This window comes from Lates calcarifer, linkage group LG1 (assembly GCF_001640805.2).
Source record: "Lates calcarifer isolate ASB-BC8 linkage group LG1, TLL_Latcal_v3, whole genome shotgun sequence".
Lineage (NCBI taxonomy): Eukaryota > Metazoa > Chordata > Actinopteri > Centropomidae > Lates > Lates calcarifer.
This window is the reverse complement of record NC_066833.1, coordinates 20,060,691-20,167,061: the sequence shown is the minus strand read 5'-3', so window position 1 is coordinate 20,167,061 and position 106,371 is coordinate 20,060,691. Positions and strand designations below refer to the sequence as shown.

Sequence of the window (106,371 nt, the reverse complement as noted above, 5' to 3'; positions counted from 1 at the left end):
TATTCAGCAAAACTGGAAAATATAATAGGCTACATGGTCGCAACCTGATTTTTGTTGAGTTGAATATTTGATTATTATAGAGCAGCGAAGTGAAGGTCGATAGTAGGACAGCAGCATCTGCTTCTACCCTTTCTCCTACCTCGTTTATTTATTTATCTATCAAGGGTTTAAAAGCCTCATATTCACTGTATGTCTGTTTTTTGTTTTCCAATTGCAAATTTGTCATGAATGTTAAAATTTCCACCTATTAAGTAAGACATCAATAAAGCAGGTACAGTATTAAGACCTGATCTTGTGACTCTGTCATGGGGTAAGGGAGAACTGTTACACAGTGCATACTGCACAGAGTAGCAGTACGGTTAATTGGTGCCCTGTAGCTAAAATCTGACCTGGAGCCCTGTAGCAGGTCAGTCCAGACATGCATCTTTGACATTGTTCTTTGATATAGTTTAGTTATCTAATCAAAAGCCGCTAAATCACAAACAATGATTCAATGGGAGGTTAAAACAGGTGTTTCTATGGATAATTATGATAATAAAATCTCATTAAAAATAATAATACTAAAGGTCGGCTTCATGACTTTCAAACTTTTCTGGACTCACTCCGCCCCGACAGCTACTTGGCGTCTTAAAACAAGCGCACCTATCGTCTCGGTCTCTCTGTTTATCGCGTTGTTTGGACACAGCTGACCGCTGTCTGCTGGGAGAAATAAACCAGGCTAGGCTAGCAGGACAGACAGTCAGCGGCCCAGAGAGCAGGGGTACAGTCGGTGTAAAGTCAGTAGGACCGCGGAGACGAGACCGGAGCGAGTCTTTCCACCGGCAATGCGAACGCTGAGTGTTGCAGCTAGCTAACGTTAGCGCTGTCCCGAGAGACGGGGACTGATCCCGATGGCAAAACCGAAGCGACGATAGAGAAAAGGCGACATCAACAGGAAAGTGTTAGCTTAGTTTCAATGTTATTGTTAATTAAAAGCCACATATGGTCACAATGTCCTGCTCTGGAAACCTGGTTTGGGATGTAAATAAACGTTTAATTGGGTACAGCGAGCCGAACACCATCAGGACCAACTATTTAGGTAAGAACAAAACTAGCCTCTTTACTGCTAATGGTAACGTAGAAGAGAGAAGAAAATGTATAATTTTTATCATCGTGATGAAATGACAGCTGAACCCAGCATGACTGTGCCCCAAGCCTCTCAGCTTTCTTCTTATTGACAGAGAGCTGATGCTCCCTCTGCAAAGTCAGACTCGTCCACTGTAACCGCATGTAAATATAATTTATTTATGTAAAGGAAGAGATGCGAGAGTCCGGTGCTAAAGCACCAGATATATGGGATTAAGTGTTATGTGTAACCCTTAATAGTGAAGCTCTCTGTGAGGCCAGAACAAAAATCATGTTTATATCCTCTTTGAGAGATTAGATTATTTTGCACACAAATTGCAGCAGGGATGAAATTTCTGTGCAATCACAGGGTTTTGTACAGACAGATAATGTACAGCAAAGCAACCATCTGCAGGCTACATCACCATAAGTTTATGTAATTGAATCGATTAAGTGTAGCCTTAAAATGGCACAAGAATAAAGTAAAAACAAAGATCAATCATGCAGTGCATGAGGGCCTAGTGCATTACGAGGTGCTTTCAGTTTTACAGGTATTTATAAGATGTAAAATTGAAACCATGAGCCCCAAAGAGGTTAAAGCCTCAACATTTAAATAAGTGCTCACAGCCATATTTGCACTCATCATCCAAATGAAAAGCAGAAATTAATAGAATATTTTTAGTCGGTGCGAATTCTACTTATTTGAAAATAAAAATAGAAATATTTGAATATAACCATGTTTATAATTACATGATTCACCCCTCTTCTAGAAACAGTGATACTTGGTGTCAGTAACTTGAGAGAGCTTGTAATAGCACTGCAATGTATTGAACTTGTCACACAAGAACACAATATACTGACATTGATTATTTGTCCTAACAGGTATAAACAAGATCATTTGTCAATGTGATGTGTTTCCTGAGTGATTCACAGCCAGTTCGATCGGAGGATAGGTAGCTGTGCCAGGTCCAAGTCTTGTATCCAAACTGGACATGATCTTCAGAATCTTAAAGAGCAGCATCATCACAAAACAAAGACAAAACAACAACAACAATATTTTAAATTCTTCTAATGAAAATAGGCACAAAAAAGCAGAATCAAGAATAGTCTGATGTGACACAACAAATCAGGCTGATATCTCAAAATACTATGAATGATTAATTTTCAAAATAGAAAAACAACATTCCTGCATTGAATGAAGAAAGATGGCTGCTTGAGTAATAGGTCTTTGTTAAGGAAAACCTCATGACTTTTTAAAGACATTTGCACCAAATAAAAAATATATTTTCCATTTCTGGCTGTAAAGGTTTTTTTAAAATTCTTTTTTCCATATTGTGATCTGGTTAAAGATCACCCAGGCCAAAACTAACCATCGAGTCTTAGTTTTCCTGTGATATAGTCCTCACTGGAGAGATGTCTGAATATAAGTCAGTCATTTTTCTGTCTTTTGAAGTGAGTCTCTGTGAGTCTCTGTATTGGCTGTGAGAGAACAGCGTGTAAGAGAGGAGCAGTCACCGCAGAGTAAACAGTAACAGCGGAGGGGCTGTAAGACTGGTCTGCAGTGTGTCCTGTCAAACGATCAGCACCTGACAGTGGTTGAATGAAGATTTACAAGCCTGTAAAGGTGGAGCAGGGGCCACTGAGGTTTAGTCAGCGCTGTATTTAGCATGACTGAGATACTGTTTGAGCTGTTATTGTGTATGGGTAGAGGATACATGCAGTGATGTGTGTGTCAGAGCTCTTGTAGGATATATTTAGCTCTAAGAAGAGGGTGTGGGGGGGGCAAGTAGTGATCTACATTAAATTCCAACGGAGGTTTAGGAAAATGACTCTGCGTCATACACTTACATTCATTCATTTAGTAGAAGCTGCAGAGCCTTCCATGAGCCGAGTTATCATTTACATTGGATCCTGTTTAACATGGTGATGGGAGACTCAGAAACAGATATGTTGAAACACAATGTATTGACATGGATGCATAGTTTAACAATAAATAAAACAACTGAATGCATTTATTCGGCATTTCTAAGTCAGCTCTGTTCTTATTTCCATATAGGACTGACAAATAGTCGCACTGAGATTTTATTAGTGATCTATTCGTATCTGAAACTATGGTGTATCTATTAGTTTCTGTTAGTAATCTCTAAGTTATTTTGATATTGACTAACTTTGATAAATACCAAACATTCTCTGGTTCAAGCTTCAGGATTTGTTAGTTTTACACTCTTGTAAATTAATTATTGCTGTGGGAAAGTGTCATTGGCACATATTCAAAATTTTCTGGATCTTAATTGACTAAAGAGTTACTTGATTTATTTAGCTCTTTTTAACACACGTACACCCCCTCATTTCTGTAACTTAATTAGTAGTATATTTCTTGTAATTAACTTTTTAACTTGCTAACCGTAAAGCATATTTTACACAATCAGACGTAACAACATAATTATAATTTTCGAAAAAAAGGAACTGTGGGCATATTAAAAGGAAAAATCTTGTGGGAGCAGTGTTAGTATGGCTGTAGTAGGAATATTTTCAGATTTCAACTTTAATATGTTGCATTAATATTAGACTTTGAGAATAGGCCATGACTGTGAATTAAAATCCCTGCAGCGATAATAAAACCTGCCAGTGCAAGCAACACATCTGGTTGTTGAGGAGAGAACAGACTTGTTTGTCTGGTAAAGAAAGACAGTCACTTCAGCTTTTGCAACTGCTCTACAAAAAAAAAAAAAAAAAGCTACATTACCACATTGAATGAAGGAACATGGCTGCTTACTCCTTACATTACAAAAGAGCAATAGATTTTCTTACAGTGAATACATGTGCAATGAATAACATTTGTTACTCCTTTCTCACAGAGAAATCCCATCCCAACTGTATTCATTATGTGCTGGCAGTATATAAGGAATCAACACGTTTAAACATTTTATACTGACAGGAGATTGTTGGACATCAGTCAAGCTCAAAAATTAAGCAAAGAGGCAGCAAAATGTTCTTTTGTAAATATGTGTTAAGTCACCACCATTCAAAATAAGCTTTAATTTTTAGCAGCTGTGAGCAGCTCCTCCGTTTCCCTTTTTGCGTCACACTGTGGGTGTATAGTGTCGACAACAGCACACTCAAAAATGAAGGGTTTTTTAGTCTGCATTAAACACTGTGGCCACACTACAACAAGCTGCTCAGAATCGGTGTATGGCATGGATTTGGGACACAGTGATGAAAATTATTGATAGGATTTTGAATTTACTCAACATTAAAAATTGTAGTAATTCATTTTCTCCTTTTCTTCCTGCTCTTAGTCTGACCTAGAGTCGCAACAATTGGTCAGTTAATAGATTAGTCTATCAATAGAAAAATGTTTTATTAGTTGAGAAATTGTTTAAGCAACTTTTTATGCAAAAATGTATGAAAATATACGTTGTTTTCAGCCTTTCAACAATGAAGATTTCCTGTTTTTCTCTATTTTTTAAAATCACATTAAACTGAATATATTTGGGGTTTGAGCAAAACAAAACACTTGAAGACGTCACCTTAGACTCTTCTGAGAGATGAATCAATTAATCAAGAAAATAAGAATAAGAATGAACATAATCAGTAGTTGCAGCCCTAGTCTAAACTGAAAACAATGCCATAGTTGGAGGTTGACCTTAGTCCATTAGTCACAGAGAGTGTGTTTACATGCGCACATATAGAAACCTGAATAAAGCCTTATCCAGGACATTGGAGCTCTCTGATAGAAACCAGGATACTGTAACAGGGTGAGCACCCGATCATTCTCTATTGGTACAGAACATGGAGGCTGAGGTGGTGAGAAATCAAGACACGAGTGCACACAGATGTTTCGAAACCTATATCCTGTTCATGATCAAAACCAGGATGAGACTTGAAACCGGGTGTTGTCAGTGTTTCACTAAGATCCTTTAATTTCAACAGGTCACATCTCAGGTGTAAACAGAGGTTTCCCACAGGCCTTAATTATTACTTAGGATGACAAATAATTCTTCAAAAGACAGAACATTCAAAAATCATGAAAAGTGATGCCATCGTTCTGAATAAAAGCTGTCTTTCTACGCAAATAAGTTTGTGTCACTAACTTATCTTAGCATTTTATTTTAGTGTTTGTTTTTTGTTGTCTCATAACTCTTCAGTTAGCTGTCAGAAATCATTTCCTGCATTTACAGCAGCATTATTTATGCTTTTTCTCGCTCTCTTTTTGTGTCTGTAATAATATCTGTAATAAAGTGCTTGGATAGATAGATAGATAGATAGATAGATAGATAGATAACTTGACATTCTTTTACAATTTGCATTTTTGTCCTTTGACAGGTAGAAGAGAATTTGTCCAGAGGCTTAAACTTGAAGCGACACTGAATGTACATGATGGCTGTGTAAGTGCTCCACATATTTGTGAATCTACTCCTACTTTTTTTTTGTTGTGCTCTTGCAAAGAAACATATCACTTTTCCTCTGCCAGTTTGCCAGTTTGTGAGGCCTCAGAATCTGACGGAGAGCAGATCTTTGACTTCAGGTCAAGTGCTTAACGCCTCTGAGAAACCTGAAGCTGACATAACAGTCACATGTCCTGACACAGTATCAGCTAGGGCTGTCAGTCCGTCCAAAACACCAAAACAACCGCAGCGTACAAGTCCCAGGAGAGCTGCAGATTAATACCTGCCTTGTCTAAATCTGCTACTGCTAGAGTAAAAAAAGGATTAGAGGAATGTTTTCACTGCACTTTACGAAGATATTAGCCATTAAATAAATTTATAAACAAGCTGAGATATTCTGTGTTGAATCCACTGGCTGTTAAAGTTAATCAATTAGTTAATCAACAAAAAATAACACTTTTAGTTATCCTTCAAAAAAAAAAAAAAAAGCCATTTACCTGTTTATAGCCAAAACTTTGTGTGCATTTGCTCCTTTTTAAAAAATCTTTGTTGTCAAAATTAGATTGGTAATGTGATTTCTCTCTCATTTTTCGCACTTTATAGTAAACTATATTGTAAATAATAATCAGGTTGATCAATATTTTAGCTTTTTAATTTATATTATTGCATATGAGTTTCCGGTTTAGAGGAGTGGTTGATGTAGATGCTTATCTCCACAGAGGCTCTCACCAGGAAGTCATGAATTATAGAGACCTCACCACTGGAGTATTAACTGAAAGTGTTTTGCAGAGGATTGGTGCTAATTGCTTGATCACTGCTGAACATGTAATTGAAGAGAAAAGAAAAAAGAGGAGAAAGTTGGTCTGGAGGTCCCTGAATTCTCTGTTGGCCCAGTGTGGGAAATTAATATTTGTAGATACAGAAAGACAATCCGAAACAATTACTCGATAAACACGAAAATAATAGGTAACCTCTTTATTTGATAATTGTAATAGAGATTGTTTCAGCTTCTCCAGTGTGAGGATTTCCTACTTAATTGAAGTAATATTGTTGAAACCAGAAATTGTTGGGTTTTGGACTTGTGGTTGCACAAAAACTTTTAGTTGATTAATCTGAAAAAAAAATAAATAAATAAATGAAAATAGTGAAATAGACAATAATAGAATTGACCCAAGTGACTGAAAAATCTGTTGTTGTCTAGTCTCTTTTTCTGTTGTTGCTGTCAACACACTGCAGCTCTTCTCTCACATAAGTTGCACCCTGATTGAGCCTCACTAAAACTTAAGTAAAACATTGCAAAATCAGTAAAAACAGGGAAGTAGATGTATCTTGCGATTGATCCGAATCGGTTGCAAAATGCAATTTGCAGTTGCGGCTCAAAGTGTGCAAGACATAGAGACAGATTCACCTACATATTCTAATAAAATTTGAACCTACTTCAGAGATCAGTTCACACCTGTTAAAATGTACAAATGAGACTGAGGCTTGAGTTCGGTTTGCAGGATGAGGTAAACAATCTTTCACACATGGGGATGACCTCGCCCATTCAGAGTGTAATTTCACCGACTGCAACAGAGTGATTCTGTAGCAATGAGGAGCAACGGTGTGATGATGAAACACTGTATCTGCTGATTGAGGCTGTCACGAGCCGGTGTTAATGAAATACTGATCCACAGAGTGACAGCACACGGTGAAGCAAATGATCTGCACGCTTCCTGTGCTCTACTTTAGATCAAATGAGGGATAACAACTGAATAAACTGTGTGACTATCAGTTGACAGTAGTTTCAGTTAATGAATATAAACCTTCTATTATAGCTTTTGATTAATCATTTGGACCAGTGGTTCCCAGCCCTTTTCTGCTTGTGATCTTTTTCACAATGTGCATGTTTATGGGTTTTGAGTGGCTCAGTTGATTTTCTGGTCTGCGTTGAAACTAGAAAATCAACTGATTTAAATTGAAATAAACTTTTGGAGGCCTGAAATTGTGAAACTACACAATATTTTACAAGAAAAGCACAGATTAGATTAAACTGTTAACTCAAAATAAGAGAAAGAAATGTAATTTTATGAAGGATTTTTTTCTGTTTTCTGCTTTAGCCTCAGTAAGATATCAAAAAGCTGTGAAAATGGCCCAAAGCAACAACTTCAAACTGCTTTTTTCAATATCAATTAACAGTGAGTTAAATGAAGAAAATCAGCAGGTCCTCACATTTGAGAAGCTGTAATCAACATTTTTGCTTCATAAATTACTTAAACAATGAATTGTTTGTCTCTCCACAGGTCAACACTATATCCTGGAACGACACAGGAGAATACATCCTGTCAGGGTCGGACGATACCTTTTTGGTTATTACGAACCCGTACAACAAAAAGGTTGGTCTTAATCAACGAAGTCACAGTTCCACTTCAGGAACTTTAGGAACAACAAAATGGAAAAGGAAAGGAATTGTTTTCTATGAGATGAAAACCAATTGACAGTCTAATTTGGCACTTGAACACTAGTAGCTCAGTTACAGTGAAAACATTTTCTAAAAGGTCAAAAGTTTTGCTCTTATTAATACAGAGGAAAACATAATTGCTAAAGCTCAAACAACAAGCTATCAACTAAGCACTCTACAGATGGTGGTTGAAGCCTGTGTTTGGGTCAGACAGAGGTTTTGTTTTATTTTTATTTTTTATTTTCTGTCTTTTCATGCAGTTCTGGTACGTGATGGTTATGTCAGTGGTTTGGACATTCAGTCTGAAATGGAAATACCTTGTGTTTATTTTCTCTCAAAACAAATTCACAAAAAACACATCAGCAGTGATAGAATGATAGAAACAGAAACAAAGCAAGAGTTAACTTTGACGTTGCTTTTCCACCGCTGGAGACAGCTCTTGGCGAGTAAAGGAATGAAGTTTGATGCTCGACTACTGTTGATGCTGATGCTGGCTGTTTAGCAAAAGCAAAAAGTTGTAATGTGGTCAGAGTAATTTTTTTAATCTTTATCAGTCACTGTCTTTCTCCCAGCCCAGACCATGTTATTTATTGCTTCTCGTCTTCAGGTCAAGAAGTCCATACGTTCAGGTCATCGGGCAAATATCTTCAGTGCAAAGTTCATGCCCCACACCAACGATCAGGAGATCATCTCCTGCTCTGGAGATGGCATCATTTATTACACCCACACTGAGAAGACTCCTGAGTACAACAGACAGTGTCAGTTCACCTGCCATTATGGAACAGCTTATGAGGTATTGAACCAGAGAAATGTTTGTCAAAATATCACAGAACCTGAGCTTTAGAAGTAACATATTCTCTTTTGATTTTAACCTTTTGTTTCTTTTTGTTTTGTCAGATTATGACGGTACCAAATGACCCCTACACGTTTCTGTCGTGTGGGGAGGACGGCACAGTGCGATGGTTTGACCTTCGCACAAAAACAAGCTGCACTAAAGAAGACTGTAAAGATGTACGGTGACAGCTGTGATATTTGTTCTCCGTTCATTCTGTGATTCAACATGCATTGACATTGAGGGTGGGGTCTCAGTATCATATATATTTTTTAAACAATTTGGAAAAACATTTTAGATAATAATATTCTGTTCTTCATAGGTGATTGGCCTTAATCCAATCACATTAAAGTAAAAATGTTCAACATCATAAATCAAAATCTAAATAATTTTCATTTTTATCAGTGTGTGTATTTTTTCAGTACATCCTTTCTTTATTTCATTTTATCTGTTTTGATCGTTCGTTGGAGTTGATATCGAAGTTTTAATCCACCACTTCTCTAATATGGGTTTGTCCTCAGCACTCCTCTCTTCACAAACAGCTTTCTGTCTCTGGATTAATTCAGAAAACAGTTTTCTTGGCCTCAGGCCAGTCTGCATCACAGGCAGCTGAGTGCCTGATGGATGGATGGATGGATGGATGGATGTGTTTGTAAGAGAGGGAGGCTGTGCCCTCCCAGATTGTGTTGCATCGTCTCGTATTTCATGCTGCAGATCAGTACCTGTGACCTTAAGACTGTCAGTGCAGTTTTACCAGACTCTGTTACCTCCCTCTCTTAATTATCCTACAATCTGTCAGTGTTACAAGTGAACCTCTCACAGCTGGAAAAATATAATTCTAGTGAAGATCATTTTTCTGTTGCAACTGCAGAATGACTTTTTTTATATTTACATACTCTCACTGGCAGTTTACAAAGTAGATCTAGCTAAAACTGATGCAGTCTAATACAATTGAAATTGCTTTAGAGAGGTGTTTATTTAACTGTTTATTTGGAGGTTGAAGTGTGTGGTGCATTGCAGTACATTGAGAGTTATTTCTCCTCCCTCACTGATATGAAATGTAGTCAGCTCCCCTTTAAAATATACAGTACGAACATTATAACCTTCATGACTGGAGGAGTTATTCATACCATGTTGTCTTTGTTATGATTTCAGGATATCCTGATAAACTGTCGGAGGGCAGCAACCTCAATATCCATCTCTCCGCTGGTGCCGTATTACCTGGCTGTGGGCTGCTCTGACAGCTCAGTACGAATCTACGACAGACGTATGCTGGGCACCAGAGCGACAGGTAAACTGTCTTTTACACCGACCTCATTCACTCTGCTTTCCCTGTGTTTACATTTATGTTGATATGGTTGATTTGCGTTGCCTTAGGACAGTTAAGTTAAAATTCTTTACATGACCAAAGATGTTCATGAGAGGGAAAATAGGAGCCTTACATAGCAATAAAAGGCAATTAGTATTAAAACATTACATATATTTTTGATTTTGCTGGCAAAATATGTTCACAATTTGCCTTAGCAGTCATCAGAAGTTATTAATAAATGAAGGTGACAGATGGTGGTAATGAAGCAGACCTGAGAGGTTTCTTTCTTGGTGTTTAGTCCCATCCTGCTGTGCTGTGCCTGGATTCCTGTGGGGAATCTGTCTATTGTTAGATATGTACACGAATTTGCTTCTGACAGCTAGAATACATTATAAACTTTATTTATAGAGCATTACTCATTTACAAAATTCTGATTCAATGTTTTGTGCCCACAAAACGAGCAGCATTATTTTAATTAAAAAGTTAACAAAGCATTAAGGACATAACAAAATATTAAAGACACAAGTTAAATAAAAATTAAGTTTTCCATTTTTTAATCCTGTGTAAAATGTTCAGCAATCTTTTGTCATACACCAAATATTATGGTTAAAAAAATCAGTATTTTTGCATCAAAATTCCTCTCTTCGTTTTTCCTCTTCAAATCGTAAAGATTTTTGATGACTGCTCTTGGCAATTAGCTAACCCTGCTCATCATATAAAACTGCACGTGATCAGCAGATTGTGGTTTGCAGCTACAGTAGCAGAGCACTGTAGCTGCAATCCACAATCAGAGGTTTGTGTTTGGATGTCAATCAACTAAAACATCTGTATCTATCTATATATAGTAGTATTTTAAAGTCAGTTCTTTGACAGACAGGAGGTCAGATTCCACTGTCTTGTTCTTAGTGAGTTTAGATTTAAAATGTGAAACAACAATAAAATGATAAGTCAAAAGATAATTGTAAGAATCTAGTATTTAACGGATTATAGGCTCAAGACATGAGTTTGATTTTAAAGTTTCCTCCAGTGTGTCTGAATGAGCTGGATGGTGGATGGTGGTAAATGGTCAGTGGCACTTTCTAGTCATATCGACCACTCAAAGAATTTTACACTACCAGTCACATTCACCCATTCACACGCACGTTGTTCTATATATAGCACTCTAACACGTTCACACACCAATGCTACATTGGGCAATTTTGGGTTCAGTATGTTGCCCAAGGATATTTTAGCATGTGGACAGGAGGAGCTGGCGATCAAACTGAACCACAGCTGCTCCTGAGAGGCAAATTCTATAATCTGGGTCTCAAACTTTGACTTTGACTTAGTGAGAGAAAAGAGAGTTTGAAGATCTCAGGGCTCTAACAGGGATGTATATAATTGCGGCATAACAATTCATAACAACTCTCATCCTCAGGTAACTACATGGGCCGGGGGACGACGGGCATGTGTGTTCGTTTTGTCCCAGCCCACCTGTCCAACAAGTCGTGCAGGGTGACATCTCTCTGCTACAGCGAGGACGGTCAGGAGGTGCTTGTCAGCTACTCCTCCGATTACATCTACCTGTTTGATCCCAAAGATGACCAGGCCCGAGAGCTAAAGGGCCCATCTGAGGAGAGGAGGGAGGAGGTGAGAACACAGGAAGACTCGAGTCGAGCGGCTCTCGTAATGGCACGCATCACGTGAGCCCTGATGAGGAACTGGGTGTTTTTTAGCCACGTTTGCAGCCTGGCTCTACAGATGGTTATTTTAGCTCTGACTGGATTGCCATTAAATTTTATACAGATATCTATGGTACCCAGAGGATGAATCCTAATGACTCTGGTCATCCCCCGACTTTCCCTTGAGGTTGACACATTTAAGTTGTGTCTCAACAACTATTTGAATAACTGTAAACACTTTGATCACCTGACTTTAGTGTGTTTTACCTGAGTTTAGCGTGTTGGTTTTATCTCATGATGGCACAATGGGAAAAGTTTGGAATCACCTAAAAGATTATAAGAGGATCACCAGTCAGTAGGATATTTGTAGGGACAATGAATGTCCACAAATTCTCACAGCAGTCCATCAAAGATATTTTGTTCTGGACCAATCTGGACTATGCTGCTCGCCTAGCTAAAAACAGAATGAACAATGCTCATCCATCAAGAATTATTGCTGCATTAATATGTTTTTGAACAACTAAGTGATTAATCGAAGATACTCGTCATTTGTGGTGAAAGGATTGTTTATTGTAAACAGCAGACTTGTTGTTGCTGTCTGCTTGTCTGAGAGCAATGTGGACATCAGTGCTAAATCTGGACTGGCTGATGCAGTGCAGTGAGGGGAGCAAATGACCCCGAAAAACCAAGACAAAGAGCACTGAGGAGAGGGGGAGAAATGCAGTGATGAAGAGAGAGAAAAAAATAAGTATTTTATTTCCATATGTTTGGATCAATATATCTATTTGGTTGAGGACTTAGTTTGGAGATCACGTAATTGACCAACCAGAAAAAACGGGACCTCAGATAAACTGAAGTGTTTACGGTGGGTACTCAGCTTCACGTGTGACTGAATGTGCTGGATCATGGTGCCAGTGTTTCAAAGCCTCATGGCGAGTTCAGCTGTGTCGAGATGCAACCACCACACACATTCCTTTCCAAATACAGCGACCGACGCAGGCAGTGTTCCTCTATCCTCCAAAAATAGTTCAGGCCTGGGGGGTGGGGTGGGGGGCAGCCAAGTAAAGGTTCATTACCCCTCTCTCCTTTTCCTCCACCTGTGACCCCATTTGTTTGGGATCTTTTTCTCTCTTTACTCTACCATCTCTTTCACCCTCTGCTCCCTTTCACCACCTCCTGCCCATGTCCAGACCTGATGACATTTCCTAAGTAAAGCAGTTGATAGTCTCTGCACTAAGACCCCCTTTTTTTCTATTTCTGGCTCTCAGCCTGTTGCCCTGCAAAGAGAGCCAGGGGACTGGAAAGTGAAGGCAACCTCAGTCGTGCAGCATCAAGGGAGGGGGCACTTTAAAGAGGACACTGACAGAGACGAACAGTGTTTTGCTTTGGCAGCGGAGCTATTTTTGACCATGCTTTGACTGACAAACTACTAATCTTTCCGTGTGTGTGTGTTTCCACAGCTGAGGCAGCCTCCAGTGAAGCGCCTCCGTCTACGAGGTGACTGGTCTGACACTGGACCCCGGGCTCGTCCTGAGAGTGAGAGAGAGAGAGACGGTAAGATCACAGTGCTGCAGCTGACGTGTATGGGCTCCTGCTCATTTGGTTTGAAGCAGAAGTCTCAAATTACAGATCTGGCTCCTGAGGCAATTCCGCCCAATTCCTAGGTAAGCTGTAAAATCAGAGCATAAAAAGTTGCTTCTTATTTCTGATTTAATATTTACAAAGCTCTGATGTTTGCAGGTAGAGTGAATTGGGTTTTTGATCTTTTTCATTGAAAACAGCTGCCTGCTGCCACACTATGAGAGCAGTGAGTGAGCTAAAACAGTTAAGTTACAGCCATTAAACCAAAACAATCAACTGAAATATACTAAAACGTCTAAATCGTCATAAAATAAATTGTCACCACAAGCAATACCTTTCATGTGATCCATTATTCATCTAAAAAGATGGATTATAGCCACTTAAAATAGGTGGCAACTGATTTTTTTTAAAGTTTAATATGACTGGTGTCTGTCTCTTCTGCAAAGAGAAAGCTGCCGTACAGTCAAACATGTAGACCAGCATGATCGGTCCAAAGAACGGGAGAGATGACAATTTCTTTGCTCAGGTTCAGAATGTATACAGTTGAAATTTATTGTTCAAGAATAAAATGTCCCCTGTAACAGAGAGTAACCTGCCCTAGAGCCCACAGGTAATTAGAGTTTGTGATACTCTGCCCAAAAGTGTCAAACTCTCACCACCTGTCCTCTAGAAAGTTGGCTGTAAAATGTTCTGTAATTTTACACACCATAGAGACTGTGTTCTGGTCAAACTAAAACCACAGTTGCATCACTCTTTCACACATTTTTCTGCATTTTTTTTCCCTCCAACCACTCAATCAAAACTTGTCAAATAAATTGTCCCATTTTTTTAAGGGCCCAAAAATAAATAAAAACAGTCCTTTTAGTTCTTATTAACAGTTCTTATTTGAAACTGTAAACAGGATATTGTGTGATAGTTGTGTAATAGTGTGAATCATTAACACCATCTAACGGGGGTTTTCCTTTACTTTTGTAGGGGAACAGAGCCCAAATGTATCTCTGATGCAGAGGATGTCAGACATGTTGTCTCGCTGGTTTGAAGAGGCCAGCGAGGCTCAGGGCAGCAGAGGAACCCGACCGCAGACACGACCCAGAGGTGAGGCTTTGGCTGGGACTTCCTGGCTGACATACTCTGCACTTTCAGCTGTGTGTCCTGTAAGGGTGCCTGCGGATGGTTTTTTTAAGACTTGAATCCAAGGTCCAGGGCTATAAAAGTCCTTACATTTATTTAATTTATGTCTTCAGATTTTTTTCTGAACACAAGCTTTTTAGTGAACAATACTTTAATACCAGTGTGTGTGTGTGTGTGTTTCTGGTTGGGTGCTGCTACATTTAATTTCAAATGTACACATTCACATACTTTCTGACACATTTAATAGATAAGTTGATTGACAGAAAATTAGTAGACAACTATACTGATAATCAATGAATCAGTTAAGTTATTTTGTCTACCATTTTCTTTCCCATCAAAAACATTCATAGGTTTCATACTCTCAGCATCACATTGGGCTTTACAAGACTGATGGACATTTACATTTTTACTTACATTTTTAGACAAAAGATGAATCAAGAAAATAATAAAGAGATGAATCACTTACAAAAATAATAATTAGTTGAAGCCTTAATGTGATGCTATAAGCTACATCGTAGTTTAAGGTGCAGGTTGAGGTTAAAATGTCTCAGGATTTTTTATAAAGGAGATATAACTTCTTATTTATTAGGTCTGTGTGTTATAACCATGTTGCCTTTCAGCTTGTGGCCGTCACCAAGATCATTGTCCAACATGATAGAAAGGACTCAAAAGGTTGAGCATGAGGGGAAAAAAAAGTTAAAAAAATGACAACCAGTCATACACGTTAATATCAGGAGACATTGTAGTAATCCTGACTGGTGGTTCAGCTGAAGGAGAAGTCAGTACAGAAGAGCTACAGTCCTGAGGTGTTCAACCTGTTCCACACTGATCAAATATCTGTTAATATTCTTGCTTTCAGGAACAGCCATCCGTCCAGAGGGAGCGACAAATACTCCAGCTAGTCCTGCGGGAGAACCCGGTCAGGAGTCCAGTGCCTCAGAGAGGCCTGTGGGGACAGACACTCCTGAGGTACCTGCTGGTCCTGCCGCCGCCGCCGATGCTCCCATGCCTAAATCCACATCCTCTTCCTCCTCAGGGTCATCATCGACAGTCACAGCACCCCCTCCCTCCAGCTCCTCATCAGTGGAGAGTTCTGCCCCTTCCTCCTCCCCTCTCACCTCGTCCCCTGATTCGGAGCAGAGGAGTCAGGCCGAGACGACGGGGACCCCCACGCCGACGGCAACACCCACCTCAGAGCCTGCACTCTCAGGTAAAAGGCTTTTAAAAAAAAACCCAAAAAAACAAACACATACACACACACACACACACACACACACACACACACACACACACACACACACACACACACACCAGTCACCTGAATGTCAGAATGAAGCTGCCACATTTTGCTCTTGAGTAAAGTGAATATGTATTCTCTTCTGTTTAGTATGTGGAAGGTGAACTCAGTGTACCCTGTGTATGAGTGTGTGTTTGTTGGAGCCACTCCACTCAAGCAGCAGCCTCACTTCACTCTTTTCTCCTTCAGCATCCTGTTGTCCTTCTCCTCATTTTCTATTTTTTTTTTGTTGTTGCCTGACTCTCTGCTCCTGACCTTCTCCTCACATCCTCCCTCCCTCAGTCTTTTAATCGTGCATTCACTTTCCCTCTCTTCCTCTTGCCTCTTTGTCAGAGTACGGTCCTCACCGGCTGCCCATAAGTTTAGTGTGTAGGCGTTTGCAGAGGTTACTTCGGCTGGCAGACCCTCCAGGACAGGGTCAGCGAGCGGCCCCTTCCTCTTCCTCCGCAGCCCCCGAGAGACAGTCACAAAGAGCTGCTACCTCTGCTGCCGCTGCTGAGACTCAACCCCGTACAGGTTACCCTCCCCTCCGAGCTCCCTGTCACCCCCCGTCCCACTCCCCTGCAGCAACCCCCTCCATACGGGCTGTTCGCCTGGGCCCCCTCCCCTGCCATCTTACCCTTCCCCTCTATGTGGACAAAGCAGATTTGTCTGTTTGTAGAGACAGTCAGGCTCCAGAGAGAGACCCGGTCTCGCCAGAACTGACCACTAATCCTACAGTGATCCTCTTTCCATTTTCCAATAATGCACCTTGTACTTATTAACCTCTGTAGCTGCCACTGTATCGCCTCTCCTCTGGTTGTTCAGCCCCTCACTCACTAATGCTCTCGCTCCATCTCTCCACTTGTTGCTTGAGTTTTCACCCGCAAACTCTCCCGTCGGAGTGGCACCAGCTGACATATGAAGTTCTGCTTTGGCGTCTTCATGGCTCATGTGGTTGTTCACCCATGTTTGATGATGCACACTGATTGGTTGTCTCAACTAGTGATCATAATATAGGACTTGATTCACTTTGGTTTGATCTCACTTCAGGTTCGGAGTCATACCTTAAAGCCCTTTTCAGACGGGGAATATGTGGCATTGATGTGTTCACCTGTCGAGGGATGAGAGCAAATTCTGCTGCAGGGCACAAGCATAGAATGAGAAGATGTAAATTGTGACTCTAATTTATTTCCTTATTAATCCTATTAATCATGTGACATGTGTAAATTGTTTTGCTGGACATTCATTTTTATTTATTCCTCCATGCAGTTTACATCAATAAAAACTGGAAATCTAAGCAGGGAGTGCAGGATTGAGGATTATTGTGGTTGTATGAGATTTTTTAAAAAATATCTCTTTTGCACCACAAAGGGAACACAATCCTTTTTATGATCTGACGTGAAAAAGAAGGCGGCAGTCTCTCTTTCTCTATTATGTTAATATGACGACATTCACTTCAGACCTGTACCGTGTTGAATGTGTTACTGAAATGTTACTAGGTCTGACGTGGTTAGTGTTTTTATGTGAAAGTGACTCGGGCACCTACTTGGACATGAGATCTGAGTGTAAAATTGGCGTCACATTCACGTAACGAGGTCTCTCTGTCTGAAAGGGGCTTTATCAGACACATGCATCTGACACCAGAGACTCAGTCACAGAACAAAGAGTCATTGCTTGTTTGTCTTTAAGTTAAAACCATGCTTCACTATCAGAGGAAGAGCAGAGGATATTTTTGTTGACTTATTAAATCTAATGGCTGTTAGGAGGACACAGAATTTTACTATAACATCACAGGAATAAACCGTCTGTAGTAAGCATGTGTGAACTTGTCATTTTATTTTTTTCATTCAGACTCACTAATCTCTGACAGTCATTTTGCATATAAAAGCTGAAGCTGCACCTTCAGTATGTGAAATGATCCTCCCTGATATCAGATGAAGCTTTTTTTTTTTTTCCTTTGGCTGATTTTTACAGCTCCTCCTGCTTGGCCTTGGATCTTTTTTTTTTTTTTTTTTTTTTTTTGACATGTCTTTGAAGTTTTTAACCCTCGTGCGCCTTGACTGTGTGAGCCCTCGGGTTTGACCTCTGTGTCCGATATCTGAGTCGGTCTCATTTGTGTTCCAGATTCCCCCTCGTCTGTGGTAAACAAACAGCTGGGATCCATGACTCTTGATGAACAGCAGGGTGCGTCCTCTCCCCCCTCACCCTGACACTTGCTTTGTCTTCGTCAGCCTCCCTAAACACTTTTCCTCATCCTGAACTTCTCCACAGTCTGTCCTCCATTCTTTTCATGCTGATGTTTTGTCTCCGTATCCATGTTTTACTTTTCCATCATTTGTCCATATGTAAGTTAAAGTGCTGCAGATAAACAGAGCAAGTCTATCTGACCCAAGTTACTGTTACTTGGACTGAAGGATACTACTACTACTAATAATAATAATAATAATAATGATACATTTTAGAATTTAAATCTAATAAAATCATGCTCTTATTTACATTGATTTGGTATTGATTTGGCATGTTGCAGGAAAGGGTCCTTAAATTAACAAACTGTTTTTAATTGTAAAGGTTAGTTCACCCAAATAACTACAAAAATAACTAAGTACACAAAAAACTAGACACATGTTTTAGTTTTTTCTTGCCCAGGTTCTAAGTAGGGCTGTAACTAAGTACTGTCTTCATTTTTTATTAATCTGACAATTATTAAACAATCGTTTGGTCCTTAAAATGCCAGAAGATAGTAAAAAGAATGCATACTCCAACTTCAAAACCCAGAACCCAGATTAAAATAAATGATAAAATAAAAAACACTGCAAAAATCCAGTAACAATATATCTAACAATATTCTTTTTCTTGCATAAACACACAGCATGTCAAACATTTTTGATATTTACTGTTTCTTTAAATTTGTTCTTCTAAAGAGTTGTGACCAGGATATGGATTGAAGACATTTTACAGTGGAAACATGCAATGACACTATTTCTAAATTATGTCAAGCACATTTTTGTTCCACAGTTTGTTTTTCACTTGTCAGCTGACATATGTGAACAGAAATGTGTTTTTGTTGTTTTGAAAGTTGATATACATAAACTCTCAACATGTAACTTGCCTCCCAAACACAATGTCCCGGTTAGACTGGATAATTCGCAAATATTGCTGTCGTCACTTTTATTTTATTAGTTATAAAAGAAATCATCTCTAACACCTCAAACATCTTAAGATAAACCAGGTTGAATCTCCTCGACATGACATGTTGTAATCCAGCTGAGGTGTGTAATGATCCTTCGGGGGCTTTGACTTGTGTGTCTTGTGTCTGTGTGTGTGTTTCTGTCTTGTTGTGATTACTGATAGTCAATACGTGTCTGTTACGGTGTGTCCGCTTCTGTCTGTTCTGTCAGTATCCGCTGCATGTTCCCATCTCTGTTCAGTGCTGTTAATCACTGAGAAGTGATGCAACAGACGGTTGCACATTTCAGGTGTGCTTTACCTGCTGCGAACAACAGAAGAAATTTCTTGTACTTTTTTAATTATTAGAATTATTATAAGTAAAGCAGAACGGACATTGTTTTTCAACAGCACTCAAAAAATCCTTTTTTGCCTGTTTCTTCCTCTCGCCTCTCGGCAGGAGCAGAGGCTGCGGGTTCACCTCCTGATGAATCTGCATCTGCACCAGCCGCCAGCTCCGTTCCCACTTCCTCCACCCCCACAACCGGCACCGGTCGGCCCAGTGCAGCAGAGCCAGTCCTCAGCCTACACTACAGCTCAGAAGGAACCACCACCAGCACCATCAAGCTGGACTTCACTGATGAGTGGTGAGTGATCACGAGAGCAGTGAGAGAGAGAAGTCAGTGAATCTCTGCTCTCTGAAATGTCTGCCATCAGAGACATTTGTATGTATGTTAACACTGACATACATGACAGCACCAACCCTATGAACTTGGTGATGACAGGAACATGTGGAGAATGTTGAGAATGTTGTGACTTCCAGAACAAAACAATAAAATAGAAAATAACTTTGCATTGAGCATGAAGGTGTTGTAGGAGTTTGAAACAGCAAAAAAAGAAGCTACACATTGTTTCTTTTTTAACACAACCATTTTTGTGCAACAAAACATTATTATGGGAACAAAGACACAATCTGTGGATTCTACTATTTTTTGACCTGTAAGTCAAACTGAATATTTATTCTACAATATCAGTTTCCTGTCATTACTTGTTGCCTCTGGACTCCTGGTTGTGACTCTTGACAATAAGCAGCAGCATAACTGCATCACTGAATAAGTATGATTAAAGTACAGTGTCACTTATCTTCATTTTATTTTAAAATATTTTGGTTAGTAGATTCTTCATTTCAGTTCAGTTTCTTTTGTCCCGCATGGGAGATGGACAGTCTCATCTGTAAATAACACACAAAACAAAAAAACAACAAGAAAATAAGTAGAAATAAATTAGTGAGATAAATCATAACACACCTAAAGGTCTTTCATTTTGTTGACTGTGAAAAACTGAAAATCTAAGCAAGGTGTTTTTATCTATTAGACCTGGTCCAGGAGAGTCTGAAAGAAGCAGCTCCAAGAGGTGGCAGATCTCAGTGGTGATTCTGTTTGCCTCCTCTGATAAGATATTGAGATTGATGACTGTTCTAGTCACTCTCATAAATGTATATATCAACTGCTTAACTGACTTTTAAGAAGAATCTTAAGAATTTTACAGCTGTCCAACATTGTGCAGCATCTGATTCCTTCTCAGTTTGCAAAGAAAAAATGTACTCTGTGAGCAGATGGTGCTAACTTTGTGATCCTTGAGTTACAAACCATCACCCTCTGTGAATACAGACACACCACTGGCCTTGTACAATGAATTCTGTGTTGAGGAACAATTAAAAACAAATATAAAGCAGCAGTCACTGTTTTCTCTCTTCTACAGGAGCAGCACCTCCGGCTCTATGGGCGGCGGAGCTCCCAAAACATCTGAGGTTGTGGGTGTACAGAGCAGAGAGAGTCTGTCAGCGGAGAGCTCAATGTCAGAGCAAGGTGAGTCAGCATCATGAAAAATGGCCTGACAGAATTTTACCCCAGACATCCTACATCACTGATGAGTGTTTTTTTTTTTTCTCCCTGAAATCAGGTACAATATCCAACCATGTAACAGTGTCATCAAGTGTGACCGTACAAAACAGGAGCACATGTAGAAGCCAAATCCAAATAAGGAGTAAAGATAACAACAGAAAGTAAAAATAGGGTTAGGGTTATCTTTCTTATTTAAGGAGGGTGAGATAGGGGTTATTCAATTTAGTACATAGTATAGAATAGTTTTCTATTTGTGAATTTACATTTGTGAGCATAACTTTTTTGCCATGAAATAAATTATATGACTAATTAATAATAAATGTCTTTATCATGTAAAGAGAAACCAAAAATGGAAAGGAGGACGTTTTGTGTAAAATTATGATGTTCTGCACCTGCAAACATATCATGGTGTTCTGGAATACATCTGTACATCACTGCAGGAAGATGATAACATAACCAAGTTACATACCCACACTCATTAATGGAGAAGAAGGAAGAGAAGGAAATTCAATGGTCAGAGAAAACACAAAAATACACAAATTAAAACAACAGAGACAAATCTTAAAGCTACAGTATCCCCTCAAAAAACAGAGAGAAACTGATTTTATTATTTATTCTTACTCAACAGATTTTACACAGGAGTAATAGTGTTTTCTCCATTTAATAAATACAGAAATAACACTTTAAACACGCTAATCACAAAAAAACATGTACTCTTTTTAACCTTGATAAATTACAGGCAAACACACATCTCTCTTGAATGCCTACAGCCAAGCACACAGTATGAAACTTAAAAATACTGCACAATTAATATGTGTTCCTCCTCAGCCTCCTCTGAGCCCTCGAGGCAGCAGAGTTTGTCGGCCGCCTCCACAGAGCCCCCGTGTGACGCCTCCTGCTCAAACGCCCTCGGCAGCTCGTCAGCTCCAGCCCCTGCGGAGGGCTCCTCTGGGGGGGGCAGCATGATGTCTTCACCGCTGGAGAAGAGTCAGCCGGAGGGTATGGAGGACACGTCAGGAGGCTGCAGGAGAGCGGAGCCAACAGCTGAGGGGGGCCCAGAGGGAGAGCAGGGCCAGAGTCAGCCCACGCGGGGCAACCAGGACTCTGACGACAGCGACGACGATCCGATCCTTATCCCGTCGTCGAGAATCAGAGGGCAGGGACAGAGGTAAGTCAGACCAGACCCCCATGTGTTTGAATGCAGGTTATTATATCTTAGATCCAAATACTGCTTATTTTTAAAGGGTGGGTTTGCTGATTTGGGGTTTTTGTGATGCCTTGCCATTGACTATTTTACTGCAAATATAGATTAAATACCAGAGGATCTGCAGTAGGAGATAGGATGATCAGGTAAAGTCTTTGCACTGGCAACCAAAAGCATCTAACCTGTTAGAGTGTGTGACATGCAGCAGAGCATTAAAACTCAACTCCTTCACAAGAACAAAAAAAAAAAACAAAAAAAAAAAAAACACGACTAAACACACAGTTAACTGTAGTGTAGGAGTGCCATGCATGTGCGTGAGTACTGACTCCACAAATGGTGTGGGCATTTTAAAGATGTTACACCAAAGAGAGGTGAAGAATGAAGAGCGAATGATGAATGTATGCATGGAGGAGCTGAGCGTTGTAAAGTTTCAATTTTCTCAGTAGGAGCTCTTTGGAAAAACATATCAACATGAACCGATGTGTATCTGATTGAATTCGGTGACATTATTTTCTTGTAGTGAATGAGCAAAGCTTTGCATAACAATGTAAACTGCTCGATTCAGTTACAAAAGAACAAGCAGGCATTTTGCTTCTTAAAGTGGCATAAATTCAAAGCATGGAGTTTCTAAGCATCAGTGACAGCATGCTGTTGTCTTCTCTTTTTTTGTGTGCATTACATTTACAAGTGCTGGTTTTTGTTGTGTTCGTCAGACGCTCGGCTGCGGCCCGCATCCAGGAGCTGTTTCGCAGGAGAAAAGAAAGACGAGAGATGGAGGAGAGTGAGACGCAGAATATCAGGAGACCCTCGGTCAAAATGGTCTACAAGGGCCACCGGAACTCCAGGACAATGGTAAACCCCTAAACCTAATTGAAAAAAGTGTGTGTGAATGTTAAAGAGTGTGTGTCCAGGGTGGGGGGCTGCTGTTCGAGCATCAAACAAGCAGTTCTGATGAGGTGCACCGGTGCCTTTACTGACTTTCTTTCCAGTTAAATTACAAGAGCTAGGAGGTGATTTGCTTTGCTTAGCATAAAGACTGAAAACGGGGAAACAACTAGCTTGTGTCTGTCAAACGTCAGTGCCAGATTTAGTACAAATAGCACTAAAATCTGTGCTCACCAAGCCTGTAGTCAGAGACACTACACAGAAGTTCTGGGCAGATGGATAAACTGTTGGTTGTCTAGAAATTGTCTTTCTCAAATTTCTGTTTTTGTACGAATTAAAAAAAAGGAAGATTTGTTAACAAGTGAGTTTTAGAGGTGCTAATGATGGATTTATGAACTTTGGAAACAGAAGAAAAGAAGTAGCCTGGCTCTGTCTAGTCTTTAACGATATCGATCTTCTCATCTAACTCTTGGAGAGAAAGGGAATAAATGTATTTCCGGGAATTCCTTTACCAGACAGCGCTTTAAAATTTAAGGTGGTTTTATTTCTTTTTATGTGCAGATAAAGGAGTCGTGTTTCTGGGGCAACAACTTTGTGATGAGCGGCTCAGACTGCGGCCACATCTTCATCTGGGACAGACACACTGCAGAGCACCTCATGCTGCTCGAAGCTGACAACCACGTGGTCAACTGCCTGCAGCCGCACCCCTACGACCCCAGTGAGTCCCACCACCTCGTCCTCAGATCGTCCACGTCTCAATCTCCTCTACCGAGATGATGTGATGATGTTGTCCACCATACTAAGTTTTCATTTTCGGGTCTGTTTCAGTTCTGGCTTCTTCAGGGATAGACTATGATATCAAGATTTGGTCGCCTCTGGAAGTATCGCCGTCTTTCAACAGAGTCCTCGCTGATGAGGTACTGAAGACTCCTGAAATCAGTTTGATGTAGAAATCCTTGATTTAGCTGCTAATATCTCTGTACTTTCACATGTAATTGAGTACTAAAAATACAAAAAAGTAGCAAAAGATCTTAATACTCCCATCGGCTGTTTGCCATATTTAAATGAAAATGGTACCCATAATGTCTATCTAATAGTTCTATATTTAACTACTCAGTTTCTGGTGAGAATAAATGCAGTTTTAACATTTTAATCAAAATATGTTTTACCCAGTTCTCTAACCAAGAGAAACGATGATCCATTGTAGCTACCCCTCTGTAATGTGCCAGAGGTCTTCTTGATAAGATTTGTCACAACAAACCAGGACTGTCAGTGTTCCCTCGTTCTCCTAGCACAAAAGCTTTTGTTTCCTTCCTGTTATGTGCCTGATATACACACTTTTTTCCCCTTTGCCTCTCTTCTCCTCTTTCAAGGTAATAACTCGGAATGAGCTGATGCTAGAGGAAACGAGAAACACAATCACAGTCCCAGCCTCTTTCATGCTCCGAATGTTGGCCTCCCTTAATCACATCAGATCAGGTACCCACACACACACACACACACAACCCTGTTTGTTAAACTTGAAGGAAATAGTTTGAGTATTTGTGCCTATTAATGTCAGGGTGCAGAAACTATTAACTTGTCGTGCTTTTCTCAGGACTTTGTGTGACTCCTTGTTTTTCTGTCCCTCTCTTTAATATCTGCATTTTCTTTCTTGTAGATCAACTAGAAGGCGATCGCTCTGAAGGTTCAGGCCAGGAAAATGAGGACGAGCAGTAGCCAGCTGGCATTTTATTTTAAAGAAAACACTATTTCTTCTTGCTGTATAGCACTTGGAAAAAAAAATGAGATTTGTACAAGTATAGTGTAGAATACTTCCTTTTGAAAATTAGTATAATTTCTAGCCCTCTTGTGTTTTTTTTAAGGTGACTTTCTTACTGATGTTTGTGTATGAGGATAAACTATATCTGTGTGAATGCAAAAGGCAAGCACATATATATATATATATATATATATATATATATATATATATATATATATATATATATATATATGTGTGTGTGAGAATAATGGCGGCTGGTGTGCAAGGATGTTAAGTGCAATATTATTTTGTTAGGAGAGAGTGAGCTTCGATCAGTGTTAATGTGTGACTTTTGAATTTGTAGCACAAAGCTAAGAAATGTTGATGTGCTGCTGCGGCAGTTACGCATGTGAACAAGGACTTTAAGTAAAAACAAACTCAGAGAATGCTTTAATTTTTTTTTTTTCTTTTTTGGAAAAAGAAACAAAACTGTGGTTCTTCTTCTCTAAGAGTCCTGTCACTAAATTATACTCTTTTACAGAATTAAAAAAAATAAAAGCTAAATGGCATCTCAAAGATGTCTGCACTTGTCTGTAGGATAAATGCTAATGGCAACTGTTCAACTGTCAAATTAAATTAATTAAAAAAATAGGAGGAGGACATATCTTCTCCTGTTTATTTTACAAAAAATCAGGTGCCTAACTCCACTTTTGCTTGCAGGATATGTGGCTGTTTTATGACCCTTTTATGATACCGCATAGAATTAACATGTCATAATACACTTTTCATGGTCATATAACATTGACACTTTTTTGCAAACCTATACACTGTTTACTCAACCAAAGATATGTTGTTTCAAAACATTCTCAGGCCACATACAAGTTTACATTAGTCTTTTGACACATGAAATTAAGTCTAAGTAATGTGTAAAAGGGCGATGGGTTCAGGTGTTTTGGGGAAAAGTTATACGTGGGATACCTGCTTGAACAACTCTTTCAGAGAGAAAACATTTTTTTATTTATTTCTGTTTTATTGAGAACCATAAGCTTGCAAATAAAAAAACAAGGGCTATTATATTGCCAGGAAGATGTAAAGAACAAGGATAAAAGGCAGAAGGGCGCCACTTCTTTCACAATAACAAAATCTCTCTGACCTAAACTGCTTTTACAGCTTTCTGTCTGGACATTAAAGATGTAGTGTTGGTGCCCACATGTAAAAAAAAAAAAAAATTAGCTGCCAAAGGCAGGAGAACAAAAACAATTATGTCACCTTTGGAAGAGATAACCTCAGGAGATTACTAATCTGACGTTCTCTGAATAAAAATATACTACACGTCATGCGTGTCAGTGAAGCCTTCTGTCAGTTAGGTCAAAGTCCTGTCGTCACAGTTTATGGTTCAATGCTTTCAAAGATTTTTTTTTTAAAACTTGCAGACACCTTGGTAACTTTTTTAAAAATCACAGCAGCACATAAGAAGCACAACAGTTTGTTCTGAAGATTTTATGTAAAAAAACTTTTAATAGAACAATCTTGATACAAAACTTAAATGCAAATATTGGTATTAATAGTTACTGTATAGTGAAAATCAAAAGGTTACATCACTTCTCAGGTGTACAGCTTTTTCTTACAAAAGTAGTTCCTGTTCAAACATAATATGAAAATTTGAGGTAAGACTGAAGCTGAGCTGTGCTCTACACAGTAAAGGAAATGCTGGGAGTGTAAACTGAGGTAAGCCATACGTACCACCAAATTAATACGATACATTTATAGTTAACAACCATTTTTTTTTTCCTTAAGACAGAACTTGTCCTCCAGTTTGACACTGAACACAATTTCTCCTTCAGTGAGTTGACTTTCACTGACCAATAGAGCAACATACAGTGATTACTTTTCAACATGATCACTTTGCACTGCCCATTATGTCCACAATATTATGAAATGTGGGCCCTTGCCAATGCATTTTCATTAATATAACAATCTTGAAGTACTTTTTTTTTCTTGTTACCTTATTTGTTCTCCACTATGTCACTGCTGTTATACTGGTTTGCCAGTTTGCAGAAACACTGACCAAACAGTAATATTCACCACAAAATGAGAGTGGTCTCTGTAAGAACAAATACACTCTGTATGTTCAAGTGCAATTACTGTGCATGTCCAATAATCACCAAGTGTCAGAGCTGTCCCTGTTTCTAATACACCTGTGGTTACTGCAGGTACCTACACCTCACTCTTTCCGTACCTCACTAATGCTACAAAATGTTGGCCCACAAATTCTGTTCATGTGGTGAAGCTCAGGGCTGGGCAATACACAGACATACTGAATAACTGTACTAACTCTGATCAACGTAATAATACCTACAGCCAATTTAACGGTGCTGCAATGATTAGTCGATTAATCAGTTAATCGATGGACAGATAATTACTCATCAGCTACTTTGATAATCAACTAATTACTTGTCATTTTTTGGGCAAGAATACCAAAAATGTGATAGTTATTCTTAGATGTAAATATTTGATGCTTTGATAATAAATGGACGATACTGGGGCTTTGAAAAAACAATTAATGGTACAATGGTACAATAAAATTTATCAAATTAAATAAACCTTAGTTGCAGGACTATGCAGCCAACGTTAAGAGGTGTCATAGTAGGAAAACCACAGGTGTTACTAACAACAACAACAACAATGATGGCTCTGTTCTAATTACTTTGCTTCAGTAAAAAGATGTTTTCATTGGTAAAATTTCTTCAGAGAGATTTAAAAAATACAGAGTGATGGCGACAAATAAGAAATAGCTGTGCAATGTTGTGACAATCAGAATTACAACAGCTGAGCAGAGTTTTCCACGTGTAAACAAGCTTTGTATCTACAGTCAGTGTCAGAAAAAGGCCCTCTGGTAACTGTTTAGTAAGCTTTAAAAACAGACAAACCTATTGTGTCCATGTTCCCAATCCAAACAAGAAAACAATTTATTTTTATCTCCCAAAGGATTCGCAACTCTGTTATCTGCTCCTTTTAAAATGTCCTCTTTATTAGCATAAATAATGCTGGAAATTACCTGGAGTCATAATTAAGACTGACTCTTCTCTCACTATGAGGTGCACCAGTCTGTACACACCCTCACAGTCCAGTAAACAGGTCTATCCAAGTAGAAACACCTGCGTATATGACAACACTGATGTGCAGTACAAGCACAAATTGGCTCTTCATCTGTGCCTGAACAACAGAGAATCTAAGCTTGAAACATAGTTTTCTTAATGTAATTAAAAAGAGGTTTTAAATGGATCTGAATGTTGCGAGTCCTTTAAGAAGATGGAAATTACTGTATTCTTTCATACTGCCCAGCCCTCATGAGGCATGTGTCATTTCTGAGGACGTATAATAACAGTAATATATAGCAGTATACAATTTACTACAACAATCACACCATTTAGGTTACAGTAGTTAAGGTCTCCTACTTGATTACATTAATCCATAAAAAAAAGCTTACAAAGACACTGATGGTGTGCTCTTGGTGTGGTCCAACATAGTGGAATGAATAATGTGCCTCTTCCTGTTTCTTCAAGTATGGGGTACCTATATGTAGTGAGACTTCATAATCTGTACCACAGAGCAGGACAAGCTCCACTCTGAAAGGTCACATATTATAGTGTAAAGGGTGCGAAACCCTTAAAGTTCACTAATAATAAACAGAGTATTGTATAAGCGTGTCCAACAAGTTACCGGATCACCTGTGTTCAGGCTGGTTTCTCCTCCACATCCTGCTCCTCCTCCTCTCTGTCGTCTTTGACAATCCCTTCATCGATACTCTCCAGCCTCAGTCTCTGACCGTCCAGGTATCTGGGTCTCGGTGCTGACCTCATTGTGAACAGTCCTCCCGGGAGAGCCAGACCCTCCCCAAACAGAGTGAGCTTAGCATCACTCTCTATAGCCTTCGCCAGGCAGGAGGCAAACGTGTCGAGGGATTTGTGCACCTCCTGCGTGGACTTGGACTGAGGATGTGTTGGTGTTTTCAGCTGAGGAGAAAAATGAATTATTTGTGAGGTACGTTAGACAAATGCTACAGTAAACAAATTTAGTGTTTGGTAGCTTGTTGACCATAAACTAATCTTTCAAACCATCAGTGAGTATGAAGTGGGCTCCCTCCTCTCTAATCTTCTGTGGAGTGGGGAAATGATAGATACCTTTGGAATGCTCCACCTGATCTTCAAAGGTGACCGAGCTCCTCCTCTTCCCGGGCGGATTCCCGTGCTGCTGTGGGTGCGAGGAGCCGTCAGTAGAGAAGTTATCCAGCAGCATCACGTCTGTGCCTGCAGAGGAAACAAAAATCCTGGTGAACTGAAAAAAGTGCCTCACAAAAAACTCAAAAACATACAGGGAAAAATCATCTTCCTAGTACTAATTGCCAGGAAAATACACAGATGACTTGAATAATCAGACGTCTCTTTGTGTTACACATGACATTACTTGCCCTGTCTACGTAATCCTCAAATGAAAGCATGAGCTGTGAGACAGGAATGTGAGGCTGCCTGTAATAAAGCTGAGGGAGTATGACGCAAAAGAGACCATCTGCCAGCCTGTCAAACCTCATGTTTACAACTTTATCTCCATTTTACGTTCAAGTCAAGATAAACATTCAAGTTTTAAAAAGCAGGATGGAGTCTTTCACTAAATCCCTCTGCTTCCTGTGTGCAACACTTACATGAGTCCTGAGTGAAACTGAAGCCAGTATCTCCTGTGCTGCTCCCAGGGGCCAACAGATGCCCTCCACCCGCGAGCATGGCAGTCAGGTGCGGGGACATACCCAAGTCTGAAAGGGCACAAGTGAGTTTTTGTCACATGACGTTATACATCAATGCAACACACAAAATCACGACAACACAGGGCTGTTGATCTACGCAGACTGTGTATACAGTACAAAAACATTTAAACACACATATATACATAATTTACACACATTTATCGTTTTTAGAAAACCAACCCAGTCTGATTGTAAGCTGAATGTTTCTGCTTTTTGGATTGTCTGTTGAGCAAAACAAGCACTCTGAACACAATGTCCTGTGTTTAGGGAAATTATATCTTATAGAGAAATTAATAAAGAAAATTAGCAGCAGATTAATTAATAATGAAAACAATTGTTAGCTGCAGCCCTGTGTTTTCTTAGCACTGTGTGCATGCACATTGAAAGCCACATTCCTTTAATGTGTAAACATGCTTTGCCAATAAAGCTGATTCAGATTTTTGGTCTATGATTTGATATGTTAACATAAAGAAGTCCACATTAAGAGGAAATGCCAACATTCTCATTCATACTGCTCTGCACATGTACAACTCTCCCACCTGTGATTCTGTTGGAGATGCTGAAGAGTCGGGACGTTCTTTGCCGAGTAGCGAATGACTCTCTGTAGTAGCGGTCTCCAAAGCACATCCCCAGCAGCTCCTTTCTCACTGTTTTATTCCACAGACCATAGATAAGTGGGTGGCACACGGCGCTGCAGAAGGAAAGCCATGCTACCAGAGTCTCCAGCCCCTGAGAAACACTCCCCTGTCCCCACAAAGCCTCGGTGCACACCACACCGACATACGGCCCCCAGGTCATGAGGAAGGTGCCTATCACCACTAAGATGGTGACAAAGGCCTTGCACTGGCTTCCTGCGTACACAAGGCTCCGCCGGCTTCCATTAGAGGAAGTTGAGGTACTCGAGTTCTTGCGTCCGTTCCTCTGAGCGCCAGAGGAGTCGTCCTGAGCAACGACGACAGTCCCACAGTGTACTTTGCGAGCTTTCATGCGGGCAACGCGGAAAATGACACCGTAACAGGCTAGCATGATGAGGAAGGGGGGGAGGATGCACCAGGTGACCCAGAAGGCCGTGTAGCTCGGCTCTCTGTGCCAAGATGCGACACAGGTCCACTTGAAGCAGTCGAACTCGAAGGAGGACCAGCCGAACAGAGGAGGCAAACAGCCCACCAGAGAGTGTAACCACACATAGGCGATGACCACGACCGCGCGGTTTCCTGTGATCTTCATGGGGTAGATCATCGGGTAAAGCACTGCGTAGTACCTGTTGCAACAAGAGAGGAAAGAAGTGAGGAAACCATCAAGAAGGGAAACTTAACACCTTTCTCAAGGGAACTTGTGTAACACAGAGGCTGCTCAGATTTGAGAGTGTGATTCAGAAACTAAAGGCTGACACCCCTGCAAACAGAGCAGAATGAGGGGGGCTTGGTGGGAGAACAAAAACATGCACTGTAATCAAAAATTCCCAAAGGTGCTCAGAGTAATTAGGACAGCAGTGAGAACAGTGAGGACTGTATGCTGCAGAGAAAATTTACAGTAAGTCTTAGTAACTACATTTTAGAGCCCTCCGGGACCCCTGACTACTTAACTCAATTACTCAATTTAATTTAACTAAATGGCATAAAATGTTATTCCAACAAACTTTAAGTAATGTATCAATTGATATAAAATGATATAAAACTAAGAAATCAGAAAATCCTGCAACAAGAAAATGTTTAGTTGGCCTATTTTTACATGATAAACAACTTCAAGGGTTAATCAAATTAAAGATTGTTGACATTTGTTTTCTTTTATGGCACAATTTATTAATAGGACTGGGTATAGTATAAAAAAGTGTTGGATGTTGGTGCCAATATGATACCCTAAATACAGTAATGATAACATGGCACACATTTTATATTTTGATATATCACATCATCAGAAATATAGACATTTTCTCCTTTTCTAAATTGAGAAAAAAATTAAGTCATGTTTCCCAGTCAGTGTTTAATTTTGTCTTAATACAAAGATGCCATAAAAGAGCTTTGCCTAAATAAAACACAGTCTTAAATCAACAAATTATTATTTCACACATTAAATATATGATCAATTAATGAGCAAAGAAACCTAAGAATTTATTCAGACACTGGATTCCAACTTTCATTACGTTTTTGATACATGAGTCAAGAGACATTTTGGTTGGTAGAATGAACTGAAGTTTTTATTTACTGAATTAAAATGTGCCTCAGTATTAGAAATCAGTAGTTAGCTGGTTAGCTAAGGGCATGTAGGCGGTTTCATTTGTGTATCAGTTCCTTATTTCTAAAAATAAAAATCAATGGGAATAATCTCAGCTCAGCAGATTTGGAATTACTTTGTGTCAGCCAGTCTAACGCTCGTCACTTGAGCTGGGAAAATCTCCAGAAAAATACCACAGTCTAAGTGTGTGGTTAACTAATCTTATTTACAAGGCTACAGACTGACGTTAAAGGGAAACACACACACACACACACTTCAAGTTTGTGAACATGTTTCTTCCTCAAAAAGGAATAGCAGTCAAATATCTTATTCACTGAGGAGACTTGATTAACAACAACATTATCAAAATGCGGAAATACTTTGTAATTATCAGCAAAAAAAATGTGTTGCTCCCAAAATCTGAAAAAAAAAAAAAAAAAAATCAACCATATCAACTTTATATGGTGATGATGTTAATGTTACAGCTTCTTAGTCTGCACCCAAGTGGCCAAAAGGAAATCTATTAATGCAGGTTTAAAGACAAAACGTTCACTTATTGTTATTCGACAAGATGTCCAAGCACCTTCAGTCATTATTCAGCACTAACCTGTCAATGGCGATGGCTCCAAGGGTGAGCATGCTAGCAGAGCTGATGAGCAGATAGAGCAGTGCGGTGAAGTTACACCACACCACCCCAAACACCCACTCCCTCTTTGCCGAGCTCACGGCCACGAACGGCAGCACCAGCATGGATAGCAACAGGTTAGACAGGGTCAAGCTGAACACAAACTTGTTGCTGGGCGTGAGCAGATAAGGCCTGCGATAAAGGGTGGCCACAACCAAGAGGTTCCCCAGGCAGGCAAGGAGTGTGATGGTCACGATGGAGACTGACTCCAGGGCAGCCAGACCCTCGCCATTCCCCACCGTGGTGCAGTTCCTACTGATGTTCATGGTGAGAGACTGGACCCCCGGACAGGTGAAGGAATGGTGGGACACTGCTGAGGAGCAAGACACAGAGCAAAAAAAATTAACAAAAGGATATTACAAAGAAAGAACTGCTAAAATACCACACCTGATAGTTTGCACAAAAATCATGTGTCATATAAGACTGATTATTTTCTAATCTGCTTATTATTTTCTCTATTAAGCATTTTGTTTACGTCATGTCACATTTGAGAGACAGGAACGAGGGAACATTTGTCTCATTTGCTTGAAAAATAACTGAGACAGCTCAATTATCAAACTAATTGGCGATTAATTGTCTGTCAATCGACTAATCAATTTATCAACTACTTCGTGCAACTCTAATAACTAATATTTCAAGCATAGCTGCAGATAATGTTTCTGTACTTAGTAAGTTTTGCCTGCAGGATTATCACTTTTACTTAGTGAAAGGTCTGAGTACTGGCACTGGTTTAAATTTTAACCATCCTCAGGAATTCAGTTAAGCACAGGACATGTAAACACTACTTATTTACAGCCTTCACACCAAACTCAGGGGCCTGGGACAAATCCTCACTGTTAACTCGCCTGTGGTCAGTTTTCAAGTTTTAGCCAAATAATGTGTGCAACATGAACGCTAGCCACGTTAGTTTACATTATTTTGCAGCAGATCTGTTGTTATCTCTTAGCACGGTTTAAGTTAACTTTTAAGACCAAGAGGATGGTAGTAAAAGTCAGCTTTAAACACGGTGTTTACCTACATCGTTGCCTTGTGTACAACTCATCGCTAACAAATATAAACTTTATATACGTGCACAGAGGTTGCCGCACTGTGGTCACTGCTCACTAGCACTAACGCTAGCTAAAACAACAACCCTTAGTTAGCCTGGGTTAGCTGAAACTTTCTCCCATTGTCCCCCCTAAAAAAACACGACCACTTATCCCTTCTTTACCTGCTTTGGCTCGGCTCCGTGGCTCCACATTTTCTCCCCTGAGGTGACAAAAAGTCCATCTTAGTTGTCTGTTGTCGCGCTAAAAAAAATCTAGAAAATCCCCTTGAAAGACGTCTGGACACTGTGAAGTTTGGTAACTTCTGTGCCGAATCACAGACGGCCAGCTGCGGCTGCAATGGCGTCCTCCTCCCACCTCCGCTTCAGCTCCCTCTCCCAGCACAGTCCTCCGGTGTGTGGGTGGTCTCGGAGGGGAACTGCCTTGTTCTCATGGAGACATTGTGGCACTTATTTCGCCTGTAGATTCTTATGGTAGTGCATGTAATGTGTGTGCTTTTTAATCATCACGACACTGGGTGCGCTGAAAAAATCTTAAAAGTGCATTTAATCTCGTTTCGGGTCGTGAAGACTATAGTACTCATGTTTACAAAAGCCACACCATGTGTTTCTTTGGTATCAAGCTATTTGTGAATGAAGCATCATTTTCATCCGGCTGGACCACCCACATGGATCAAAGCTTCCCGCACAAACTCGTCATCTTCCGTTATCCAATAAGAACCGGGACGATACCGACTCCGTCCGCTTGGTGGCGCAGTTCGCCTGCATGTTACACCACTAATCAAAGTCCGGAGATCTACTAAGGGTAGACAGAAGAACATGGAGATTATAGTGGTCCTCAATGTACTGCAATAAAAAAATACCATGCAAATTAATTCCATCAATTTGACAACACGTGGGCAGCTTTTACAGAAAAAATGTAACTACAGTAAAACTCAAACGTTACCTGATGAAGATGGCAGTTTGTCAGGTACCTCCAGCTAAAATGAATGCAGTCTAATACCAACAACAGTCATGCATGAAGGTTATAATGATTGGATTTTATTGAAACTGTTTTAAAGAAGTGCTAAGTTAACTTTATGCTCATCTCAGCAGGAAGGTGATATAAATGAGGTGGAGAAAATAAAATAAACTGCTCTTTATATAACTCAATATTACACAGTGTAGAGACACTGTTTTTTTTTATTTGCAATGAGTTTGTGTTTTCTCACTTTATAAATTGGTGGATACGTTTTATTACTTTTATTACTTTCGTGCTCTCATGAGTAGTAGTGTGTTGAGCTCAATCTCTTACAGAAGTAGAAGTAAGCGTGGATAACAGGAATAAAAAGCAGGAACAGCAGCTAAGGCCGATCTTGCCCTCTGGAGTGTAGCTCTTGAACCACTACTGGTTCAACAGATAAAAAATCTGGAGTACTGTAGTCTACGGACTGAAATTATTTATAGCTGACAACATGTTTGTTTATAATTTGTAAACAACAAACTGATTCTTAGCGTTGTTCCATCATTTCTGCATCACAGGCTCTCAAGAAACAGAACTCAAGCACAGCATTACAAATGTAGAATATGATGTGAAAGGCATGTGTATACACTGATACACAAAAAACGTGACGTAAAAAACATGTTCAACCATTAAGTACATATATTCAACTTATGACACAGTGTTCATTTGTTATAGTGGTATAGACATAGTCAGTTGCTGTTGGAGAATATTGTGTTAAGACCATGTTAAACAACTTGAAGAAAGGATCATTAATCTTTTCCTTTTCAATAACACACATATAACAAAAATATTTTCACTGTAAACCTCATGCTTGCCACAGTCATTGTTCTTAATCACAGTAAATGTAGAATGTAAACAGATAACTCTGCAGGGCAACAGTCTTCTATTCAACAGTGAGCTGAGCCAAACCATGCCATCTGTGCTCTAAATGTGAACTGAACAATGTAAACACAATTACTTTGGGGTAATCTATCTAGTCTTGCGCTAAAATAGCGAACTACAAATCAGCCCCAACTGCAGAGGACTGTAGTAAAACACCACCTTAAGATCTGAAGTTAAAACTTTAGCATTGGGATCTGTGGAGTGTAGTCAGTCAGAAGAGAAACCATCAGACCCTGGAAGAGAGGAGAGACATGCTGGTTAATATCCTGTTTGGAGACTGCATACTGTATAACCATGTTTCATCTCACCATGATTGTCCACTTCCTGTTCTCAGCCTCAGGGAAGACGAGCGAACGGGAGGAGTAGAACACCTGGTCGTCCACCTCCTCCATTTTTCGGGGCAGACAATGCAGGAAGGTCCAGTCTGGTTTGGCCACACTTCCTGTCTGTAATGAACCAGAGACAAAACATCATTATTAAGTAAATCACATTCAGTGATTGTAAATGCTAGGATTTATTTTTAGTGCCTTTGTCCAGGGACAATGTTTTAGTGTATTTTTTATTGACTAAAAATAATTACTGTGCATTTTTCTGGATAATATCACACGGTCAGTTTTGTGCATGTAATAATCTACTATGCAAACCATTTCAGGTAAGTGTTTCTAGTTTAATTTTAGGCATGCGTCCTTATTTATATGTTGGACAATTCGTGTTAGACTGGTTTGTTTGAGGCAAGTACCACAGCTGGTCAGACAAGAGCATGTTTGCAGACATTATTTTTCACTGAACTGATTTGCTTGCTGTGTAGTGCAAACAGGCACAGGCAATTGCTGATTGTACCAAAAGCTACTGGTGTGTTTGTGGGTGGCCTTTACTGAGTCTGAATAAATAAAAATGCTCAATTCTGCCTTTAATAGTAATCCTTCTTTACCTGCATTGTAATCTGGTAACCTTGAAAATCTTTGAGCCTCTTTTTCTTCTCTTCCTCCTGTCCCATGCTGACCCAAGTGTCAGTGACCAAAACATTGCTGCCGTGGGCGGCCTCCATCGGGTCAGAGGTCAGAACGAGCTGGGTCCCATGCTGAGACACAAATGCTTAATGCTTAATTCATAAGAAGTTATTTGACCACAGGTCTGTTTATAATAACCACCCCTGAAGAGAAGCTCACCTCTTTGGAGAGTCTCTGTGCCTCCTGAATAACACTCTTCTCTGGCTCATACCCCTGTGAGTGGAGATACAGTTGTAGCTTAGTTTCTGATTATACATTAAATTATGCTTTAATGTATGTGTATTTAATGTATGTATATATGTATTCAATTATGCTTTCACAAGACTGCAGAGATGAGATACCCTCGGTCGACTGCATATGTACATTCCAGCTACAAAAGAAGAAGATATGTGCACTAAAAAGAGAGGTTGAATGCATGTGATAGTGTAAGTGGAGGGAAACCTTTGGTGTAGCAATCTTAAGGTGAACTCCCAGTTTGGCTGCGGCCATCATGAAGGAGTGGAGGACGTTGTTGCCATCTCCAATCCAGCTCACTGTTAATCCACTAAGAGAGCCATAATGCTCCTGGAAAAGAATGGTAGTAATTTAGAAAATACTATGTCATTATCATTTGCTGGATGAAGGATAAATTGAAGGGTTTCAACACCTGCAAAGTGAGGAAGTCAGCCAGAATCTGGATTGGGTGGTAGAGGTCAGACAGACCGTTGATGATGGGAATGGAGGCCTCCTTATCCAGCTCCTCCAGCGTGGAGTGGCTGTACACTCGCGCCAAGACAATATCACAGAGCCCTGAGAGAACCCTGTGGAGAGAGTTTAGAGATAACATATACCCATAAAGCTGTGGATCCGGGGGAAAAATCTGGTTGGGGAACACCATCTTTTCCTTTAAATACACTGGAAGATTGTTGTCAGCCTGAGATGCTCACTAGCAGGACGGTTACACTAAAAATAAGGGGTATATTCAAAAACAATTGTACACATTTTCATAAGTGAAATCATAATTACACAACTCACCTAGCTGTGTCTGTGCAGCTCTCATTCACACCCAGGTGGATGTCCTGAGAGGTGAGGAAACAGGGGTGTCCACCCAGCAAAGCAAAACCTGGGATTACAATATTATTAAGGAAACTTTAATTCCCCTTAAAGCCAACAACTACTTGGAAAAATGTTATTTGAAATCAAACAAGCATGCAGCATAGTACAAGTGTTGAGGGGGGCAGTGCAGTGGGGAAAAAGAGGAGTGAAAATAGCTGTTCATTTGGTGCTTTGTTCCACGGATGCACTGAAAGTTGCCCTTCAGCAGTTCTTTTGTGTCCATGTTAACAATGACTCTGAGGAACAGTATCAGCCCAGCATCAGGATACATACAATGAATATACATTTGTGTGCTCATAATAATGGAAGCATCCATGTTGCTCGTTTGTGCACACTATACCCATTATCATTTACGTGAATGTCTAGCTCAGCCACATGGCACATACCAGTGTAGATGGTCATATACAAAACTGACACCTGTTTCTGTGGACATTCTTGTTCTGGTGCTCCTCTTCTCAAATATCATAGCAATCGACTTTCCTTGCAGAAGAGGAAGATACTGAAATAGAAATGTAAGTTAGTTTCCTCAACTGACCCACACAGAGGCTGCACAGCTCACTTAGCAAACGGACACTGGAAGTACAAGTAGGTAGCTGAAGTAAGGTACCTGTTTTTCATGCTTGATCCGATGTTTTAGATCCCCTGACACCCACAACACCTTCTTGATTTCATCTGAGCTGAAATCTTTCAATGTGAGACAACTGCGACCCTTTAAACTCACTGAGCCAAGGGAAGCGGCTCCAATGCTTAAAAAAAGGGACAAACGACGGCACGATGCATTATTCCATTCATTTACAATGCATTGCTGACAAATCCCGACTAACTAGTATGCTACTGTCGAAATAAAGTCAGCCAGCCTGGACTCTCTTACCTGAACCCTCGTGCAGAACGGTTGTGTAAAGTTTTCAAACATCTGAAAACTGGGCTGTTTACAGATAATAGTTTCACAAACATGGCAACTCGAAATGTAAATCTAATGGAAGCGTAATGCTGTGAGAATATTTCATCAGAGAGAAAACAACTTTCATTCACTGCCTCCCGACCTAATCCAGCCTTAACTCCAGAGCACGCAGCCGGAGCTACGAGCCAACCGGCAGCGTGGCTGCTGCTGACGTCACCGCAAGACGAGGCAGCGAGGCGTGGCTTCATTCAGTAACTTTGTGGGCTATTACATTTTCAGTAAAACAAAACAGGTAAAAGGAGGTTATCAGCTGCTGGAAATTTGGTTGCTAAGCAGCACATCCAGCAAGCACTCCGCATACAACCATAAATGTTTTTTTGTGGTTGTTGTTGTTTTTCTTTTTTACCTGTTATCCAGCAGAAGATTACATCTTGATACAAAATAAACAAATAAAATAAAGGGAACAATAAAGATTGGTACGACTTTTCTGGATTTATTGAAAGAAAGTTAAAATATAGTAATAATAAAATGTCAATTGTACAATATGTTTAGGAGTAAGTTAGACAGGATTCATTCTGCTCTTATTTATTCTGCAATAATTATAATTAACTCAGCAGCTGGGATGTCTCACTCTGCCCCAAATTCATTGAGCTAACTCAGCACCCAGGATGTGCCAAAGGTGTGCAACTAACTCAGCTGCATTAATTTAATAAGTTGAGTATATATGGAATTTATGACCCATGTATTCCTGCGATGCATAGTTGTGTCTCTGGTCTGGTTAATTTTCATCTGTTGGGACTCTACAGGTGAAGCTGTTGCTCTGTCTCTTCTCCACTGTCACTCTGTTGCTGACAGTATAGAGTTCATTAGGGCTCCTGATTGTCTCTGCAGGTCCAGTAGAGGGGAAGGTTTCCCTCAGCATCAAGACTCACACTGTGAAACCACTTCAGTGTTGACTGTCAACACCTTCTATGGCAGCTGAGGAGACAATCTCAGACAACCTTTAACAGAGAAACATTATAGCTTCTCATCTCAACAGACTCAACCAGTGGAGTTTGTCAGCATTTAAGCTGCTACTGTATGTCAAGTATGCACACTTTAATGCATCCTACAGGATAAGTAAGAAGAGTTCTGAATGAATCAAGTGAATACAGTTACACAATACACAAAATGAATGTTGTGATAAAATGCAATTACTTTGTTCACTATCTTCCCATTAATACATTCATCCCTCTCTTTTGAGCTGCTCACCTTCCAACAACAGAAAGACCTGCTGAACAAATTTCATAAGTGAAATGACCACATTACAGGTACAGATAACAGATTTCCTCATGATGAGTTGAAACCAGCATTTCAAAACCGCTACGTCTTGTCAGCATGATGATGGAAAAATGCACCAGACAAGTCAACTTAGGAAATAAGCAATGATTTTACTTAGGGAAAACATAATACAGATACCAACACAGATTTTAAATACAGACATAATACATTATCTGTGGGCTAAAACCCCACTTCAGAACATCAGCATCACAACAAATACAGCTACAGTATCCATGCACTTTCCCCAGATGGCTATCTAATTTGTGTTGTACATCTTGTGTGAGTGTTGTAGTGCCATGTTAAGTGCTGTTCTGTATCTGTATTGATCCCTGTAGGGGAAATCAAATTGGACAACACATCGGAATGTAGTTAATGTCAAAGAAAGAAATGTCCATAAATACCTATGTCACTAAATCTGTCCATAAAACATGTCAACATCCAGTTGTTGTGTCTAAAATCATAATAGCATACCCTGGTCAGCTGATTCACAAAACCAGAGGGATCCTTGTCTGGTTTTGGAAACTGCACAACCATGGCACACATCTTAGTAGGAGTTCATGGTCTATATGCTGACTTGTAGAGTTAGATTTATTCCAATTTCTTAAATACCTCTGAGTGGCTTCTTCATTACAAGTACAGCTTTAAGACAGAATCAGCAACAGAGTATAAATTAGCAATAATTCTACTAACAGCACAGACTTCCTCACACACAGAGAAGAAGGGGAAGGAGAAAAGCCTTGCCTTCTTATATGATGAGTCGACTCTGTTGACCTTGTTCTCTGTAGTGTTAAGATGTCCAAGCTCATTCCTGGCTGTGACTGCTAAATTTGGAAAAAATGTGCAAAGGTTTGCTCCAAATGTTACTGATTCTGTCTGGACATGTTGACAGGGAACTTAAGATCTTTCTTTGGCATTTGTTAGTGCTGTGTTGTTGAGTATTTCTGCATTGTGTTCTGTTGTACTGATCACTATAGGGGTAATTTGATTAGACAGCACAGGGGAACGTAGTTAACATCAAACAAAAATGTACAACAAATACCTATACAGCAGAAAAGGAAAAAAACAGGAATAATAAATACAACAGATTTGTGTGCACACACATATACAATGTTTGGGTGTTGCATGATGGTGACAGTTTTACTGACTTGTGTATGGTTGTCAGGAGTCAGGAGGGTATTAGCTGTGGGACTGTAGAGTCTGATAGCAAAAAAAGAGCCTCCCAAGCACTTTGAGTCCATGGCTGTTTAGGTGGTGCGCAGTCCATACAAAAGCTTGCAGAACTTGAGCTCCCAGAACATACATCTTGTCTGAGGTTTTGCTCATCTCATTAATGGTGAGATGGTGTTTATGGTGTTTACTTGGTGGCCAAGTTGTGCAAAATTGTTGAGCCACTTTGCAGAGGGGTTTGCAGACTTGCGGGGTCTGGAGGTCAAGGCAGTGTGCAGACTTGGTGAGCTCAGGTCAGGCCACAGCATTCCAGGCTTCCTGAAGGTTAGACATCTGATCCAAAGAAAAACACAAACCATTAGTATAAAGCAAAGATCACAAAGAAGTGGATAATATATCTGAGAGAACACACCTGAAGACATCAATCATCTGGCACAGAGACATCGTCATCATGGAGGGTTTTGATAAAGCTTGGCCTTCCTCTTCTTCACAGCTATCCAGGACTTTGGGTCATGGCATCCCACGTTGATTTTTCTGGTGGCATGGGAAACTGCTGAACCTACTGCAACCTCCATCACCATATGGGGCTTTAACATCCTGCAACTATTCATTCAAAAAGTACAATGAGATTTATTGTTTTTGCTGTAATTTCTCAAATCTAACAATGGCTCTGATTTTTGTGTGTGTGGAATTAACCGAATTCTGCTTACACTGACAAGACCCTTAAGGACTGAATTGAATTGTCAGAACTCAACAAGGGTTCAAGTACCACAGCTGACCCTTCTGCTACAGAAGAGATTCTGGTGTCGGGGCTTCCATGATAGTACTAGAGAAAACTCTACTATCCACTCCCTGATTGCTCCTGGGCCAAACTGAGACCTGGCACAATGAGTAGTAGCCACTGTGTCCATACATGGACCCTTGTCAATCAGTCTGTCACTGGTTAGAAACAAGGCAAGCAGCAAGTTTTCTTGTTATCACCAGAGCAACTGCCGCTTCAAATACTCCAGCAGCCAAATACTTGAGATTACAAGTTGGCTGGTTTTACATGTGATCCTTGATATTACCTAGATCCTGAATTTAAGTGCACTGACTTCAGAGTAGTTAGTAAGACATCAAAAACACTCAGCCCATCTAGGTTTGTCAAATGGATGATAAAAACCTTGTACTCTTGAAATGCCTGACCCCAATGCTTCAGACTCACTATCCACAAGTTTTAATGTTAAAAATGCTTTCGTTCTTGCATATACATTAACAGAGTTTATATTGCCCTTATGCAGTTATCTTTAACAATATACCCAATTGTTGTATGTGTCTTGGAGTAAGATCATAATAGCATACCATGGTCAACTGATTCACAAAACCAGAGGGATCCTTGTCTGGTTTTAGAAACTGCACAACCACAGCACACAACTCAGTAGGGGTTCATGGTGTACACACTTACTCGTAAGGTTAGCTTTTCAAATTTCTTAAATATCTTTAAGTAGCTTGTCCATTAAAGTACAACTTTAAGACAGAATCAGTAACAGGGTATAAATTAGTAATAATTCTACTAACAGCACAGACTTCCTCACATACAGAGAAGTAGGGGAAGGAGAAAAGCCTTGCCTTCTTATGTGATATGAGTCGACTCTGTTGACCTTGTTCTCTGTAGTGTTAAGGTGTCTTAGCTCATGCCTGGTTGTGATTCCAAATTTGGAAAATATACACACGCACATAAACGTTTGCTGATTCTGTTAGGACATGAGTACACAGAGAGGATTTAAGATCTCACTCTGGCATTGCCAGGTTGGGGTCTCTGTGAACTAGGTCTGAAAACACTGTTTAACCATATCAGGAATCAAATGTGCTGCAGACAGTGACTTATGAGGACAAATGAGGGTCAAACATTTCAAGTTGTCTGCTTTGTCATTGGTCTACAGCCACATCTTACCAAACATGTAAAAGTAACAGACCAGTTAAAATGCAAATTATTCAAACAAAATGGCAAAATACAAAAGGATCAAACACTATACAGCAGAGTACAAAGTTTTCATCAAGTGCCAAAGTTACAATAAAAGAGGCAAAAGGAAGTCCTATAAGTAAATATTCCACAATGGAAATCTTACTTAATAGAAGTGGTCACTGTAAATCTCATGAAAAATGTTAAGCTATAGGGCCAATTTTCACCCCCATTAACGATGACAAAACTTAATCTAATGAGTACTTTCAATGCAGCACCTGGCTGCAAGCAAAACCTAAAAGCTCAGATTCTATGCTCCATTTCTACTTCAAGACAACACCTGTTAACCTTAAAATCGTCTCTGGAAGTCAGCCCACAGTATAATGTTTTATTCAAACTATGTCAATACCAAGTAACTCAGAGTAAAGTATGGTGACAACTTGGTACACTTGACATCAATTTGGTTTTCATAGCAATTGTTGCTGTCGACCTCATCACCAATAGATTGAACATTAAGCAAATATACCCACATCAGGTATCCAGAAGCTTCTTTATAATCCTATCAGGAGTACTTGAGTTGTCTCTTTCTGCCAGGCTTGAATCCTCCCAGAAAACCCAAACGCGCAACTGCCTGGTAACCGTCTACCAAGTTCTGAGGACAATTCCATGTACGTATGAAACTGCCCAAAATATCCCATGTCAGTTGATGGCGCAGCGACTGATGCTACCGTACCCTAGTAATGTAACGCTTTGCAGGGGTGGGATAAATTTCCCCTGCTGGGAGGCCTCCCAACATACAGCGCAAATAAATACAGATACGAAACTATATCGCTTCAGACCTACTTGAACTCAAAAGGTTCTACTTGAGTCTCCAGTTGGAATTAAACTTGGCAGTGAGACAAGCCAGCCTATAACTTCAAAATCCAATTAAATGTGAAGTACAATAAACATAAATTGGTATCAAAATTTGGGTGGTGATGAGCTTGACAGCAGCACAACTATTATGATAAAAAGTAATAAGGCAATGTAGTAAATCAAAGCACCTTAATCCAACTATAGGGAGTAGTAAGGAAATTAAATAAAATGCAATCCCAGATCACATAAAAGGTAATGGGGGGAAAAGGAACAACAACGCCAACTATGATATGTAACTTCACAGCAAACACAAGCATGAGCAATGGGAACAAGTACCTTCAATAGATTAAAAGCATTTATCAAATATGAATGATAAACAAATCTCAGACAGAATTTCCTCCAGCAATCATAAAAGCCCGACTATGCAAAATGCCTGACTTTGTGCTTTTATAGGCTGTGTATGTGACCCTGATGTTTAGATACATAGTGCTAAAGCATCATCATGGAGACAGATAATGATAGAGACAAAGCTAAAGACAAAGAGAGAGATAGACAAAGACCCGGAAGAGATAAGAGACCAACATGGATAGAGACAAACAAAGCTAGAGCCAGACATAGAGGTAGAAAAATAGACAGGGTGACCAAGGTGAAAAAACTAAAAAGCAGAACAGGATTTAAAAACAAAAATTACACTTACTTTTGTTTGAAGATTCTCAGTCATCCAGGTCATCTAAGTGCTATACAAAGGCAGGTGGACAGAACTGAAGAAGCTGTTCAGATGAAAGATTTTCAAGAACCTCAAGCAAGTCCAGTTGCCTTCATGTAGCACTTAGAAAAAATAGGGAGATACTTACTTCTTGTAGAGCTACCTGTAAACAAAAACTTGTTCCACTAAAAGTGATCCAATCTGACAGGACAGAGATGAAAATAAAGTCATGGCACATGCCATATTAATTGACAATATTTCTGTCCTGTATGATTTAGTTGGTGGTAATTATTGAAAGCCTTTTATATTTGATAGGGTTGTTTATATTTGCATAATATAGTCTATTTACTGCCAATTATCTGTAAATGTTTGGTTTCTGTATTGCTTTAGCAATATAGGTTTCTGATCGGTCAGTCCAATAAAACTAATCTGATTGTCAGTCAGACACATACAGAGACACAGTCCAGTGAAACTAATCTGAACGTTAGTCAGAGACACAGAGACATAGACAAGATAGAGACAGAGACAGACAGTATAATAAAGGTCATTTGAATGTCAGTCTGGTCAAACAAACAGACGGAGACAAACAAAGTCAAAGAGACAGACCAGATACAGACAGGGACAAGGTACAAAGTACAAAGAGACAGACCAGATACAGACAGGAACAAGGTACAAAGAGACAGACCAGATACAGACAGGGACAAGGTACAAAGAGACAGACAAAGACAGACACACAGTATCAGTATCAGTGTGCATGCATGTGTGCGTGTTTGTGTGAGGCGCGGCGGCCAAGACACAACAACAGGCTAATTGGAAAAAGACAGTGGATAGGGACTGTGTAACTATCAGTGTGTGTGCATGTGTGCGTGTTAGTGTGAGAGACAGGGAAAGAAAGGGTTGGCATGGCAGCCAAAATTAAGCAAACATGGGACTTACTTGTTTGTAGATTCACCAGCAAAATGAGACACCGATTATACAGACTAAGATGGGTAGACGGACGGAGGGTCAGTTATCATGGATGGATGTCCACTTGGATGGATAAATGGCAAAAAGCCAATAGGTAGCCATGGCACTGTGGTTTTGCTTGACACGGCGGCTAAGGAAAACCACAGCACATGGTCGATTGACGCGCAGACATAAACTGACAGAGACAAACACAGGGACAGACAGGAGCTGCCACAAGTGATAGCACGGCGGCCATCAAAAACGCAGACAAAAGATGGACAAACAAAAGATGGACAGACTTAAAGCTGTGTTGCAACACAGCAGCCATGAAAAGGCACCTACAATACACAACTGCTAACAGGCTGATTAGACTTGACTTGTACACACCTCCCACTCCCTTTCTCACACCAAGAAATAAGAATCCAGTCAGTCTACATATACAGGCCTGAAGGAAAAAAATTTTTTTTTTCCCCAAAGGCTTGTGTAGATGACTGCAGGAATGGGTATGAGACCCATTCCTGCAGTCATCTATTTTAAACTTGGCACTTTATAGGTCTAAAAGTAGTATAGATGTTTAGATGATTTTAAGGCCGGACGAATGGCAGCTAAATTTTACCAAGTGGAAGGCCACATTTGTTGAATGAACGAGGAAATGGATAGATCGTTAGAGATCGGCATGGTGGCCGAGTTAAAAGGGTGAGGGATAGGGATTGGAGATGGCGCGGCGGCCCAAAAATAACAAAAAAAATAACAAACAAAGACGCAACCCTCTTTTTTCATAGACTGATGGGCAATCATGTCAAATGCATGAACGAGGAAATGGATAGATCGTTAGAGATCGGCATGGTGGCCGAGTTAAAAGGGTGAGGGATAGAGATTGGAGATGGCGCGGCGGCCTAAAAATAACAAAAAAAATAACAAACAAAGACGCAATCCTCTTCTTTTCCAGGATGAAGTCCAGATGAGGCTGAAATTGAAATTAGTTAGTTAGTTAGTTATGGCATAGCAGCCAAGCATAACCCCAGCACATAAAGTAAAAACCAGCACTTACTTTTGAAGATTGTAGATCAACCAGGACCTGTTGAAGATCCACAAAGAAATTCTGTTTGAAGATCCACCGGGAAAATAAATGTTGGACAACGGACACGCAGACACGTTGGACAGATGAGCCGATGGTCACAGACACACGAGTGCACAGACTGATTTCTTTGTTCCAGTGATTTTGACAGAGCTTTGGATTGTTTGATGTTGAAACCAGTTCTAAGTTAAGACAGCTCACGCTGTGTGTTTAAGGCCCTATAATAAATTTGGCCAAGGTTCTAATATCTACTTTTTTAAAAAATATAAATAGTAAGAATGACAAGCTATGATAACATAATGGAAATGTGTTTGTGTGATGATGCATTGACACAAAGAAACAGACAACCCTAGTGATCTGCTGACACAAAGAAACAGACACAACCCTAACAGATTTTTATTAGTCTATTTAAAAATAAGGAGTTGAGATGAAGGATATTGCAATTATTTAGATATAGTCATGATTTTAGTAGTATGTATATTAAATTTTATATATATATATATATATATATATATATATATATATATATATATATATATATATATATATATATATATATATGTGTGTATGTGTATGTATGTGTGTGTGTGTGTATATATATATTTAGTGATCAGTACAATATCACCACATATATACGCACACACACATTTTATAAAATGTGTGATTCTAGCTGGGGTCTGTACCAGTCAAGTCTAATGTTTTTATTAATTGTTCAGCCCTATCATAGAGAGACATAAGCAGGAAGGCACGGCGACCATCCAAAAACACAACATAGAATTAAAGAATATAAAAATGGGACTCACCGAGTGTAGATTTACCTAAAAAGGAAAAGGTGTTAGTGCATAAATATTCATCCAAGCTTCATCAGTCATGGCACCTTCTATACAACTTGTGACTTTTAACTCCTTTCTTTATACCACACTACAAAAACTCTCCACTTCTATCATCTATGGTAGCTAAGGGCGAATAACCTACCAACCAAAACAAACCAAAAATCTGTCTGACCCACCACAGAGCTCTGAAAGAGACCCTTCAGTCTCTGCACTACATCAGTCCAGCTCTGAACCCACATCTCAATCTTCCTGGTCACACTATCACTAGTTTAGCAAAACCAGAGCCAGTCTCTCTCTTACTGAGTATTTAAATAAAAAAGATAAATAAATAAACAACAGGGCAGAGTTTCTCTGTAAGCTTCCAACCACTCAGCAGTCGTCTAAATAAGCTCACTATCCAAACGACAAGACCTCTAAATTCTCCAATTGTGTTGGAAGGCCATCCCTCCCGACACAATTAAGAGATCTGCTATCTCTTCAACACAGAAGAAAAACAGAGAGGAAAAGACAAAGAGACAAACGAATGGGTGGCCGTGTTGAACGCACGGACGAAATAATTTGGTGGCCATGGTCAAATTGGATGCGCAGACTATGGCTATGTCGGTCAAACGGGTGTTGTAAAAAAAAATAACACACATAAAATAAAACATTTCAAGCTGTTGAGACAAACAAATAGTCACGACACGGCGGCCATGACAATCCACCTTCAATACACAGCAAAGACAGACAGAGGGGAGGATGTAAAAGTCAGTGTGCGTGCATGTGTGCGTGTTTGTGAGAGAGCGGCGCGGCGGCCTTCCAAAACACACAGAATAAAAAGAAAAATGAGTCTTACTGGTTCGTAGATCTACCTGCGGGAAAAAAAAGAAGAAAAGAAAAGTTAGTCTGACTCAAGCCTCTGACAGTTTGGTTATTTCCTAACCTTAAAATTCACTTTGACATATATGTGGTATTATAGGAATACACACTCTGGAAATGTGATAAAAGCAGGACCTTAGACGCTGCAAAGGTGCAGAAATGACATCAACACCAATGCTACGCTAACTCGTGGCTACTTCAATGGCATCACTTACTTTTCTTGTTCAGTTTTAAAGGACGAGGTTCTCCCGGTGTCTTTTCCCCACAGCTTACAGGAGGGCGTTGTTCTGTTATTGATTAAAAACAGGGGCAAAAACAATTATTAAGTAAATTACTTTGACTCACAAATGCTCAGTTGTGTAACACTGTAGCAGCTGTTCGCGGTCCTGTACACCGTCCATGCTCAATACTACCTAGAGAGGCCTCTCTCTATTTGTTTGATTGCATCGTCTGTTTCAAAGTTTCGAGACCAATAATGCGACTGAATTTATTAACTACTATAACTCTTTCAGTATATATAAATATTCACTGAAAATCAAACACGACAGTATTCGTCTTCCGTCGGGCGTTTTGCACCTACTTAAACCAAAACGGCGCAGGCTTTAGGCCGCGAGGCCTGTCGCTGTGCTCACATAGAAGCGTTTGTGTGGTTGAAACAGGCCAGCCCATTGTCACCTTTTGAATTTTAATACAGTCATAACTAATAAGGGTTTACAGCATTGTGGGTTAAGCCCTATCCCTCTGAGCAGCCACACACCACTCAAGCTTTTCCTTTGAGAAATTCTATTAACTTGAATTCAAATAAATTAATAAAAACTGGACATTATATGGTGCACGCGCCTGCGTTCCCACAGTGCAGTGAGGTTAAACATATTACTCTAATCAAATACAAGAAGTTACAAACTTTAAAACCCAACACGGGCCGACACACCTGACAGCAATGACAGTATGACTACACTAACTCGCGGCTAACTTAGAGGCTTTACTAACCTTTCTCAATGAGTTTCCGAGCTCCTCCTGTCGTTGGACGCGATCGTCCCGGTGTCTCTTTACTTTTCCCGAACATTTCTGACAAGGGCAATTTAGCCTTAAAGCCCCCGGGGTTTAAATTTCGACCCCGCCATGAAGCGACCGACACCGTGTGTTGAGGTCGCCATGGTGTGCGAATTTCGGCGTCTGACGTCACCCTCTTATGGTTGGAGAGCGCAGGCGCTGCTGCATTTAAGGATCATGGAGGGTCGTAAAAACCAAAACTTTCACCATACAGAAATCGTTTAGTGCCTCATAAAACTTTAAAAGATTGTTAGACCATGTTTCCCTACAGGCGCAATGTCAGCAATATTTAACAGTGGTAATTTTGACAACCATTTTAGAGCGACTACGTCTAAAGATAACTAGCCTCAATAAAGATAATAATAACCAGCACCACGTAAAAAGATTTGCATTCTATTTTGGTTTGCTTTGTAATTGTTGGACTTTTTATTTCATTCTTTTGCAGTAAAAGAAAATATACGTGGGTTCGTTCCATCAATTGCCTGGCTGAGAAAAAAGGTGGCAGTCGATTTGCATCATGTATAATTTCAGTCTTTGCACGGTGCCATATGAAACACTAGTGGGCGTTTGGTCTACATCTTATTATTGCAGACCAGGGACTCAAGCATACCAGGAATAACGTTATCACAGCTCAACACTGGTCCACTACATCTTGGTAACCGACTGTATAGATCGGTATGAAACTTCCTGAGACAACTGCGGAACAATTCTCACTGAGAACTTCGTTTGAAGCGGTCGCAGTTTCTGTCCGGAGCCATAACAGAGTGACACTCGATCTTTAGAAGAGGGAAAAGAGAAGATGGCAGGAGCAAAAGTAAGTTACTTTCTCTTACATTTCTTAAAGAAATTACCTTATCACCATTAACAGGATTGATAAGTAACGTGTTTGTTTAATAGGCGTTTAGCAGACGTTAGAAACAGTTCATTGAACTTCAGACGAGTGAGCGACATGTTGAGACATGTTGACACTGTCAGACAGAGGTTGTCACGCCCCGTAATGAATGTATACAAACCCAGTAATAACGTGAGAGCAAATGGTCTCTGAATGAAAACTTAGGACGCTTTCTTGTCTGTTTGACCTCTAATGTTTTGGACCAAACAAGTCGCCCTGAATTAAAACTTGAACTGTATCAATGCACTGTTTGTTCTCTGTAGTCAGCACTGGTGCTGTGCATGGATGTGGGGTTCTCCATGTCCAACTCTGCCCCGGGTGAGGAGCCTCCCTTTGAACTTGCCAAAAAAGTCATCCAGAAGTTTGTCCAGCGTCAGGTACAATTGCACATTTATTAAACAAGGAACAAACCAAAACCCCAATTATCACATCAGGTGTTCTCTGTCATGTTTAATATCCAATGGACGCCTTCTTTTGTCTGCTGACAGGTTTTTGCTGAGACAAAGGATGAACTGGCTTTAGTTCTGTTCGGCACAGATTCCACCAAAAACCCTCTGGACCAGGACGGCCAATACCAGAACATCACCATCCACCGCCACCTAATGATGCCAGATTTTGAGCTTCTAGAGGAAATTCAGAATCAGATCCACCCAGAGAGTCAGCAAGCAGATTGTATCCTTTTGCCTAATACTAAAATATTTGTGGTAATTTTTTTTTTTAATGAAAGGTCCTCTTGTCTGGCTATCCAATGGCCATACTCAGCAAATAGAAATTCCTTAAGCGTCAATACTAATGTGTCCTAAGAACAGGACTTTGGTCACAAGCTCCAAGAATAGATTAGGAAGTGAATATTTACCACAACAAACAACATATAAAGATCTGACAAGATATTTTTGAGTGCATCTGTGACAGCCTTTCTTAACTGTTGAGTTGTAACACATTGATCTAAAATCAATTTCCTTTCACAGTAACCAAATTCAGTTAGTACTGTGAAATAACTGTAAGCCCAGTGCAAAGGCTAACAGGTGCCATACAGAGCCCGATGTTCCCAGATGTTATGTAAGAAAATATTATCTCCTTAACTACTGTTCAACAGGGCTGGATGCTCTTGTTGTCTGCATGGATCTCCTACAGAGAGAAACTAAGTAAGAAGCTGCCTGTAACTAACTCCGCTGTGCTGAATGAATGGCCTGTTGTTCTGTAGCGTGACTGAGATTATGTTTCGTTTCAGAGGGAAGAAGTACGATCGTCTCAACATTGTCCTTCTGACTGACCTCAACACGGGTGCTAGTGCAGACCACCTGGATGTTATTATTGAAAACCTGAAAAAAGATGGCATCACCTTGCAGTTCTTGTAAGGTTCAAGCATTTCAACAATGTGTAATTTCAAAAGTTATATTTATTGCTGTATGTGATAGTTGGTATTTTGAAAATACTTTATTCATTTATTACTGATATTTGGTCACTTTTATGATCCTTTATGCTGTTTGTTTTCTTTACCCTGGCTTTGACTGTGAATGTTTGCACCGCCAGTTTGCCTTTCCCTGTGGAGGAGGATGAGGAGGGTGGAGGGGATGCAGACAGAAGAGGCCCCAGTCACCCTGGCATGGGCAAAGGTCTCTCCAGGGAGCAGAAGAATAGCATGGACATGATGAAACACATCATGCTGAGCCTGGACGAGGAGGACGGCCTGGATCAAATTTATACATTCACGTAAGAGACGGACCCTTATTCAACACTGAATGATGACTGTCATCTCTTACTTTAACTTTTTTCTTGTTATGTCTTTGAATCACAATGACTCTTTCTACATTTAAAAGTTGTTAATGTTCTTATTTAATGTCTATCTGTGCGCTTCGCTCCTGCTGTAGGAATGCAATCGAGCAGCTGTGCATGTTCAAACGCATCGAGAGGAGACCGATGTCCTGGCCCTGTCAGCTGACTATTGGAAGCTCTCTGTCCATCCGTATCGTTGGGTACAAAGCTGTAAGCTGACTGTGAAGTACACTGGATGAATATGTGCTGTTATATGTATGCTTATTACATTTCTTAATTGAATGCAGTCTACATGCAGCCATAACGCTAGTTTTCAAGTCTGGTTAATTGTTTTTGTTTTTAAAATCAGATCAGGTTTTTCCTCATTTGCAAATGGCACCCATCATATCCAACAGGTGACAGAAGAGAAGCTGAAGAAGTTGTGGATATCAGTCGACGCTCAAACCAATAAAAGAGAGGACTTGAAGAGAGAGACTGTCTATTGTCTGGACGATGACAACGAGACGGAGGTGCAAAAGGATGATACCATTCAAGGTCGGAAAATTGTTTGTGTTATTACTCCTCAGCACCCAGTGAAATCACACTGACATCGTTTGTCTTTTAAGCTCACTTCTTTTCTATACACAGGTTTTCGTTATGGAAGTGACATTGTTCCCTTCTCCAAAGTGGATCAAGAGCAGATGAAATACACACATGATGGGAAGTGCTTTGCAGTTCTAGGCTTCACCAAACAGAGCCTGGTATTGTACTTTTTATGATGGCGTGATTGAACATGACAAAAATTATTCAGGTAAAACAAATCAAACTTTATTTACATATTGTTTCTTTTTTACCATGTGCCTGCAGGTACATCGTCATCAGTTCATTGGAAATCAGGTCATCAAGATATTTGCTCCCAAAGATGATGAGGTGAGAATAAATAGACCTGGATATACTGCTGCTTGTGGCTACTTAACGAAAGTCACGTAACGCTTGTGTCTATTTCTGTGTTGTGTCTGAGCAGCATGCAGGAGTGGCCCTGTCGGCCGTCATCCGGGCGCTGGCATGAACTCAAAATGGTGGCCATTGTGCGTTACGCCTATGACCGACGCAGCAACCCTCAAGTGGGAGCAGCTTTCCCTTGTATCAAGCAGGACTATGAGGTGATATTATAGATTCCTAAACATGCTGTTTTCAAGTTCATTCACTGAAAATGTATGAAATAATGCAGAGGCAACGGTTCATCTTTTGCTCTCCATAGTGTCTGTTGTACGTCCAGCTGCCATTCACAGAGGACCTCAGACAGTTTACATTCCCTTCTCTTGAAAACAACAAAAAGTTCACTCCCTCAGGTACTGTTTCTGCATGTCATGTTTATTCAAAACAGTAACTCTCTTGATGGAGGACTTCACACACAAGTTCTTTCTAAATATGAAGCACCTCGTGGAAGGGCCTTGTAACTCACTCACAAATTTGCACACACATGCTTAACGGGCAACAGATTCTCTGCATCAGGGACAGACCAATCCCCCACAACAGCTGTCAAGACCTGCTGATGTAAACATCTCCACACTGCCGCCCTACGGGCACAGAGAGTAAATGCTGCTGCAGTTCAACACTGCACTACCACTTTTGTTGCCTGCAGATGGCACACATCTGCCAGAACTGCAGGACTGATACTGACTGGCACTTGTGGAAGAAGTTACTTTATATACTTTATACTTTATACTACTATAAATTTGTAATTCTATCTGTATAAATATATAAAATAAATGTTGTGGAGTAATAAGTTCTGTATTTCCCTTCAAAATGTGTTAATTACTAAGTAAAAGTGCCTCAGACATTTACTCCTTTATCACTGTACCACCACTGCCAGATGACTTTGCAACTACAACTAAGAATATTTGCTGGGCTTTCTGATGGTATGCATCACTGACACTGTGTATCTGTGTTAAGATAACACAAGTCAGAAGACTTGAGTGAGACATGGGGGAATAGACTTGAATGTATTGTTGAGTAACTGATGTGTGATTTCTTTAGACACCCAGCTGTCTGCTGTGGACTCTCTCATTGACTCCATGATGTTGGTGGAGGAAAATGAGAATGGAGAACAAGTAGATATGTTCAAGGTCCACCAGTTGCCCAACCCTGCCTTCCAGAGGCACTTCCAGGTACTGCAGCACAGTTTGTATTTCAGACATATAACACTGCTCCTCTGAGTTGGGGCAGATGGCAAAAGTCAGAAACTGAAAAAGCTTTCATCTGCCTTACTAGAGATTCACCAGATCCCTGTTGATACCAAACCAGAATGAATTCTTTCTCAGTCACCATCCAATCCATCCATCCTCTTACACCCAATCTTTCTTTCAGTGTCTACATCATCGAGCAGTAAGCCCCGGTACCCCTCTTCCCCCCATGGAGCCGTGGCTGAAGGCTGCTCTTGAGCGCCCTGAGGTCATTAGTGAACGTTGCCAAGCTCCACTGGAGGAGATGAGGAAGACATTTCCACTCACAGAAGTAGAGAAAAAAAAGAAAGTGAAGACTAGTGCTCAGCTTTTTGGCAAAGAGTAAGTAAGACAAGTCTGTTTATCATTGTTATTGTAACAATAATTGTGTGTATGAGTACAAAAATAAGAGTTTCTAATACTATCAACAGTATTCTAACTAACCCCTTCGTGATTTATAGCTCTGAGGAACCAGATGCCAAGAAGGCAAAAGGAGATGAAGAAGAGGAGGAGTATAACCTGGCTGACATCGCGGAAGGTTCTGTTACTTCGGTGAGGATCAGATAATACAGAACCACTGTCTATAAAAAAGAATCTATTTCAAATAAAGTATTTCACCACTTGTTTGAACAGGCTTACTTAAAAATTTCCATTTCACTTCAGCCCTGACTAATATTAAACACTTAAACAGGTGGGAAGCGTGGATCCAGCCCGAGACTTCCGCATTCTGATCAAACAGAAGAGCCGTCCATTTGGAGAGGGTGAGGTCCACTTTTCCATCTTTTTTTCTGGCGAGTTCGGCTGATAAACATTTTGTCTGGTTGTGTTTAAAAAAAAAACAAACTGTTGTGACTCATGTTCAGTCCTTGTAATTGTGTTTATCTCTTTGTTTGGTTGTGGTGACCTCCGTGTCCTTCCCAGTCTGTCAGCAACTGACTCACAGGATAGAGCAGTTGCTTAGCAACAAGAACACACAATACTACATGAAAAGCATCACCTGTATCCAGGCTTTTAGGGAGCAGTCCATTGAGGTAAAAAAAAAAAAAAACACACTCACTATCTTCCATTTGAGAAAATACATAATGATGTGGGGGTTTCTATTCAGGCGTCTCTGTGAAATAATTTTAAAATGTCAATGTGCGAGGAGTAAACTTTAAGAGATTATAGCGAGTCTGTTTCATCTCTCATGGCTTGAACCGAGGCCAGCTCTTGTACAAGTGTACTTATGTGTCTGCATGTAGATGTGAGCTTTTAGGAGACTCATAAATGGATTTTGAGGGTTTCATCTCTCTCTGTAATTCAGCAGGGAAATGCTGATCTGTACAATAGCTACCTCCAGTCCCTGAAAAGGAGCATCCCAAACAGAGGGCTTGAGGTCTTCTGGGACCTGCTTGTTCAAGGTACGATAAGCCTCTTTACTTGGGACTGCAGGATTTCTCTCAAATCATTCCTCCCTTGAGATGAAATTTTTGCATAGTTTTTCTTGAGTACAAGATAAATAACACAAGTACGGGAGCTGGCTGACACTTAAAAATGCCCTGCAGACCGTTTGCTAAGAGAGTTGAGTGTTTGTGAACTTAATTGTTGCCGTTTGATTGACAGATGCCATAACTCTGATCAGCAAGGACGAGGTTGAGGGAAGTACGGTGTCCAGAATTGAAGCTAAACAGGTAAGTTAAAGGAAAACTCCCATGTCTTTAATGTTTAGGAATGAGCAACTGACTATTTAAAATTAAGGTAATCTTGAGACTGTTCATATTACTGACTGAGGCTGGCTTTGTCCTCAGTTTTTGGTTGCTGAGGAGAAAAAAGAGGAAGCGGCTGCACCACCAGCTGGAAGATACAGGAGATGTTGATGACTTGGTAAGCGTTCCTTTGAATGTTTTTGTGCCCCAAAGTCATGTTAAAGCCGCTTCCTGTATATTTGCAGGATATGTTTCAGTCTGATAATGTGCCTGGCCTATTGAGACCTCCTGATATAAACTCTCCAGTCTTACTTTTTTTTCCCCCTCTTCCTGTGCAGCTGGACATGATGTAAGAAGGGAGGCAATGGGAGTGACTGCAGTGGAGATGCAGAAAAATGAGAAGAATGCTATCATTCAGCCTGACCAAACCAAATCAACTCAGCCGTCCATTGTTCTGCCTCCCACTTGGTGACTCCTGACACTTTGTAACTAGTGTTGATGTTGAAGTAAGTGCATTAAATACTGTGCAGAACAGGGTTTGACTTAAGTGATGTTTACACCAGTAGTGTCTTTAGAATCCACAAAACTATGCTGAAGGCTTTAGATGCATTTTGTTTGAAATGTCTTAATCTGGAAGTTAAGTGGAAATTTTTTATCAGTGTCTTGTTATCATTCCATGATAATGTGCAGTAATGTTGGATACAGTGAATGTTTTAAATATCCAGATTTATGAGGATGAGGTACCTTTGGGACATAACAGAAGACAGCACTTCAGTGTCCAACAAACTGCAAATTTATTATCTTTGGTCAATAAAGCTAAATGTCTGAAGAACAAAACTTACTTTACATACTTTTTTTGTATGAAAAAATACTGTGGATGAATAGTGTTGCCGTGATGATTTGAAAATTGTACAGTGCATAATAGAATCATAGTAAAACAGTAACTGATGTTTAATGTGCTAGATAAACAGCAGTAGCACCAGTATGATCTTCAGGTCCATATGAGCATGGGTTCTCTTTAACATACCCACTGAATGAAACGGTCAAACAAACCAGACCGGGACAGATCAGAGAAGTCTTTTACTTTAAAGATGGCTTCCTGGTCATTCATAGCCAGCTTCGTAAGGACTTCTTGGTCAACGTCATTTCCAGGGGCTATCACTGTGGAGACAACCTGTGCCCCACGCATCGCTCCAACTGCCTCCTCCAGGACCTTACTGTCAGTGATTCCATCTGTGATGAAAACAAATAAAATCTCTGCAAAGCGTCTCGTCTGGCGAGCATTCCCTTTACCCAAGATGTTGTTGATGGCGTGGATGATGGCAGGCCCCACACTTGAGGAGGAATCTAGGTAAGATAAGCGTGCTATGCCGTCAGTGATGACAGCACGGTCATGTGTTAGAGGGAAGGCTAGGCTGTGCTCATCCTCCTTGCCAAACTCTAGCTAGTGCTAGGCGCGCTCGCATACGATCAGCCCTGCCCCGGGCTAGTCCCAGTCTGTCTGCCACATTGCTCACAAATTCACGGACATGCTGGAAGTTCCTCATCCCGAGGCGCTCTGAGCCATCTAGTAGAAATACCACATCCACTGGCCGCTGGACACATGGAGCTACATCAGGTTCTGTAAGAAGAAAAAAAAAAATCACTCATTGAGCTGTCCTCCTTTAAAATACTGAACGTAGAGTCTAGCTATGACCCAACACCTACCAGTTTTACAGGGGAGATCAGGGCACATAATCACTGGCTCTGTAAGGGAAATACAATGGACATAGGTTAGACAAATGGCCAGGAGGGCCTAGTTTCCCATCCTGCTGGGTGTACTGATACAGGCTTACCTGGACAGAGCACAGTCTCCATTTTTTCTATGAAGTCCTCAGCTACCAAGTCAGCATAACGCATCAAACCAGACACACGGCCCTTGTTGTTGCACGCTATCGACCCCAGGACCTCATTGTCCTGTGTCTTCTGCAAACATATCACCAACCCCAATGGCATTCACCACCACATTGCTGTCCCTACAAAGATAATTGAGCAGATCCTCATCATCACGCGAGTCATAGCGGCCATCTGTGATCACCACCACGGATACTCGTGCTCGAGCTCTCTTGCTGTCCCTGATGAGGGTATCATAGGCAAACTTTAGAGCCGATGGTGTGAAGGTGCCCCCAGCAATCCACTTTAGATTCTTCACTGCCGTCTTAAAGGCAGACATGGAGTTTATGTTTGGGTCATCGAGATGAATGGCCTCAAATGTCCCGTTGTGACTGTACTGTACAACTCCGACTCTTGTGCCTAGAAGAGGAAAGACATATCAGGCAGAGCTTTTACAAATGCAGTTTTAAAAGAATGAGGCTGGCTATTCTAAATTTTTCCAATTGTCAACAAATTCTGAGACCAAAACCAAAACCATGTTTAAATGTTCAGGTATAGATGAGATTTCAGAGAATATTTCTGATGTCATGGCTCAGTCTGAATGAGAATTTACAGAGTTTACAGTATTAAGATGAAATATTGACTGGTAATACTACTGAAAATACACAGTGACTATCTGTACTTTACTGTTACTCTACAGTCAGTGTTAATGAAGAGCACTAGGCCAAGATAGAGGGGCCTTTCCAAATAGTTTTGGCTGTAACAGTATATTCAGTGGTGGATTAAGTGATTCAGTCTTTGGAAATGTTTAATCTTTTATGGCAACCTTTTCTTCTTGTCACTTGAAACTATGTCTGCAAAAGGATTTGCAGGGGACGTCTGTGCTTAGTTCTTGCTCGACCGTACCAGGTTGGTGACGCAGGGTCGCTGGCCATAGAGCCCAGCCTGTTGATGGTGTTGATAACAAAGTTCTTTTCCAGGGTGAAGTTTGTCAGCCCAACGCTCTCTGAGCTATCAATTACAAATACAATGTCCAGAGCTCCACAGCGCTTCTCACAGTCTGGGACAAAAGACACAAACAGGTTTCACTACGCTGAAAGACACTTAACAGTAAAACTGTGTTTGATTCATTAACTCAGCACTCACACTGCATGTGTGTATGATGGCGAGGATATTTGCTTACCACAGCAACCACATGTCTCCCTGATGTAAGTCATGACATCACAGTCCTGTAGTGGCAGGTATGCAGGTTAGATGCAATACAGCCAGGGACATACACGTATTAACAAATCCGTAATGTTTACTCACAGTGAGCCCAGGATCACCCATTGGTCCAGGATCCCCCTGCGTGCATGCACACACACATTCACACAGACGCAAAGAGAGAGAAATTAAATTGGATCTCAAGTTTGAATGCGTGGTCAAGTCATTATTTGAGTAATTTCTGCTGTTGCTTACATCAGGTCCAGGATTTCCCCTAGGTCCTCTCTCTCCTGGCTCACCCGGCTCACCTGGCTTACCCTAAAAAGAACACATTTTTCATTGGAAGTGATTAGTTTTCATCAAACTTCTCTGCACGCCTCTGGTTAACCACAATAACATGTAAATATTGCTTTTACTCCACAAGACTTCAGAACATGCCAATCTCTGTCTTTCATTTCTTTCACTATGTTTTATGAAGTGCTTCCTAAGAACTACCCACCCAGAGGCACCATGAATCAATGCCAAAACATTTTAACTGTGCTATAAGCAGTTCAGTCTTGATGATGGGTTACATATGGTATCAAGAGACATCAAACCCCACCAGCTCAGGATGCCTGCACACAGAGCTCCCCACGCAGCTGACTTTTGCCAGCTCCAGGCCTGCCGTTTGAACAATAAAAAATATGCATTTTTTGTCATTCAAAAACAACAGCCCCAGAGCTGGCACAAGTCTGCTGGATGATACAAAACATGTCATCTGGGAACGAGCGGCGTGCCCTGGGTGCAGACAACATGGAGGGAAGGTAAACATTGCTCATTTACATTTACCGTATTGATACAAAGCTGGTTCAAAATCGACAAAGTTGCCCTTTAACCTCAGCATGTAGGTGTTTTCAGTTCTTCAATCAAAACATTGGAGGTGAATAAAACTTCATTAATGGAAGAGAAAGCACCTCATGAATAGGAATGTCTCTTTTCAGAATCAATGACCCCACTCCTCAGGAAAAACCTCTACTTAAGACTTGAGTGAATACAGTCCCCGGGGAGGTCTGCATTATCCTGAATACCTGGGACATTGTTTTTGGAATGAGACATTGGTGTTGAGGTTTGTGGTGGTAGAAATTTCAGACATATCTTTAAAATGAATCTACCGTTTAAAGTCTTTGAGGCTGAGCATTATGCACAGTGCACATTTTCAGGGCTGCATGTATAGAGGTATTCCCTGATGCACCACAACAACATACGCTTCTTTCCTTGTATTGTGAATTTATTTGTTTGGTTGGTAGATTTATCAATCTTACAGGATCTCCTGTTGGACCTTTGTTTCCAGGTTCTCCTTTGGCACCACAATCACCTCTGCCCCCCCTGGGTCCTCTCCTGCCTGGGTTACCTTTGTCGCCCTAAAACAGAGTTGCTTTAGACTCAAATAAAGACATTGAACGCATGCACGAATTTCATGAGGTAAACAGAAAACCATACAGTGGGTCCTCTTGGCCCGGAGTAGCTGAATCCTGTTCTTCCTTTGTCTCCCTTTAGAGGGGGGAAAAAAAGACACGATGAAATGCTGCAATTTCTTTGCTGAATTTGACAACTACAAATGTTGAACTCCTTGCCCACCTTTGGTCCAGGGGGTCCAGTGTCTCCCCTTGGTCCAGGATCTCCTGGATTTCCCCTGGTGCCCTGCAGTCACAGAAGATGACACTCACTGAAAGGTGTATCGTCCACAGCATATTTCACACAGATGTTTTGTTAAGAATCCACTCAAAACAGAAGGCAGTTGGTGTTGATGATTATGAACAACACACATTTGCTCCAGGGCCCCCTGCTTCTCCTGGCTGACCCCTCGGGCCTGGTAGTCCTTGATCACCCTGGGAGAGAGAGGGTAACAGACAAACAGCATCACTTTCACTTCAGCCCACATAAAATGACTCATGCTGATGTGAGTTTGGCAATACATAGCACTGGACAAATGTTATTCAGAACAATTTCTCTGGAAAATTTGTTTTTATGACAACAGACTCAGCTCCGGCTGTTTTGGCAGGATACACAGTACACAGAGACTTAATTCCAGCACTGGAGGTCTTTCTGAGTTCTTAGGAAGTCACTGCCCCGCCAAAATCCACCCACAACATAATCCCCCTCACCTTTGCACCCTTGAATCCCTCCTCCCCAGGCCGACCTCTGCCTCCTTGTGGCCCTCGTTCTCCCTTAAAAATAAATTAATGTGTCAGGATTTTGCATCACACCATTAATCATCAACCAATATACACAAAATACTGGAACTGAGAGGCATTGATTTGATTTTCCTGAGAATCTGGTCAGGAAATGTCCAGTAGCAACATAGAGACAGATTATTCTGGGCTCGGAAGTGTTAGTGATCTTTCTGTGGAAGAGTCTGCAGAGAGATATGAAACTCATGGGACTTGTCTCGCGATGTTGAAACCTCTGGTAAAGTCAACAGAATCCACTGTGATTTGTCAGACTTTTAAAAGAAGTTGTTACTTGGCTTTCAGACCAGCTCTCTTTCCCTCATTTTTTAAAAAGTGTTTTTATTTTTAACACTCACAGTGAGTTGAGTCACTTTTGGGATAAAATTCTGCAGAATTGCATTTGCCAGGATGGGTTTTAAAAACAAAGCAGCTTGCAATAGATTTTTAAAAATCTGCTACAAAAACAAAACTCAAAATATATATGTAGCTTTCTCTGAGCATTGAACTTACCTTCTCTCCTTTTAACCCATCAGGCCCTTGTGCTCCCTTTATTCCAGGGTCTCCTCTTCTTCCCTGTTAACATTTATGTGAAAATAATTGATGATTAACTATGACAAATTCTCAAAAGAGCAAATGCTGTATTTCACAAATAAAAGAGTTTGAAATACCTCTTCACCTGGTGGTCCAGGTCCACCTGGAGCTCCCTGCAAAAGTTAATAGTTTTATTTCAGAGTCAGCTTTGTAACAGCAATTTCCAGTATGACAGAAATAATTTTAATGAAGAGAGAGTGTCTTCTGTACCGGAGATCCCTTTTGTCCCGGTGGTCCTGGAATTCCTGGATTTCCTCTTTCACCCTGCAGAACAAAGAGGTGAGTGACTGGTAAAGAAAACCTCCACTTTTGGATGATATTTTATGTTGTGTCTTAATTTGAAGGTTACCTTTGGTCCTTGGTCACCCTCCGGACCAGGGGGCCCCGACTTTCCAGGGTGGCCATCGTCACCCTAAACAGCAAATAGAGATACATCACTGAAAACATTAATGTACATTTAACACATCTACAACCCCACTGGATGGAGAGACAGTTTTTGCTATTAGTGGAAATAAATATAAAGAATCTCTTCTGAAGAATTTCCTTAGAAACTGAACCGTAAGGTTGAATATACATTTAAAAGCCAGTAAAAGCTGTTGTGTTATTATGTGTGGGCAGTCAGCCAGGCATCAGTTCATACGTGGGTGCAGGATTTGAAAGCCTGAGAAACCCTGGATGAGAAAAACATTGATTGAAATGAAAAGGGTGCCATTGTGGAACACTGTGTCTATAGAATACATCCAAAGCTTATACTCTGTGCTGTGGCCATTTTAAAACATCCCAGCCTCAGCTCACACTTAACTCAGTGTCGGTCTAGGCCATATTTGTCACCTCGGCTGATGTCCATGTCACACTATTCAGGCTGTAAGAATGACAGCTATATCTCCCATTTGGTGAGAAAAACAAAACAAAACAAAACAAAACTATTAAGTGGGTAAATGGCCAGAAAGCCTATTTTGTTCACAGTTTTAATCTAAATAAAATCCTAGATGAACTCTTATAGTCAATTTAGCTGAATAAAATGTAGGTATACACTGTTTGTGTTTACTTGTTAGACAATAAAAAGCTAATTTAGCTGGTATGATATTTTGAAATAATGCAAAAACACACCAACATTTGAATAGAGGGAAGGTTTTCCTGTTTATGAACGTATGAATTCAACAGTCAATATAATGTTAATGTTAGCATGGTAATCTCACTTAATCTCACTAACTGGTCCCACAAACCTTGTTAATACTTTATGAGAATTAGTTTTTTTCCCTTTAGATTTTTTGCTCCAGTGTTTGTCTATGAGAAAGCTAGAGAGGGAGAAACTGTCTTTGAAGACAGTGAAAAAATAAAACTGCTCTCAGTCCTTCTGTTTTTACACTCATACATATATCACATGCCAAAATGTTCACACAAGCCTTCTCTCTCATACTCTAACCTTCAGGAGTTAACAAATTTGGAAATCTTACCCTTCACTGGTAGAGAGACCTCTCATTCACTGCCACTGAAAATCTACTTTTTGGTCAGTTACCGTTTGAATGAAGCCTGTTGTGTCTATCCTGACATCCAGATCACACAGGTGTGTGGCGTTTGGCTAATCTGACTTCTCCTCAGAGAGGTGTGCATGCAAAGGACGCATGTTTGGTCACTAACTTACAATGTCGCCTCACAATAAAAAAGCTGCCTTGTTTGATTTAGCCTGATAGTAAGACTGAATGCTGGCATTTCCTGTTTGAGAATAGTTTTATTTTGCCTTAACCAATCCCCAGTGAGCGACCTATCTGCAGTATCAATATCATTTTCGGTTGATACAGATGCTGCATTAGTGCTAGCTATGAGCAGTTAACATTTTCATGTTGAATGCAGAAATATTTTTATTTAAAAATTGTCACTCCTGTAAGTCAACTTACAATGACTTGTGTAGCTGCATTGACATCGACACTTGCCATTTTTGTAGCTCAAACACATGGAAATGATTTCCCCATTAGCCTTTAAACGTTTGACTGGTCTCTTCTTGTCCAACCATGAAAACAGAAATCAATGAGCATGACACTTGAACTTTTTTCAGAGGTCTTGAACCAGGCTATCTGTCCTCAGAAAAACAGTTTTCCTGGCAGAGTGCATTGCTCAGCTGCTCTAACTGCTGTTCTAACTGCCAAGCTACATTAGAAATGGATGATGAGAGTATTCAAGACTCTGTGATATGCCATCTAAAACGAGTTGCTCCAAAACTTTTGCTTTTTTTTTTAGCTGTAGCGGTATTTGGTCATGATTTGGATGCAGATAAATCCAATTATGGTTAAATTTTAATCTGAACCAAAGTGTTGAACTGATGAACTAAAACAAACGCCCAGAAACACTGTCAGCAGTGTGCCAAATCTAGAGCCCTAGCATAGCCAATTTTTTTTTTTTTTTGTTCAATTAATTTAAAGGGAAAGAGAAGATTATTTTGATTTAATACAGACCTTTTCTCCTTTGTCACCACGTGGCCCGGTTTCACCAACTTCTCCGTGGTAGCCATCTGGTCCCTTTAAAGGACAGAAACAAAATCATTCAGTTGTTCAGTAGACCAGTAAACTAGTCTTTATAGCTCTGTAGCTGATAGAATGTAAAATTAACCAGCCATGTGCACTAAATAAATATGATTTAATGAAATGATTAGAATAGAATTGAACTTATTAATGATCTCTCCAATAATAAACTTTCTATTAGACTCACCTTGTCACCTGGATCACCTTTGCAACCAGGAGCTCCGATTCGTCCCATTTTACCCTGAAGATTTGACAGAGACAGTCATATCATATCACTCTGCTGAGCATGTAAGAGTCATGACGTTTTGCTCTGTCTTATGAAGACTCACCTTCTGTCCATCAGTTCCATTCCTGCCAGGTACTCCTGCCACACCCTGAGTGTCGGTGAAGACAGAAGATTAAACACAGTTGACAGTGTTGGGTACAGTGGGATAAAAAAAGGAAATGTGTATGGAAGCGTCACATTAAAAAAAATTACCTTTGCGCCTATTGTTCCAGTTTCACCCTGATGAGATAAAACAGACCCATTAATCCAAGTAAAACTTATTTCAATTTGACAGAATAAACAGAAAAGCAGGATATATAACCACATTTAGCTCTCACCTTGTCACCTTTCAAACCAGACTCTCCCTATTCAAAAGCACAGAAGGACATGACATGTTATTGTGATTCAAATAAAAAAGTAGAAGAAAAAAAAAGAGACACCTTGGATAACTACATAGCACAACAAATCATCAGCTTGAGCAAACCTTTGGACCAGGTCGTCCGATTGGACCTTCAATCCCAGGGTCACCCTGAAATACAGTAAATTACATTCAGTATTAAGATGATTACACAGGAGTTTTAAATATAATTATTAAGTTCCTGTAAATAAAATTTCTACCCACCTGTCTACCCTTTGCACCTTTTGGCCCAGGTTGACCGCTGGCTCCTTTTGTACCCTATAATTAAAAAGCAATATTGACAATTTCACATAACAATATTTGTTACAAGCAGAAATATACATACATCATTTATATACTTTTGATTTGGTTTGTCATTACTCACTTTTAGACCTGGAGGCCCTTTTGGACCAGGTGGCCCAGGAGTCTCGAGGCATTTTTGTTGGTAACACTACAAGATCACAGAGGAAAAGAGGAACAATATTAAATGTGGTAATACATGAAAACAAAGGAGACGAGAGATTTGGTGCTTACTAAAAGCAGAAATGTATCCAAAACTCTTTTTTAAACACTAGTCTTGACAATAGTATACACATAATCTTTCTTACCTGTAAATATGCTTGATATTTCTGCAAAGAAAAGACAGCAGTAAGTGAAAAGTACCTGATAGTGACATTGTAACAAAATCAGAATCAAAATAGGAGCATTCAAGGCAAGAAAGGGGAAAACATTTTAGATTACCATGGCTTTTATGATACGATCAATAGAATCAGTCTTTATTTCTGGTTTCCCACTGAGAGTGTCCACGACTATGTAGTCGTCACGGTAAAGTTCAATGGGAGAGCTGGCGATCTCTCTCATCCCTATTTCATCGATCATTCTGGACGCTGCCACTGAGAAAATCTGGATCCCTTTGTCCCTGGCACTTTCCGCCATCACCTTTATCCCCCCACATGGACTTCCTGTCACGTGACCATCAGTGATGACCACAGAGAAGAGGACGACCTTCGTGTCCCAGTGGTGCCGGGTCAGTTTGGAGGCCATCTGTTTCAAAGCGCAGTCGGTGTAGGTGCCTTTGCCCAGGTATTTGATGTTAGTGATGTTCCTGATGAAGGTCTCCCTGGTTGTTAAATCACAGAAGACCACCTGGGTCTGGGAGAAATGCAGGCCTCCTATGGACCAGGTGATATGGACTTGGCCTTTGTACTCCTCATCATCCAGCCTCTGGGCAAAGATCTTAGTGAACTCTTGGATTTTTTTCACCAGGCTACCAGGCGGGGACTCCTGCAAAGCGATGGTCTCTGAGGTGTCGATGGTGAAAAACACCTTGATGGGACAGTCGATTATCCCGGCTGCAGGAGAGAAGAGTGAATAAAGTGTAAATACGTTAACCGCGTGGTTTGTTGCCTTGACACAAATTTACATTTGATACTTGAGTACATCGTTGTTGCCACTACTTCCTTACTTTTACTCAAGTGATATTGTAAATGCCTGACTTTTACTTGTATTTGAGTATTTCTTCCACCACGTACACAAAAAGGCTTATCTCTTATACGGCAAATCCAAAAATGACATCATAATTGTAAGTGAACTGGACAGTAACTGATGGAACTCACTCTCACAACCTTCAGGTCTTATGGGGGCAGGTGGGAATGGATCTGTCCGAGTGATTGCAGATTGGAGCATGCACAGAAAAATGAGCCCTGAAATCATCCCCATTTCTCCTGCAACCCCTAAAAAATACAAGACAGAGAGGAGTGGATAGCACAGTTGTCAAAGCTTACTTTTAATTCCAAAAGCTCCCTTACAAATGCAGGAAATAGCTGTCAAACGAGTGAGTCTTCACAGAAGGCGTCTCCGCAGAGCTTAGGAATGTTTATCGTTGTTTTAAACAACGTCAGTGAAATAGCGCACTGTGTGGAAAAAGAGGACAATAATTTAAATTGTAGCTGGGATGAAAATGCTGGTTGCTGCATCCCACCTGTTTAGTGAAACTGAAATCCAAGGCGGGGGGGGGGGTCCCAAACTATTTTGTGTCAAGAACCCCAAAACACAAGGGAGACAACAGAGAGACTTTGTGTAAGGAAATAACCTAAGAGAAGAGTTACAGTGTTTGGTGTGAGCTGATAAGACAATGGCGTGTGCTGTGGGTGAGAAATACTTGTGGAATATTCCCTTAACCCGACATTAGCAAAGAGAAAATGGATAAAACACAGCTTGAACTAATGGTTTAGTGAAACCTCCATCCACAGCAGGGGTTCCCAAACTATTTCCTGTCAAGAATATCAAAACGTTGGGAGAAACAACAGATGGATCAGGTTTTGTTGAAGGAAATCAAATCCAAGAGGAGCTGTGCTCTTGTCACTGAACACATTTACTTAAAGGATAACTCCAGTATTTTTGAAACTGGGTCTTACTTTTACCTTGCACAACTGTATGGTACTTTAACTCATGCCAAGGATCTGAATACTCCTTCCACCACTGAAAGTCACACAATAATATTCATATAATTAACTATGTGATCGAGGCAGCCGCATTCCAGCAGCTCCTGTGTTCTGCTCAATAAAATTACTGTTTTTGTCGATGGAGTCTGGTAGTGATATATAGCTATATCTGGGGTTAAAAAGGTTTTTCACTGTAGGAACCCTGTTCATAATGATGTCAGACAAAATCCAACCCTCTCAGTGGCAAAAACAAGCACTTTAGTGGACGTCCTTTGACTCGGACAATTGCTCACTGGATTATATCGCGGCAGCTGTTCGCATTTGTAGGTTTCACTGTTCCTGTTAAGTGCGGCACCACACCAAAGATTTCTGTCCCTTTCAACATTTAGACCCAAAAACACGGGAAGCTAAACTAAAACCCAGGTTCAAAAGTAACAGTTATCCTTTAAGTCCTGTGCTTAACTACTGATCTGTATTAAGTATTTGAACTTCACCCAATCATTTCAAGTATTCCCATTTTTTGTCACTATATACTTCACTCTACTTCATTTAACAGATGAGTTAATACTTTGTAACTCTTCATCCAAAATATATGATCATCTAAAAACGATGCAATACAGATTTAACCCCCCAACAGCACATAAAATAGTTACCTCCACCTCGACCAGCCACGACATTAAAATACTGTGGAGTACAATGCATCAATAACTGTGGTCCAGCACTACCATATATGACAATATAACACCACTCTGAACAATCTTTATTCTACTTGTACATGACAGCTCATCTTCCATTAGAAGTCCACATTAACACCCACTGGCCTACCCTGAATACTTTCACACCTCGTACTACAGTACTGATGTTTTTCTTCCAAAAACAACAACAACAACAAACACTTTCAAGTCATGAGATTAACAGACGACTAAAGATTTGATATTTTAAGCTGACACCACACACCACACCACATCGAACCTAATTTTTAAAAGGTTAAAATAAAGTGTACTCACCGCAGAAGAAGTGCTGAGAATCTAAGATCCAAGCTGCGACTTCAGACGGTCAGGAAATTCAAGCAATTTCCAGGGACTGTAAACTACAGATAGTCATCTCAATCCTAAAACTTCCGCTCCTCGGCGGCCTCAGTCAGGGTCAGGTCCTAGACCAAACGTTTTATTCTAAAACGAGGCTTGGGCGCGCCCACATGTGCGCGCGGGGTAGGGGGTGGGGGTCTTTTCAACCGATGTTTAGATGACCGTCTGCTCGGTGAAATAGCAGCTGGACAGCACCGTCTCCAAAACTCAGAAGAAACTCCGGAGGATTAAGTGACTTAGTGTAAACAAAACACGCCGCAGCAGTCTTATTTATCTGCCTGATTTGACAGAATAAATCTGAGTGTCACAGACTGATTCTCTCCAAAGAGTAGCTTTACAAACACATCAACCTCATCGCTCCATATCCTTACATGGAGAGAGCTGCACACACTCACAGCCTGTTTATGTTTCAAGACTATACACCATGCGAGATGTCATGTAGGAATTTAACTGCTGCAACTATCCAAAACTTATATTTTGAGGCGCTTGTTCGAGTAGTCGATTAGTCGATTGACAGAGTCTACAGCTATTTTAATAACTGATATATTATTTTAATCATTCTAAACCAAAATACCAAACATTTGCAGTGGTTGCAGTTTGTTTCTCCCTCTCACTCCTTGTATATATACAGTCATATACCATTCAGATACCACTCTAAATGTTACAGTTTTATTTTGAACTTAAAGTAAAACAAATTAAATTTCATTTAGTTTATTTCTAAATAAATTAGAATATTGAAAGGGGGAAAAAAGCACATGTTGGCCCTCTGCACTTGATGTCACTATGCACGCTTCAGCACGAGCTTAATTCTCCCTACCAGTCAATTTTTCATTGTTTCTTGAAGGATGTTTTTTTTTTCTTCTTAGATGATTACAGATGACCTCTCTGTCTTTTCATGCCTCTATAACTTTATTCATTTTTTAATGAAAGAAGGACAGGGAAGTGTCCTCTCTGCGGTAGCTGCGGCGAGGTCACTCAGTGGTCCTGATTACTGGAGCTTTAACGCTCTGCTTTAAAGCAGGTACAGATATGCTCTGGTGAGAACGTTGTGAGTGGCGCTGACAGAGTGTGTAAGTTTTCCTACAGCTGATCAAGGGCTCCCGTCTTTAAGATGACTCATGTTTTCACACTGGGATGCATTGGTGCAGCTTAGTCATACAGTAGTTTGCTAAAGAGGTTTACAGTCACAATTTGTGTAACCACCACCTACTGTAATTGTTGTATGTTCACATTATCTATGCTGTTAAGGAATTAAACAGGGGGTTGGGGGGTTGTCAGGAGAAAGTTAGCTGCAAGCTTGGAGTCGAGAGCATGTAAGGATACTACAGAGTGGATGAGAAGACCTGGTCCTCACATAAACCACTAATTGTTTATCTAGTTCTTAAATCATGCACATTACTTTGGGGATGCAGCTATGCATACTTGCTTGGAAATACCAGGTCTCCATTACCATTAAAATCTAAACCTTTCATCTGCAAGTACAGGGCAAAAATTCTCCTCGATTAAAAACAAAAACAAACATAAAAGTCTCTGACATACATAAATTGGGTGTGAAGGCTGACATTTTTTTTTCAGCGAGCAGGATTTACTGGCTAGGATGCTACTGAATCTGGGAGGGATATAATGGTACAGTTGAGCCAGATTTAACTCAATAAATATGTCCAGATACTATAAAACTGCTCCCAGTCATTAATAAATAAAACAAGGGAGCCATGGACATGTAGATGCATGTGCCCTAGTTTTAGAGATGTCTTTTAATCAGGTCACATAAGCTGTAGTCTGACACTGTGTGTGTGACTACCAGCAGGAACGCACCACTGTGTGAGGCTGTCTGTTTATCGACATTCAGAGGGAGGGAGCTCAGGAAGTCCCTCATCAGGGGCTCAATTAAAGAAATGCAGCGACACTGCCATTGACCTGCTCGCAGGGCGCTGCTGCTGATTACAGAGCACCCAAGCGCATGTGTGCGTGAAGGGTGGGGGGCGCGTTTCTGAAGAGATGCTGAATGAGCAAGTGAGCGATTAGGAGAGAGGCAGGCAATCTGAGGGCAACGCTCTTTTTGAAAACATCCGCTGCATCCAGATGAATATTTACAGGCAGAGAGGCTGTGCATCATGAGACGAGGAGCAAGTTTGCAAGATTAGGTACAAAGGAACATTAATGACAATATTAGACGTGGGTATGTATGCTGATTACAGATATCAACATATTTGGTAACATCCAGTCCACTGTTGAATACTGAATATTAAGGGAGCTCATATATATTACAGTTTATGAACAGAAATAAGTCTAGAACTTTATCTTTCTATCTCTGACATAGTCTCTGTCTCTGGACGTGTATAATGGCTTAGAATATTGTCAATAAATTACAAAAATCAATCCTTTATACAGTGTTGTGGCTTTAAGTAGAAATACTTAGTAGAAATACTTCAGTACTATAATGTTACAATATATAGATGACATGTTGGAGAGGGTCGGTGGAGCTACTTTTTATAGTTGGGCGGATTAAATGATACTTTGAAGAGACTTTTCATCTGCTTCATTTCCGGTCAGTATTTCCTGAGAGTGGTAAAGGTGTGTGTTTTAGGTTCCTAGTACCTGGACAACTGTCAAATGTATGGATAAATAAGTACAATTATCCCCTCTGAAGTAATGTGTGGTAGAAGTGTACAGTTGTTGTGTTGCGGAAATACTCAAGAAAAGTACAAGTGCCTTCAAATTATACTTGAAGTTACTTTTAACCCCTAATGATTTCATATACTGGATGTTACCATGGTTTCACACAGACAGGTGAAATCTGTCACTGCTGGCTGCATCTTAACTGTTTACAGAGACTTAATCATTCCCTTGCCAAGTGGTGAAAAGCTTCAGCCTTGCAACTGTCATATGTCACGTGCAAAGTAACCTTGAGAAAGACATGAAACACCTTCTCGCAGTTGTAATTGCGTCAAAGCAGCTTGCAAAGTGGTGTTGAAAGTGCATACAGAGAGCTGCCTGGTTTCAGACTTTTAAACTGCTGGCCACATCTCAAATTCTCAAGGTCAAACTGGTTATACACTTGGTGTACTTTAGCAAAGTCCTCACAAGCAGTACATGACTGAGCCACCAGGGGGAGAACACAAGCTGCAAAAACACGTCAGTGAGATTCATTTCTATTCCTGATGGTTATTTTTGACAAGTGAAGTGCCTTTCATCTTATCCATTGGTTCCACTCTCGTAAAAGTCTATTTAAACATAATGAAAGATAAAGTAATGATCTGAGTGGTTTTTTACATAGTGAAAGTCCCCTAATGGAGGCATGGTGATGGTTCAGTAGTAATCTCACAGCGAGAGAGTCCTGGGTGTGAACCATCAGCTCCACATTTCATTTAGAGAATCTTCCTTCCTGTGTGTATGTTTAGGTTTCCTCCCACAGACCAAAAACATGCAGATCAGCTAAACTGGACCCTCTAACCTTTCCATACGTCTGTTTATCTGTGTTGATTTACTCAGCGAATGCAGCATTAGGCTCCAGTGGTCTCTGATCCTCAACAGGAGCAAGTAGGTAAAAAAAAAAAGGAGGGATGTATAAAAAAAAGAAGAATTTGACATTAAGTGTTAAGGCTGCCTCTCCTGCAATTTCTCCTTGCATTGTCACAGACTGTCAGTTCTTCTATAATACCTCTCATTTATTTCATTTTAAAGAGCAGCTCTTCAAAATGCTCCTTTTCATTTTCCAAGGTAGCAGGAGATGCTGGGAGTGAATGTGGCATGTTCTGCCCATGTGATTCAGACATCAGATGACCTGCTTGAAAAGCACATTAACTGTGTGCAATTTACTCAGTTTCAAAGGTTCAGCGTTCTATATAGTCTGCAAAATTCCTTTTTGGGTCAATTTTCTGCAGATGAAAGCAATGTGTACAATGGTTTTATTACACTGAACACAAACCAGGAAGAAGACAACCCATCTGAAATCACCTGGTTCATATGAATTTAACACATTCATGCTTTTGCAAAAATGCCTCAATTAATTGCTTAAGATGGAGTATTAGAAATGTTAACAGCTTTGAAATTGGATAGAAAATCTGATTGATGAGTTTCATGAGAGAACTCATATTTAAGTAAACTCTGCCACAGCACAGGATCTCTACATGTGCAACAGAGTACAATTAAATATTTAAACTGCTGGAGACATGTGACTAACATTAATCCTAAAAGAGGACATTCAGGTAATAAATTCCTATCTGTATGGGGTTTTTTTCTCTCCAAGTTGAGTTTTATCAAAGCTAGGTGTGTGTGTGCCTGTATATTCAAAGAGACAAGGTGTGAAGAGAACTGAGCCAAGCAGATTCACAGTGAACTCTCTGCAACCTCGCAGCTCTTTGCAAGTTGGTTCTACACGGCAGCTCCCTCCCATTGATATCAGCACTTCATGGCTTAAATAATTCAGCAGAAAATCAGGGCGCTACCTGATTCTGTGCAGATACTGTACTCCTGGCATTTGATTATGATGAGGGATAGCAGGGTTGCACAAACAGCACATCTACCAGTTAAAATGGTGGCTAATTAGAAATAATACTAAAGGCCGAACAGAGAGCATGCACTTCTAAGCAGTGTACTTCATGGTTATACTTTTCGACAGGGGAATCCACTATGTGTGGAATACATTCTCATCCTTCAATACGGAAATATTGATTAGAGGAGCTGCACTGCAAAAACCTGCAGGAATGAAAAAAAACTGCATCATTTAAATTAATGTCAGAACATTCATATTAGATGTATTTTAAGCTAATGATGTGATTTAATGTAATGCATGTTGGAAAAGGCTCAAAGGCAGAGCTTCTGAAAAATGTTTCACACTATGATCGGTTTTGGCTTGTGGCAATGTTAACAGTAAGATAATAGTGGTAGGATAATATGTGCGTCAAAATGTTTTTTTAGGGAGACTGCATCCAAACGAGAGTTTCTTCAAATCATGGAAAAAAATGGGTAACATCGATAAACCCCCACCACCACCACCATCCCCAACCAGCTATGAGCATGTTTTTACCAGTGTCTCTTCCCTCCCACAACATGCTTTAGAGATCCTGGTGTCCCCTGGGATAAAACTGATCTTTCATGGACATGAAACAGGAGATGTGAAGAAAAATCAAAGAGCATATCTGAATCTGAGAGCCAAGAGATGGGGAAAATCACTGGCTTTGTGAGCCAAATATGAACATGAATATGTGTCTAATGGACTGCAAGTGACACCCCAATGCTTTGGAGCAGAGGCTTGTTTTATGTGTGAAGACACTGGCAGAAGCAATTAAGCAGACTGGTTGATGACTGTCCTTTTACAGTTTTTCTCCATTGTTCAAATGCATTCTTAGAAACACTGTAGTGTAGAGGGCCTTGCTTAGAGAGAAGGTGTTTCAAAAAGAGCAAATGCATTCTCATAATTGCATAATTGCAACAAAATCACATAATGATGTGTGAGAAGAAAATGCTGCAACAAAAAAGTCCCCATTAAAGTGCACAGAAAAACAACTTAGGTTTTAAAAACTGTCCATCAGTCCTGATGATTCTGAATTTTTGCACGGCATCAGAACATCACCTACACCATCTAATATAACAAACAACTGTTGCCCTATTCGAAATTTTGCTACCTTACATACAACAGCTGCATTTCCCACTATCTCTGTATATACTTTATATAAAGTAGGTGTCCAACCTGGTGTGTCACTTTCCACGTGACTTTAAATTGATTATAGAATCCAAACTTTTGGACATTTGCATGTTTTCAAACAGAAAACAAAAAAGGTTTCTGGTTTCTACAGTAGACTGTGATGCCAGTGTGATATTTGGGCAAAAGGTAAATAGACACTGCATTTATAGTCTTATCTCAACAACGCATCAAAGTAATCAAGATAACACATGCAGTACATCATCTTAACATTAAGAGATGGGGGATTTTTTCCAGTTTTCTTATTGACCACTGCAATAAAAATTCAGAGGATTGTGCTGCTTTGGTTTGTGCTCTGCTCTGAGTGCTTTTACCTAAGAGACACATGTCCTGGTAAAATGTGATCATATTATGGAAAAGAATGAAGAGAATCTACAGCATGCTCAAAGATCCACTAAATAATGATGCAGTTAAAAGCTTAAAATGATTAGTAAATTGACCTTGGAGCTTATATTCTCTTCACCGTACAGTATACTGTTCTCAAAGATCAAGAATGCACATACCATCGAAATTATACCTAAAATAACTATTCTCCAACCAATTCTGAAAATCAAACAACTTTGACTTTTATTCAATCCATGTAAGGACATCAGAGATGCATTTTCAAATAAACAAGAACATCGTATTAATCCAGCAGTTTAGTTAAGATAAGACTTTTTTTTCCAACTGTCAGCTGGTTCGTAAATTGTTCACCTCCCCTGTGAGATAAGGCCTCAACTTACTCCTCAGACTGTAGTGACTCGCATGACCAGCTCTCGTGTGCTATTGCTGGGTTGGCTGCGGGCCTCCGGCTGCCTCAGGTGGCTGAGGAGGTGGAGGATGTTGTAGGGACAGTGTTGGTCTGGCACTGTGCTGCCGATGTTGGGGTCAACATGCGTCCCCAGTCCTCCTGCTGCCGTCACCACGGTTGTAGAAGTGGAGCCAGCGGCTGTGGAGGCTACCACCATCAGTGAGGAGGTGGAGGTGGACACTCCTACCCCAGTCTGATAGCCCTGGCTGGGCTGAGACAGAGTCCTGTCCACAGTGGCCTCCTTCAGGTCATCGCTGTCCATGGACTTATCATAGTTCAGAACCTTCCACTGCTGGTTCACAGCCTGCCAACGGTGGAAGATACGAAACACAGAAGGTCCCTCGTGGACAATTAGTGCTGTGGAGATCAGAGCATCAAATAGACAATGTCACTGTCTGGCAGCAGTCTTAATGACACCGCAAAGTGATATATATCTCTGCAGAGGTAGATTCATTGTGTTAAAGCCAGCAGAAAGTATTAGCTGAGGGAGTTGCAGAACATAACAACTCCTCTTTAAAGTATTGCGCCATAACCTCAAGGTACGATCTTCATTTCTTAGAAAAACTGTAGACACGGCACAGCTTATGACACAGCGATACTCACCATTTTTGGATTTAGGTTAGCAAAAGCGATGCATCTGTTCTCTGGGGTTGTTCGATAACATCTTATCACAGTTTAAAATTACTTATTGATTTGTGTTCATTGAACTGAGTGCATGAAAAATTGAAATCAATCTGTAACAGTGGGTGCTTGGACCCCAGCATTTTACTGCAGTGTTTTTTCATATTAAACTTCTGTAGAGGGAACTACAGAATGCATGGTTTGTACTGTATTATATAATTGGTAACACTAATTGAACTCCCCCCAATTTTTAACATATAGTTTGTAACACATTATATTGTAGTTGTAACCGGATGTAAGGTGCTTTTAAGTGTGTATTGAAGGATGAGTCAACAAATTCAACTCCTCCTGTGATGCTGGATGTTTATATTCAAACCAATATTGGATGACAATTTAGTAAAAAACTGCTGTAATTATATAAAATATATTTTCATTAAAGAAGTTATATCATTGAAAACACTATGCATTAATACTTAAAATCCTTATATCTATTTACAACTGCCTCAGTAAACAATATATGCTTAAATTCTGCAATAAAAAAACTGCAATAAATGCAAAATATTGTATATTGTATTGTTGGTGTATTTAGAATAAGTGTTACCAGCTGTATTCATTATACAGCTGACAGATTATAAATAATAAAGTATTCCATTACAGTGATAGCATAATATTGTCCTCTGATTTACATATCGCAGCAACTACAAATATGGACACGAATAATTCCTGACCTCCCTTACATGTAAAGAGTTCATTGATAAAATCCTGTCCATCCTCCTCAGCTCTGTTTCTCCTCCACACTAACTTTATGGATAAGTCAGGTCTTTGCTCTTAAAATCAGCTAGGTGACAAGTTAATCTCTGTAAAGTGCAGAGCTAATGACTCCACAGTCAATCCTTGCAAAGCAGACACAATCAATCTCCTCTTCCTCTCATCCTGCTGTCTGCTGCAGAAGCATTTAGAGCTTTCTTAATGTGAGATGCCATCACACAGTCATCCAAAACATGAAGGCCCTCAGGCTCCAGATGAGGACAGCAGGCTTGAAGTGAATGCTACAAGTTTCAACTTGGACACCCACACAAATTTAGAGGATGCTCAAAAATGCTTCAGTCCCCCTCTTTTGATATATCAGTGCACAATGGTCGTCAAAGTTTGTCTGACTTTGGTCGCTGAAGCTTTTATTATAGAGTGAAATGCATTTTAATGTGTGCAATATTCAGCATTCATGTTTAATTATATACTGTAAGCTTTCATGCAGCATTTCATCAACTTTATATAAAATCATGCATTAATAATGAACAAGTGTCGACACACTCAATATTGATTTGACGCTGTTGACAATGTGGTATAGATTAATTGTATTGATTGTCAATAGTATAAACCGTTCATGGCATTCTCACAATAATTTGTGCACAGCCGGCGGGTATAATTATTGACTCTGCTGAACAGCTATGACATTATATTTGTTTTTGCCAGTTGAATGCATAATGCACCTGGAATAATGTGACCAGACTTGACACACTTGATATTATTCAACCAACTCTTTCTACGAAGCCTAAAATTTTTAATTAAACTGAAGAGTAATGAACCAGTGTTAAATGTAGCACCTCACCGATGCAGACCACATCCATGAAGCCGTACATGCCGTAGCAGATCTGGAAAAGCAGATCTTGTCTTTGCCAGCGGGCCGACGGGCTGAAAGATGACCACACCAGCCAAGAGATACTGGCCATCAGGAACAGGGAGCCCAAGATAGCTGCTGCTATCTGCACTTTCTCTATCACTGTCAGGGAGATGGCCTGCCACTGCAAGAAGACACAGACCACAGTGATGCTTTCCTCTCTGCATTTCACTTGCAGGTTTACTGAATACTTGAGAAACACTTTCTGGGATGTGGCCATAAGAACATATTAGGATAAAGATGGTTACCAATAAGATAAAGACACAATCACTGAATAAAAGTATTAATAAAAGAAAAGTAAACATGCAATTATAAGATAATCAGGCCGATGGTCAGATTTCTGAAGTATTCCACTACAAAATAGGTGCAGTATATTAAGAATCACATCATCACTGAATGGGAGAAAATCAAAACAATTCACTCACAAATAACTATCTAACTATAATATATAACTATAATATCACCAAAGTCTAAAACTGGGAGAAAGTTGCTTCTGCTATCTTTTTGTGCCAGACTGGAGGAGAGAAGCTCTGTTTAGTTGAAAAGCTTTCATTTTTTGTTGAATTCCTCAGTTTATGATCAGAGCAGAACCAGAGCTGCAGTGAATCCTAAAAATTGTGTTTTTGCAGTTTCATTCTACACAAATGTTGATAAGTAAACCAAAAATGCTTCTAAATAAGTCCCACAGGAGAAGGGGAGAATAGGGGCTGTCTCCCCCCATATCCCCATATAGCCCAACAATTTCTCCTAATGAGAAGCAGCCACTTGTCTTCTACTTTCAAGAACGTACAAAAACCTGGTCAGTTCACCTGTAGTGGGTTCTTGGTGCTGATGGCAATGACCTGATATTTGTAGTAGCAGAGCTCACAGGCCCAGGACCCTCTCTCGCTGATCCATTTGATGAGGCAGGGCTGATGGGTGCAGCGTACTGACCCACTGCACCGACATGGGCTCAAGAGCTCCCCCTGCAGAAAAGACGCAGAGTTGGTCAGCAGTAGCAAGTTTGGATAGTTCATTTAAACGTAAAAATATAGAATACTCTGTGTTTCAGATTTTTACTGTCAGTGGATATTTTGCTCGGACAGTCTGTGCAGCTGCAGGTGAAACAGGAATATACCTCACTACCTGAGCCGAGCTGAATATAAAGGAAAATAAAGTCCCACACTAATGCAGCCTTGGTTGTTGTGATCCATAATACTGGACTGGGGCCTAAGAACAGAACACTACAATAAGTGATTTGTGATCCAGAAGAAATATCTGCCCCCACTGACTGACTGATAGTGATTTGGTTTCCTGATTTTATTTACCCCGTGCAGATAACCCCTTCACATGGAATATACCTCAGGTTACACTGTACATACATTTATATTTCTTTGCAGTTTTTTGTGCTGGCTCATTGATTTTCTCAGAGCTTTGCTCACATGGCCAGGCAAGCGTGCACACACACTCACACACACAAACTCGTGCACAGTACACAGCACTGCACATTTTACAACAGGATACCAGTTCAGGTGTGAAATGAATGCTTTTACATCACAACCTTACAACCTTGTTGACAGACAAAAAGCTTGATTACTAGTACCGCTGAAAAGTGGAGGATTAGTCCCTGAAGCCTTTGTCAAAGAGCAAACCCCAACAAAGATGCAAAATATTGCACTGGAAGAACACGGTTTCTGCAGCTCATACACTGACTGTACATACTTATTCTTGTATATATGCAATTGTGTCGACTTAAGACCAAATTCAAATGTCAAAGGAACACTTTTCTCCCTGTCTTCCTTCTCTGCTCGGACCTGATGTCTATTAAAGAGAAAATTTGAAAAACTCAAATCTTGTGTCGGTGTGTCCTGGATTTTCTAGTATTCATGGGTCAATTTTAAACAGGACTCAACATTTGGTACAATTGTATAAGATATGGTTGCTTTTTATATTGGTGATGTTATAATGACACTCTCAGTCAGGATGTTAGAATAACTTAGGGCATTTCAAATCCCCTATATCTTCCTGGTGAAGAGCTATGAATGAATTTCACTAAAAGACGAAACTGTGATGCTAGAGGTGTTTACCCTCTAGGAGGCAGTGGTCTAGATCTTTGGTTTAAGTAGCTGAAATAAAACCAGACCGTCACCTCAGCACCTCAAGGCTGTTGGAGTAAAAGTGTGTTTTCAAGAAGCATTTGAGCAGAACAATAGAAATTTTCTCCTGAAGAGATGCTCAGTGGTGAACAGTTGTAGACTTATGAATACTTGAACCATGTGATTATTTAGCAAAGCATCACGAAAAAGGAGCACATCGCTGCTCTCAGGCAAAAGGGTTGATATTTAGCAGCTTTATTTTTAACTTGACTAACTTGTGTTTTCAACTTATGCAATGGGGTTTGACAGAGGTTCAAATAAACCATTGCATTTTTTCACCCTATAGAAGACTCTGAAATCATTCAGCTAAAGAGGAAATACAAAAGCACTAAACGTGGCAACATAAGATTTTCACTTAAAAGCAATAAGCGCTCAGCCATATTCTTAACCAGCCCTTATTCTTAAACTGCCTGAAGAACAAATGAGAAATTTATAATCTCTCACCCTGGTCCCCAAGCTCATTAAAATACATTGGTAGGCTTGTCATATTGAATATAGATGATGACCCAAAAGATGTATGCCACCCTTTTTGGGTCCTGACCTGGAGTGCAATTTAAGAAACTTGAATCTATATAATGCAAAACAGGACCTTCTTATGATGGGTAATCTTAATGGGAATGAACAAAAAACATGAAGTGCATGGAAAAATAAATCAACCAAGCCCTTCTGCTGCAGGAAAACTCTCCATCTCTTTAAGCTGAGGCATTAAATTTCTAAGCCAAGGTGTTGTTAATTTAGCATTCAGTATTTCCTGTCCCTGTCTGCCATGAATATGGCATAGAGATTGTAGCAAATGCAAAACACGGTGAGTTTCCAAGTTATTTCTCCACGTTATCATTGTGCTGACATCTCTGACAGATGGAGCGGTACCCTGGTCGAGGAGAAGCCAGGGAAAAGCAGGGAGATAGAGGAGAGAAGGCCCATCTACAGATGGCCAGGGTGGGAGAGTATTGGCAGGAGGACCAGAACACTTCTGCCGTGTCCAGTGGGACTCAAGACCGCTCACTGAGACTGGCCTGATCGCAGCCAAGAGCTGAAACCTAGATCACTCCAGTACAACTGAGGCTGGAGAGGGAGCAAGAGAAACTGATAACAAATGTGGCATTACAGCCCACGCATTCAGCGATACATAAATGTCTTTTTGTTGATCAAACAGCTGTGATTATTGAAAAAAAAAAACACACCAACAAATGCATTTAAAAGATGAGAAGCCTGATAGCCTTGGTTGTGCTATTCCATTTCTTGAGCTGAATTATCCTAAAAACACCCCAGTGCACCCAATTTTCTCCTTATAAAATTGGATCCACTCCCAATGTATATAATGACATGAAGCTAAATTAGAGATGGCTCTACACATTTCTTAAGGGTCTGGAATCAATGCAAGTGAACTCCATTAACTCTAGGCCAAGGGAAATAGGGCTATAATAAACTAGATCCCACAGAAACTGAATGAAAGTGATTTTTACAATAGCCAATGACGTTCAGGCACAAGCATTTCTTTAATAATAACCTGCAATACTGCAGTCATCTGAGAAACAGCTTCATATGCGACAAGTTAGAGAGAGAAGTCCAATCACTGAAAAAATAAATTGAAGGTTATATCATTTCAAATTTATGTATCTATAATGACTACTCATAAAACATATGCTGCGGTATATTCCACTTATTGCTTATTTTATGGGAATCATTAGGCCTACAGTGACAGTTAATGACTTTAAAAAGTAACTGAATAAAAGATCAACCAAGGTTCTGTCTATAGACTACAGCAAAGCCAAAAAATTCCATGTGTTTATATAAGTTGTTTATATCGCATTCCCAACAAACGGCAGAACAGCCATCCCACATATGATGGAATACAGAAAGCATAGTGCCTCGCCACTGTGGAGCCGTATAGAGGGAAGGATGCTAACTTGCCCCCTCAAGGCTTCTCATTGTGCTGCAGACAAACACACTGTGCAAGTGCATTATCTGTGTTATGATTTAGGAGGGAAAGCTGACATTTTTTTCTAAGCAGCAGGGACTCCCATATTCTCAACATGCAGCTGAAGTGAGGACAGGGCAGTAGCAGCATTAGCCCCAAAGGCCACATCAATGTAATAGTGCTTGACAGTTGAGGAGAGGATCCCTCACATGCAGAAATATTCCATGACTTGTCTTTGTGTGTTACTTCTATATCACGACTATTTCCTGAAAATGTCAATGATCTGAGAATATAGTTTAACAGAAAAAATGCTTTTTCTTCGAATGCCAAGGTTTCTCTCTTCATGTGAGCAAGCCACAGTCCTCTGTGAAGTTGCTCACTGACACTTCACATTGTGGGTGTCTGGGGATGTAAAGTGACCCCAGTAGAAGTAGTCTGGGTTAAAGGGTTTCAAGTCTATCTCAATAAAACAGGTGTACAGCAAAATCCACAGTCTAAACATATTATCCAAAGCTACCATCTTCTTAGGATGAAATTTGTACAGTGTTTCCTTGTTGAGTTGTGGAGAAGGATCATAGACCGTAACTTCGGAATATATCCACTTGGCTTTTAGACTGCTTAAGGGATCAATTCATGGCAAATAAGGAGAAGAGGAATGGTTACAGTGACTCTTTTAGTGTATATTTGAGCAAATAAGTATCATACTGTGAAAGATTTGAAAATAAAGATGCAAACCTATGATTAAAAAGAGCAGGAGTTTGGTTATGAATCACTAAAGGCAATTCAGAGAAAAATGTCCAAAAGCACTGAAATGAATTTGATTATACAGACTTATGACATTATTCTGTGTCATATTAAATCAGAGTGCAGTCATTTTTCAAACTGTTGGGTTCATCAGACACTTAAGGCCCTTTTCTAGCAATATACTCGAGGAGAGCTATGTCTCTCACTCCCTTCTTCTCTCTGTCTTGAGTATCTCAGCCTGGGGATGGAAGTGTTTTGAAGGTGGAGTGTCAGATCAGATACTGGCTACCTTGGTCTATGTGACAGCCTGGAGGCTAAGGGGAGAACAGAGGATAACTAATGTCCCCACTGCCTGTATCACACAGTGACACACAGACAGTCCACTCATCTCTCTTTTCAAATGGAGCCTCATTCTCCTTGCACCCATTTACACCTCGGCAGATCCATATCTGGACCTCACCCAAACCAACACCAGAGACGACAGGAAAAGGAAGGCTGGTGATAGATAAGAACTTGCATAATGATGGGATGGCATGAAATCAAATGCTATTGACTAGCTGCAATGTCTCCAGAAAGCATTGATGAGATGAGATGAGTTAGAGGAAACCATGGGAAATACTGCAAATTCTGAAAGCAGTACTTTGTATGCACTTCAGAGTGTGCTGCCTATCAGTGCAGTTTTTAAAAAAACAAGGATGAGGCCTTGTCATCCAATCTCATAACTAGACCCCATGTCAGTAATAATTACAAAGTCTGAGCTCAGAGGTGGAATGATGCACAAAATTGCTGTTGAAGTAATTAGTTGATGAAACATCGAGAGATTATAGGCCGTACACAGAGCAGTGACCATGAAGTGATACACTAAATCTGCTGCTTGGCTAAAGGAAAGGCAACTGTGAGTACAGACTGTCAGATACAAAGTTATGTTCTACACCTCAGTTATCTTGCTTGACATTTTTTTATAACCTCCCTACCTCCATTAGAATTGGTGAGGTGTGACATATTTGTCAATGTGGTCTCAAAGGCTCTGTCAAACAGTGTAACTAATGTCTCTAAATTGTTAAGTACCCACTTCTCTGGTGTAATTTAATATTATTTATTGCAGCACACCTTAGTCATCTTTGTTCACATTTTTCCTCTTCTGATTGATGTAGTGTGACATTATCATCAATATGCCCCAAAAGGCGAAAGCACACAGTGTGATTAACTTGAAGGCTCTTGCCTTCTGTTCTCTGAACATAATTATTATTTTTTCGGTGTTTCCAGGTGGTGCATGTGAGCGGCAGACAGAGAGAGAGGGTTATTATTTGATTTTTTCATGCATGTAATGCTTCGATATGAATTCACAGTGTTATTGTTTGTTGGCTATAATTAGTTGTTACTGCATAGCTGTGTATCCTCCACACCTGTCAACCATGTGGACAAGGTCTTTCATTACTCTCCCACTGCCAGCTATGGCTGTCTTTTCAAGCCATGCAAAGGGATAAGTGCAGGATGCAGTGGGATCCCTGCTCAGAGGGTTCTCCTGTGTGGCCGCTTTTAACAAGAAACTAGCTGTGGATGCTCTCACTGGTATAGAAGCTTGACCAGAAAATCTTCAGAACAGAAAGCCAGCATATAACAGAGGTTCCACCGGGAAGGGGTGATTTCTAGATCTAAATATGCATCAAGTTAACCTATATATTTTGTGGGGGCAAACAGTTGGGAGAGTTAATTAAAACTGAACACCAACAGATTTCACAGATATTTCAACATTAGGAGAAAAAGCGTGGGAGCATAAGTGATTAATGGATACTTCCTACATTACATAAATATCTTATTTTACTATTTGGCAGAACGTTTTTCCTTGACTTACATGTTCTGGTCCCTGGAAACAGATCCTGCACACAGGCGTCCTGAACCCACTCTCCGTGTAGCTGGTAAGGGAGTACCTCTCCTCCAGTTTGCCCTTTGAGCAGTCATCAGAGGAGCTGCTGCAGCCGCGCAGGGCCGCCGACAGCTCTGCGGCGTCAACCCAACCCGCCACCGGTCGCTCTCCGCCCGGTGGCCCGCTGGCTCCTGCCGCAGGTAAGGCAGTCCGGTCCCCTGCGTGCTGATGGCTCCGCGTTAACGTGTTGTTGTTGTCGGGGACGGTGACGCCTGTCTCATGGCTTTCCGTGGTTTGGCCACTCATGGGGGTCAGCGGAGGCAGCGGTGTCGGCGGTGCCGGTGGCCCGAGCAGGAGCACCCTCAGGTCACCGAGCAGGACGCAACAGCGGCTCTTCAGCATGCCCTGGCTGCGCAGCATCAGGCTGTCTCCGGCCAGAAACTCACAGCACCGTGCAAAGGTGCTGGAAGAAAACAGCATGTACCATATGTGTCCCCGTCATAAGCAAGCGCTTCTTTATATGTTGTGGGATGGGATAGAGGGTGCAGGGGTGCGTTTTCCAGCGTTTGTTGGGATGTAAAGCACCCTTTTAGTTTTTGTATAATTGAATGTCTTTTATTGTCTTCCCACGAGGATGTAAATCCAAAAGGCAAATAAATCCCATCGATGCAAACAAGTGTCTGAAGCCATTAAGTTCAATAAATGAAACAGCTGAAAGAGGAAAGTCAAATGTTAGATTGATAGGAAAATGCATTCAAGTAATAAGGCAATGGCCCGTTCACTCAGTGCCCACTGTCATTTCATGGCCTTAATAGTCTGCCTGCTCTGTACAACATAAACTATCCAGACAAGCGTCTCCCTCCTCCGATTCACAACGAGTGCAGAAAACAAAGATCAAATCTGCCTTTGGTAGACTACAATCGATTGAAATAGACTACAAAACAAAATGTCAGCGCTCAATCTTTACATTGAAATGTTCCAACAACAACGAAAGCCATATTTTAAAACAGCCGAGCTCAGATTGTCGACGTCTTGCAATGTTTTCAAAGCAAATCATTCAATCGATGGCGTGCCGTGTTAGAAAGCGAAATCTGTCTTACCTGGCAAGCTACACCGTTTTCTATACGACTCACAGTTTCGGGATTTTTTTCCCCCATAGATCTCCAGGCAGACTGCAGGTCGCTGGCAAGTCTGTGTGAAGCTTACATCCCCAATTATGGAATTTCCACGTCCAAAGAACAAGCTGATGGGTTTACAATCCCTCGGTTAAAATCCAACACGATTGTCGGACTGTCCTGCTCTGGGTGAAAGCATCCGTAGCCCCGGATTCTCCTGTGATCATTGGCTGCTGAATCGGTGCTGCAGCTTCAGCACCATGATTCCTGGGACAGCTCCCAGACGCCACACGTCACCACCGCACAGTGATGCAAGCATCCAGCTCATTACTACAAGTATGGACTGAGACAAACACACAAGAAAATGGTTAATTACTTGTTGTAGGTGAGGCATCCATCACTACAGAAGGACACATTCAGTTAAAGGTGACATTAATTTTTTTTTCCAAAGGGGGAGATGTTTACTGCTACTTCGTCATGCAAACAGACAGCAGAAAATTAAGTTGTACCAGTTAATTATCAATAATTAAACAATCCAATTATCAGGCAACACAAGGCAAATACAAATTATTTATAATAGCTCAGGCAAATGGTGTCATTTTGCTCACCACAAATATCAGTTAGGTTGAAAGTGACTGAAACCTTAAAAATGGTCATGTCTAAAAGGGGTAAAAGAAAGAAATGCGGGCTAGACTCAAATTAAGCAGCCACCAAAAGCACTTAATTCACCACGTTTGTGTCAACATATAACAGCCACGCAACTAAAATAGTGTTCAAACTCATTCAAGTAAAAGTAGCAGTAGTAAAAAATAAATAAATAAATACAAATAATTAACTTTCCAAAGCCCAAGTTGATATCCGTTTTCTACCATAAAAGACTACAAAAGCCAGCAAATACTCACATGTGAGAAGCTGGAAGCATGCAGAGAAATGACAAACAATTAACAATTAATTAAAAATTTTGGGATTCTATTTCTAATTTTAGTCAATTGATCATTTCAGCAATAAAAAGTAGCAATGCCACAATGTAAAATAGTTAGCAACTACAAGCCTTGCATTCAAAATCTTACTTAAAGTACTGAAGTATTATCAAAAGTATACTTGAAAATATACTTAAAGTATGAAAAGTATGTGTACTCATAATGCGATATGACTTTTGAGTGCTATATCAATATACAGGCTGTATCATTTTATTGTATTTTCAATATTAATGTATTTACATGCAAGCAGCATTATAGTACTGTAGATGGTTAAGGTAGAGAGAACTCTAACTACTATACTATTGGACAGTTTGACCTATAACCATGTATCATATTATATAAGCTGATCACATGTTTAAAGTATTAAACTGAAGAAAATTAATTAGTAACTATAGCTGTCAGATAAATGCAGTAAAATAAAAGGTACAACATTTCCCTCTGAAATGTAGTGGAGTAGAAGTGTAAAGTAGCACATGAAACACTCCAGTAAAGTACTTAAGTAAACTAATTTAGTAAATGTGCTTGATTAATTTTCACCACTAAACAATGCTACTGTCTCTGAAGACATTTCATGAATATAAAAAGGTAAGAATGAACAATTTGGTGAAAAGAAAGACACGGGAGAGCAATTTACAGCTAGTCAGGGAAGCTGTGGTGCTTGATTGAATAATAATAATAAGAACACACCTGTGGCTGGACTGTCTCATTCAGCAGGAATGTGTTTCTTTTTTAGTCTGAATTTATATTAGACTGTAGTCAGGCTAGTTGCCATGGGGTGTGAATTTAATAGATTGCCAACGGTGAACTGACAGGTTAAACTTAAAGCTTTCACTCCTGCTGGTTTTCCATTCTGACAGGTAATTACCAATGATTGCTTTCACATACTATTTCAGATGTAGAGTGGTACCTGATTGAATTACTATTTAATATAAGCCAACCAAGATAGATCATTTCAGACTTATCTTACATAAAAACATTACACACAAACTAGAATTATAGGCTAACAGCTGAACCAAAAGAAGTATTCAGATCCTTTGCTTAAGTAATAATACCACAGAATACTCTATTACAAGAAAAAGTTCTTGATTCAAAAAAATATTCTTGAGGTACAGACATGTTATCAGCAAAATTTACAGCGTCAATGTGAACGTACTCCTTGGGCAGAAAGGTAACTTGAAACTGTATGCACATGTTTGGGCAAATTGCATATTTTGTAAATTTTTTGATGTAAAAATTACAGAACAAAACTCATGCTGCATATAGGCATTAAAATATCCTGACTTAGTAGCCAAACCTCTGTACATGCCACAATTACTGTTGTAAAATTCATGAGGTAAAAAGTAACATCATTTATTTCATCTGTTTGCTGCAGGGTTTGTATCTACTTCTTTTCTTCTTTTCTTTTTTCATTTAGTAGGGTCGACGTATGAAGTACCAAAAATTGGAAACACAATTTACAATTTGGTTACTTAAAGACTTGACGACGTACAACCCACCTAAGAAGCGTTAAATGCACATTTGTTACACCCCGGCGCTCAAAGCAGTGTGTCCTGTTGAGCAAAATTCAAGAGCCACCTCCACGTGCCTGCTTGTTTTTCTGCGTCACTTCCTACGCGGCAGAAACCGAAACCGCCAGCGGGTGGACAACTAACAGCACCTAGATGTTTACTTCGTACAAGTTTAACAGTCTTTGCTGTCTGTAGATCACTCTGCTGGTCGCCTGTTCTTTCGCGAATGAGTGCCCACGTGTGTCTACCACCACTGTGACGCAGTCGACACATTTAGTTTTTAAGTTTGATGACCCGGCTAGGCTAGGCTCGTTAGCTGCTAACATTAGCAGCAGAGGAAGCAGTGCAGTAAGTTGGTACTTTTGCAGTGTTTCAGCGTCTTAAGTTGTTCTGACAGCCCATATGGCTCCTCAAGGATTACTTGTTTGCAGGTAACTAGACGTACTGGCTTAGTTCGAAGTGTGAGTGGTAGTCATCTGAAGTTGTGCTCTTTAAGTCCCTCAACATGTCTAATCAGCTGACCGCAGAGCAGCAGCGAAAGATTGAGGAGAACAGGCGGAAGGCTTTAGAGAAGCGAGCCCAAAGACTTGGACAGGCTGTCAGCACCAATAAGCAGACCTCAGAAGGATTGAGCAGTACTTCAGTGCAGATACAGCCCCCTAAACAGAGTGTTGCTCCGTATCTTGCTGCCCTACCCAGTGACAGAGACGCATCCAGCTCAGTTTCTGCACCAAAACTGTTTGTTCCACCCCCCAGAAAAGAGACACAGAGCTTCAGCAGCCAAAATCAGGGCCCCAAGCATCAGCAGTCATCTGGTGGTGGCAACCAAATCAACCAGAGTGCGCTGTGTAACAGCAGACAGGTGAGATTTAACGTTTATTTTTTATTTGGAAGAAATACAGTTTGTTGTTTTTCCTGATGCCCTTCACTGTCTGTGCTTGTAGATACAAGTTATTGACCCACTTCCTCAGACAAGTCAACACGTGAGCAGCACTGTCTTGTCTAGTGGAGGAAACATCGGCGTGAAACCAGCACAGCCTAAACCTACCCTCACCTCCAGCAGCTCTGGTGGTGCAGTTGGCTCATTCTACAAGCAAGCAACTAATAAACCTGTGGCATCGCTTCCCTCAAACCTCTCAACTTTGAGTGCTGTACCTGCAAAAAAGGCTGCCATCTCTGCGAGAGGAAAATGTGTGCTTCACACAGAGGACCGCTTCAGAGTCGAAGTGGGCTACCATGCTGAGCTTATTGCTGTTTTCAAATCCATCCCTTCCAAGACCTATGGTAAGAATCTGCCAATGTAAAAGTGTTGTTTTGCATCTGACTCTTGATGGTCAGTGCTTTTTGCATACATTTTCAGCCTGTGGGAAACATGTATTAGAATATAAGCATAAATACATAAAAACGAGCTGCATTTTCTCTTTTTCTTTCTTTTTTTAAAGGTTAGCTACATAAGCCCTGTCAGTAACAACACATTGTAAGAAATAGAACAGGAATGTCAATACTTGGGCAGCGTCACACATTCAGAGCTACTGTGCAAGACGGAAAAGACAACAAAAACTGCAAAACTTGTTGGATCGATTCACAATACCACCTCACACCAAATGAACAAAGCACTCAGTGGCTCAAGCAGGTTCTGCTGCACTATGTGTCAAATAGGTCCGCGTGTCAAACCTTAATAGTTTTTGAGTATTTACTTAGTGTATTGTATTTTTCAAATTATGCCACAGTGCATCTATACACATAATCAGGATAACAAACAAATATGGATTCTCAAGCCGCCACCGTGAAAGCAATATAAACTCCCATCTACCAACTTAAGAATTATCCTTTGTTGAACACGCAAGGTACACAAATCTTCATGCCCTCAGCAGTTTTCTGAACAGGAACACCAGATTCCAAAATGTTATTATTCTGCACCATATGTTTGGTTTTGTGCGTTTATCTCAACCTGCTGTGAGCTGGGGTAATAAAGTTGATAAGGTATTCTGCTCTATTCTAGACCCTGCCACAAAGATGTGGAACTTCAGCCTGGAGGACTATCAACAGCTAAGTGTGTGCATTATAGAGATATTCATAGAAACATGCATTTTTTTTTCCCCTTTGAAGCAGGCTAAATTTAAATGCATCACAGAAGTATCTATTTTGTCTGGGTTGCTGCTGCATCTCCCGTTTCTTGACCCTGTGTTGTAGTGGAAGAGGTGGCCTCCATTCCCTCTGTGTCTTTGAGGCCTCTGGAGGGCATGGAGGCGGTGGATGTTGCAGCAGCCACCAGCCGAGCTCGTGACGGCGCAGCACTGGGGGCACTGCTGAAGCTGTGCAGCGGCTGGCAGAAACCTGGAGCCACTCTGCAAGGCCAGTGCATCCTGGTGTCTCGGACGAAGTTTGAGGTTGACATTGGTTACCATGTCGATGTCATTGCAGCGTTCAAGCAAATGCCAACAAAGAACTATGGTAGCGGTTACGTCGTGTGGTTATAATCCTTTTTCTGTCCTCTTGACAATGCTTTGTCATGTTGTATTTACATATTACGGCTTGAGATGTAGATTTTTTTATTTTTTGTTTTTACGGCAGACATGAAAACAAGAAAGTGGAGCTTTTCACTTGAGGATTACAAGAGACTCAGTGAGTAATATTTGCTTTATATAGCAGGTTTATCTCTGTTTGTCTTTGTTACATTTGCCATCTTGTCTGACCGTGCTGTGTTCCATACCCAGTGGATCTCCTCAGTGGGATAGCAGCAGTGGAGGTGGAGCCTCTGCCCAGGGCAGTAATCCAGGCTTTCTCTGCCAGGTTTGACGGGACTGAAGCCAGGTCTTTAGACGTCCCTGAGGCAGACCTCTCCAACATCGATTCCACTCTCACCCTGCAGCCTTATGCCCTTCCAGAGGGAGGGAGTCAAGTAGGTGTCTTTCCGCAGCCATTAGTGTTCTTTCTTCGTAGTGTAGACAGTAACACCAGGAGACAGCTATTCATCTATAATTTGCTCGGTCTTGTGCAAATGAAGAGATGCTTATTGTAGTAAATCAATATCTGTGTGATCGTTCCACGTGTGACATCAAATTTGTCAATTAAAAGGATTTGTTCAGTGTGACCTCTACTTCCTGTCCTGCTGTAGTTTTTAAATTTAGGTATTATATTTAGTTTTGCAGTGTCTAAACAAGGCCGCCTCCTCCTGGCTGATGATATGGGCCTGGGAAAGACAGTGCAGGCCATCTGCATAGCAGCCTTCTACAGGGATGAGTGGCCCTTACTGGTGGTGGCTCCTTCCTCTGTACGATTCACCTGGGCTGAGGTAATAACACTCAGCTGTGTTTCTGTTAATCAAAGTTTTGTGCCTAGAGGGAAAACAGCTGATTACTTAGTAGGTGTTGGAGTTTATCACTTTGTTTCCATTTAAGGGTGTGATTATCAGTCTACATTAAGTCAGCAGGCACCGTCTTAAGGATATCCTTCTAGTCTCCTCTGACAAAAGCTCTGCCCTACACATTATAATGCTGGTTTCTGCTTAAAGCGCTCTGCTTTTAAGGAATGTTAATACTGTTCCCCAAGGACTACTTGCACTCTGTTAGGTACTTTATCTTCAGTAGGGAGGATGGCAGTATTGAATTTCATGCCTCCATTTCTCTGTCTCATGAGTGCAGATGTGTAACTTGAATTGTGAAGCAATGATTTATGATGGAGATGCTAATACAGCTTATTTATTTTGCTACTTTGTTGAATTCTCTCTCACTGATGCCTGCTTCTCCTGACACTGAAGCTTACAATATATTTTTTACTAGTGCAACAACATTTCATTCAAACTAATCTGCAGATTATTTTCTCAGTTAATAAAATAATGGTTTTGTCTGTAAAATATCACAGCGTTAAAAAGCCCATCATGAGAGTAAGGCAAGAGCCTGAGGTGATGTACTCAAAGTGCTGGTTTTATCCTACCAACAGTCCAAATTGCTGTCTGTCCCATTCTCATAAACTGCATCTCAGGGACGCCTTGAGGGAATTTCTTCAAATCTGGGACAAATGCTCACTTGGACACAAAGATGAACTGATTAGATTTTAACGGTGATAGGTTGAAGGAATACCCTGCTTAGCCTGTTGCAATCTGCGACCCGACCCTGGATAAGTTTAAGGTCACTATGATTCATAGAACATTTTTTTGGCTGTAACTCAAGAATCCATATGCTAATTATGACAACAGTCAACACAAATGTCTAATTGATGACTTTATTTTTTTTTATCCAAACGGTTAAAGTCGATTTTACTGTGACACTTTTCTGGCCTTTAGTCAATGCAGAACAGAAGAGGAGATTGTGACCTGCAACTGGTTGGTGGAGGCTTACAACTGTGAATCAGTAACTCTAGTGTTGACTTTTTCTGGGCTTTTATTTGAAAGCAGACAGTAGATGGGTAAACGACTTTTACCACAAAACCACTGTGGCGCCCCCACACTATGGATCATTGAAATGTTAGTGCATCTTTTGTCTCAGTTTTCCTTCTACAATTTCAATACTGTCTAATTTCATAGTTCATCTCAGGTGTCTATTTTTTTTTTTTTTATTCAGAATGTGTTTCTCGTGTTCTGTAGCATCTATTCTCTGCTTAAATCGCAGCAGCATTAACAGACTGCTCTGACAGTACATATTCAGAGGAGCTTTACTCGGCCTTCTGTCAATTGAAAAGACCAGACAGTCTGTTCTCTAAATAACTATCTTGGATCAAATACTGTCCCCCAATCAGGAGTTGGAATCACAGAGCAGAGTTTAGTCACAGGATGTAGTCCCATTAAAGGACACTTACTCTGTCTGGCTTGGCTCTTATCTGCACTGTTGGTCTTGAGCATTTGGCCAAATCTACTGCAAAGCATGGGAGCTATAATTTAGTGATTTTAAGCCAGGTTGACAGGCGAATGGAGAGCATGTAAGTGAATTGTCAGAAACATTTGGGCCACAGTGAATATTTTTCCAAACCACATGATTGGTTGTTTATAAATGGAAACACTGTGATAGTAGTTAGGATGAATTATTAGCGATGAGTGACATTCAATCTAGCTGTCAATCATAAAATGATTGCCTATGATGTTCTGTGCAGATTTCAGAGATTGGCATAAGCACAGCCTGAAAATCAACAGTTTTAGTCTGGAGAGATGTGTTTCACTCTGCATCTCTGACATGAGTATCATCCATGTATGTAGGCCTTCAGACGCTGGCTCCCCTCCCTGAGTCCCGACAGCATCAACGTGGTGGTGAAGGCTAAAGACAGTCTACGGTCTGGTTTGGTCAACATCATCAGCTACGACCTGCTGAGCAGGATGGACAAGCAACAGCCAGGAAACCCCTTCAGTGTTCTCATCATGGTCAGCTGTGTGGTTGGACTAATTGACTGATATTAGAAAAACAGTTTCTCTTTTAAAGCTATTGTGTTGTAAACAGTATGTTTTTGTCATTCTGTGCAGGATGAGTCCCATTTTCTGAAGAACATAAAGACTGCTCGGTGTAAAGCTGCATTGCCCCTGCTGAAGGTGCTTTTCTTTCTCTTCTCTTTCACATGAATTAGTTTTTGGATTCATAATTTTACAACCTACGTAATATATTTACTCTCTCAGTGGGATTCTGTTCTCAGAAGCAGATTCACTGTGGTATGAGGTTTAACTTTTCTGAGTAAAAGTTGCCTGGAAAAGTTTCCCTTACATTAGGTCACTAATCAGATTTCAGGGTGTTCCAAGAAAAATTAATCGGATAATTCATTAAAATCTTTGGAGCAAGCCCCAGGTTTACATAAAGTTGGCTGTCAGCTAAGCAATTGATTAGATTTTCACAGCAAATCAGATCTGGGACTTCTGCCATCAGATAATTATCTTTTTCTTTTTAAATTCAACTAACAGAGGCAGACTCTTGTAGTTATGTGTGCAATTAAACCAACATTTAAAGGGAAAAAAAAAAACAATAGTCCATTCAAATGTACAGGGTTGTGTCGCCACTGACACATTAACATAGATCCCTTATACACATGGGCTAACATGGGACTAGATAAGATGATATTTTCAGTTGATAGCGGTTGGCCTGATGTACTGTATTGGGTTAGAACAGCAAATTGGAGAATAGTTTGGCATTGGCAGAGGGGTGCACTCTGAAGTGCTTCAAATTTGAATTCAGACATTAAAATCCTGTAAGACAGTTGTTGCGCTGTGCTTCCAAAAATGTCTAAATACCATTTTATATCCAGCAAATTCAAAAATGTACACCTGCCACAGATGCTGATGGGATCACTGTACTAATGCACAATTATCTGTGTCACTGTATTAAGAGAAGCATCATTGTTTGTATATGTAGTGGACATGAATTGGCTGGGTACAGATCCACAATCAAGCCAGAAGCCAAAACATTTCAGCGTTTGGCTCAAGGTTTGGTTTAATTTCTTGCTCCGTCACCTAGACTCTCAGCAATGGTCTGATCAGAGCTGGGGTTTTTTTTCCATCCTCAGGCAGCAAAGAGAGTGATTCTTCTGTCTGGGACCCCTGCCATGTCCAGGCCCTCTGAGCTCTACACCCAAATTCTGGCTGTCAGACCTACACTCTTCCCTCGCTTCCACGAGTTCGGGATGCGCTACTGCAATGCCAAACAGGTATCTTAAGTCTGAAGAATCCATTAGGATTATAAAGGTAAATTAGTGGTCTACCTACCTGCCTCATGTCACCTTTACCTCCTGTCTGTTCATTACTCCTTCCCACTGTTATCCATTATGTTCTTAATTCCTCCGATCCTCTCTAGATGACTTGGGGCTGGGACTACTCAGGCTCCTCTAACCTTGGGGAGTTGAAGCTGCTGCTGGACGAGTGTCTGATGTTGCGCCGTCTCAAGTCCGACGTCCTGTCCCAGCTTCCTGCAAAACAGCGCAAGGTTGTCACAGTGACCATAGATGGGATCAACACCCGCACAAAAGCTGCTCTGTCAGCTGCTGCCAAAGAATTAGCAAAGGGACACCGCAATGTAAGTTTCAAATGTTTCCCTGGGAAACTAGAAATATTATTGGAATTAAAATGTGTATTCATAAAAACCTAAAAAATCTGCAGGTACTTACAACATTGCAGTTGTAGAAATTAATTAATTAATTAGCATAATTTGCAAGAAATTTCCTAACTTTCTAAATATTTCACTACAAAATGGTGAAACTGGAAGAAATAACATTGAAAGAAGTAAAATACCTAAAACATGCAGTTTTCAGAAAAGCCACTGTTGTTACAATAATTGCAGAAAAATATAAGATCCTGTGTACTGAGTGATTCATAAAAGATCTTGATAATTAATCTCTACAGTAATTTAAATGCAAAACTGCTCAAAATGAATGACTAACAAATCAGATGTAGTCTATAAAAACATAGTAACTGTTCAGTGTACATATAGATATCCAGTAAGAGGGAGTCACCATGTGAAGTCACAGAGGATACACCAGAGACTGATGCATTGTTATTTCATGCATTGAGTTACATTGTTTACAAAATACCATGATACAATATTGCAAGATAAAATAAATAGGTTTTAGGTATGTCACTTAATCTGTCTATCCCCCAACATTACACACGTTAATAAAATAAAATGATAAAATACAATAGTAATTTCTGCTTCCAGTGGAGTCTCTGTGATTGTTTTGGTTTGGTCCTCATCACATGAGTGAGTCCTTTCAGGCCTCAAACACGTACAAGTGCTTTTAACTTGACCCAGAATACAGCCAGTGAGCCTTTTTTTTTTTTTTTTAAGAGCGTTTATACACTCCGATGGGAGCGAGTTGCTGAGCTTGACTGTGCATAATCACACTGCTCCTCAGAGTAATGGCAGTCTTATCAAGTCATCAAACAGAATCTCCTGTCAGTTCTTATCTTGTGTCATTCCTTATCTCTTTTTACAGAAAATAGAAGAGAAGGAAGCCCTCCTCATCTTTTATAACCACACAGCTGAAGCTAAGCTACAAGCTATTATGTAAGTACAGACCCTTTAATCGTGGGGATCAGTTAAGTTGAATCATCTCAGATTTAGTGAGTGGTGAGATAAAAATGTAAAACGAATCAGAGCCTTTTGTTCGAGCACTGTGATTGCGCTGGATTGAATATACTGTGAAGAGTTCACATAAAGATTGAATGTTTTTAATGTGATTCTTCTGTCACTGTCAGGGAGTACATCACAGACATGCTGGAGTGTGGGAGGGAGAAGTTTCTAGTGTTTGCCCACCATAAGTTAGTTCTGGATCATATCACCTCCGAACTGGGGAAAAAGGTAAGACACACAGTTGGTACACTGTCCAAAATGCAACATATGCATAGCAATACAACCGTGACATAAAAGAGTGCATTTTAACTTTTGTCTGTGACTCAGATGAGATCTTGTATGGGGACTCGGCACAAGAAATTAAAATGGACATTCATTTCCTCCACAGAACGTCAGTTTCATCCGTATTGACGGGGCCACACCATCAGCTGAGCGACAGCAGCTGTGCGAGAGGTTTCAGTACTCAGCCAAGACCTGTGTGGCTGTGCTGTCCATCACTGCAGCTAACATGGGTCTGACCCTGCACTCTGCAGACTTGGTGATCTTTGCTGAGCTTTTCTGGAACCCCGGGGTAAGCAACAACATGATATCACAACAAACTGCTGCATGTTCATTGTAACTATTTTATTAAGAACATGACTCACTGACTATTTAGGTCTCAGTTTTGGTTCAAGCCCGACCCATCTCTTTTTAGCCTCTTTTGGTTTTCAGGTCTATATATTTAATTTAAGATTGAGTCAGACGTTCTTTATTTGAACCTCGTAGGCAGCTGTTTATGGGCCAAGGAAGCTCTGGTAAACACATTTTAAGCTACCTGCCAATGTCAAATGACAGACAGAGAACAGGGCTGGTGAGAAAAATAAAACATCTAGCATCTAGTGTTGTTCTGTGTGTTCTGGTCACCTAAGTCTGTAAAGTTTTGCCGACATGTCAGACATTATATTTTCATAACACAGTAATATAATGTATTGTTGTATCTGTTTTTCTGCCATCTAATGGCTTTAAAAACCATTTCACATGAGAAAATATGTTCACCTCTCTGTTGGAGGAGGTTGTCCACAACCTCACTCTTCTCTCCAGGCCAACAGCAGAGTTTGCAGTGATGTGAAGATGTAAAATGCATCGTAATAAAAAGCAAATTGGGCATTGTAAAATTAAAAGGAGTAAAAGGTGACAAATCCGGAAGGAATCTTAATAGCATATTCATTTCAACTGTCCGGACCTGAATTATAAGCCTGAATAATGACTTTTAATTGAATGACATTTGTCTCGAGCAGTTGTCGACCTGCAGCTAAATGAAGGCAGGGAACATTTCTTAGCCTAGAAACAAGAAACCTCAGAGGTTCATTTTTGCACTGGTTTAGAGGGGATTTTTTTTCCTTGCAGGTTCTCATTCAGGCAGAGGATCGGGTGCACCGTATTGGACAAACCAGTAATGTGAACATTCACTACCTGGTTGCCAAGGGAACTGCTGATGATCACCTGTGGTATGTGTCAATTTTGACATGTACCAACTGGGGATTTCATGCGTATTCAAACCATTTCTTCCCATGTTCACTGTTCAAGACTTATTGCTGGCAACTGAGTCAAAACTGAAACAGCGGGGGGTCAAGTTAATGTGAATTAACAATCAATTAAATAGTGTCTGCTCTATTATAATGATTTATTTATGTACTGATTCAGGCCAATGATCCAGGAAAAAATGAATGTCTTGGAGCAAGTAGGTCTATCTGAGTCAAACCTCTCAGACAACGCAGTGAACGCCAGCTTCCACTCTAAGGTACATTTTGAATATGTATAAATATAAATGATATGTAATGCTGTTAAGATATAATTTACACATATACATGCATGAAACACATTTACATGAGACTACCCAGGACAACAGAGCTTACATAGCTAAACCAAACGTACGTCTGTAGATTCATTCTTTAACCAGATTATTTGGATTTGTTCAGGACCCTAACCAGAGGAGCATCATGGAGATGTTCCAGAGATCTTTCTCAGCAGATGACGACATAGATGAAGCTATCTTACTGGAGGCTGCAAACGATTGGGAGGACACTCCGCCTGAAAATAGCACTGGTCAGCACCACAACATGGTTGGACAAAGCCCCAGCACAAGGAGCATCAAAGACTTTTTCAGCAGATGACTTGGAAAATGTTTTGACTTTGACTAGTTTTCAGGCTATCATGACTGATGTGACGTTATCTTGATGTAAAATAATGGTTTCATAAATCTATATATATGTTTTGTTAATAAAATAAAATAAATAAATCTGACTCAAATCTGTTTTTAGAATCCTTTTGAAACCTGAACCTGACTGCTTACTGTGGTGACTAGATATAATTTTCAAGTTTCCTAAAGCAATTACTCAGTTAACCTGAAGAACCTGAACTGTCTGGTTCTTCTCAACATTTGCGCCGCTCATTTAACTAGAATCCTCAATTGTTAAACTACCCCCTACTCCCATGCAAGAAAAATGGGAAAAATATCTTATGAATATTTGATATTGTCAGAGCGTGGTAGGAGTTCACTGATATTGACAATTTGGTCATGTTGCTCTCTGATTTCATCAAAGTCTCCTGTGAACACTGAAATTATTGGCTGCCTTTTGGTGATGGTTTGATCCTGCTCTTAGTCATGTACCCTACAGCTGTAGTTGCTACCAAAAACAGCCTTTATATTGTGAACTACCAAAAAGAACTCAGCCCCCTGTCTACAGGTTCTCCTTTTCACTGGCTGAGGAATACATGGTCTCCAAATACCACCTTGTGATGGTGGAAATGTGAGATATATTTATCTTGTTTATTTCATGATTCCTAAAATTACATATTGTGGAAAAATCCATGAATACAAGGTGAGCTGATTCAGTTTGAACGCTCCAGATCATCACTCTCTCCGGTCTGTGGACTGCAAGGATTCAAACTTTGTGGGTCACCTGCATAACAAAGGAGGATGATGATTAGATCAGCTCTTATGAATGAAAATAAAGACAGCTCCTGCAGGTCGCGCAACCAATAAAAGTACTAGTTATGTTGAACAGTTGAAATGCTGCACAGGTGCAGCATTTTGTCTCCTAAGCCTATTTATACTTCCAACAAAATGGGGTCACGAGAAGTAACTGCACATTTGCATTGAATTTGGCAGTCACAGTGCAGCTGGTCAAGATTGACTTCACTCTAGACCAAGAGACTAAGAGAGGATTACATCTTCATTCCTGCTGCTGTCGGTGACATTATGAAGACAAGTGACACCAGTTTTCTTTTAATCGGGAGAACCACCTCTTCTTGCTAGCTACTCTGAATTCCCAGAACATACTGCAGTAATTCCTGTGTCCCTATTCAGGTGATGAATCCCCTGAAAGATGCCACCCACAGAGAGGGTCTGGCCAAACCTGCGTCTCCTTCCCTAATTAAAATTCAGTGTGAGAAATATCAAAAGTAGTGGTGTTTTTAGGCAAAAGTAAAACAACATCAAACCTGGGGGAGGTGACTCTATTCATATAGCTAACTGATTATTCTGTAATGTGCTGTGATTAACAACATGCAGTGGTGGAGTTTATACCAGGTCTATATTATTTACAACTTGCAGAGGCTAAACAGGTGACTGATGACCAGCACCGTACCCAACTGATGAGGACTGTCTGTGTTCAAAGTAACTGGTGTACAATTGATTGTTGGATACTTTGGGGGGTGGGGGGGCAAAGGGGCTCTGTATGTCTTAATGCACTTTTGAACAGGAGCCTGACTATATTTCTTGATATTCACACTTTGAAGGATCATGGCCTTTAATTAAGATAGCTAATCTATTAGTGAAACCCTTTCTTCTTATCCATTACATACCTTCGTGTTGTTGATGGTTATCAGACATTTCCTCAGTTGAAGATCTTGACATTCCCGTGTTTTCATCTGCAGAACTGTCTGGCTCTTTTGCTGAGAGAAAATTATTTTTAATTTCAGCTGAAAGAGTAGAGAATTTGTCATTTCAGTCATAAAAATGTGGCTGGATGAAATATAATTTCTAGCAGGAACAGGGTATAAATGCCAACAAAAACATCTAAAATATCAGGACAAAATTGTTATTTATGAGAAACCTGATAGTGTGACAGATGGGAAAAACTGTCACACACATCATATAATTACCTGTCTGTCCATCACCGGTGAGCTCTGCATCTGAGCAGATGTCACCGAAGATAAAACGGATCTTCTCCTCTGCGTGTTGCTCATTTGAGGCACCGTGGACTGAGTTGTGGAGGATGTCAGAGGCAAAGCGGGCCCTCAGAGAATTTGGGGATGTTGTCTTAGCTTGGTCAGGGTCTGTAGGACCCATCATGGCCCTCCACTCTTCCACTGCATTTTCCTTAGTCAGGACAAGCATCATGCACAGCCCCCTGAAACAAACAATGACGGTATGTTCATATAACAGACAGAATTTTGAGTAACATAAATGTTAATTAAACAATTAAACAATCTGCTATATTTTAACATGCAGCTATGACCTGCTTCACATTGAAAATGACTACACCAGACTACATTACACACCTTAAGTACAACTCTGCAACACCACATCAGTGTTTTCTAGGAGATATTTTAAATACACTGTAAGAGATAAAGTACTTCCTTAGCTAAGAAAACAAACATGAAATATATTCTGTGACGGTCAAAATATACAACTGCAACAGGAGTTCTTTCGTGGCCAAGTGGACGAGTTCGACTATGAACGGCAACCTGCAATGTCCCTGGTCTGTGTCTAGCTGGGGACCTTTGTTGCATGTCACTTCCTGTTTCTCTCTCCTCTTATTTCCTGTCATCTCTTACTCTCTAATAAAAGCAGAAAATACCTGAAAATACTTTTAAAAAGTACTATTAAGGCAAAACCTGAGCTGATATTGAGGCATAGTGACAGGAAAGGTGGTTTCCCTGGCTGAAGTGCCCAGCTGCACCCATCTCTCTGCCCACTGTGTCCGAGCAGTTGTGTAACAACCAAGTGAAGGGGCTAATCGGAGCGGAAGATAGCTCTAAAATCTAGATTTGCGGTGGAACAAAGAATGAAATTGAGATGGACTTCCTAGCCACTTGCCCGAGGCTGCCTTGATTCTAAGCTGCTAAGATTACTGTTAAAAGTGCTGATAAAACTTGCAGCGGCAACAGGGATGAGAGCTGGTCTGCTGCGGCCACTTTGCCCTAGTCCTGTGGCTGCGCGCGGGGACACACTAACCGACACATGAATTCCACCAGCTGGCTGAAGAAAGGCTTCTCCCTGTGCTCTTTGTAAAACTCCTCCGCCATTTCCCTTGACAGCACTGTCTCCTTCAGCTGTGTTACAGAGAAACCGCTGGCATGGATTTCCTCCAAAATCTTCTCTGATAGAGGAAATAGAAGAAATGTTATAAGATATATCATTATCTGTGCATCTATACAAAGAAAAGTTTATTCTAACATTTCGATATTGTTCTGAATAACCAGAAAGGACCTCTGTGTTCCTCCATGGCATCAGGTTTGATCACTGCCAGCGTCCGCTGTTTAGGGAAGAAGAAGTTGATCTCTCTCTCTGCCTCTTCATGGCTTGCACTGCCATGTAGCTGGTTAATGGGCTCATTCTCCACAGCAAACTTGGCTCTTAGACTGAGTGATGAGGGTTACAAAAGCCAGAATTACAGGTATGACTGAGGTGGAGATAGAAATTCAACTTTGTATAGGCCCTGTCCCGCTGTTCTGAGAATGAAGTGCTGTCTAGCTTATTTCTTCCTGTGTGACTGTTGACTATCAGAGCAAGAAGGTAAGTCTTTCTTCTCTTTAATCACACAATTGTGTGTAATAATATGGAAAATCTGACAAGGTTAAAAAGAGGGGTTTAAAGTGTAGCATGAAAGTTCATTTGAACAAGCTGTCAGACAGATTAGCATTGAAAACCCTAATGCTATTCTTTTGGTAATTGTATCACAGTGACCTCTCTGGACTCATTTCATTGTGTGAATGAATAGAACCACACATAACTCACCAGTCAGGACTCTCTTCTTTGGCTTTATTAACGTCAGAGGGACCAAGGATATTCTTCCAGTAATGGACAGCCCCTGTTCTAGCCAGAGCCAAAGCTAGCACTGGCCCACTGTCAACACACACACACGTTGAATAATCTTTTCCAATAGCATACAACTCTTTACATTTTTAGAGCTTGTGTAAGTTACCTGGTCATGCTTCTTAGCAGTGCAGGGAAGTAATCCTCCTCAACATGTTGGAAGTAAAACTGTCTGACCTGCTCCTCTGTTAAGATCACCTCTCTTTGGAGGGCCACTGAGAAACCTGACTGGTGGATTTGGGCCAGGATGTCTTCTGCAGAATGACAGATTATATATAAACTATGTAATTTACAAAATTAATATAAATAGCTGCTATATTATATCATCAAAGGGTGATAAACTTTTCTACAGTAAAACATTAACAAATATGCAACTGCACCTGTGTCATTCAACATGTTAGGTGAAGAAATCAAGGAGCAGTCCTGCTATGATAACATAAACCACATTTTTGTGTATCTGTACTCGCACATGTGCACACTTGTGCTTATGTGTTTGGCACAGGCCCTACCTCTGTTCTCTCTGGCAACGTCAGGCCGGATAAGAGCCAGTGTCCTCTCCACATGCTCTTCCTCGCCATCCTGCTCCATTACTGAGGCCATCCTAAAGTTGGGGAAGAAGAAGGCAAGCTCCCTGCTGGCCTGGTCGCTGTCCTCACTACCGTGCACTGCGTTGAACAGTGTCTGTGTGCCGTATTGTGCCCGCAAGCTGCAGGAAGCCAAGGGGGAGAAAGGAGAGGAGAGCAGATGGTTGCTCTGCTGGTGCTCAACCAGAGAGAAGCATAATGTTTGGGTGTGTCTGATGGAGCGGGCGAGAATGTGCTGTTCATTCTCTTTTCCAGACTGTAGACTCAGATTGTTTCACACTGTTGCAATCAACGATGCATGAATAAATGTCTTTACAAACAAATGTTTGCTTTTACAAAGACATAGGAATGATAATTTCATCATATCATTTTTTAATTATGTTGATTTCACAACTCTTTTTCTACATGGAACATATGTATAATTTCCAGTAACTAACCTTTCTGGCTTTTCTCTTCTGGCTTCCTCTATGTCTGCTGGGCCAATGAACTCACGCCATGCTGGTACAGCATTGGCAGAGCCCTCTACCTGAGACAGTACCAGAATATGGGAGGGACCACTGGACATGAACTGCACCAAGTCCTCAAAGTAAGCCTACGAACAACCATCACATACACACAAGCACATACAGAGACAAGAGCAGACGGTGTGTTAATGTAATGAACACATACAACTAGGAGCAGTTCCTTTTACAGTACGTCAGTACGTGCTTCAGATTCAAGGTCTGGGTTTTACTACATTTTAATAATATGAATTATTCAGTAAATAGGGATGCACTACTACAGTTCAGTATATACTGTGAGGGTGGCATGGTGGTGCAATGGTTTGCACTGTCTCTTCACGGTTCTGCCAGGGTGCTTCTATGAGGAGTTTGCATGTTGCATCTCCCCGGGTACTCTGGCTTCCTCCCACAGTCCAGAGACATGCAGGTTAGGTTAATTGGTGACTCTAAATTGCCTGAAGGTGTGAATGCGAGTGTGAATGGTTGTTTGTCTCTATATGTCAGCCCTGTAATAGACTGGCAGCCTGTCCGGGTGTACCCCGCCTCTCTCCCAGTGTTGGCTGGGATTGGCTCCAGCCTCCCCACAACCCTGAAGCTAATGGATGGATGGATGTATATATTGTATATAAGGAGTATAAATTATTTCATAAAAGGCAGATATAACAAATATTCTACACTATATGCCATTTACATATTAATAATTTAATAACCATAACTGCTTTACCTCACACCACATACAGCATTTTGTATTTCTGAATCATGTAGTCTCACAAAGAGCACAATAAGCACAAAAAAAAAAAAAAAAAAAAAAGCTGCTTACACAGCAGCTCTATTTTGAGCCCAGTGCAGAGATGCAGATGGATATATGATGTATTGCAAACTAAATGAAATCATTTTTGCACTGGTCTCACATTAGTATGTTGACTCAGAATTCAAATTCCCCAGACTAACTTCACTTCCCAACATCCACTGAACCCATCAGCAGTATGACTGGTCTGCTAGTCTCTGTACTGTTTTGACATATCTACATTATATATATATATATATAATATCTTATGCAGATATAGCACATATATCTCTGCTATTATTATATAATATTCTTTTCTATTCAATTTATTATACCATACCTCTGCTGCTTTGTGTTGGTAAAAATCTCGAGCCTCAACCTCAGTCAGTGTACGCTCCTCCTGGGCCAGGATTTCAAACCCTGCATCTTGGATCTTGCCGGGAGAATAATGTCAGCATAATGAAATAATGTCAGCAGGAAGGCTTGAGACAATCTTGTCTTCTCAGAATGTGAGCAGTGATAGTCTCTGTGTACCTTCATAATTATCTCATTTGCCTTGCCGTGAGCAACAGCATCTGGTTTGATGATGGCAACTGTGTAGGATTTACTTGCAGGAACTACAGGAGAGGGGAGCAGTGAGTGAGAGATGATCAGGGGTGCTGATAAAATTCAAAATGGTAAACAGAATCACCGGTAACAAGAATAAATTTTAAAAATGGATTATTTCTATAGTACCAGTCAGGCTTTTTTCATTTTCTGACTGCTGAGGTGCCCCCTCTTCGTCTTTCTTCTCATCATTCACCAGACCATCGTCTTTAACCTGACAGATATAACAAAACCAAATAAAATTATAATTATTTTCCCCTCAGTTTATTTACAGTACACTTTATTTAAACTACATCAGTCACCTTTTTTGAATCATACTCATTGGACAATTTAATGCTGTGATACATGACTGGAATTAGAAGAGTTATTGTTAATGTTATTAACACTCATGCTTTTTATACAGTACTATGACAAGTCAAAAATGTTTGCTGTGGAAAAAAAAAAGTCTATTGTTTCAGCTCTAGAATAGTGTGTGCATGGATAAGTATATGTGAATATGTGTGTGTGCCTTAGTGCTCACCACTTTGCGTTCACCACCTTGCTCCAGGACCAGCTTCTCCTTGGCCAGTTCCTCTACAATCATCCTCTGAAGCAGAGGAGCGTTGGCACCTCGTAGCACAGCCACCAGCTCCCCTCCCTGTTCATTCAACAAACAGACCGTCTTATGTTGTAACCATTTTTTTAAAAATACAGTGAGATACAGACAAGCTTTGATTACAGATGCCCATGTAAGCAATCTACAAAAATATAAAAAACCCAAATGAGTCTGCAAAAACAAAAAGATACAAAAAGCACAATGCTAATATTAAAGAGTTAATAGAAAAAATAAAACAATGTGTAGAAAATTGCATCACCATGAGAGAGATCATTGCTCTAGGTGGCCCTGTTTCTTGGCCTACATCATTAGCGCCTCAGAGAATTATACAGTCAGGATGAAAAGGAAAAGCAAATGTATGCAAACAATAAACACATCCATTTAGAAATAACACTTTATATTGCAGCCAACAATTTACAGTGTAATTTTGTTGTATGAATCGTGTACTGATAAAATATTTACTGGCTCCTAGAGCACACATTTACTGTACAAACCTGCATGCTCATACAACATATACGCACACACTTACCCCATAGAAGAGGAAGGTGGGCTCACATTTCCCTTGATATTTCTCCAAAGAATCAATGCTGTCTGCCTCGGCCTGTACCACACAGACACAGACAGACAGACAGACAGACACACACACACACACACACACACACACACACACACACAGAGTTAGGGGGTTGCTTCCTCACAAATCTTGGTTTCAATTTAAATTCTTCAGGTTTAAAATCACTGGGGGCTTACTGTGGCAAAATGTAACAGGTCATCACCCAGTTCGTTCTTTATTTTTCGTAGCAGACTAACCACAGCTCGACAGGGACCACACCACTGCTGGTGTACATCTACAACTAGAAGAAGAGACAGTGTGTGTGTGTGTGTGTGTGTGAGAGAGAGAGAGAGAGAGAGTGAGAGTGAGAGAGAGAGAGAGGAGGATAAAGGGGGAGAGAGGAGGAATGGCAGACCAGTACGAGCATTCGATCTGCAGTTATCCTAGTGAACACAGTGGGGCAGCAGCATACAATAAATTACCATCACAATGTCAGAGACAAGTTACAATAGTAGTGGACAGTTGCTTATTGTTGTAATGTTAAGTGTTCACGTAACTCATATAATATCTCTTACCCGTTAAACCTTTGGTTGCAAGCATCTCCTCCCACTGTTCTTGATTTGTGACAGACACCTGGACAAGAAAATTCAAATAAATATTACCTCGGGGCTTCATAAAGGCATCTTAAAACATAAAGACATACGACAAACCGTTGTCAACTGTGCACTAAATTCTGTCTGTGATGCCTGACCTGCAGACTCGCTTCTTTCTTCTTGCCTGCCATTTAATTAGTTGGTCAAATTAAACAGATATATCTAAAAGAGCTGCCGAGCACCACGCGAAGTCCCAAAGATAAACTTAATTAGCTGAAATGCTAATAATCCGAGTTGGTGTCACTTAGTGGACCTCCTCAGATGGTGCTCGCGCGTGTTTGCCCCTTTGGTTGCTAAGCAACGGTGCCTTCCGCTTTCTGGAGCCATGACTTAACCGATGGCAGGATGTTATGTCGCTGTTAATTAATGCCGAGGAAGGTCGTATTTTCTGTTTGCTGCACAGTTAGACTGGTTTAATACACATGTCACAATTAGCTAAGAGTGGGAGCTAGAGCCTGTTTTTCTACTCTCTGTGTCACCTGCCCCCTAACGGGCATACTGCAACTGATGTACAGGAAACAAAACTTTACCTGCACCTGTTTGATATTGTTGCATCTATTCGTTCATTTTACCGCCGTAGGGATATATTGCTATAAATCTCAAGGGCGCTATTATTTATTTTTGTTTATTCGTTAGCATTTAAAAAAATGACTCAAGACAGCAAAGGAGAAGAAAAGCTGTTCAAGTCAAAGCCACCCAATATCACACCAACCCCAAGTGGGGTCCCAAGGTCCCAGTGGCTGATA

At 40.4% G+C, this 106,371-nt stretch overlaps 8 protein-coding genes and 1 long non-coding RNA gene across 14 annotated transcripts; 3 read left to right on the top strand and 6 right to left on the bottom strand.

The window, feature by feature from the left end:
* Positions 1 to 678: 678 nt before the first annotated feature.
* Positions 679 to 25,961, top strand: dcaf6 (ddb1 and cul4 associated factor 6). Of its 6 annotated transcripts, none has more exons than XM_018702426.2 (21): positions 679 to 1,078; positions 5,431 to 5,492; positions 7,775 to 7,867; positions 8,540 to 8,725; positions 8,830 to 8,943; positions 9,920 to 10,055; positions 11,491 to 11,702; positions 13,195 to 13,288; positions 14,291 to 14,410; positions 15,306 to 15,656; positions 16,077 to 16,259; positions 17,850 to 17,909; positions 19,357 to 19,537; positions 20,652 to 20,758; positions 21,623 to 21,962; positions 22,103 to 22,144; positions 22,712 to 22,850; positions 23,445 to 23,601; positions 23,712 to 23,800; positions 24,257 to 24,362; positions 24,544 to 25,961. In XM_018702426.2, the coding sequence occupies exons 1-21, from the start codon at positions 982 to 984 to the stop codon at positions 24,600 to 24,602; spliced, it is 2,928 nt and encodes a 975-aa protein (XP_018557942.1). In that variant the 5' UTR covers positions 679 to 981; the 3' UTR covers positions 24,603 to 25,961. The 6 variants fall into 6 exon arrangements, with proteins under 6 accessions (XP_018557942.1, XP_018557945.1, XP_018557946.1 ...); XM_018702425.2 differs by having other exon boundaries at positions 680 to 1,078; positions 19,351 to 19,537; XM_018702429.2 differs by lacking the exon at positions 16,077 to 16,259.
* A 161-nt stretch (positions 25,962 to 26,122) lies between these two features.
* Positions 26,123 to 34,645, bottom strand: gpr161a (G protein-coupled receptor 161a). The gene is given in 7 exon segments (XM_018702431.2): positions 26,123 to 28,601; positions 28,603 to 28,640; positions 28,809 to 28,934; positions 29,327 to 29,434; positions 29,965 to 30,686; positions 32,247 to 32,634; positions 33,535 to 34,645. Coding segments are annotated over 6 exon segments (1,578 nt in total). The 5' UTR covers positions 32,591 to 32,634; positions 33,535 to 34,645; the 3' UTR covers positions 26,123 to 28,361.
* A 146-nt stretch (positions 34,646 to 34,791) lies between these two features.
* On the bottom strand, positions 34,792 to 38,440 carry otc (ornithine transcarbamylase). Its single transcript, XM_018702432.2, has 10 exons — positions 38,231 to 38,440; positions 37,967 to 38,105; positions 37,777 to 37,858; positions 37,279 to 37,366; positions 36,911 to 37,064; positions 36,706 to 36,828; positions 36,424 to 36,477; positions 36,186 to 36,335; positions 35,563 to 35,700; positions 34,792 to 35,487 (listed from the first exon to the last, which is right to left on the bottom strand). Exons 1-10 carry the CDS (start codon positions 38,311 to 38,313, stop codon positions 35,428 to 35,430), a joined length of 1,071 nt encoding a protein of 356 aa, XP_018557948.1. The 5' UTR covers positions 38,314 to 38,440; the 3' UTR covers positions 34,792 to 35,427.
* Positions 38,441 to 39,670: 1,230 nt separating this feature from the next.
* Positions 39,671 to 46,716, bottom strand: LOC108901004 (uncharacterized). Its single transcript, XR_001963820.2, has 2 exons — positions 41,160 to 46,716; positions 39,671 to 41,080 (listed from the first exon to the last, which is right to left on the bottom strand). It is a non-coding gene; the product is annotated as an uncharacterized LOC108901004 (long non-coding RNA).
* Positions 46,717 to 49,637: 2,921 nt separating this feature from the next.
* xrcc5 (X-ray repair complementing defective repair in Chinese hamster cells 5) lies at positions 49,638 to 56,411 on the top strand. The gene is given in 22 exon segments (XM_018702348.2): positions 49,638 to 49,831; positions 50,173 to 50,286; positions 50,398 to 50,581; positions 51,006 to 51,054; positions 51,141 to 51,263; positions 51,443 to 51,622; positions 51,781 to 51,895; positions 52,081 to 52,219; positions 52,313 to 52,425; positions 52,532 to 52,594; positions 52,689 to 52,727; positions 52,729 to 52,827; positions 52,926 to 53,016; positions 53,705 to 53,835; positions 54,035 to 54,231; positions 54,351 to 54,441; positions 54,581 to 54,650; positions 54,811 to 54,920; positions 55,193 to 55,289; positions 55,492 to 55,559; positions 55,677 to 55,752; positions 55,913 to 56,411. Coding segments are annotated over 21 exon segments (2,157 nt in total). The 5' UTR covers positions 49,638 to 49,816; the 3' UTR covers positions 55,746 to 55,752; positions 55,913 to 56,411.
* Positions 56,352 to 68,379, bottom strand: LOC108901021 (collagen alpha-2(VI) chain-like). The gene is given in 30 exon segments (XM_018702343.2): positions 56,352 to 57,015; positions 57,017 to 57,195; positions 57,282 to 57,320; positions 57,410 to 57,542; positions 57,544 to 57,867; positions 58,355 to 58,506; positions 58,630 to 58,675; positions 58,755 to 58,790; positions 58,905 to 58,967; positions 59,951 to 60,049; positions 60,129 to 60,179; positions 60,267 to 60,329; positions 60,455 to 60,517; positions 60,794 to 60,856; positions 61,370 to 61,432; positions 61,528 to 61,563; positions 61,661 to 61,714; positions 61,800 to 61,862; positions 63,904 to 63,966; positions 64,157 to 64,210; positions 64,299 to 64,343; positions 64,448 to 64,474; positions 64,573 to 64,599; positions 64,719 to 64,763; positions 64,857 to 64,910; positions 65,017 to 65,082; positions 65,240 to 65,260; positions 65,373 to 65,983; positions 66,248 to 66,364; positions 68,083 to 68,379. Coding segments are annotated over 29 exon segments (3,066 nt in total). The 5' UTR covers positions 66,351 to 66,364; positions 68,083 to 68,379; the 3' UTR covers positions 56,352 to 56,592.
* A 5,810-nt stretch (positions 68,380 to 74,189) lies between these two features.
* On the bottom strand, positions 74,190 to 86,652 carry marchf4b (membrane associated ring-CH-type finger 4b). The gene is made up of 6 exons (XM_018702349.2): positions 85,641 to 86,652; positions 84,724 to 85,081; positions 83,612 to 84,334; positions 77,766 to 77,921; positions 76,888 to 77,080; positions 74,190 to 75,014 (listed from the first exon to the last, which is right to left on the bottom strand). The coding sequence occupies exons 3-6, from the start codon at positions 84,101 to 84,103 to the stop codon at positions 74,593 to 74,595; spliced, it is 1,263 nt and encodes a 420-aa protein (XP_018557865.1). The 5' UTR covers positions 84,104 to 84,334; positions 84,724 to 85,081; positions 85,641 to 86,652; the 3' UTR covers positions 74,190 to 74,592.
* A 676-nt stretch (positions 86,653 to 87,328) lies between these two features.
* smarcal1 (SWI/SNF related, matrix associated, actin dependent regulator of chromatin, subfamily a-like 1) lies at positions 87,329 to 97,548 on the top strand. The gene is given in 18 exon segments (XM_018702344.2): positions 87,329 to 88,088; positions 88,171 to 88,510; positions 89,229 to 89,279; positions 89,420 to 89,680; positions 89,801 to 89,851; positions 89,944 to 90,095; positions 90,097 to 90,128; positions 90,371 to 90,521; positions 92,418 to 92,579; positions 92,679 to 92,744; positions 93,707 to 93,847; positions 93,994 to 94,212; positions 95,129 to 95,199; positions 95,391 to 95,493; positions 95,654 to 95,836; positions 96,652 to 96,752; positions 96,949 to 97,045; positions 97,224 to 97,548. Coding segments are annotated over 18 exon segments (2,733 nt in total). The 5' UTR covers positions 87,329 to 87,731; the 3' UTR covers positions 97,419 to 97,548.
* Positions 97,549 to 97,655: 107 nt separating this feature from the next.
* Positions 97,656 to 105,898, bottom strand: nme9 (NME/NM23 family member 9). The gene is made up of 17 exons (XM_051071861.1): positions 105,724 to 105,898; positions 105,548 to 105,605; positions 105,170 to 105,273; positions 104,949 to 105,020; positions 104,345 to 104,461; positions 103,954 to 104,038; positions 103,753 to 103,835; positions 103,559 to 103,651; positions 102,369 to 102,523; positions 101,857 to 102,053; positions 101,457 to 101,601; positions 101,270 to 101,377; positions 100,742 to 100,893; positions 100,487 to 100,631; positions 99,412 to 99,659; positions 99,112 to 99,201; positions 97,656 to 98,207 (listed from the first exon to the last, which is right to left on the bottom strand). The coding sequence occupies exons 1-17, from the start codon at positions 105,754 to 105,756 to the stop codon at positions 98,137 to 98,139; spliced, it is 1,956 nt and encodes a 651-aa protein (XP_050927818.1). The 5' UTR covers positions 105,757 to 105,898; the 3' UTR covers positions 97,656 to 98,136.
* Between the last annotated feature and the right edge of the window lie 473 nt (positions 105,899 to 106,371).

Excerpts from the sequence above, each read along its gene's own strand:
- dcaf6 (XM_018702425.2), top strand. The coding sequence starts at position 982 with ATGGTCACAATGTCCTGCTCTGGAAACCTGGTTTGGGATGTAAATAAA. Across the intron at positions 10,056-11,490 it reads GCTGGGCACCAGAGCGACAG|GTAACTACATGGGCCGGGGG; the intron begins GTAAACTGTCTT and ends TCTCATCCTCAG. Across the intron at positions 15,657-16,076 it reads CTCAGAGCCTGCACTCTCAG|AGTACGGTCCTCACCGGCTG; the intron begins GTAAAAGGCTTT and ends CCTCTTTGTCAG.
- marchf4b (XM_018702349.2), bottom strand. The coding sequence starts at position 84,103 with ATGCTGTTTTCTTCCAGCACCTTTGCACGGTGCTGTGAGTTTCTGGCC. Across the intron at positions 77,922-83,611 it reads GTTTCCAGGGACCAGAACAT|GGGGAGCTCTTGAGCCCATG; the intron begins GTAAGTCAAGGA and ends TCTTTTCTGCAG. Across the intron at positions 75,015-76,887 it reads CATGGATGTGGTCTGCATCG|CACTAATTGTCCACGAGGGA; the intron begins GTGAGGTGCTAC and ends TGATCTCCACAG.
- nme9 (XM_051071861.1), bottom strand. The coding sequence starts at position 105,756 with ATGGCAGGCAAGAAGAAAGAAGCGAGTCTGCAG. Across the intron at positions 105,021-105,169 it reads ACCTGTTACATTTTGCCACA|GCCGAGGCAGACAGCATTGA; the intron begins GTAAGCCCCCAG and ends TGTGTGGTACAG. Across the intron at positions 103,652-103,752 it reads CAAATGAGATAATTATGAAG|ATCCAAGATGCAGGGTTTGA; the intron begins GTACACAGAGAC and ends TCTCCCGGCAAG.
- otc (XM_018702432.2), bottom strand. The coding sequence starts at position 38,313 with ATGTTTGTGAAACTATTATCTGTAAACAGCCCAGTTTTCAGATGTTTG. Across the intron at positions 37,859-37,966 it reads GGATCAAGCATGAAAAACAG|TATCTTCCTCTTCTGCAAGG; the intron begins GTACCTTACTTC and ends TTTCTATTTCAG. Across the intron at positions 37,065-37,278 it reads AGCTGCACAGACACAGCTAG|GGTTCTCTCAGGGCTCTGTG; the intron begins GTGAGTTGTGTA and ends CTCTCTCCACAG.